This window comes from Sminthopsis crassicaudata, chromosome 6, assembly GCF_048593235.1.
Source record: "Sminthopsis crassicaudata isolate SCR6 chromosome 6, ASM4859323v1, whole genome shotgun sequence".
NCBI lineage: Eukaryota > Metazoa > Chordata > Mammalia > Dasyuromorphia > Dasyuridae > Sminthopsis > Sminthopsis crassicaudata.
This window is the reverse complement of record NC_133622.1, coordinates 197,679,735-197,823,913: the sequence shown is the minus strand read 5'-3', so window position 1 is coordinate 197,823,913 and position 144,179 is coordinate 197,679,735. Positions and strand designations below refer to the sequence as shown.

General features: G+C 39.4%; 11 long non-coding RNA genes across 12 annotated transcripts in view; 9 read left to right on the top strand and 2 right to left on the bottom strand.

The window, feature by feature from the left end:
- The window catches only part of LOC141546953 (uncharacterized), a 4,328-nt gene extending 3,723 nt beyond the window's left edge, over positions 1 to 605 (top strand). Inside the window, exon 3 of the long non-coding RNA XR_012483470.1 lies at positions 35 to 605. This is a non-coding gene — a long non-coding RNA (uncharacterized LOC141546953). The remainder of the gene's footprint in view (positions 1 to 34) is intronic.
- A 10,983-nt stretch (positions 606 to 11,588) lies between these two features.
- Positions 11,589 to 15,999, top strand: LOC141547975 (uncharacterized). Its single transcript, XR_012483711.1, has 3 exons — positions 11,589 to 11,614; positions 14,644 to 14,751; positions 15,431 to 15,999. It is a non-coding gene; the product is annotated as an uncharacterized LOC141547975 (long non-coding RNA).
- Positions 16,000 to 63,294: 47,295 nt separating this feature from the next.
- LOC141547976 (uncharacterized) lies at positions 63,295 to 67,620 on the top strand. Its single transcript, XR_012483712.1, has 3 exons — positions 63,295 to 63,320; positions 66,265 to 66,372; positions 67,052 to 67,620. It is a non-coding gene; the product is annotated as an uncharacterized LOC141547976 (long non-coding RNA).
- Positions 67,621 to 69,412: 1,792 nt separating this feature from the next.
- LOC141547928 (uncharacterized) lies at positions 69,413 to 73,748 on the top strand. The gene is made up of 3 exons (XR_012483705.1): positions 69,413 to 69,445; positions 72,391 to 72,498; positions 73,205 to 73,748. It is a non-coding gene; the product is annotated as an uncharacterized LOC141547928 (long non-coding RNA).
- A 1,798-nt stretch (positions 73,749 to 75,546) lies between these two features.
- On the top strand, positions 75,547 to 79,880 carry LOC141547917 (uncharacterized). Its single transcript, XR_012483692.1, has 3 exons — positions 75,547 to 75,572; positions 78,519 to 78,626; positions 79,312 to 79,880. It is a non-coding gene; the product is annotated as an uncharacterized LOC141547917 (long non-coding RNA).
- On the bottom strand, positions 77,725 to 81,660 carry LOC141547920 (uncharacterized). Its single transcript, XR_012483695.1, has 5 exons — positions 81,069 to 81,660; positions 80,742 to 80,865; positions 79,302 to 79,462; positions 78,552 to 78,712; positions 77,725 to 78,041 (listed from the first exon to the last, which is right to left on the bottom strand). It is a non-coding gene; the product is annotated as an uncharacterized LOC141547920 (long non-coding RNA).
- A 4-nt stretch (positions 81,661 to 81,664) lies between these two features.
- Positions 81,665 to 86,003, top strand: LOC141547924 (uncharacterized). 2 transcript variants are annotated; one of them, XR_012483700.1, is made up of 3 exons: positions 81,665 to 81,697; positions 84,642 to 84,749; positions 85,462 to 86,003. It is a non-coding gene; the product is annotated as an uncharacterized LOC141547924 (long non-coding RNA). The 2 variants fall into 2 exon arrangements; XR_012483699.1 differs by having other exon boundaries at positions 81,675 to 81,697; positions 85,435 to 86,003.
- A 1,820-nt stretch (positions 86,004 to 87,823) lies between these two features.
- LOC141547921 (uncharacterized) lies at positions 87,824 to 92,127 on the top strand. Its single transcript, XR_012483696.1, has 3 exons — positions 87,824 to 87,865; positions 90,766 to 90,873; positions 91,586 to 92,127. It is a non-coding gene; the product is annotated as an uncharacterized LOC141547921 (long non-coding RNA).
- Positions 89,972 to 113,588, bottom strand: LOC141547925 (uncharacterized). The gene is made up of 4 exons (XR_012483701.1): positions 113,058 to 113,588; positions 92,990 to 93,113; positions 91,549 to 91,709; positions 89,972 to 90,289 (listed from the first exon to the last, which is right to left on the bottom strand). It is a non-coding gene; the product is annotated as an uncharacterized LOC141547925 (long non-coding RNA).
- A 12,316-nt stretch (positions 113,589 to 125,904) lies between these two features.
- On the top strand, positions 125,905 to 130,235 carry LOC141545604 (uncharacterized). The gene is made up of 3 exons (XR_012483083.1): positions 125,905 to 125,930; positions 128,874 to 128,981; positions 129,667 to 130,235. It is a non-coding gene; the product is annotated as an uncharacterized LOC141545604 (long non-coding RNA).
- A 1,785-nt stretch (positions 130,236 to 132,020) lies between these two features.
- On the top strand, positions 132,021 to 136,079 carry LOC141545605 (uncharacterized). The gene is made up of 3 exons (XR_012483084.1): positions 132,021 to 132,053; positions 134,998 to 135,105; positions 135,818 to 136,079. It is a non-coding gene; the product is annotated as an uncharacterized LOC141545605 (long non-coding RNA).
- The last annotated feature ends 8,100 nt before the right edge of the window (positions 136,080 to 144,179 follow it).

Here is a 144,179-nt window from a genome sequence, read left to right as displayed (position 1 = left end):
GTAGTAGTAAGAGAATTATCTGACCTTTACACAGTGCTTCACCATCTCCCGAATTCTATAGATCATCTCCTCAAATGCTACCCCTAAGGCTCAGAACAAGTCTTGTGGGAACAGCCAGACTCTCCCATCCTTGGGCCAGGGAGATGCATGTCCTGTTATTTCGGGTTCGGTACCTGTGTTCCAGGCTTCAGGGAAGAAACGAGATCTTTCAACATTTTGGCTTCTGATATTGTCACCCCACCAACCACAAAGAGGATCTGGAGTGGATGGTCACCGGGATGAGGGCGGCCCACCTCTAACAGTCACCACAACAAGGATGGGGTCAGCCCTCAGAAGGGAATGCCAGGTTAATGTTGCTACAAATGAACTATATAAAATCCAAGAGAAAATATATGACTCATTAATGATCAAATACAGATCTTACATTAGGACACAATGTTGCTAGATTTTCACTGTGGAATCACAATTTTAGAACTGGAAATGCAGTTTCCTAGTGGTCATGGAGCTCAACTATCTCATTTAACATGTGAGGAAACTGAGGCTCAGGGAGTTTAAAGTGATAATATAAAGTCATGAAAGTAAGAAATAAACAGCAGAGCAAAATACCACTTGTTTAATGTTACTTTATTACAGTGTCTTTCCCCTACCCCATCCCACCACTTTTTTTTTTTTAAGAGTAAATATGTTTAGTTATAGGTTAGAAGATTGGAGTATGGAAATATACACACACATATATGGACACCCATACACCCATATATAATGAACACTTAGAGGTAACACGATAGTATTAACAGGATCTGTTTGAATCTTGTCTCTGCCACTTACAACTTGTATGCGCTTGAACAATATATTAACTATACTAAACCTCCTTGTGTCTCAGTGACTTTCTTTGTAAAATATGGAAGTAAAAACCCTGAAATATTGCTGCCAGCTCAAAATCCACGATGCTGTGACTCTACTTGAAAACAAATAGTTCTCAGAGGCTTATCCTCTGTGGAGCAAACATGATTGTATCATTCCCAATTTACAGAGGAGGAAATTGAGGCAAACTCAGATTAAGTGACTTGCCCAGAGTCCTACAGCTGGTGTTTGAAATCAGTTGCTGATTCAAGGGAGGTCCAACAGTGTTATCCACTGAACCATCCAGCTGCCTATAATTTTAGAAAAAGTCTTCATCTATATGTAATTGAATTTAACAAGCATTTATGAAACCTCTAATATGAGCAAGTCATCTTTTTTCTGGGAACCAGCCATAGGATGAGGAAAAAGAAAATAGTTTCCGAACTAAAAGAATTTGCTTTTGTTTGTTTGTTTGCTTTTAAGTGTAGGCTCTCTATTTCCCAGATTATTTGTACTTCTAGTATATATATATAGGGCTAGTCAGCAACCAGGCCCTACCTTGATCTCCTATTAACACTGACTGCAGGAGGGAAGCTGCAGGTACATTATCTCTATGTAGATGCTTTACCTTCATGAACAGGTTAAATCCCGTTTTAAGTCGATCCCGAGGCTTAAGATGCGTTCAATATCGCCAGCATCTGGTCACAACTGGTTCAGTATCTCCTCTGCTTCAGCAGTGGCTTATAGGATGCCTGAAAAGGTAAAATGTTACAGCATAAGTGAAAGATATGTGTCCAATTGATCTACTAGAATAACCATCCACAAAATGCAATTTTGGGGGGGCGTGGGGGAAGAGGGGAAGAAAGAGAAGTCAACAATTTCCCAAGCCAGATAGAAAGCAACCATTTTAGCTTCTATAATATTGAAGAATAAAATATAATAGTTTAATACTGACGTGAAGGCAGTCTCAATCTATGACAGCAGCCCTTGGTATCATGCTGATGAGGGCCCAAATGGATCTCTCTCTCCAGTAATTTATTTACTGATTTACCTAACCCTCCATTGACTCCTTCATTATCTATGTATAATTTAAGGCAGCTATTCATTCTCTTCTGCCTATAAATCTCTTTTCTACCTATAAATCTCGTTTCTTCTCCTAAATCACTTTTTTAACTATATATATCTCTTTTCTACCTATGTATCGCTTTTTTCATATAAATCTCTTTTCTAACTATAAATCACTTTTTTTTCCTATAAATATCTTTTCTACCTATAAACTTTTCTACTATAATTCTATCTTTTCACTTATCTATCCATCATTATCTTTTTAACTATGCATTAAGTGTATCTATTCAATCTATTTGTTTATCTTCTCTATCCCATTCATCCATCACCAGGAATCTATGTATCTAGTCTATCAGTCTATTAGTCCACTCATGCATTCTTCTATTCACATACTACTCCCTTTTCCTGTCAGGATCCAACTGGGTTGTTGGGAAGAGAACATCACCTTGAAGTCAGAAAACTTTGGGTGTTCTCCGGCATGTCACAATGAGCATCACACAATGAGGTCTCCATGGCCAAGGTAAGCAAGTCAACTGCTCATCTGATGAGGATTGTGCTCAGGCTTTATGCGCAAGTCTTCTTTTAACAATATTTTTTAGGAAACCTCTTTATTTAGAAAACATATGGACTTCCGGACAAAGGAGTAGTGGCAGTAGTAGGAGGTGGAGGCGTAGAAGAAGTAGGAGTAGTATGAGTAGTAACAGTAATAGGAAGAGGAATAAAAGTAGTGATAGAAGTAGTAAAAAGAGTAGTAATGATAAAAGTAATAGTAATGGTAGTAGTACTAATAATAATAGGAGTAGGAATAATAGTAGTAGAAGAAGTAGTAATAGCAACAGTAATAATGATAGGAATAGGAGTGACACTAGTAGGAGTAGGAGTAGCAGTAGCAGTAGGAGTAATAGTAATAGTAAAAGTGGTAGTAGAAATAATAGTAGTAGTGGTAGTAAAAGGAGTATGAATAGGAATAGGAGCAATGATAGTACTAGTAGCAGGAGGAAGAGATCTAGAAGGAATAATAACAATAATAAGAGTGGCAGTAATTGTAGTAGTGGTTGGAAGAGTAATAGTAGTAATTGTAGGAGTAATACTAATAGGAGTAGGAAGAGGAGTAATAGTAGAAATAGTAGTAATAATAATAGGGATAAGAGTACAAGTAATAATAGTAGTAGTAAGAGAATTATCTGACCTTTACACAGTGCTTCACCATCTCCCGAATTCTATAGATCATCTCCTCAAATGCTACCCCTAAGGCTCAGAACAAGTCTTGTGGGAACAGCCAGACTCTCCCATCCTTGGGCCAGGGAGATGCATGTCCTGTTATTTCGGGTTCGGTACCTGTGTTCCAGGCTTCAGGGAAGAAACGAGATCTTTCAACATTTTGGCTTCTGATATTGTCACCCCACCAACCACAAAGAGGATCTGGAGTGGATGGTCACCGGGATGAGGGCGGCCCACCTCTAACAGTCACCACAACAAGGATGGGGTCAGCCCTCAGAAGGGAATGCCAGGTTAATGTTGCTACAAATGAACTATATAAAATCCAAGAGAAAATATATGACTCATTAATGATCAAATACAGATCTTACATTAGGACACAATGTTGCTAGATTTTCACTGTGGAATCACAATTTTAGAACTGGAAATGCAGTTTCCTAGTGGTCATGGAGCTCAACTATCTCATTTAACATGTGAGGAAACTGAGGCTCAGGGAGTTTAAAGTGATAATATAAAGTCATGAAAGTAAGAAATAAACAGCAGAGCAAAATACCACTTGTTTAATGTTACTTTATTACAGTGTCTTTCCCCTACCCCATCCCACCACTTTTTTTTTTTTAAGAGTAAATATGTTTAGTTATAGGTTAGAAGATTGGAGTATGGAAATATACACACACATATATGGACACCCATACACCCATATATAATGAACACTTAGAGGTAACACGATAGTATTAACAGGATCTGTTTGAATCTTGTCTCTGCCACTTACAACTTGTATGCGCTTGAACAATATATTAACTATACTAAACCTCCTTGTGTCTCAGTGACTTTCTTTGTAAAATATGGAAGTAGAAACCCTGAAATATTGCTGCCAGCTCAAAATCCACGATGCTGTGACTCTACTTGAAAACAAATAGTTCTCAGAGGCTTATCCTCTGTGGAGCAAACATGATTGTATCATTCCCAATTTACAGAGGAGGAAATTGAGGCAAACACAGATTAAGTGACTTGCCCAGAGTCCTACAGCTGGTGTTTGAAATCAGTTGCTGATTCAAGGGAGGTCCAACAGTGTTATCCACTGAACCAGCCAGCTGCCTATAATTTTAGAAAAAGTCTTCATCTATATGTAATTGAATTTAACAAGCATTTATGAAACCTCTAATATGAGCAAGTCATCTTTTTTCTGGGAACCAGCCATAGGATGAGGAAAAAGAAAATAGTTTCCGAACTAAAAGAATTTGCTTTTGTTTGTTTGTTTGCTTTTAAGTGTAGGCTCTCTATTTCCCAGATTATTTGTACTTCTAGTATATATATATAGGGCTAGTCAGCAACCAGGCCCTACCTTGATCTCCTATTAACACTGACTGCAGGAGGGAAGCTGCAGGTACATTATCTCTATGTAGATGCTTTACCTTCATGAACAGGTTAAATCCCGTTTTAAGTCGATCCCGAGGCTTAAGATGCGTTCAATATCGCCAGCATCTGGTCACAACTGGTTCAGTATCTCCTCTGCTTCAGCAGTGGCTTATAGGATGCCTGAAAAGGTAAAATGTTACAGCATAAGTGAAAGATATGTGTCCAATTGATCTACTAGAATAACCATCCACAAAATGCAATTTTGGGGGGGCGTGGGGGAAGAGGGGAAGAAAGAGAAGTCAACAATTTCCCAAGCCAGATAGAAAGCAACCATTTTAGCTTCTATAATATTGAAGAATAAAATATAATAGTTTAATACTGACGTGAAGGCAGTCTCAATCTATGACAGCAGCCCTTGGTATCATGCTGATGAGGGCCCAAATGGATCTCTCTCTCCAGTAATTTATTTACTGATTTACCTAACCCTCCATTGACTCCTTCATTATCTATGTATAATTTAAGGCAGCTATTCATTCTCTTCTGCCTATAAATCTCTTTTCTACCTATAAATCTCGTTTCTTCTCCTAAATCACTTTTTTAACTATATATATCTCTTTTCTACCTATGTATCGCTTTTTTCATATAAATCTCTTTTCTAACTATAAATCACTTTTTTTTCCTATAAATATCTTTTCTACCTATAAACTTTTCTACTATAATTCTATCTTTTCACTTATCTATCCATCATTATCGTTTTAACTATGCATCAAGTGTATCTATTGAATCTATTTGTTTACCCTATCTATCCCATCTATCTATCAGCACTTATCTATGTATCTAGTCTATTAGTCTATTTGTCCACTCATCTATTCTTCTATTCACATACTACTCCCTTGGCTGTCAGGATCCAACTGGGTTGTTGGGGAGAGAACATCCCCTTTAAGTCAGAAAACCTTGGGTGTTCTCAGGCGTGTCACAATGGGCATGACACAATGAGGTCTCCATGGAGAAGGTAAGCAAAGCAAATGCTCATCAGATGAGGGTAGTGCTCACCTGGTATGTGGGTTTTTTTTCTTTTTAAAAATTGTTTGAGGAAAGCTTTTTATTTACAAAACATATGAAGGGGTAAGTTTTTAACACTGACCCTTGCAAAACCTTCTCTTCCAACTTTTCCCCTCCTTCCTTCCACCTCTTCCCCTAGATGACAGGGAAGATGACAGGGGATTCACATGTTAAATATATGAAAATATATGCTTAATCCAATGTATGTAAAAATATTTATACAATTATCTTGCTTATGCATAGATTGTCTTCCTAGTTCTTTTTGTTGACATCATTTTCCCCAATAGAATATAAACTTTGCGGGCAAGACCATTTTGTTTTTACCTTTATGTCTCCAGGGTCTAGTGAAATATACGACCCCTAGTAAGTATGTAATATATGTTTGCTCCTTGTTTAATTGAGCTTTGCTGATTGAGTAGTCTAAGGAAGATGGATGAGGTGGGCTACCAGATGAATGATATGGTCACAAAGGACACAGGGACCAGAAACTGGGGACATGAGTAGAAGCACCAGCGGGAAAGGGAGCCAAGCCCACATATTGCTCTTGGGATGGAGCCTAGGGTTTGGCTGCAAAGCAGAAGGAGCTAGGGCCACGGTTAAGACCCCAGACCGCTTCATCCGGTACCTTTCATCATGTAGAATTTGGAAAACACCCCATTGAACGCTGCAGATCTAGAATCCCCTTGTTAATTAGGCCAGGGTTGTCTGTACAAGACAAGATCTGTTTCAATCTCGCCTCTATTTTGCTGACCTGTTGCCTCAGTTTCTTTAACTGAGAGAGTGGATATTAGCACCTACCTCCCAGTGATGTTCAGGAGAGAATATGTGTAAAGTGCTTAGCACAGTGCTTGGTACATAGGAGTTTAATAAATGCTTGTTTCCTTAATAAATATTGGTAAATCGGAAGTGATTCGAAGTGGAAAAATGGCAGAGCTACCAAGGAAAAACTCCAACAGTTCTTGCCCTCAAGAAGGTGGTTTTCTGTAGATGAGACCCTCCAAGCCCAAGCCCAGAAGTGGAAAGCCCAAGATGGAGGATGAGAAGGTGCTGTCAGAGAGCAATCCAGACCTCCTCCTCTTCCACCCCCTGGGAGGATTCCCAAGGCCAAGCTAAGGACTAGCTCTGGAAGCCGGCTTGACTGGCTTGTCCAGGGTCTTCTGGGGCCCTTCAGCCAATTAAGGCTGCATCCTGCTTGGGAGTTAGTTTGGTTTCATTTTCTTGCCAGAGCCTGTACATCAATTCCCAAGAGGTATTGTTCCAGCTTTATCAATCAGTGCAAACATCTTTTGTGGCTAACCTGACCTTTGCCACTATCTATGGAATCAAATCAGACGGGGTTTTCCCATCTCCAATCTTGCCGTCTCCAGAGCACCCATTTGCTTTTCTAGCACTCTTACTATCCCCCTTCTTCATCCAGGGGATTTAGGTTCCCAGCTTCTGAAGAAAGGTTAGATTTTCAGAAACAGAAGTTTGACATTTCAGTCATATAGATTATAATGAGCACAAGTCAGGCAGAAGAAACTTCAAAGGGGGAATGGGGGGCTCTAGCACAAGCCTGTGGGGACACCAATTATTTTCTGGCTCAGCCTTCCCCTAGAGCTGAGGGGAAGCACCTGGATGCAAATCTCTAAGCCAGTCCCTTGTCATTCTGAATTGCCCTCCTGGTGTAGAATGGCTGCTCTGCTCCTCCAGGAAGATCCAGAAGACTTCAGCAGGGCCAGTTCCAAGCTTCTCTGGAACTTCTCTGGCTAGAACACAACAGCCCTGCTGCTTGTTAACCCCCACTACCTCTTTGCTCCCAGATTTTCAGACGGTCCCCAGCCTCTGATGGCAAAGGGCCTGCTTACAGTTTTTTCACAATCTCAAAGAAGAACAAATCTGCCTCCCTCTCTTATTCCCAAACCCAGATAGGATAGCCAGCTTTACCCATCAGCAGTATGGGCTAGCTGCAAATAAGGGAAAAATGTTGTTTACCCAATAAGTTTGCCAACAAGTATTTCTTTAGGATTAACCAGCTGGCAAATATAATCATCAGATAGTAAAGAAGAAACTGGGAAATATCACTAATCATGTGGGAGCTGAAAGAATGACAACTTGAAACTTTTGGAAACAGAAAAAAAAACATTTTTTATTTTTAAAAACACATCAAACTCAGAAACATCATCTCTCCCCTTCCCCCCACCAGTACAATAAACTCCAAAGTATAGATATCAAAACTCCCCAACAATCAAACTCAGAAACATCCTCTCTCCCCTTCCCCCCACCAGTGCAATAAACTCCAAAGTATAGATCAAAACTCCCCAACAATAATCTAAATCCCGTTTCAAGTAGATTTCCAAAGACATGTTTTCAATATCGCCAGAATCTGGTCACTCTGGCTTCAGTATCTCCTTTGCTTCAGTATTGGCTTATAGGTTGCCTGAAAAGATAAAATGTGAAAGCATAAGTGAAAGATATGTGTCCATTTGATATACTGGAAAAACCATCCACGAACTGCAATATTTGGGGGGGGGGTTGTATGTATATTTTAATCCAGCTATTCATTCTCTTCTGCCTATAAATCTCTTTTCTACTTCTAAATCCCTTTTTTTAATCTAAAAATCTCTTTTCTACCTATAAATGGCTTTTCTTCCTATAGAGCTGTTTGCTACCTATAAATCACTTTTCTTCCTATAAATCACTTTTCTACCTATAAACTTTTCTACTATAAATCTATCTTTTCACTTATCTATCCATCATTATCTTTTTAACTATGCATTAAGTGTATCTATTCAATCTATTTGTTTATCTTCTCTATCCCATTCATCCATCACCAGGAATCTATGTATCTAGTCTATCAGTCTATTAGTCCACTCATCCATTCTTCTATTCACATACTACTCCCTTTGCTGTCAGGATCCAACTGGGTTGTTGGGAAGAGAACATCACCTTTAAGTCAGAAAACTTTGGGTGTTCTCCGGCATGTCACAATGAGCATCACACAATGAGGTCTCCATGGCCAAGGTAAGCAAGTCAACTGCTCATCTGATGAGGATTGTGCTCAGGCTTTATGCGCAAGTCTTCTTTTAACAATACTTTTTAGGAAACCTCTTTATTTAGAAAACATATGGACTTCCGGACAAAGGAGTAGTGGCAGTAGTAGGAGGTGGAGGCGTAGAAGAAGTAGGAGTAGTATGAGTAGTAACAGTAATAGGAAGAGGAATAAAAGTAGTGATAGAAGTAATAAAAAGAGTAGTAATGATAAAAGTAATAGTAATGGTAGTAGTACTAATAATAATAGGAGTAGGAATAATAGTAGTAGAAGAAGTAGTAATAGCAACAGTAATAATGATAGGAATAGGAGTGACACTAGTAGGAGTAGGAGTAGCAGTAGCAGTAGGAGTAATAGTAATAGTAAAAGTGGTAGTAGAAATAATAGTAGTAGTGGTAGTAAAAGGAGTATTAATAGGAATAGGAGCAATGATAGTACTAGTAGCAGGAGGAAGAGATCTAGAAGGAATAATAACAATAATAAGAGTGGCAGTAATTGTAGTAGTTGGTGGAAGAGTAATAGTAGTAATCGTAGGAGTAATACTAATAGGAGTAGGAAGAGGAGTAATAGTAGAAATAGTAGTAATAATAATAGGGGTAAGAGTACAAGTAATAATAGTAGTAGTAAGAGAATTATCTGACCTTTACACAGTGCTTCACCATCTCCCGAATTCTATAGATCATCTCCTCAAATGCTACCCCTAAGGCTCAGACCAAGTCTTGTGGGAACAGCCAGACTCTCCCATCCTTGGGCCAGGGAGATGCATGTCCTGTTATTTCGGGTTCGGTACCTGTGTTCCAGGCTTCAGGGAAGAAACGAGATCTTTCAACATTTTGGCTTCTGATATTGTCACCCCACCAACCACAAAGAGGATCTGGAGTGGATGGTCACCGGGATGAGGGCGGCCCACCTCTAACAGTCACCACAACAAGGATGGGGTCAGCCCTCAGAAAAGAATGCCAGGTTAATGTTGCTACAAATGAACTATATAAAATCCAAGAGAAAATATATGACTCATTAATGATCAAATACAGATCTTACATTAGGACACAATGTTGCTAGATTTTCACTGTGGAATCACAATTTTAGAACTGGAAATGTAGTTTCCTAGTGGTCATGGAGCTCAACTATCTCATTTAACATGTGAGGAAACTGAGGCTCAGGGAGTTTAAAGTGATAATATAAAGTCATGAAAGTAAGAAATAAACAGCAGAGCAAAATACCACTTGTTTAATGTTACTTTATTACAGTGTCTTTCCCCTACCCCATCCCACCACTTTTTTTTTTTTAAGAGTAAATATGTTTAGTTATAGGTTAGAAGATTGGAGTATGGAAATATACACACACATATATGGACACACATACACCCATATATAATGAACACTTAGAGGTAACACGATAGTATTAACAGGATCTGTTTGAATCTTGTCTCTGCCACTTACAACTTGTATGCGCTTGAACAATATATTAACTATACTAAACCTCCTTGTGTCTCAGTGACTTTCTTTGTAAAATATGGAAGTAGAAACCCTGAAATATTGCTGCCAGCTCAAAATCCACGATGCTGTGACTCTACTTGAAAACAAATAGTTCTCAGAGGCTTGTCCTCTGTGGAGCAAACATGATTGTATCATTCCCAATTTACAGAGGAGGAAATTGAGGCAAACACAGATTAAGTGACTTGCCCAGAGTCCTACAGCTGGTGTTTGAAATCAGTTGCTGATTCAAGGGAGGTCCAACAGTGTTATCCACTGAACCAGCCAGCTGCCTATAATTTTAGAAAAAGTCTTCATCTATATGTAATTGAATTTAACAAGCATTTATGAAACCTCTAATATGAGCAAGTCATCTTTTTTCTGGGAACCAGCCATAGGATGAGGAAAAAGAAAATAGTTTCTGAACTAAAAGAATTTGCTTTTGTTTGTTTGTTTGCTTTTAAGTGTAGGCTCTCTATTTCCCAGATTATTTGTACTTCTAGTATATATATAGGGCTAGTCAGCAACCAGGCCCTACCTTGATCTCCTATTAACACTGACTGCAGGAGGGAAGCTGCAGGTACATTATCTCTATGTAGATGCTTTACCTTCATGAACAGGTTAAATCCCGTTTTAAGTCGATCCCGAGGCTTAAGATGCGTTCAATATCGCCAGCATCTGGTCACAACTGGTTCAGTATCTCCTCTGCTTCAGCAGTGGCTTATAGGATGCCTGAAAAGGTAAAATGTTACAGCATAAGTGAAAGATATGTGTCCAATTGATCTACTAGAATAACCATCCACAAAATGCAATTTTGGGGGGGCGTGGGGGAAGAGGGGAAGAAAGAGAAGTCAACAATTTCCCAAGCCAGATAGAAAGCAACCATTTTAGCTTCTATAATATTGAAGAATAAAATATAATAGTTTAATACTGACGTGAAGGCAGTCTCAATCTATGACAGCAGCCCTTGGTATCATGCTGATGAGGGCCCAAATGGATCTCTCTCTCCAGTAATTTATTTACTGATTTACCTAACCCTCCATTGACTCCTTCATTATCTATGTATAATTTAAGGCAGCTATTCATTCTCTTCTGCCTATAAATCTCTTTTCTACCTATAAATCTCGTTTCTTCTCCTAAATCACTTTTTTAACTATATATATCTCTTTTCTACCTATGTATCGCTTTTTTCATATAAATCTCTTTTCTAACTATAAATCACTTTTTTTTCCTATAAATATCTTTTCTACCTATAAACTTTTCTACTATAAATCTATCTTTTCACTTATCTACCGATCATTATCTATTTAACTATGCATCAAGTGTATCTATTGAATCTATTTGTTTACCCTATCTATCCCATCTATCTATCAGCACTTATCTATGTATCTAGTCTATTAGTCTATTTGTCCACTCATCTATTCTTCTATTCACATACTACTCCCTTGGCTGTCAGGATCCAACTGGGTTGTTGGGGAGAGAACATCCCCTTTAAGTCAGAAAACCTTGGGTGTTCTCAGGCGTGTCACAATGGGCATGACACAATGAGGTCTCCATGGAGAAGGTAAGCAAAGCAAATGCTCATCAGATGAGGGTAGTGCTCACCTGGTATGTGGGTTTTTTTTCTTTTTAAAAATTGTTTGAGGAAAGCTTTTTATTTACAAAACATATGAAGGGGTAAGTTTTTAACACTGACCCTTGCAAAACCTTCTCTTCCAACTTTTCCCCTCCTTCCTTCCACCTCTTCCCCTAGATGACAGGGAAGATGACAGGGGATTCACATGTTAAATATATGAAAATATATGCTTAATCCAATGTATGTAAAAATATTTATACAATTATCTTGCTTATGCATAGATTGTCTTCCTAGTTCTTTTTGTTGACATCATTTTCCCCAATAGAATATAAACTTTGCGGGCAAGACCATTTTGTTTTTACCTTTATGTCTCCAGGGTCTAGTGAAATATACGACCCCTAGTAAGTATGTAATATATGTTTGCTCCTTGTTTAATTGAGCTTTGCTGATTGAGTAGTCTAAGGAAGATGGATGAGGTGGGCTACCAGATGAATGATATGGTCACAAAGGACACAGGGACCAGAAACTGGGGACATGAGTAGAAGCACCAGCGGGAAAGGGAGCCAAGCCCACATATTGCTCTTGGGATGGAGCCTAGGGTTTGGCTGCAAAGCAGAAGGAGCTAGGGCCACGGTTAAGACCCCAGACCGCTTCATCCGGTACCTTTCATCATGTAGAATTTGGAAAACACCCCATTGAACGCTGCAGATCTAGAATCCCCTTGTTAATTAGGCCAGGGTTGTCTGTACAAGACAAGATCTGTTTCAATCTCGCCTCTATTTTGCTGACCTGTTGCCTCAGTTTCTTTAACTGAGAGAGTGGATATTAGCACCTACCTCCCAGTGATGTTCAGGAGAGAATATGTGTAAAGTGCTTAGCACAGTGCTTGGTACATAGGAGTTTAATAAATGCTTGTTTCCTTAATAAATATTGGTAAATCGGAAGTGATTCGAAGTGGAAAAATGGCAGAGCTACCAAGGAAAAACTCCAACAGTTCTTGCCCTCAAGAAGGTGGTTTTCTGTAGATGAGACCCTCCAAGCCCAAGCCCAGAAGTGGAAAGCCCAAGATGGAGGATGAGAAGGTGCTGTCAGAGAGCAATCCAGACCTCCTCCTCTTCCACCCCCTGGGAGGATTCCCAAGGCCAAGCTAAGGACTAGCTCTGGAAGCCGGCTTGACTGGCTTGTCCAGGGTCTTCTGGGGCCCTTCAGCCAATTAAGGCTGCATCCTGCTTGGGAGTTAGTTTGGTTTCATTTTCTTGCCAGAGCCTGTACATCAATTCCCAAGAGGTATTGTTCCAGCTTTATCAATCAGTGCAAACATCTTTTGTGGCTAACCTGACCTTTGCCACTATCTATGGAATCAAATCAGACGGGGTTTTCCCATCTCCAATCTTGCCGTCTCCAGAGCACCCATTTGCTTTTCTAGCACTCTTACTATCCCCCTTCTTCATCCAGGGGATTTAGGTTCCCAGCTTCTGAAGAAAGGTTAGATTTTCAGAAACAGAAGTTTGACATTTCAGTCATATAGATTATAATGAGCACAAGTCAGGCAGAAGAAACTTCAAAGGGGGAATGGGGGGCTCTAGCACAAGCCTGTGGGGACACCAATTATTTTCTGGCTCAGCCTTCCCCTAGAGCTGAGGGGAAGCACCTGGATGCAAATCTCTAAGCCAGTCCCTTGTCATTCTGAATTGCCCTTCTGGTGTAGAATGGCTGCTCTGCTCCTCCAGGAAGATCCAAAAGACTTCAGCAGGGCCAGTTCCGAGCTTCTCTGGAACTTCTCTGGCTAGAACACAACAGCCCTGCTGCTTGTTAACCCCCACTACCTCTTTGCTCCCAGATTTTCAGACGGTCCCCAGCCTCTGATGGCAAAGGGCCTGCTTACAGTTTTTTCACAATCTCAAAGAAGAACAAATCTGCCTCCCTCTCTTATTCCCAAACCCAGATAGGATAGCCAGCTTTACCCATCAGCAGTATGGGCTAGCTGCAAATAAGGGAAAAATGTTGTTTACCCAATAAGTTTGCCAACAAGTATTTCTTTAGGATTAACCAGCTGGCAAATATAATCATCAGAAAGTAAAGAAGAAACTGGGAAATATCACTAATCATGTGGGAGCTGAAAGAATGACAACTTGAAACTTTTGGAAACAGAAAAAAAACATTTTTTATTTTTAAAAACACATCAAACTCAGAAACATCATCTCTCCCCTTCCCCCCACCAGTACAATAAACTCCAAAGTATAGATATCAAAACTCCCCAACAATCAAACTCAGAAACATCCTCTCTCCCCTTCCCCCCACCAGTACAATAAACTCCAAAGTATAGATATCAAAACTCCCCAACAATCAAACTCAGAAACATCCTCTCTCCCCTTCCCCCCACCAGTGCAATAAACTCCAAAGTATAGATCAAAACTCCCCAACAACAATCTAAATCCCGTTTCAAGTAGATTTCCAAAGACATGTTTTCAATATCGCCAGAATCTGGTCACTCTGGCTTCAGTATCTCCTTTGCTTCATTATTGGCTTATAGGTTGCCTGAAAAGATAAAATGTGAAAGCATAAGTGAAAGATATGTGTCCATTTGATATACTGGAAAAACCATCCACGAACTGCAATATTTTTTTTGGGGGGGTTGTATGTATATTTTAATCCAGCTATTCATTCTCTTCTGCCTATAAATCTCTTTTCTACTTCTAAATCCCTTTTTTTAATCTAAATATCTCTTTTCTACCTATAAATGGCTTTTCTTCCTATAGAGCTGTTTGCTACCTATAAATCACTTTTCTTCCTATAAATCACTTTTCTACCTATAAACTTTTCTACTATAAATCTATCTTTTCACTTATCTATCCATCATTATCTTTTTAACTATGCATTAAGTGTATCTATTCAATCTATTTGTTTATCTTCTCTATCCCATTCATCCATCACCAGGAATCTATGTATCTAGTCTATCAGTCTATTAGTCCACTCATGCATTCTTCTATTCACATACTACTCCCTTTTCCTGTCAGGATCCAACTGGGTTGTTGGGAAGAGAACATCACCTTGAAGTCAGAAAACTTTGGGTGTTCTCCGGCATGTCACAATGAGCATCACACAATGAGGTCTCCATGGCCAAGGTAAGCAAGTCAACTGCTCATCTGATGAGGATTGTGCTCAGGCTTTATGCGCAAGTCTTCTTTTAACAATATTTTTTAGGAAACCTCTTTATTTAGAAAACATATGGACTTCCGGACAAAGGAGTAGTGGCAGTAGTAGGACGTGGAGGCGTAGAAGAAGTAGGAGTAGTATGAGTAGTAACAGTAATAGGAAGAGGAATAAAAGTAGTGATAGAAGTAGTAAAAAGAGTAGTAATGATAAAAGTAATAGTAATGGTAGTAGTACTAATAATAATAGGAGTAGGAATAATAGTAGTAGAAGAAGTAGTAATAGCAACAGTAATAATGATAGGAATAGGAGTGACACTAGTAGGAGTAGGAGTACCAGTAGCAGTAGGAGTAATAGTAATAGTAAAAGTGGTAGTAGAAATAATAGTAGTAGTGGTAGTAAAAGGAGTATGAATAGGAATAGGAGCAATGATAGTACTAGTAGCAGGAGGAAGAGATCTAGAAGGAATAATAACAATAATAAGAGTGGCAGTAATTGTAGTAGTGGTTGGAAGAGTAATAGTAGTAATTGTAGGAGTAATACTAATAGGAGTAGGAAGAGGAGTAATAGTAGAAATAGTAGTAATAATAATAGGGATAAGAGTACAAGTAATAATAGTAGTAGTAAGAGAATTATCTGACCTTTACACAGTGCTTCACCATCTCCCGAATTCTATAGATCATCTCCTCAAATGCTACCCCTAAGGCTCAGACCAAGTCTTGTGGGAACAGCCAGACTCTCCCATCCTTGGGCCAGGGAGATGCATGTCCTGTTATTTCGGGTTCGGTACCTGTGTTCCAGGCTTCAGGGAAGAAACGAGATCTTTCAACATTTTGGCTTCTGATATTGTCACCCCACCAACCACAAAGAGGATCTGGAGTGGATGGTCACCGGGATGAGGGCGGCCCACCTCTAACAGTCACCACAACAAGGATGGGGTCAGCCCTCAGAAGGGAATGCCAGGTTAATGTTGCTACAAATGAACTATATAAAATCCAAGAGAAAATATATGACTCATTAATGATCAAATACAGATCTTACATTAGGACACAATGTTGCTAGATTTTCACTGTGGAATCACAATTTTAGAACTGGAAATGTAGTTTCCTAGTGGTCATGGAGCTCAACTATCTCATTTAACATGTGAGGAAACTGAGGCTCAGGGAGTTTAAAGTGATAATATAAAGTCATGAAAGTAAGAAATAAACAGCAGAGCAAAATACCACTTGTTTAATGTTACTTTATTACAGTGTCTTTCCCCTACCCCATCCCACCACTTTTTTTTTTTTTAAGAGTAAATATGTTTAGTTATAGGTTAGAAGATTGGAGTATGGAAATATACACACACATATATGGACACCCATACACCCATATATAATGAACACTTAGAGGTAACACGATAGTATTAACAGGATCTGTTTGAATCTTGTCTCTGCCACTTACAACTTGTATGCGCTTGAACAATATATTAACTATACTAAACCTCCTTGTGTCTCAGTGACTTTCTTTGTAAAATATGGAAGTAGAAACCCTGAAATATTGCTGCCAGCTCAAAATCCACGATGCTGTGACTCTACTTGAAAACAAATAGTTCTCAGAGCCTTATCCTCTGTGGAGCAAACATGATTGTATCATTCCCAATTTACAGAGGAGGAAATTGAGGCAAACACAGATTAAGTGACTTGCCCAGAGTCCTACAGCTGGTGTTTGAAATCAGTTGCTGATTCAAGGGAGGTCCAACAGTGTTATCCACTGAACCAGCCAGCTGCCTATAATTTTAGAAAAAGTCTTCATCTATATGTAATTGAATTTAACAAGCATTTATGAAACCTCTAATATGAGCAAGTCATCTTTTTTCTGGGAACCAGCCATAGGATGAGGAAAAAGAAAATAGTTTCCGAACTAAAAGAATTTGCTTTTGTTTGTTTGTTTGCTTTTAAGTGTAGGCTCTCTATTTCCCAGATTATTTGTACTTCTAGTTTATATATAGGGCTAGTCAGCAACTAGGCCCTACCTTGATCTCCTATTAACACTGACTGCAGGAGGGAAGCTGCAGGTACATTATCTCTATGTAGATGCTTTACCTTCATGAACAGGTTAAATCCCGTTTTAAGTCGATCCCGTGGCTTAAGATGCGTTCAATATCGCCAGCATCTGGTCACAACTGGTTCAGTATCTCCTCTGCTTCAGCAGTGGCTTATAGGATGCCTGAAAAGGTAAAATGTTACAGCATAAGTGAAAGATATGTGTCCAATTGATCTACTAGAATAACCATCCACAAAATGCAATTTTGGGGGGGCGTGGGGGAAGAGGGGAAGAAAGAGAAGTCAACAATTTCCCAAGCCAGATAGAAAGCAACCATTTTAGCTTCTATAATATTGAAGAATAAAATACTGACGTGAAGGCAGTCTCAATCTATGACAGCAGCCCTTGGTATCATGCTGATGAGGGCCCAAATGGATCTCTCTCTCCAGTAATTTATTTACTGATTTACCTAACCCTCCATTGACTCCTTCATTATCTATGTATAATTTAAGGCAGCTATTCATTCTCTTCTGCCTATAAATCTCTTTTCTACCTATAAATCTTGTTTCTTCTTCTAAATCACTTTTTTAGCTATATATCTCTTTTCTACCTATGTATCGCTTTTTTCATATAAATCTCTTTTCTAACTATAAATCACTTTTTTTTCCTATAAATATCTTTTCTACCTATAAACTTTTCTACTATAAATCTATCTTTTCACTTATCTACCCATCATTATCTATTTAACTATGCATCGAGTGTATCTATTGGATCTATTTGTTTACCCTATCTATCCCATCTATCTATCAGCACTTATCTATGTATCTAGTCTATTAGTCTATTTGTCCACTCATCCATTCTTCTATTCACATACTACTCCCTTGGCTGTCAGGATCCAACTGGGTTGTTGGGGAGAGAACCTCACCTTTAAGTCAGAAAACCTTGGGTGTTCTCAGGCGTGTCACAATGGGCATGACACAATGAGGTCTCCATGGAGAAGGTAAGCAAAGCAAATGCTTATCAGATGAGGATAGTGCTCACCTGGTATTGTTAGGATTACTAGGTGAGAACTCACGTTGTCTGGACAGTGACAAGGTGAGAATTCAGGTTGTCTGGACAATTACAAGGTGAGAACTCAGGTTTACTTTATAGAAGGAGCAAGCTCATTGGATGAAGTGGTTCTTCCCAGAAGCCCTTGCATTATCCCACGCCCATTCTCTGGGAGGATAAAGGAGGCAACAGTGGGCCTGGAAAGTCAGTCTGCCTGGAGAAGGATAAGAGCTGCAGGAGATTCAGAGCCAGGATTCAAGGAGAAGACTCTGCACTACATCTGGCTTGATGCAGCTCTCTGCAGGAAGGGAAGTCACTTCTCTGGACAAGAGTTAACAGCAACTCCCTGGAGACAACAGTTCACTACAGGAAGAAGAATCTGTCTGAGAGATTTGAGTAGACACAGCAGATCTCTTCCCAGAGAGCGATCCAGCAGCTTCTGGAGACGACAGCACGCTACATTTGGCGTCCACACGTGGGGCAAGGACTTTTGCTTATCCTGACAAGAGGAGCTAGACCAGACCTTCGCAATTTGGCGCCCGAACAGGGACAGACAGGGTCCTGATTCCAGTGGAAATGCCTCCCATCCAGATCTCAGTCTCTCTGAGCCAGAACTGTGAGTAACGAGGAAACTTTGTTAAAGATTAAGTGAGCGTGCTAATAGATAAATAAGGAACTTAACTTGTTAAGGGCTAAACCAGGAATCTCTTATAGCTGAAATGGGGCAGATGTTAGCTATATTCAATCCCTGGACCTCAGCCGACTCATCCCCAGCCCCAGAAGCAACCTCAGCTCCACCCCCATTCAGGAGTGGTACTATAGAGAGTATAATCAAGATAATTGAGGAGCAGAGTTTACTTGTAACATGAGTACAGATTGCTAAACTCTTGGCTGCATTAAGACGCACATCCCCTTGGTTCTTAGAGGAAGAAAAGATAGATGTAGATAAATGGAAGCTAGTGGGATTTGAAATGAAAGAATTTTATGCAAAAAATGGGCCTCGTTCAATTTCTGCAGAAGTATTTTATATCTACAACATAGTTCAATTAACCTTAAACTATCAAGCAAGTTGTTGGAGAAGGAAAAGTTTTAAAAAGGAACAGAGGAGGAAGTGTGAGGAAAAAAGGAAAGATCAAGATCTTGCCCTAGAGCAAGAGGATTTAAATGAGGAATTATGGTATGATTCTCTTGAAGAAGCTTCAACCCTGCCTAGAGAACAGATTATTGGCAGGCCCACATCCACCCCACCTTCAGAGGTGGAGGAAGAAGGAGGGGAAGAGGCAGAAACACAAACAGAATTGCCTGTGAAGCAGCCTAAGCCTATGACAAGATTAGAAAAAGCATTGGTTAAAGCTAAGAGAGAAGGACAGGATATAAGTGATTTTATACATGCATATCCTGTGATTGAAAATATTGACTCTGTAGGTCAAAAAAGGAGAAGATATGCACCTTTAGATTTGAATAAAATTAAAGATTTGAAAAAAGGTTGTACCCTTTATGGGGCTACATCAGCTTATGTTAAAATGTTACTAGATGGTTTGTCTTATGAAGTCCTAACCCCAAATGATTGGAAATCCATAGCAAGGACATGCCTGGAACCTGGAGAAAATTTATTATGGCTTGTGGAATTTCATGAATTATGTAAAATTCAAGACAGATGCAATTTGGAAATAGGAGTTAACACACAATTCACTTTTGAGCACTTGGCTGGTGAAGGTTGGTATGGAGAGAATTCAGAACAGATTAATTATACCATGATAATATATGAGCAAATTGCTAAGGCTGCAATAAAAGCTTGGGGTGTCCTTCCTGGACAGAAAGATCGTGGAGAGGCTTTCACTAAAATACAGCAAGGTCCCAATGAACCTTTTGCAGATTTTGTGGGACATTTGCAAACTGCTGTCAAAAGAACTATTGGAGAAAATTCAGCTACAGAAATAATGACCAGACATCTGGCTAAGGAAAATGCCAATGAGATTTGCAAAAGAATTATATGGGGATTAGACAAAGATGCTCCTTTAGAGGAGATCATAAGACGCTGTGCTACAGTGGGAACAAATGCTTTTTACACCCGGACAATGATGAACGTGGAAAGACAGGGTCCCTCCTGGCAAGGGCCTTCTAGAGAAACTCGGCGATGTTTTCAATGTGGAAAAATTGGGCATCTAAGAGCTCAGTGTAGATATGGAGATACAGTGAGAAGACAGGGTGAGAGAAGACCTAAAACTCCATGTCCAAAATGTCACAAGGGCCTCCACTGGGCCTCCGAATGTAGATTGACACAGGGAAATGACAGGTGGGGCCCAGCTTCAGCCCCCGAAGTGGGGCATGATGGCAGCCGAGGTTACATCCAGAGAATTTTAAGACATGATCAATCAGCCAAAAGGCAATCAGATGGAAGAAAGGGATTGAAATTAGGAAAAATAGAGTTGTGTGCAGGAGAGACTACCGAGATACTCCCTGGAGAAGTGAAATCTGTTCCTGTTGAGCCTATGGATCCTTTGCCTCCAGGCACAGTAGGCTTGACCATTTCACCTTCTGAGAGTGCCTACAAAACAGTGTCCATCCATACACTGATGTGGGAAACTGGAGAACGTGTATCTAATATCCCAGTCACTAACACAGGCAGACAACGTGTGATTTATCAACCAGGAGAAGTAGTAGCATCAGGCATATTGTTACGTACCCCTAATAAGCAACCTCGTGATAGTCGCCTAGATTTTGACTCCAATGAACAAAATCCAGGAATATATTGGACAGCAGCTGTGACAGCTGACCGACCTATGCTTACTATTTATATAAACGGAATACCATTTGAAGGATCGGTAGACACGGGTGCAGATCGTACAGTTATTAGAGGTGCCAATTGGCCCGGTCACTGGCCAAAGATTAAAGCAGACATGTCTGCTATATGTCTGGGGTGGGAGGATCAATAGCCCCAGAAGTTAGTGCTAGGCCTTTGAGATAGGTATTTGAAGGAGAAACAGGAGCTTTTACTCCTTTTGTGGTTGAAAAAATCCCCATCAATCTGTGGGGAAGAGACATTTTACAGCAGATAGGATTACAAATAAGCACTTCAGCTTTTTAGGCAGGGCTGCTGTTGAAGGCCTACCTGCACTTTCACCAGTTCCTATTCAGTGGAAGACTGATTCACCAGTGTGGGTAGAACAGTGGCCCTTAAGAAGTGATAAAATTCAGGCCTTATTAGACATAGTGCAAGAACAACTTGACCAAGGACACTTGCGGCCTTCTCTAAGTCCTTGGAATTCCCCAGTATTTGTGGTGAAAAAGAAATCTGGAAAATGGAGGATGTTAACTGATCTAAGAAGAGTAAATGAACAGATGGAAACTATGGGAACTCTTCAGCCTGGACTTCCATCTCCTACTCAGTTGCCAAGAGAATGGCCTCTATGGGTTATAGACATTAAGGATTGTTTCTATTCTATCCCTCTAGATAAGGAGGGTATGAAAAGATGTGCTTTTTCAGTGCCTAGTGTTAATTTGGCCGAGCCTTATAAAAGATATGAATGGACAGTTTTGCCACAGGGAATGAAAAACAGCCCTACTATGTGCCAAATGTATGTTGCTGCTGCTCTTGCTCCAGTAAGAAAAGCCTTTCCAAAAGTAATATTGTTACATTATATGGATGATATTTTGGGATGTGTACCTGAGGAACAAATGTTAGAAGCATGTCTACAAAGGACCATGGAAACATTAAAGTACTACAAACTGCATATAGCTACAGAAAAAATTCAAAGACAGGCTCCTTTTCAATATTTAGGATATCAAGTATATCCTAAGACACTCACAGTACAAAAGCTTTCTTTAAGAACAGAGAAGTTGAACACCTTAAATGACTTTCAAAAATCAATAGGAGATATCCAATGGATGCGTCCAGTGTTAGGCTTAACTACCAATCAACTACAACCTCTATATGACATTTTAAGGGGAGACAGTGCTTTAAATTCACCACGCCAGCTTACAAAAGAAGCACAAAATGTGGTTGAAAGAGTCACTCAAAAACCCTTGGAAATATCAGTTTTTGCTACAAAAGAGGCACCCACAGCAGTCCTTCATCAAGGAGACAGAGTGATTGAGTGAATGAACCTCCCAGCACAACCAGAACAAAGCCTTACACCTTACCCAGTGCTTGTGGCTAGGATTTTATTAAAGGCTATTAAGAGAGTAACACAATTATCTGGAATAAGTCCTGAAAAAATATACACATTCTATACTAACGCACAAATTAATGTATGCTGTGAGACCATCCCAGAATGGCAAATTTTATTGGCCACCGCTCCAAATTTTGCACATGGATCTCCATTAAAGATTACCCGGCTACTACATAATTGGCGATGGATCTTTGAAGAAAAGGTTTCCAAGGTTCCTCTTAAAGGACCAACAATCTTTACAGACGCCTCCAAAGAAAATATTTGTGCTGTATACTCTCATGATTTAACCATAAAGAGAGTAATCAGGACTCCTTTTCAATCCACTCAACAGAATGAATTATTTGCTATCATGCTAGCTCTTACTTATTACCCAGGAGACGTAAATATAATTACTGATTCAGCTTATTCTGTAGGTGTAGTACAAAGAATTGCCACAGCCCAAATAAAATTTGCAGCCTCTAATATTTATCAGCTCTTTAAGGAACTTCAAGAGCAAGTGAGAAAACATCCAGGCAAGATTTATATCTTGCATGTCCACTCACATAGTGGACTTCCAGGTCCCATTTTTGTTGGAAATTCAAAGGCAGATAGCCTTCTAACGATGTTAGCCAGTAGTCCTTTATTTCAGGAAGCACAAGAATCTCATTCTAAATATCATCAGGCTGCTCGAGCTTTACGTTTACAATTTGGAATCACAAGAGAGGAAGCTAGGAGCATAGTAAAAAGCTGTACAGCTTGTCTTCCTTGCCATGCTCCTACACTCCCTCCAGTGAAGAATCCTCGTGGTTTGAGACCCAATGAAATCTGGCAAATGGATGTGACCCATTATAAATCTTTTGGTCGTCTATCTTTTATCCATGTCGTGGTAGACACCTTTTCAGGATTCACATTTGCAGTGCCAGCAGCAAAAGAGACAGCCCGAGTGGTCACTGAATTCCTTATACAAGCATTTGCAATTATGGGTGTGCCACAAGCAATAAAAACAGACAATGGACCTGCATATACGTCCAAACATTTTACACACTTTTGTGCACAGTATAAGATTTTACATACCACGGGCATACCCTTTAATCCTCAAGGGCAGGCAAGAGTAGAGAGAAGAAACAGAGATATTAAGACACTCCTCCAAAAACAAAAGAAAGGGGGAGCCACAGGTAACCCTAGAGAACTTCTAAATTTAGTTCTCTATACCATTAATTTTCTAATTTTTGACAAAGATGCACTGGCTCCGGCAGACAGGTTTTATAACCCACCAGAAGGGCAGTGTCCAGTGCGAGCAGCTCCACTGTCCTTAGATAATCGCCAGGTGATGTGGAGAGATCCAGAAAGTGGTGAATGGAAGGGACCAGGTAGGTTAACTGCCTGGGGGAGAGGGTTTGCTTGTATTTCTTCAGCAGGAGAAGGAATCAGATGGGTGCCAACGAGTCATATTCGCCTTGTCCATCAGAGAGAGACAGAAAAAGAGAAAGACCTCAAAATAAAGGAGAAGATCTAAGAAACATCTTACACCGAAAGAGCATGGCTAATAAAAAGACTGTTAAAGAAGTTTAAAACCAGCAGGAATCATTGGACTTCCTCACACAAGATGAGACTAATGGACAATGGATTTATGGACATTTATAAATTTTCAATTTATGATTATTTGATTATGTTATATACTTCTAGCATGTGTTATGTTACAATGTTACTATGTGCTTATGTAATTTATGTAATTATCTGTAATACTTCCCATATTGATGGCTTTAGGTTTCAAGGTCATGACTGTCCTATGTTCTAAATCAAAAGAAAGGGGGAGATGTTAGGATTACTAGGTGAGAACTCACGTTGTCTGGACAGTGACAAGGTGAGAATTCAGGTTGTCTAGACAATTACAAGGTGAGAACTCAGGATGCCTTGATAGAAGGAGCAAGCTCATTGGCTAAAGTGGTTCTTCCCAGAAGCCCTTGCATTATGCCACGCCCTTTCTCTGGGAGGATAAAAGAGGCAACAGTGGGCCTGGAAAGTCAGTCTGCCTGGAGAAGGATAAGAGCTGGAAGAGATTCAGAGCCAGGATTCAAGGAGAAGACTCTGCACTAAGTCTGGCTTGATGCAGCTCTCTGCAGGAAGGGGAGTCACTTCTCTGGACAAGAGTTAACAGCAACTACCTGGAGACAACAGTTCACTACAGGAAGAAGAATCTGTCTGAGAGATGTGAGTAGACACAGCAGATCTCTTCCCAGAGAGTGATCCAGCAGCTTCTGGAGACGACAACACGCTACATGGTATTATGGAGTTTTTTCTTTTAAAAAATTATTTGAGGAAAGCTTTTTATTTACAAAACATATGAAGGGGTAAGTTTTTAACACTGAACCTTGCAAAACCTTCTCTTCCAACTTTTCCCCTCTTTCCTTCCACCTCTTCCCCTAGATGACAGGTAATTACATGTTAAATATGTGAAAATATATGTTTAATCCAATGTATGTAAAAATATTTGTACAATTATCTTGCTTATGCATAGATTGTCTTCCTAGTTCTTTTTGTTGACATCATTTTCCCCAATAGAATATAAACTTTGCGGGCAAGACCATTTTGTTTTTACCTTTATGTCTCCAGGGTCTAGTGAAATATATGACCCCTAGTAAGTATGTAATGTATGTTTGCTCCTTGTTTAATTGAGCTTTGCTGATTGAGTAGTCTAAGGAAGATGGATGAGGTGAGCTACCAGATGAATGATATGGTCACAAAAGACACAGGGACCAGAAACTGGGGACATGAATAGAAGCGCCAGCGGGAAAGGGAGCCAAGCCCACATATTGCTCTTGGGATGGAGCCTAGGGTTTGGCTGAAAAGCAGAAGGAGCTAGGGCCACGGTTAAGGCCCCAGACCGCTTCATCAGGTACCTTTCATCATGTAGAATTTGGAAAACACCCCATTGAACGCTGCAGATCTAGAATCCCCTTGTTAATTAGGCCAGGGTTGTCTGTACAAGACAAGATCTGTTTCAATCTCGCCTCTATTTTGCTGACCTGTTGCCTCAGTTAGCACCTACCTCCCAGTGATGTTCAGGAGAGAATATGTGTAAAGTGCTTAGCACAGTGCTTAGTACAAAAGAGTTTAATAAATGCTTGTTTCCTTAATAAATATTGGTAAATCGGAAGTGATTCGAAGTGGAAAAATGGCAGAGCTACCAAGGAAAAACTCCAACAGTTCTTGCCCTCAAGAAGGTGGTTTTCTGTAGATGAGACCCTCCAAGCCCAAGCCCAGAAGTGGAAAGCCCAAGATGGAGGATGAGAAGGTGCTGTCAGAGAGCAATCCAGACCTCCTCCTCTTCCACCCCCTGGGAGGATTCCCAAGGCCAAGCTAAGGACTAGCTCTGGAAGCCGGCTTGACTGGCTTGTCCAGGGTCTTCTGGGGTCCTTCAGCCAATTAAGGCTGCATCCTGCTTGGGAGTTAGTTTGGTTTCATTTTCTTGCCAGGGCCTGTACATCAATTCCCAAGAGGTATTGTTCCAGCTTTATCAATCAGTGCAAACATCCTTTGTGGCTAACCTGACGTTTGCCACTATCTATGGAATCAAATCAGATGGGGTTTTCCCATCTCCAATCTTGCTGTCTCCAGAGCACCCATTTGCTTTTCTAGCACTCTTACTATCCCTCTTCTTCATCCAGGGGATTTAGGTTCCCAGCTTCTGTAGAAAGGTTATTTTCAGAAACAGAAGTTTGACATTTCACTCATATAGATTATAATGAGCACAAGTCAGGCAGAAGAAACTTCAAAGGGGGAATGGGGGGCTCTAGCACAAGCCTGTGGGGACACCAATTATTTTCTGGCTCAGCCTTCCCCTAGAGCTGAGGGGAAGCACCTGGATGCAAATCTCTAAGCCAGTCCCTTGTCATTCTGAATTGCCCTCCTGGTGGAGAATGGCTGCTCTGCTCCTCCAGGAAGATCCAAAAGACTTCAGCAGGGCCAGTTCCGAGCTTCTCTGGAACTTCTCTGGCTAGAACACAACAGCCCTGCTGCTTGTTAACCCTCACTACCTCTTTGTTCCCAGACTTTCAGATGGTCCCCAGCCTCTGATGGCAAAGGTCCTACTTACAGTTTTTTCACAATCTCAAAGAAGAACAAATCTGCCTGCCTCTCTTATTCCCAAACCCAGATAGGATAGCCAGCTTAGCCCATAGCTTTACCCATCAGCAGTATGGGCTAGCTGGAAATAAGGGAAAAAGGTAGTTTACCCAATAAGTTTGCCAAGAAGTATTTCTTTAGGATTAACGAGCTGGCAAATGTAATCACCAGATAGTACAGAAGAAACTGGGAAATATCACTAATCATGTTGGAGCTGAAAGAATGACAACTTGACACTTTTGGAAACAGAAAAAAAAAAAAAAAACATTTTTTATTTTTAAAACCACATCAAACTCAGAAACATCATCTCTCCCCTTCTGCCCACCAGTACAATAAACTCCAAAGTATAGATATCAAAACTCCCCAACAATCAAACTCAGAAACATCATCTCTTCCCTTCCCCCCACCAGTGCAATAAACTCCAAAGTGTAGATCAAAACTCCCCAACAACAATCTAAATCCCATTTTAAGTAGATCGTAGCAATATCGCCAGAATCTGGTCACTCTGACTTCAGTATATCCTTTGCTTCAGTATTGGCTTATAGGTTGCCTGAAAAGGTAAAATGTTACAGCATAAGTGAAAGATATGTGTCCATTTCATATACTGGAAAAACCATCCACAAACTGCAATATTTTGGGGGGGGGGTGTATGTATATTTTAATCCAGCTATTCATTCTCTTCTGCCTATAAATCTCTTTTCTACTTCTAAATCCCTTTTTTTAATCTAAAAATTTCTTTTCTACCTATAAATCACTTTTCTACCTATAAACTTTTCTACTATAAATCTATCTTTTCACTTATCTATCCATCATTATCTTTTTAACTATGCATTAAGTGTATCTATTCAATCTATTTGTTTATCTTCTCTATCCCATCCATCCATCACCAATAATCTATGTATCTAGTCTATCAGTCTATTAGTCCACTCATCCATTCTTCTATTCACGTACTACTTCCTTTGCTGTCAGGATCCAACTGGGTGGTTGGGGAGAGAACATCACCTTTAAGTCAGAAAACCTTGGGTGTTCTCAGGCGTGTCACAATGGGCATGACACAATGAGGTCTCCATGGCCAAGGTAAGCAAGTCAACTGCTCATCTGATGAGGATTGTGCTCAGGCTTTATGCGGAAGTTTTCTTTTAACAATATTTTTTAGGAAACCTCTTTATGTAGAAAACATATGAAGGGGCAAGTTTACAACACTGAGCCTTGTGAAACCTCATGTTCCAACATTCCCCCTCCTTCCTTCCACCTCCTTCCCTAAATGACCAGTCATTACATGTTATATATGTGAAAATATAGGATAAATCCAATGTATATGAAAATATTTATGCAATTATCTTGCTTATGCAATGATTTTCTTCCTACTTTTTTTTTGTTGACATCATTTTCCGCAATAATATATAAACTTTGAGGGCAAGACCATTTTGTTTTTATCTTTATGTCTCCAGGGTCTAGTGTAATATCTGACCCCTAGTAAGTATATGTAATATATGTTTGCTCCTTGTTTAATTGTGCTTTGCTTATTGAGTAGTCTAAGGCCTGATGGATGAGGTGGACTACCAAAGAATGATACAGTCACAAAAGACACAGGGACCAGAATCTGGGGACATGAGTAGAAGCAGCCAGCGGGAAAGGGAGCTAAGCCCACATATTGCTCTTGGGATGGAGCCTAGGGCCAAGTTTATGTCCCCGGACCTCTTCATCAGGTACCTTTCATCTTGGACAATTTGAACACTGCAGATCTTGGATCCTTTTGTTAATTAGGCCAGGGTTGTCTGTACAAGACACATCCAATCTTAGGCCAAGGTTATCATGTTAGATCCATAGGATAGTAAGTCTGGAAGAGGTCACGAGCAACATGCCCTGAGAACAACATCTGCTTAATACACCAATAAATCTAATGTTGCAACAACTGGGGGAAGAGATTGAAGCTCACATTAAACAGAAGCATTTGCTTTGAGAAATTGTAGGGTAAAGACCCTTTTCAATGAAATAAAACGATGTGTTCCAATCGTCAAGCAGCCGAGTTCCCTGAATAAATCCAACCAATTTAAATCCAAGGCTAGGAACAGGCCAGGATGTCTGCTAAACTTTGCATGTATCCCAATTGGATCCTCCTCTCAAACCTGGAAGTGGAGGTATTCTTTTTTTCCCCCTTTCAAAAATGAGCTAGCTGGGCCCCCTCTCCCTTGGTGACAAGGCCAGTGAGCCTGAGGCCACATCTGGCTTCAGGCCTGGGATCTGTCTGCTGCACTGGGCATTTGATGAATGCTTGGTGACTAAAACCCAAGAACATTACCATTGCCTCACTGGCTCAGACCTCCAACTTACCCCTCCCCTCAGTAACCTGTCTCTGCCCCGTGAAGCCCAAGAGTGTGCCATGAACACTGGAGCGGCTACATCTCCTGGTAAGCAATGCACAATGAAGGAAAAGCACTCAGCGCCTTCCCATGCTAGTATCCCGGCAGCCGGGGAGCTCCTTCTCTGATCAGTGAGCATGGGTAAGATTTAGAGCCTTCCAGGTTGAGGAAGGGGCTCTAAGCTGTTTGCAGATACCCTCCTTAAAGGGTGCCAGAGTGACTCCCTACAATTATTGACCATTCTTCTATGCTTCATGATTGTCCTGAGTAATGGAATTTTTGAGTTTGCAGACTAAGAGGGATTAGAGCTTGGTGCTGTGGGATGCAAGGCCTCCCTTTGTTTGTCTGTGTGTGCCTTACATCCCAGGGAGTGCATTCGGTGGATCTATGAGAAATTATTCTGTCTGTATTAATAAATACACCCAGGCTTTTAAAGAAGTAATTGGCAACAGAGAAGCAACAAGTGCCTCTGGCATTGCCCACAGAAATAGAACTGTTTCTTCACCAGCTCCAAGGTGGAGGCTGATAGTTCTGTATGGGTTCCTCACAGAACCACAGTTCAAGTAACCAAGGAGTAGGCCTGGGGAGACTCAGCCAGGTCTATTCCTCCTTCAGTTTCCCAAGGAATTCAGAGCAACTTCAGCTTGGAACAGAGTGTCCTCATAAAGAATGGAGACATTTCCAGGAGTGGAGAGAGGGGGAAAATTCCAAGTTCCTAGTGCACAGGTTCTCAACCTGGGATATATCACGTTTATTTTCAAAACTAATTTTAATAATGAATGTCGAAAACTGTCTTTACCTGTATTTGGAAAAAATAAAACACTATTGAGAAAAAAACATTTTAAAACAGCATTTCAGTAATAGTGATTCCCTCGTTATCCTGTTCCTTTGTTTTAAGCATTTAAAAACGTCTATTCCTAGAAGAGGCATTCAGCAGTAAGTCAAAAAAGTCCATGATCCAAAAAAGTTAAGAAAGAAAAGATGATTAAAAGAAGTCAGGACTCGACTTTAGACTCTGTCTACTACTGTGTGCCTGTAGTTGTCTGTATTTGAAACAAAAATTGTTAGTCTTAAAAATGAAAAGGGAGAACTCACCCCTAATGAAGAGGAAATTAGAACAATAGTTAGGAGCTACTTTGCCCAACTTTACGGCAATAAATTCGATAACTTAAATGAAGTGGAAGAATACCTTCAAAAATAAGCTTGCCCAGACTAACAGAGGAAGAAGTAAATAGTCTGAATAGTCCCATTTCAGAAAAAGCAATAGAAGAAGCTATTAACCAACTCCCTAAGAAAAAATAATCCCCAGCACCAGATGGATTTACATGTGAATTCTACCAAAAATTTAAAAAACAACTCCAATGTTATAGAAACTATTTGAAAAAATAGGGATTGAAGGAGTCCTACCAAATTCCTTTTATGACACAGACATGGTACTGATACCTAAACCAGGTAGGCTGAAAACAGAGAAACAAAATTATAGACCAATCTCCCTAATGATGCTAAAATCTTAAATAAAATATTATCCAAAAGACTACAGAAAACCCTCCCCAGGATGATAAACTATGGCCAAGTGGGATTTATACCAGGAATGCAGGGCTGGTTCAATATTAGGAACACTATTTGTATAATCAACTATATCAATAACCAAATTAACAAAAACCATATGATCATCTCAATAGATGAAGAAAAAGCATTTCATAAAATCCAACATCCATTCCTACTACAAACCTTTGAGAGTACAGGAATAAATGGACTATTCCTTAAAATCATGATTATATATTTAAAACTGTCCGTAAACATCATATGTAATGGTGATACACTGGAACCTTTCCCAGTAAGATAAGGAGTGAAACAACGGTTGCTCACTATCACCATTACTATTCCATATTGTATTAGAAATGCTAGCCTGGGCAATAAGAGCCCAGAGAGATTCCAGGAATTAGAGTAGCTAATGAGGAAATCAAACTATCACTCTTTGCAGATGACATGATGGTATACTTAGAGAACCCCTAAGACTCTGCTAAAAAGCTATTAGAATTAATTCAGAACTTTAGCAAAGTTTCAAGATACAAAATAAATCCACCTAAATCCTCAGCATTTTTACATATTACCAACACAATCCAACAGCAAGAGATACAAAGAGAAATTCCATTCCAAACAAATGTTGAGAGTATAAAGTATTTGGGAATCCATCTACCAAAGAATAGTCAGGAATTATATGAGAAAAATTACAAAACACTTGCCACAAAAATGAAGTCAGATTTAAATAATTGGAAAGACATTCAGTGCTCTTGGATAAGCAGAGCGAATATTATCAAGATGACAATACTCTCTAAATTAATCTATTTATTTAGTGCTACACCAATCAGAAACTCTTTTAATGACCTAGAAAAAATAACAACAACATTCATAGGAAAGAACAAAAGGTTGAGAATTGCAAGGGAAGTAATGAGAAAAAAAAATAATCAAATGAAGGTAGCCTAGCTGTACCTGATCTAAAGTATATTATAAAGCAGCAGTCACCAAAACCATTGGGTGTTGGCTAATAAATAGACTAGTTGATCAGTGGAATAGGTTAGCTTCACAGGGCAAGATATTGAATAAAAATAGCAATCTAGTTTTTGACAAACCCAAAGATCCCAGATTTTGGAATACGTATTCATTATTTGACAGAAACTGCTGGGAAAACTGGAAATTATTATGGTAGAAACTAGGCATGGACCCACACTTAACAGCAAATAGGGAGAAAAGATCAAAATGGGTCCATGAGTTAGGAATAAAGAATGAGATCATAAATAAATAAGAGGAACAAAGGATAGTTTATCTCTCAGACTTGTGGAGGAAATATAACTTGCGCAGATTAACAGAGGAAGAAGTAAGAAGTCTAAATAGTCCCATTTCGGAAAAAGAAATAGAACAATTTATTAACCAACACCCTAAGAAAAAATCCTCAGGAAGAGATGGATTGACATATGAATTCTACCAAACATTTAAAGAACAACTAACTCTAATACTATATAAACTATTTGAAAAAAAAAAAATGAATTGAAGGAGGCCTACCAAATTCCTTTTATGCCCCAGACATGGTACTGATACCTAAAACCAGGTAGATTGTAAACAGAGAAAGAAAACTAAAGACCATTTTCCTTCTTGAATATTGATGCTAAAATCTTAAATAAGATATTAGCAAAAAGACTTCAGAGAATCATCCCCAGGATAATACAATACGATCAAGCAGGATTTATACCAGCAGTGCTGGGTTGGTTTAATATTGGGAAAACTATTAGTATAATTGTCCATATTAATAATCAAATTACTAAAAACCATATGATCTTCTCAATAGATGCAGAAAAAGCATTTGATCAAATCCAACATCCATTCCTACAAAAAAAGACTTGAGAGTATAGGAATAAATGAACTATTCCTTAAAATGATAAGGAACCTATATTTAAAACCGTCAGCAAATATCTTAGGAACTTTTCCCTGTAAGATAAGGAGTGAAACAAGGTTTCCCACTATCACCATTACTATTCAATATAGTACTACAAACGCTAGCCTCGGCAAAAAGAGCCGAGAAAGAGATTCAAAAATTAAGAGTAGGAAATGAGGAAATAAAACTATCAATCTTTGCAGATGACATTATGGTATACTTAGAGAACCCCAAAGACTCTGCTAAAAAAGCTATTATAAACAATTCAGAACTTTAGCAAAATTGCAGGATACAAAATAAATCCACAGAAATCCTCAGCATTTTTATACATTAGCAACACAATCCAACAGCAAGAGACACAAAGAGAAATTCCATTCAAAATAACTGTCGATAGTACAAAATATTTGGGAATATATCTAACAAAGGAAAGTCAGGAGCAAAATTACGAAACACTTGCCAGAAAAATGAAGTCAGATTTAAATAATTAGAAAGACGTTCAATGCTTTTGGATAGGCCGAGAGAATATAATGAAGATGACAATACTCCCTAAACTAATCTATTTATTCAGTGCTACACCAATCTGACTCCCAAGGAACTTTTTTAAAGACCTAGAAAAAATAACAACAGAATTCATATGGAACAACAGAAGTTCAAGAATTTCAAGGTAAGTAATGAAAAAAAAAAGGAAGGTGGTCTAGCTGTCTAGCTGTACCTGATATAGAACTATATTATAAAGCAACAGTCACCAAAACCATTTGGTATTGCTTAAGAAATAGACTAGTTGTTCAGTGGAGTAGCATAGGTTCACAGGGCAAGATAGTGAATAAAAATAGCAATCTAGTGTTTGACAAACCCAGAGATCCCAACTTTTGGCATAAGAATTCATTATTTGACAAAAACTGCTGGAAAAACTGGAAATTAGTATGGGAGAAACTAGGCATGGACCCACACTTAAGATCAAAATGGGTCCATGATTTAGGCATAAAGAACGAGGTCATAAATAAATTAGAGGAACATAGGATAGTTTACATCTCAGACTTGTGGAGGAGGAAGGATTATGTGACCAAAGGAGACCTAGAGATCATTATTGATCACAAAATAGAAAATTTAGGTTACATCAAATTAAAAAGTTATCACAGGGGGGGAAAACTAATGCCAGGAAGATTAGAAGGGAAGTAACCAATTGGGAAAACATTTTTACAGTTAAAGGTTCTGAGAAAGGCCTCACTTCCAAGATATAGAGAGAATTGATGCTAATTTATAAGAAAACAAGCCATTCTCAAATTGAAAAAGGGTGAAAGGATATGGACAATTTTCAGATGATGAAATTAAAACTATTTCCACTCACAAGTTCCAAATCACAAGTGTGAGATACCACTACACACCTGTCACATTCGTTAAGATGACAGGAAAAAACAATGATGAATGTTGGAGGGGCTGTAAGAAAATTGGGAAAATGATGCCTTGCTGGTGGAGTTGTGAAAGAATCCAACCATTCTGCAGAGCAATCTGGAATTATGCCCCAAAAGTTATCAAAATCTGCCAATCCGTTGACCTAGCAGTGCTACTACGGGGCTTATATCCCAAAGAAATCCTAAAGAAGGGAAAATGACTTGTATGTGCCAAAATGTTTGTGGCAGCACTTTTTGTAGTGGCTAGAAACTGGACAATGAACGGATGTCCATCAATTGGAGAATGGTTGGGTAAATTATGGTATAAGAATGTTATGCAATATTCTTGTTCTGTAAGAAATGACCAACAGGAGGAAAACAGAGAGGCTTGGAGAGACTTACATCAACTGATGCTGAGTCAAACGAGCAGAACTAGGAGATCATTATACACTTCAACAATGATACTGTATGAGGTTGTGTTCGAATGGAAGTGGATATCTTCAACATAGACAATAGCTAATACAAGTCCACTTGATCAATGATGGAGAGAATCAGCTACACCCAGAACCTGAACACTGGGATATGTAAAGTGAGAGCATTTTGTTTGTTTGCTTTTTATTTTTCTTCACAGATTATTTTTACCTTCCGAATACAATTCTTCCTTTGCAATAACAACAACAATAAAATTTGGTTCTGCACATATATATTGTACCAAGAATATACTATAAGATATTTAAATATGTATGGCAATGCCTGCCCTCTATGGGAGGGCCTAGTGGGGAAGTACGGGAATAATTCAGAACAGAAAGGAGTACAAGGGATAATGTTGTAAAGAAAAATATGCCAGTGTACTGTCAAAAAAAATGTGCTATAATCAAAAATCAATAAAAAATAATGATAACTTGCTGGCATTTGTACTATTTTATAATTATAATCTCATTTGACTCGCACAACAACTTAGGCAATAGAGATTATGGTAAACAACGTTTCACTATTGAGCAAACTGAGAGCAGATGTAAAATGACTTGTTTAAGGTCAAAATATATAGTAAGTTTTGGAAGAAAAATTGGAACTCTAAGTCTTCCTGCCTTGAAGCCCCTGCCCTCTATCAGCTGTACAATCTCACTTTCACCCTTTCTGGTGTTGTAATAGTTAAGTTGTCGGCTCCCTTCTAGGAGAAGAAATTGGTCATGGCACTAGAAAAATTTAACAGTACTCACAGTAAGAGTAATAATAGTAATAGAAGTAAGAGTAGCAATAGTAGTAGTAGTAGTAGTAGTAGTAGTAGTAGTAGTAGTAGTAGTAGTAGTAGTGGTAGTAGTAGTACTAGTGGTAGTGCTAGTAGTAATTATAGTAATAGTAGGGACCAAGGAGTAGTTTTAGTAGTAGGAGGTGGAGGAGTAGAAGAAGTAGGAGTAGTATGAGTAGTAACAGGAATAGGAGTAGGAATAATAGTAGTAGAAGTAGTAGTAATAGCAACAGTAATGATGATAGGAATAGGAGTTACACTATAGTAGGAGTAGGAGTAGGAGTAGGAGGAGTAGTAGTAGTAGTAATAGTAATAATAAAAGTGGTAGTAGAAATAATAGTAGTAGTGGTAGTAAAAGGAGTATTAATAGGAATAGGAGCAATGATAGTACTAGTAGCAGGAGGAAGAGATCTACAAGGAATAATAACAGTAATAAGAGTGGCAGTAATTGTAGTAGTTGGTGGAAGAGTAATAGTAGTAATCATAGGAGTAATACTAATAGGAGTAGGAAGAGGAGTAATAGTAGAAATAGTAGTAATAATAATAGGGGTAAGAGTACAAGTAATAATAGTAGTAGTAAGAGAATTATCTGACCTTTACACAGTGCTTCACCATCTCCCGAATTCTATAGATCATCTCCTCAAATGCTACCCCTAAGGCTCAGACCAAGTCTTGTGGGAACAGCCAGACTCTCCCATCCTTGGGCCAGGGAGATGCATGTCCTGTTATTTCGGGTTCGGTACCTGTGTTCCAGGCTTCAGGGAAGAAACGAGATCTTTCAACATTTTGGCTTCTGATATCGTCACCCCACCAACCACAAAGAGGATCTGGAGTGGATGGTCACCGGGATGAGGGCGGCCCACCTCTAACAGTCACCACAACAAGGATGGGGTCAGCCCTCAGAAGGGAATGCCAGGTTAATGTTGCTACAAATGAACTATATAAAATCCAAGAGAAAATATATGACTCATTAATGATCAAATACAGATCTTACATTAGGACACAATGTTGCTAGATTTTCACTGTGGAATCACAATTTTAGAACTGGAAATGTAGTTTCCTAGTGGTCATGGAGCTCAACTATCTCATTTAACATGTGAGGAAACTGAGGCTCAGGGAGTTTAAAGTGATAATATAAAGTCATGAAAGTAAGAAATAAACAGCAGAGCAAAATACCACTTGTTTAATGTTACTTTATTACAGTGTCTTTCCCCTACCCCATCCCACCAATTTTTTTTTTTTAAGAGTAAATATGTTTAGTTATAGGTTAGAAGATTGGAGTATGGAAATATACACACACATATATGGACACCCATACACCCATATATAATGAACACTTAGAGGTAACACGATAGTATTAACAGGATCTGTTTGAATCTTGTCTCTGCCACTTACAACTTGTATGCGCTTGAACAATATATTAACTATACTAAACCTCCTTGTGTCTCAGTGACTTTCTTTGTAAAATTTGGAAGTAGAAACCCTGAAATATTGCTGCCAGCTCAAAATCCACGATGCTGTGACTCTACTTGAAAACAAATAGTTCTCAGAGCCTTATCCTCTGTGGAGCAAACATGATTGTATCATTCCCAATTTACAGAGGAGGAAATTGAGGCAAACACAGATTAAGTGACTTGCCCAGAGTCCTACAGCTGGTGTTTGAAATCAGTTGCTGATTCAAGGGAGGTCCAACCGTGTTATCCACTGAACCAGCCAGCTGCCTATAATTTTAGAAAAAGTCTTCATCTATATGTAATTGAATTTAACAAGCATTTATGAAACCTCTAATATGAGCAAGTCATCTTTTTTCTGGGAACCAGCCATAGGATGAGGAAAAAGAAAATAGTTTCCGAACTAAAAGAATTTGCTTTTGTTTGTTTGTTTGCTTTTAAGTGTAGGCTCTCTATTTCCCAGATTATTTGTACTTCTAGTTTACATATAGGGCTAGTCAGCAACCAGGCCCTACCTTGATCTCCTATTAACACTGACTGCAGGAGGGAAGCTGCAGGTACATTATCTCTATGTAGATGCTTTACCTTCATGAACAGGTTAAATCCCGTTTTAAGTCGATCCCGAGGCTTAAGATGCGTTCAATATCGCCAGCATCTGGTCACAACTGGTTCAGTATCTCCTCTGCTTCAGCAGTGGCTTATAGGATGCCTGAAAAGGTAAAATGTTACAGCATAAGTGAAAGATATGTGTCCAATTGATCTACTAGAATAACCATCTACAAAATGCAATTTTGGGGGGGCGTGGGGGAAGAGGGGAAGAAAGAGAAGTCAACAATTTCCCAAGCCAGATAGAAAGCAACCATTTTAGCTTCTATAATATTGAAGAATAAAATATAATAGTTTAATACGGACGTGAAGGCAGTCTCAATCTATGACAGCAGCCCTTGGTATCATGCTGATGAGGGCCCAAATGGATCTCTCTCTCCAGTAATTTATTTACTGATTTACCTAACCCTCCATTGACTCCTTCATTATCTATGTATAATTTAAGGCAGCTATTCATTCTCTTCTGCCTATAAATCTCTTTTCTACCTATAAATCTCGTTTCTTCTCCTAAATCACTTTTTTAACTATATATATATCTCTTTTCTACCTATGTATCGCTTTTTTCATATAAATCCCTTTTCTAACTATAAATCACTTTTTTTCCTATAAATATCTTTTCTACCTATAAACTTTTCTACTATAAATCTATCTTTTCACTTATCTACCCATCATTATCTATTTAAATATGCATCAAGTGTATCTATTGAATCTATTTGTTTACCCTATCTATCCCATCTATCTATCAGCACTTATCTATGTATCTAGTCTATTAGTGTATTTGTCCACTCATCTATTCTTCTATTCACATACTACTCCCTTGGCTGTCAGGATCCAACTGGGTTGTTGGGGAGAGAACATCCCCTTTAAGTCAGAAAACCTTGGGTGTTCTCAGGCGTGTCACAATGGGCATGACACAATGAGGTCTCCATGGAGAAGGTAAGCAAAGCAAATGCTCATCAGATGAGGGTAGTGCTCACCTGGTATGTGGGTTTTTTTTCTTTTTAAAAATTGTTTGAGGAAAGCTTTTTATTTACAAAACATATGAAGGGGTAAGTTTTTAACACTGACCCTTGCAAAACCTTCTCTTCCAACTTTTCCCCTCCTTCCTTCCACCTCTTCCCCTAGATGACAGGGAAGATGACAGGGGATTCACATGTTAAATATATGAAAATATATGCTTAATCCAATGTATGTAAAAATATTTATACAATTATCTTGCTTATGCATAGATTGTCTTCCTAGTTCTTTTTGTTGACATCATTTTCCCCAATAGAATATAAACTTTGCGGGCAAGACCATTTTGTTTTTACCTTTATGTCTCCAGGGTCTAGTGAAATATACGACCCCTAGTAAGTATGTAATATATGTTTGCTCCTTGTTTAATTGAGCTTTGCTGATTGAGTAGTCTAAGGAAGATGGATGAGGTGGGCTACCAGATGAATGATATGGTCACAAAGGACACAGGGACCAGAAACTGGGGACATGAGTAGAAGCACCAGCGGGAAAGGGAGCCAAGCCCACATATTGCTCTTGGGATGGAGCCTAGGGTTTGGCTGCAAAGCAGAAGGAGCTAGGGCCACGGTTAAGACCCCAGACCGCTTCATCCGGTACCTTTCATCATGTAGAATTTGGAAAACACCCCATTGAACGCTGCAGATCTAGAATCCCCTTGTTAATTAGGCCAGGGTTGTCTGTACAAGACAAGATCTGTTTCAATCTCGCCTCTATTTTGCTGACCTGTTGCCTCAGTTTCTTTAACTGAGAGAGTGGATATTAGCACCTACCTCCCAGTGATGTTCAGGAGAGAATATGTGTAAAGTGCTTAGCACAGTGCTTGGTACATAGGAGTTTAATAAATGCTTGTTTCCTTAATAAATATTGGTAAATCGGAAGTGATTCGAAGTGGAAAAATGGCAGAGCTACCAAGGAAAAACTCCAACAGTTCTTGCCCTCAAGAAGGTGGTTTTCTGTAGATGAGACCCTCCAAGCCCAAGCCCAGAAGTGGAAAGCCCAAGATGGAGGATGAGAAGGTGCTGTCAGAGAGCAATCCAGACCTCCTCCTCTTCCACCCCCTGGGAGGATTCCCAAGGCCAAGCTAAGGACTAGCTCTGGAAGCCGGCTTGACTGGCTTGTCCAGGGTCTTCTGGGGCCCTTCAGCCAATTAAGGTTGCATCCTGCTTGGGAGCTAGTTTGGTTTCATTTTCTTGCCAGAGCCTGTACATCAATTCCCAAGAGGTATTGTTCCAGCTTTATCAATCAGTGCAAACATCTTTTGTGGCTAACCTGAAGTTTGCCAATATCTATGGAATCAAATCAGACGGGGTTTTCCCATCTCCAATCTTGCCGTCTCCAGAGCACCCATTTGCTTTTCTAGCACTCTTACTATCCCCCTTCTTCATCCATGGGATTTAGGTTCCCAGCTTCTGAAGAAAGGTTAGATTTTCAGAAACAGAAGTTTGACATTTCAGTCATATAGATTATAATGAGCACAAGTCAGGCAGAAGAAACTTCAAAGGGGGAATGGGGGGCTCTAGCACAAGCCTGTGGGGACACCAATTATTTTCTGGCTCAGCCTTCCCCTAGAGCTGAGGGGAAGCACCTGGATGCAAATCTCTAAGCCAGTCCCTTGTCATTCTGAATTGCCCTCCTGGTGTAGAATGGCTGCTCTGCTCCTCCAGGAAGATCCAAAAGACTTCAGCAGGGCCAGTTCCGACCTTCTCTGGAACTTCTCTGGCTAGAACACAACAGCCCTGCTGCTTGTTAACCCCCACTACCTCTTTGCTCCCAGACTTTCAGACGGTCCCCAGCCTCTGATGGCAAAGGGCCTGCTTACAGTTTTTTCACAATCTCAAAGAAGAACAAATCTGCCTCCCTCTCTTATTCCCAAACCCAGATAGGATAGCCAGCTTTACCCATCAGCAGTATGGGCTAGCTGCAAATAAGGGAAAAATGTTGTTTACCCAATAAGTTTGCCAACAAGTATTTCTTTAGGATTAACCAGCTGGCAAATATAATCATCAGATAGTAAAGAAGAAACTGGGAAATATCACTAATCATGTGGGAGCTGAAAGAATGACAACTTGAAACTTTTGGAAACAGAAAAAAAACATTTTTTATTTTTAAAAACACATCAAACTCAGAAACATCATCTCTCCCCTTCCCCCCACCAGTACAATAAACTCCAAAGTATAGATATCAAAACTCCCCAACAATCAAACTCAGAAACATCCTCTCTCCCCTTCCCCCCACCAGTGCAATAAACTCCAAAGTATAGATCAAAACTCCCCAACAACAATCTAAATCCCGTTTCAAGTAGATTTCCAAAGACATGTTTTCAATATCGCCAGAATCTGGTCACTCTGGCTTCAGTATCTCCTTTGCTTCAGTATTGGCTTATAGGTTGCCTGAAAAGATAAAATGTTAAAGCATAAGTGAAAGATATGTGTCCATTTGAAATACTGGAAAAACCATCCACAAACTGCAATATTTTGGGTGGGGGTTGTATGTATATTTTAATCCAGCTATTCATTCTCTTCTGCCTATAAATCTCTTTTCTACTTCTAAATCCCTTTTTTTAATCTAAAAATCTCTTTTCTACCTATAAATGGCTTTTCTTCCTATAGAGCTGTTTGCTACCTATAAATCACTTTTCTTCCTATAAATCACTTTTCTACCTATAAACTTTTCTACTATAAATCTATCTTTTCACTTATCTATCCATCATTATCTTTTTAACTATGCATTAAGTGTATCTATTAAATCTATTTGTTTATCTTCTCTATCCCATTCATCCATCACCAGGAATCTATGTATCTATTCTATCAGTCTATTAGTCCACTCATGCATTCTTCTATTTACATACTACTCCCTTTGCTGTCAGGATCCAACTGGGTTGTTGGGAAGAGAACATCACCTTGAAGTCAGAAAACTTTGGGTGTTCTCCGGCATGTCACAATGAGCATCACACAATGAGGTCTCCATGGCCAAGGTAAGCAAGTCAACTGCTCATCTGATGAGGATTGTGCTCAGGCTTTATGCGCAAGTCTTCTTTTAACAATATTTTTTAGGAAACCTCTTTATTTAGAAAACATATGGACTTCCGGACAAAGGAGTAGTGGCAGTAGTAGGAGGTGGAGGCGTAGAAGAAGTAGGAGTAGTATGAGTAGTAACAGTAATAGGAAGAGGAATAAAAGTAGTGATAGAAGTAGTAAAAAGAGTAGTAATGATAAAAGTAATAGTAATGGTAGTAGTACTAATAATAATAGGAGTAGGAATAATAGTAGTAGAAGAAATAGTAATAGCAACAGTAATAATGATAGGAATAGGAGTGACACTAGTAGGAGTAGGAGTAAAAGTAGCAGTAGGAGTAATAGTAATAGTAAAAGTGGTAGTAGAAATAATAGTAGTAGTGGTCGTAAAAGGAGTATTCATAGTAATAGGAGCAATGATAGTACTAGTAGCAAGAGGAAGAGATCTAGAAGGAATAATAACAATAAGAGTGGCAGTAATTGTGGTAGTTGGTGGAAGAGTAATAGTAGTAATCGTAGGAGTAATACTAATAGGAGTAGGAAGAGGAGTAATAGTAGAAATAGTAGTAATAATAATAGGGGTAAGAGTACAAGTAATAATAGTAGTAGTAAGAGAATTATCTGACCTTTACACAGTGCTTCACCATCTCCCGAATTCTATAGATCATCTCCTCAAATGCTACCCTTAAGGCTCAGACCAAGTCTTGTGGGAACAGCCAGACTCTCCCATCCTTGGGCCAGGGAGATGCATGTCCTGTTATTTCGGGTTCGGTACCTGTGTTCCATGCTTCAGGGAAGAAACGAGATCTTTCAACATTTTGGCTTCTGATATTGTCACCCCACCAACCACAAAGAGGATCTGGAGTGGATGGTCACCGGGATGAGGGCGGCTCACCTGTAACAGTCACCACAACAAGGATGGGGTCAGCCCTCAGAAAAGAATGCCAGGTTAATGTTGCTACAAATGAACTATATAAAATCCAAGAGAAAATATATGACTCATTAATGATCAAATACAGATCTTACATTCGGACACAATGTTGCTAGATTTTCACTGTGGAATCACAATTTTAGAACTGGAAATGTAGTTTCCTAGTGGTCATGGAGCTCAACTATCTCATTTAACATGTGAGGAAACTGAGGCTCAGGGAGTTTAAAGTGATAATATAAAGTCATGAAAGTAAGAAATAAACAGCAGAGCAAAATACCACTTGTTTAATGTTACTTTATTACAGTGTCTTTCCCCTACCCCATCCCACCACTTTTTTTTTTTTTAAGAGTAAATATGTTTAGTTATAGGTTAGAAGATTGGAGTATGGAAATATACACACACATATATGGACACCCATACACCCATATATAATGTACACTTAGAGGTAACACGATAGTATTAACAGGATCTGTTTGAATCTTGTCTCTGCCACTTACAACTTGTATGCGCTTGAACAATATATTAACTATACTAAACCTCCTTGTGTCTCAGTGACTTTCTTTGTAAAATATGGAAGTAGAAACCCTGAAATATTGCTGCCAGCTCAAAATCCACGATGCTGTGACTCTACTTGAAAACAAATAGTTCTCAGAGGCTTATCCTCTGTGGAGCAAACATGATTGTATCATTCCCAATTTACAGAGGAGGAAATTGAGGCAAACACAGATTAAGTGACTTGCCCAGAGTCCTACAGCTGGTGTTTGAAATCAGTTGCTGATTCAAGGGAGGTCCAACAGTGTTATCCACTGAACCAGCCAGCTGCCTATAATTTTAGAAAAAGTCTTCATCTATATGTAATTGAATTTAACAAGCATTTATGAAACCTCTAATATGAGCAAGTCATCTTTTTTCTGGGAACCAGCCATAGGATGAGGAAAAAGAAAAGAGTTTCCGAACTAAAAGAATTTGCTTTTGTTTGTTTGTTTGCTTTTAAGTGTAGGCTCTCTATTTCCCAGATTATTTGTACTTCTAGTATATATATAGGGCTAGTCAGCAACCAGGCCCTACCTTGATCTCCTATTAACACTGACTGCAGGAGGGAAGCTGCAGGTACATTATCTCTATGTAGATGCTTTACCTTCATGAACAGGTTAAATCCCGTTTTAAGTCGATCCCGAGGCTTAAGATGCGTTCAATATCGCCAGCATCTGGTCACAACTGGTTCAGTATCTCCTCTGCTTCAGCAGTGGCTTATAGGATGCCTGAAAAGGTAAAATGTTACAGCATAAGTGAAAGATATGTGTCCAATTGATCTACTAGAATAACCATCCACAAAATGCAATTTTGGGGGGGCGTGGGGGAAGAGGGGAAGAAAGAGAAGTCAACAATTTCCCAAGCCAGATAGAAAGCAACCATTTTAGCTTCTATAATATTGAAGACTAAAATATAATAGTTTAATACTGACGTGAAGGCAGTCTCAATCTATGACAGCAGCCCTTGGTATCATGCTGATGAGGGCCCAAATGGATCTCTCTCTCCAGTAATTTATTTACTGATTTACCTAACCCTCCATTGACTCCTTCATTATCTATGTATAATTTAAGGCAGCTATTCATTCTCTTCTGCCTATAAATCTCTTTTCTACCTATAAATCTTGTTTCTTCTCCTAAATCACTTTTTTAACTATATATATCTCTTTTCTAACTATGTATCGCTTTTTTCATATAAATCTCTTTTCTAACTATAAATCACTTTTTTTTCCTATAAATATCTTTTCTACCTATAAACTTTTCTACTATAAATCTATCTTTTCTCTTATCTACCCATCATTATCTATTTAACTATGCATCAAGTGTATCTATTGGATCTATTTGTTTACCCTATCTATCCCATCTATCTATCACCACTTATCTATGTATCTAGTCTATTAGTCTATTTGGCCACTCATCCATTCTTCTATTCACATACTACTCCCTTGGCTGTCAGGATCCAACTGGGTTGTTGGGGAGAGAACATCACCTTTAAGTCAGAAAACCTTGGGTGTTCTCAGGCGTGTCACAATGGGCATGACACAATGAGGTCTCCATGGAGAAGGTAAGCAAAGCAAATGCTCATCAGATGAGGGTAGTGCTCACCTGGTATATGGGGTTTTTTTCTTTTTAAAAATTGTTTGAGGAAAGCTTTTTATTTACAAAACATATGAAGGGGTAAGTTTTTAACACTGACCCTTGCAAAACCTTCTCTTCCAACTTTTCCCCTCCTTCCTTCCACCTCTTCCCCTAGATGACAGGGAAGATTACAGGGGATTCACATGTTAAATATATGAAAATATATGCTTAATCCAATGTATGTAAAAATATTTATACAATTATCTTGCTTATGCATAGATTTTCTTCCTAGTTCTTTTTGTTGACATCATTTTCTGTATCGAGCTGTCGTCTCCAGAAGCTGCTGGATCGCTCTCTGGGAAGAGATCTGTTGTGTCTACTCAAATCTCTCAGACAGATTCTTCTTCTTGTAACGAACCGTTGTCTCCAGGCAGTTGCTGTTAACTCTTGTCCAAAGAAGTGACTTCCCTTCCTGCAGAGAGCCCTGTCAAGCCTGATGCAATTGAGAGTCTTCTTCTTGAATCCTGGCTCTGAATCTCCTCCAGCTCTTATCCTTCTCCAGGCCGATCTGCTCTCTGGGCCCAGTGCTGTCTCTTTTATCCTCCCAGAGAATGGGCGTGGGATAATGCAAGGGCTTCTGGGAAGAACCACCTCAGCCAATGAGCCTGCTCCTTCCATCAAGTCAACCTGAGTTCTCACCTTGTAATTGTCCAACCTGAATTCTTACCTTGTCACTATCCAGACAACCCGAGTTCTCACCTAGTAATCCCAACATCTCCCCCTTTCTTTTGATTTAGAACATAGGACAGTCATGATCTTGAAACATAAATCCAGCAATATGGGAAGTATTACACATAATTACATAAATTACATAAGCACATAGTAACATAGTAACATAATACATGCTAGAAGTATATGACAAATAACATAATCAAATAATCATAAATTGAAAATTTTTAAATGTCCATAAGTCCATTGTCCATTAGTCTCATCTTGTGTGAGGAAGTCCAATGATTCCTGCTGGTTTTTAAAGTTCTTTAACAGTCTTCTTATTATCCATGCTCTTTCAGTGTCAGATGTTTCTTAGATCTTCTCCTTTATTTTGAGGTCTTTCTCTTTTTCTGTCTCTCTCTGATGGACAAGGCGAATATGACTCGTTGGCACCCATCTGATTCCTTCTCCTGCTGAAGAAATACAAGCAAACCCTCTCCCCCAGGCAGTTAACCTATCTGGTCCCTTCCATTCACCACTTTCTGGATCTCTCCACATCACCTGGCGATTATCTAAGGACAGTGGAGCTGCTCGCACTGGACACTGCCCTTCTGGTGGGTTATAAAACCTGTCTGCCGGAGCCAGTGCATCTTTGTCAAAAATTAGAAAATTAATGGTATAGAGAACTAAATTTAGAAGTTCTCTAGGGTTACCTGTGGCTCCCCCTTTCTTTTGTTTTTGGAGGAGTGTCTTAATATCTCTGTTTCTTCTCTCTACTATTGCCTGCCCTTGAGGATTAAAGGGTATGCCCGTGGTATGTAAAATCTTATACTGTGCACAAAAGTGTGTAAAATGTTTGGACGTATATGCAGGTCCATTGTCTGTTTTTATTGCTTGTGGCACACCCATAATTGCAAAAGCTTGTATAAGGAATTCAGTGACCACTCGGGCTGTCTCTTTTGCTGCTGGCATTGCAAATGTGAATCCTGAAAAGGTGTCTACCACGACATGGATAAAAGATAGACGACCAAAACATTTATAATGGGTCACATCCATTTGCCAGATTTCATTGGGTCTCAAACCACGAGGATTCTTCCCTGGAGGGAGTGTAGGAGCATGGAAAGGAAGACAAGCTGTACAGCTTTTTACTATGCTCCTAGCTTCCTTTCTTGTGATTCCAAATTGTAAACGTAAAGCTCGAGCAGCCTGATGATATTTAGAATGAGATTCTTGTGCTTCCTGAAATAAAGGACTACTGGCTAACATGGTTAGAAGGCTATCTGCCTTTGAATTTCCATCAAAAATGGGACCTGGAAGTCCACTATGTGAGTGGACATGCAAGATATAAATCTTGCCTGGATGTTTTCTCACTTGCTCTTGAAGTTACTTAAAGAGCTCATAAATATTAGAGGCTGCAAATTTTATCTGGGCTGTGGCAATTCTTTGTACTACACCTACTGAATAGGCTGAATCAGTAATTATATTTACGTCTCCTGGGTAATAATTAAGAGCTAGCATGATAGCAAATAATTCATTCTGTTGAGTGGATTGAAAAGGAGTCCTGATTACTCTCTTTATGGTTAAATCATGAGAGTATATAGCACAAATATTTTCTTTGGAGGCGTCTGTAAAGATTGTTGGTCCTTTAAGAGGAACCTTAGAAACCTTTTCTTCAAAAATCCATCGCCAATTATGTAGTAGCCGGGTAATCTTTAATGGAGATCCATGTGCAAAATTTGGAGCGGTGGCCAATAAAATTTTCCATTCTGGGATGGTCTCACAGCATACATTAATTTGTGCGTTAGTATAGAATGTGTATATTTTTTCAGGACTTATTCCAGATAATTGTGTTACTCTCTTAATAGCCTTTAATAAAATCCTAGCCACAAGCACTGGGTAAGGTGTAAGGCTTTGTTCTGGTTGTGCTGGGAGGTTCACCCACTCAATCACTCTGTCTCCTTGATGAAGGACTGCTGTGGGTGCCTCTTTTGTAGCAAAAACTGATATTTCCAAGGGCTTTTGAGTGACTCTTTCAACCACATTGGATAAAGCCAGTTCAACTTCTCTCAAAGCCTTTTGTGCTTCTTTTGTAAGCTGGCGTGGTGAATTTAAAGCACTGTCTCCCCTTAAAATGTCATATAGAGGTTGTAGTTGATTGGTAGTTAAGCCTAACACTGGACCCATCCATTGGATATCTCCTATTAATTTTTGAAAGTCATTTAAGGTGTTCAACTTCTCTGTTCTTAAAGAAAGCTTTTGTACTGTGAGTGTCTTAGGATATACTTCATATCCTAAATATTGAAAAGGAGCATGTCTTTGAATTTTTTCTGTAGCTATATGCAGTTTGTAGTACTTTAATGTTTCCACGGTCCTTTGTAGACATGCTTCTAACATTTGTTCCTCAGGTGCACATCCCAAAATATCATCCATATAATGTAACTATATTACTTTTGGAAAGGCTTTTCTTACTGGAGCAAGAGCAGCTGCAACATACATTTGGCACATAGTAGGGCTGTTTTTCATTCCCTGTGGCAAAACTGTCCATTCATATCTTTTATAAGGCTCGGCCAAATTAACACTAGGCACTGAAAAAGCACATCTTTTCATATCCTCCTTATCTAGAGGAATAGAATAGAAACAATCCTTAATGTCTATAACCCATAGAGACCATTCTCTTGGCAACTGAGTAGGAGATGGAAGTCCAGGCTGAAGAGTTCCCATAGTTTCCATCTGTTCATTTACTCTTCTTAGATCAGTTATCATCCTCCATTTTCCAGATTTCTTTTTCACCACAAATACTGGGGAATTCCAAGGACTTAGAGAAGGCCGCAAGTGTCCTTGGTCAAGTTGTTCTTGCACTATGTCTAATAAGGCCTGAATTTTATCACTTCTTAAGGGCCACTGTTCTACCCACACTGGTGAATCAGTCTTCCACTGAATAGGAACTGGTGAAAGTGCAGGTAGGCCTTCAACAGCAGCCCTGCCTAAAAAGCCGAAGTGCTTATTTGTAATCCTATCTGCTGTAAAATGTCTCTTCCCCACAGATTGATGGGGATTTTTTCAACCACAAAAAGAGTAAAAGCTCCTGTTTCTCCTTCAAATACCCATCTCAAAGGCCTAGCACTAACTTCTGCTGCTATTGATCCTCCCACCCCAGCCATATAGGTGTCTCCTTTAATCTTTGGCCAGTGACCGGGCCAATTGGCACCTCTAATAACTGTACGATCTGCACCCGTGTCTACCAATCCTTCAAATGGTATTCCGTTTATATAAATAGTAAGCATAGGTCGGTCAACTGTCACAGCTGCTGTCCAATATATTCCTGGATTTTGTTCATTGGAGTCAAAATCTAGGCGACTATCATTAGGTTGCTTATTAGGGGTCCGTAACAATAAGCCTGATGCTACTACTTCTCCTGGTTGATAAATCACACGTTGTCTGCCTGTGTTAGTGACTGGGATATTAGATACACGTTCTCCAGTCTCCCACATCAGTGTATGGATGGACACTGTTTTGTAGGCACTCTCAGAAGGTGAAATGGTCAAGCCTACTGTGCCTGGAGGCAAAGGATCCATAGGCTCAACAGGAACAGATTTCACTTCTCCAGGGAGTATCTCGGTAGTCTCTACTGCACACAACTCTATTTTTCCTAATTTCAATCCCTTTCTTCCATCTGATTGCCTTTTGGCTGATTGATCATGTCTTAAAATTCTCTGGATTTAACCTCGGCTGCCATCATGCCCCACTTCGGGGGCTGAAGCTGGGCCCCATCTGTCATTTCCCTGTGTCAATCTACATTTGGAGGCCCAGTGGAGGCCCTTGTGACATTTTGGACATGGAGTTTTAGGTCTTCTCTCACCCTGTCTTCTCACTGTATCTCCATATCTACACTGAGCTCTTAGATGCCCAATTTTTCCACATTGAAAACATCGCCGAGTTTCTCTAGAAGGCCCTTGCCAGGAGGGACCCTGTCTTTCCACATTCATCATTGTCCGGGTGTAAAAAGCATTTGTTCCCACTGTAGCACAGCGTCTTCTGATCTCCTCTAATCCCCATATAATTCTTTTGCAAATCTCATTGGCATTTTCCTTAGCCAGATGTCTGGTCATTATTTCTGTAGCTGAATTTTCTCCAATAGTTCTTTTGACAGCAGTTTGCAAACGTCCCACAAAATCTGCAAAAGGTTCATTGGGACCTTGCTGTATTTTAGTGAAAGCCTCTCCACAATCTTTCTGTCCAGGAAGGACACCCCAAGCTTTTATTGCAGCCTTAGCAATTTGCTCATATATTGTCATGGTATAATTAATCTGTTCCGAATTCTCTCCATACTGACCTTCACCAGCTAAGTGCTCAAAAGTGAATTGTGTGTTAACTCCTATTTCCAAATTGCATCTGACTTGAATTTTACATAATTCATCAAATTCCGCAAGCCATAATAACTTTTCTCCAGGTTCCAGACATATCCTTGCTATGGATTTCCAATCATTCGGGGTTAGGACTTCATAAGACAAACCATCTAGTAACATTTTGACATAAGCTGATGTAGCCCCATAAAGGGTACAACCTTTTTTTCAAATCCTTAATTTTATTCAAATCTAAAGGTGCATATCTTCTCCTTTTTTTACCTACAGAGTCAATCTCTTCAATCACAGGATATGCATTTATAAAATCACTTATATCCTGTCCTTCTCTCTTAGCTTTAACCAATGCTTTTTCTAATCTTGTCATAGGCTTAGGCTTCTTCACAGGCAATTCTGTTTGTGTTTCTGCCTCTTCCCCTCTTTCTTCCTCCATCTCTGAAGGTGGGGTTGATGTGGGCCTGTCAATAATCTGTTCTCTAGGCAGGGTTGAAGCTTCTTCAAGAGAATCATACCATAATTCCTCATTTAAATCCTCTTGCTCTAGGGAAAGAACTTGATCTTTCCTTTTTTCCTCACACTTCCTCCTCTGTTTATTTTTAGAACTTTTCCTTCTCCAACAACTTGTTTGATAGTTTAAGGCTAATTGAACTATGTTGTAGATATAAAATACTTCTGCAGAAATTGAACGAGGCCCATTTTTTGCATAAAATTCTTTCATTTCAAATCCCACTAGCTTCCATTTATCTACATCTATCTTTTCTTCCTCTAAGAACCAAGGGGATGTGCGTCTTAATGCAGCCAAGAGTTTAGCAATCTGTACCCAGGTTACAAGTAAACTCTGCTCCTCAATTATGTTGATTATACTCTCTATAGTACCACTCCTGAATGGGGGTGGAGCTGAGGTTGCTTCTGGGGCTGGGGATGAGTCGGCTGAGGTCCAGGGATTGAATATAGCTAACATCTGCCCCATTTCAGCTATAAGAGATTCCTGGTTTAGCCCTTAACAAGTTAAGTTCCTTATTTATCTATTAGCACGCTCACTTAATCTTTAACAAAGTTTCCTCGTTACTCACGGTTCTGGGTCAGAGAGACTGAGATCTAGATCGGAAGCTTTTCCACTGGAATCAGGACCGTGTCTGTCCCTGTCCGGGCGCCAAATGTATCGAGCTGTCGTCTCCAGAAGCTGCTGGATCGCTCTCTGGGAAGAGATCTGCTGTGTCTACTCAAATCTCTCAGACAGATTCTTCTTCCTGTAACGAACCGTTGTCTCCAGGCAGTTGCTGTTAACTCTTGTCCAAAGAAGTGACTTCCCTTCCTGCAGAGAGCCCCGTCAAGCCTGATGCAATTGAGAGTCTTCTTCTTGAATCCTGGCTCTGAATCTCCTCCAGCTCTTATCCTTCTCCAGGCCGATCTGCTCTCTGGGCCCAGTGCTGTCTCTTTTATCCTCCCAGAGAATGGGCGTGGGATAATGCAAGGGCTTCTGGGAAGAACCACCTCAGCCAATGAGCCTGCTCCTTCCATCAAGTCAACCTGAGTTCTCACCTTGTAATTGTCCAACCTGAATTCTCACCTTGTCACTATCTAGACAACCCGAGTTCTCACCTAGTAATCCCAACAATTTTCCCCAATAGAATATAAACTTTGCGGGCAAGACCATTTTGTTTTTACCTTTATGTCTCTAGGGTCTAGTGAAATATATGACCCCTAGTGAGTATGTAATATATGTTTGCTCCTTGTTTAATTGAGCTTTGCTGATTGAGTAGTCTAAGGAAGATGGATGAGGTGGGCTACCAGATGAATGATATGGTCACAAAAGACACAGGGACCAGAAACTGGGGACATGAGTAGAAGCACCAGCGGGAAAGGGAGCCAAGCCCACATATTGCTCTTGGGATGGAGCCTAGGGTTTGGCTGCAAAGCAGAAGGAGCTAGGGGCACGGTTAAGACCCCAGACCGCTTCATCCGGTACCTTTCATCATGTAGAATTTGGAAAACACCCCATTGAACGCTGCAGATCTAGAATCCCCTTGTTAATTAGGCCAGGGTTGTCTGTACAAGACAAGATCTGTTTCAATCTCGCCTCTATTTTGCTGACCTGTTGCCTCAGTTTCTTTATCTGAGAGAGTGGATAATAGCATCTACCTCCCAGTGATGTTCAGGAGAGAATATGTGTTAAGTGCTTAGCACAGTGCTTGGTACATAGGAGTTTAATAAGTGCTTGTTTCCTTAATAAATATTGGTAAATCGGAAGTGATTCGAAGTGGAAAACTGGCAGAGCTACCAAGGAAAAACTCCAACAGTTCTTGCCCTCAAGAAGGTGGTTTTCTGTAGATGAGACCCTCCAAGCCCAAGCCCAGAAGTGGAAAGCCCAAGTTGGAGGATGAGAAGGTGCTGTCAGAGAGCAATCCAGACCTCCTCCTCTTCCACCCCCTGGGAGGATTCCCAAGGCCAAGCTAAGGACTAGCTCTGGAAGCCGGCTTGACTGGCTTGTCCAGGGTCTTCTGCGGCCCTTCAGCCAATTAAGGCTGCATCCTGCTTGGGAGTTAGTTTGGTTTCATTTTCTTGCCAGAGCTTGTACATCAATTCCCAAGAGGTATTGTTCCAGCTTTATCAATCAGTGCAAACATCTTTTGTGTCTAACCTGACATTTGCCACTATCTATGGAATCAAATCAGACGGGGTTTTCCCATCTCCAATCTTGCCGTCTCCAGAGCAACCATTTGCTTTTCTAGCACTCTTACTATCCCCCTTCTTCATCCAGGGGATTTAGGTTCCCAGCTTCTAAAGAAAGGTTAGATTTTTTAGAAACAGAAGTTTGACATTTCAGTCATATAGATTATAATGAGCACAAGTCAGGCAGAAGAAACTTCAAAGGGGGAATGGGGGGCTCTAGCACAAGCCTGTGGGGACACCAATTATTTTCTGGCTCAGCCTTCCCCTAGAGCTGAGGGGAAGCACCTGGATGCAAATGTCTAAGCCAGTCCCTTGTCATTCTGAATTGCCCTTCTGGTGTAGAATGGCTGCTCTGCTCCTCCAGGAAGATCCAAAAGACTTCAGCAGGGCCAGTTCCGAGCTTCTCTGGAACTTCTCTGGCTAGAACACAACAGCCCTGCTGCTTGTTAACCCCCACTACCTCTTTGCTCCCAGACTTTCAGACGGTCCCCAGCCTCTGATGGCAAAGGGCCTGCTTACAGTTTTTTCACAATCTCAAAGAAGAACAAATCTGCCTCCCTCTCTTATTCCCAAACCCAGATAGGATAGCCAGCTTTACCCATCAGCAGTATGGGCTAGCTGCAAATAAGGGAAAAATGTTGTTTACCCAATAAGTTTGCCAACAAGTATTTCTTTAGGATTAACCAGCTGGCAAATATAATCATCAGATAGTAAAGAAGAAACTGGGAAATATCACTAATCATGTGGGAGCTGAAAGAATGACAACTTGAAACTTTTGGAAACAGAAAAAAAACATTTTTTATTTTTCAAACACATCAAACTCAGAAACATCATCTCTCCCCTTCCCCCCACCAGTGCAATAAACTCCAAAGTATAGATCAAAACTCCCCAACAACAATCTAAATCCCGTTTCAAGTAGATTTCCAAAGACATGTTTTCAATATCGCCAGAATCTGGTCACTCTGGCTTCAGTATCTCCTTTGCTTCAGTACTGGCTTATAGGTTGCCTGAAAAGATAAAATGTTAAAGCATAAGTGAAAGATATGTGTCCATTTGATATACTGGAAAAACCATCCACGAACTGCAATATTTTGGGTGGGGGTTGTATGTATATTTTAATCCAGCTATTCATTCTCTTCTGCCTATAAATCTCTTTTCTACTTCTAAATCCCTTTTTTTAATCTAAAAATCTCTTTTCTACCAATAAATGGCTTTTCTTCCTATAGAGCTGTTTGCTACCTATAAATCACTTTTCTTCCTATAAATCACTTTTCTACCTATAAACTTTTCTACTATAAATCTATCTTTTCACTTATCTATCCATCATTATCTTTTTAACTATGCATTAAGTGTATCTATTCAATCTATTTGTTTATCTTCTCTATCCCATTCATCCATCACCAGGAATCTATGTATCTAGTCTATCAGTCTATTAGTCCACTCATGCATTCTTCTATTCACATACTACTCCCTTGAAGTCAGAAAACTTTGGGTGTTCTCCGGCATGTCACAATGAGCATCACACAATGAGGTCTCCATGGCCAAGGTAAGCAAGTCAACTGCTCATCTGATGAGGATTGTGCTCAGGCTTTATGCGGAAGTCTTCTTTTAACAATATTTCTTAGGAAACCTCTTTATGTAGAAAACATACACAGGGGCAAGTTTTCAACACTGAACCTTGCGAAACCTCCTGTTCCAACATTCCCCCTCCTTCTTTCCACCTCCTTCCCTAAATGACCAGTCATTACATGTTATATATGTGAAAATATATGATAAATCCAATGTATATGAAAATATTCATGCAATTATCTTGCTTATGCAGAGATTTTCTTCCTATTTTTTTTTTGTTGACATCATTTTTCGCAATAATATATAAACTTTGAGGGCAAGACCATTTTGTTTTTATCTTTATGTCTCCAGGGTCTAGTGTAATATCTGACCCCTAGTAAGTATGTAATATATGTTTTGCTCCTTGTTTAATTGTGCTTTGCTGATTGAGTAGTCTAAGGCCTGATGGATGAGGTGGACTACCAAATGAATGATACGGTCACAAAAGACACAGGGACCAGAATGTGAAGACATGAGTAGAAGCAGCCAGGGGGAAAGGGAGCCAAGCCCACATATTGCTCTTGGGATGGAGCCTAGGGCCATGGTTAAGTCCCTGGACCTCTTCATCAGGTACCTTTCATCTTGGACAATTTGGAAAATAGCCCTTTGAAAGACGCAAATCTTGGATCCCTTTGTTAATTAGGCCAGGGTTGTCTGTACAAGACACATCCAATCTTAGGCCAAGGTTATCATGTTAGATCCATAGGATAGTAAGTCTGGAAGAGGTCACGAGCAACATGCCCTGAGAACAACATCTGCTTAATACACCAATAAATCTAATGTTGCAACAACTGGGGGAAGAGATTGAAGCTCACATTAAACAGAAGCATTTGCTTTGAGAAATTGTAGGGTAAAGACCCTTTTCAATGAAATAAAACGATGTGTTCCAATCGTCAAGCAGCCGAGTTCCCTGAATAAATCCAACCAATTTAAATCCAAGGCTAGGAACAGGCCAGGATGTCTGCTAAACTTTGCATGTATCCCAATTGGATCCTCCTCTCAAACCTGGAAGTGGAGGTATTCTTTTTTTCCCCCTTTCAAAAATGAGCTAGCTGGGCCCCCTCTCCCTTGGTGACAAGGCCAGTGAGCCTGAGGCCACATCTGGCTTCAGGCCTGGGATCTGTCTGCTGCACTGGGCATTTGATGAATGCTTGGTGACTAAAACCCAAGAACATTACCATTGCCTCACTGGCTCAGACCTCCAACTTACCCCTCCCCTCAGTAACCTGTCTCTGCCCCGTGAAGCCCAAGAGTGTGCCATGAACACTGGAGCGGCTACATCTCCTGGTAAGCAATGCACAATGAAGGAAAAGCACTCAGCGCCTTCCCATGCTAGTATCCCGGCAGCCGGGGAGCTCCTTCTCTGATCAGTGAGCATGGGTAAGATTTAGAGCCTTCCAGGTTGAGGAAGGGGCTCTAAGCTGTTTGCAGATACCCTCCTTAAAGGGTGCCAGGGTGACTCCCTACAATTATTGACCATTCTTTTATGCTTCATGATTGTCCTGAGTAATGGAATTTTTGAGTTTGCAGACTAAGAGGGATTAGAGCTTGGTGCTGTGGGATGCAAGGCCTCCCTTTGTTTGTCTGTGTGTGCCTTACATCCCAGGGAGTGCATTCGGTGGATCTATGAGAAATTATTCTGTCTGTATTAATAAATACACCCAGGCTTTTAAAGAAGTAATTGGCAACAGAGAAGCAACAAGTGCCTCTGGCATTGCCCACAGAAATAGAACTGGTTCTTCACCAGCTCCAAGGTGGAGGCTGATAGTTCTGTATGGGTTCCTCACAGAACCACAGTTCAAGTAACCAAGGAGTAGGCCTGGGGAGACTCAGCCAGGTCTATTCCTCCTTCAGTTTCCCAAGGAATTCAGAGCAACTTCAGCTTGGAACAGAGTGTCCTCATAAAGAATGGAGACATTTCCAGGAGTGGAGAGAGGGGGAAAATTCCAAGTTCCTAGTGCACAGGTTCTCAACCTGGGATATATCACGTTTATTTTCAAAACTAATTTTAATAATGAATGTCGAAAACTGTCTTTACCTGTATTTGGAAAAAATAAAACACTATTGAGAAAAAAACATTTTAAAACAGCATTTCAGTAATAGTGATTCCCTCGTTATCCTGTTCCTTTGTTTTAAGCATTTAAAAACGTCTATTCCTAGAAGAGGCATTCAGCAGTAAGTCAAAAAAGTCCATGATCCAAAAAAGTTAAGAAAGAAAAGATGATTAAAAGAAGTCAGGACTCGACTTTAGACTCTGTCTACTACTGTGTGCCTGTAGTTGTCTGTATTTGAAACAAAAATTGTTAGTCTTAAAAATGAAAAGGGAGAACTCACCCCTAATGAAGAGGAAATTAGAACAATAGTTAGGAGCTACTTTGCCCAACTTTACGGCAATAAATTCAATAACTTAAATGAAGTGGAAAAATACCTTCAAAAATAAGCTTGCCCAGACTAACAGAGGAAGAAGGAAATAGTCTGAATAGTCCCATTTCAGAAAAAGCAATAGAAGAAGCTATTAACCAACTCCCTAAGAAAAAATAATCCCCAGCACCAGATGGATTTACATGTGAATTCTACCAAAAATTTAAAAAAACAACTCCAATGTTATAGAAACTATTTGAAAAAATAGGGATTGAAGGAGTCCTACCAAATTCCTTTTATGACACAGACATGGTACTGATACCTAAACCAGGTAGGCTGAAAACAGAGAAACAAAATTATAGACCAATCTCCCTAATGATGCTAAAATCTTAAATAAAATATTATCCAAAAGACTACAGAAAACCCTCCCCAGGATGATAAACTATGGCCAAGTGGGATTTATACCAGGAATGCAGGGCTGGTTCAATATTAGGAACACTATTTGTATAATCAACTATATCAATAACCAAATTAATAAAAACCATATGATCATCTCAATAGATGAAGAAAAAGCATTTCATAAAATCCAACATCCATTCCTACTACAAACCTTTGAGAGTATAGGAATAAATGGACTATTCCTTAAAATCATGATTATATATTTAAAACTGTCAGTAAACATCATATGTAATGGTGATACACTGGAACCTTTCCCAGGAAGATAAGGAGTGAAACAACGGTTGCTCACTATCACCATTACTATTCCATATTGTATTAGAAATGCTAGCCTAGGCAATAAGAGCCTAGAGAGATTCCAGGAATTAGAGTAGCTAATGAGGAAATCAAACTATTACTCTTTGCAGATGACATGATGGTATACTTAGAGAACCCCAAAGACTCTGCTAAAAAGCTATTAGAATTAATTCAGAACTTTAGCAAAGTTTCAAGATACAAAATAAATCCACCTAAATCCTCAGCATTTTTACATATTACCAACACAATCCAACAGCAAGAGATACAAAGAGAAATTCCATTCCAAACAAATGTTGAGAGTATAAAGTATTTGGGAATCCATCTACCAAAGAATAGTCAGGAATTATATGAGAAAAATTACAAAACACTTGCCACAAAAATGAAGTCAGATTTAAATAATTGGAAAGACATTCAGTGCTCTTGGATAAGCAGAGCGAATATTATCAAGATGACAATACTCTCTAAATTAATCTATTTATTTAGTGCTACACCAATCAGAAACTCTTTTAATGACCTAGAAAAAATAACAACAACATTCATAGGAAAGAACAAAAGGTTGAGAATTGCAAGGGAAGTAATGAGAAAAAAAAATAATCAAATGAAGGTAGCCTAGCTGTACCTGATCTAAAGTATATTATAAAGCAGCAGTCACCAAAACCATTGGGTGTTGACTAATAAATAGGCTAGTTGATCAGTGGAGTAGGTTAGCTTCACAGGGCAAGATATTGAATAAAAATAACAATCTAGTTTTTGACAAACCCAAAGATCCCAAATTTTGGAATAAGCATTCATTATTTGACAGAAACTGCTGGGAAAACTGGGAATTATTATGGCAGAAACTAGGCATGGACCCACACTTAACAGCAAATAGTGAGAAAAGATCAAAATGGGTCCATGAGTTAGGAATAAAGAATGAGATCATAAATAAATTAGAGGAACAAAGGATAGTTTATCTCTCAGACTTGTGGAGGAAATATAACTTGCGCAGATTAACAGAGGAAGAAGTAAGAAGTCTAAATAGTCCCATTTCGGAAAAAGAAATAGAACAATTTATTAACCAACACCCTAAGAAAAAATCCTCAGGAAGTGATGGATTGACATGTGAATTCTACCACACATTTAAAGAACAACTAACTCTAATACTATATAAACTATTTGAAAAAAAAATGAATTGAAGGAGGCCTACCAAATTCCTTTTATGCCCCAGACATGGTACTGATACCTAAAACCAGGTAGATTGTAAACAGAGAAAGAAAACTAAAGACCATTTTCCTTCTTGAATATTGATGCTAAAATCTTAAATAAGATATTAGCAAAAAGACTTCAGAGAATCATCCCCAGGATAATACACTACGATCAAGGAGGATTTATACCAGCAGTGCTGGGTTGGTTTAATATTAGGAAAACTATTAGTATAATTGTCCATATTAATAATCAAATTACTAAAAAACATATGGTCTTCTCAATAGATGCAGAAAAAGCATTTGATAAAATCCAACATCCATTCCTACAAAAAACACTTGAGAGTATAGGAATAAATGGACTATTCCTTAAAATAATAAGGAACCTCTATTCAAAACCGTCAGCAAATATCTTATGGAACCTTTCCCTGTAAGATAAGGAGTGAAACAAGGTTTCCCACTATCACCATTACTATTCAATATAGTACTAGAAACGCTAGCCTCAGCAAAAAGAGCCGAGAAAGAGATTCAAGGAATTGAGAGTAGGAAATGAGGAAATCAAACTATCACTCTTTGCAGATGACATAATGGTATACTTAGAGAAGCCCAAAGACTCTGCTAAAAAGCTATTAGAAACAATTCAGAACTTTAGCAAAATTGCAGGATACAAAATAAATCCACAGAAATCCTCAGCATTTTTATACCTTACCAACACAATCCAACAGCAAGAGATACAAAGAGAAATTCCATTCAAAATAACTGTCGATAGTACAAAATATTTGGGAATATATCTAACAAAGGAAAGTCAGGAACAAAATTACGAAACACTTGGCACAAAAATGAAGTCAGATTTAAATAATTAGAAAGACGTTCAGTGCTTTTGGATAGGCCAAGAGAATATAATGAAGATGACAATACTCCCTAAACTAATCTATTTATTTAGTGCTATACCAATCTGACTTCCAAGGAACTTCTTTAAAGACCTAGAAAAAATAACAACAGGATTCATATGGAACAACAGAAGTTCAAGAATTTCAAGGTAAGTAATGAAAACAAAAATGAAGGTGGTCTAGCTGTCTAGCTGTACCTGATATAGAACTATATTATAAAGCAACAGTCACCAAAACCATTTGGTATTGCTTAAGAAATAGACTAGTTGTTCAGTGGAGTAGGATAGGTTCACAGGGCAAGATAGGTGAATAAAAATAGCAATCTAGTGTTTGACAAACCCAGAGATCCCAACTTTTGCCATAAGAATTCATTATTTGACAAAAACAACTGGGAAAACTGGAAATTAGTATGGGAGAAACTAGGCATGGACCCACACTTAAGATCAAAATGGGTCCATGATTTAGGCATAAAGAACGAGGTCATAAATAAATTAGAGGAACATAGGATAGTTTACCTCTCAGACTTGTGGAGGAGGAAGGATTATGTGACCAAAGGAGACCTAAAGATCATTATTGATCACAAAATAGAAAATTTAGATTACATCCAATTAAAAAGTTTCCACAGGGGGGGAACAAACTAATGCCAAGAAAATGAGAAGGGAAGTAACCAATTGGGAAAACATTTTTACAGTTAAAGGTTCTGAGAAAGGCCTCACCTCCAAGATATAGACAGAATTGATGCTAATTTATAAGAAATCAAGCCATTCTCAAATTGAAAAATGGTGAAAGGATATGAACAGACAATTTTCAGATGATGAAATTAAAACTATTTCCACTCACAAGTTCCAAATCACAAGTGTGAGATACTACTACACACCTGTCACATTCGTTAAGATGACAGGAACAAATAATGATGAATGTTGGAGGGGCTGTGAGAAAATTGAGAAAATGATGCCATGCTGGTGGAGTTGTGAAAGAATCCAACCATTCTGGAGAGCAATCTGGAATTATGCCCCAAAAGTTATCAAAATCTGCAAATCCGTTGACCCAGCAGTGCTACTACGGGGCTTATATCCCAAGGAAATCCTAAAGAAGGGAAAAGGACCTGTATGTGCCAAAATGTTTGTGGCAGCACTTTTTGTAGTGGCTAGAAACTGGACAATGAACGGATGTCCATCAATTGGAGAATGGTTGGGTAAATTGTGGTATAAGAATGTTATGCAATATTCTTGTTCTGTAAGAAATGACCAACAGGAGGAAAACAGAGAGGCTTGGAGAGACTTACATCAACTGATGCTGAGTCAAACGAGCAGAACTAGGAGATCATTATACACTTCAACAATGATACTGTATGAGGTTGTGTTCGAATGGAAGTGGATATCTTCAACATAGACAATAGCTAATACAAGTCCACTTGATCAATGATGGAGAGAATCAGCTACACCCAGAACCTGAACACTGGGATATGTAAAGTGAGAGCATTTTGTTTGTTTGCTTTTTATTTTTCTTCACAGATTATTTTTACCTTCCGAATACAATTCTTCCTTTGCAATAACAACAACAATAAAATTTGGTTCTGCACATATATATTGTACCAAGAATATACTATAAGATATTTAAATATGTATGGCAATGCCTGCCGTCTATGGGAGGGCCTAGTGGGGAAGTACGGGAATAATTCAGAACAGAAAGGAGTACAAGGGATAATGTTGTAAAGAAAAATATGCCAGTGTACTGTCAAAAAAAATGTGCTATAATCAAAAATCAATAAAAAATAATGATAACTTGCTGGCATTTGTACTATTTTATAATTATAATCTCATTTGACTCTCACAACAACTTAGGCAATAGAGATTATTGTAAACAACGTTTCACTATTGAGCAAACTGAGAGCAGATGTAAAATGACTTGTTTAAGGTCAAAATATATAGTAAGTTTTGGAAGAAAAATTGGAACTCTAAGTCTTCCTGCCTTGAAGCCCCTGCCCTCTATCAGCTGTACAATCTCACTTTCACCCTTTCTGGTGTTGTAATAGTTAAGTTGTCGGCTCCCTTCTAGGAGAAGAAATTGGTCATGGCACTAGAAAAATTTAACAGTACTCACAGTAGGAGTAATAATAGTAATAGAAGTAAGAGTAGCAATAGTAGTAGTAGTAGTAGTAGTAGTAGTAGTAGTAGTAGTAGTACTAGTGGTAGTGCTAGTAGTAATTATAGTAATAGTAGGGACCAAGGAGTAGTTTTAGTAGTAGGAGGTGGAGGAGTAGAAGAAGTAGGAGTAGTATGAGTAGTAACAGGAATAGGAGTAGGAATAATAGTAGTAGAAGTAGTAGTAATAGTAACAGTAATGATGATAGGAATAGGAGTTACACTATAGTAGGAGTAGGAGTAGGAGTAGGAGGAGTAGTAGTAGTAGTAATAGTAATAATAAAAGTGGTAGTAGAAATAATAGTAGTAGTGGTAGTAAAAGGAGTATTAATAGGAATAGGAGCAATGATAGTACTAGTAGCAGGAGGAAGAGATCTACAAGGAATAATAACAGTAATAAGAGTGGCAGTAATTGTAGTAGTTGGTGGAAGAGTAATAGTAGTAATCATAGGAGTAATACTAATAGGAGTAGGAAGAGGAGTAATAGTAGAAATAGTAGTAATAATAATAGGGGTAAGAGTACAAGTAATAATAGTAGTAATAAGAGAATTATCTGACCTTTACACAGTGCTTCACCATCTCCCGAATTCTATAGATCATCTCCTCAAATGCTACCCCTAAGGCTCAGACCAAGTCTTGTGGGAACAGCCAGACTCTCCCATCCTTGGGCCAGGGAGATGCATGTCCTGTTATTTCGGGTTCGGTACCTGTGTTCCAGGCTTCAGGGAAGAAACGAGATCTTTCAACATTTTGGCTTCTGATATCGTCACCCCACCAACCACAAAGAGGATCTGGAGTGGATGGTCACCGGGATGAGGGCGGCCCACCTCTAACAGTCACCACAACAAGGATGGGGTCAGCCCTCAGAAGGGAATGCCAGGTTAATGTTGCTACAAATGAACTATATAAAATCCAAGAGAAAATATATGACTCATTAATGATCAAATACAGATCTTACATTAGGACACAATGTTGCTAGATTTTCACTGTGGAATCACAATTTTAGAACTGGAAATGTAGTTTCCTAGTGGTCATGGAGCTCAACTATCTCATTTAACATGTGAGGAAACTGAGGCTCAGGGAGTTTAAAGTGATAATATAAAGTCATGAAAGTAAGAAATAAACAGCAGAGCAAAATACCACTTGTTTAATGTTACTTTATTACAGTGTCTTTCCCCTACCCCATCCCACCACTTTTTTTTTTTTTTAAGAGTAAATATGTTTAGTTATAGGTTAGAAGATTGGAGTATGGAAATATACACACACATATATGGACACCCATACACCCATATATAATGAACACTTAGAGGTAACACGATAGTATTAACAGGATCTGTTTGAATCTTGTCTCTGCCACTTACAACTTGTATGCGCTTGAACAATATATTAACTATACTAAACCTCCTTGTGTCTCAGTGACTTTCTTTGTAAAATATGGAAGTAGAAACCCTGAAATATTGCTGCCAGCTCAAAATCCACGATGCTGTGACTCTACTTGAAAACAAATAGTTCTCAGAGGCTTATCCTCTGTGGAGCAAACATGATTGTATCATTCCCAATTTACAGAGGAGGAAATTGAGGCAAACACAGATTAAGTGACTTGCCCAGAGTCCTACAGCTGGTGTTTGAAATCAGTTGCTGATTCAAGGGAGGTCCAACAGTGTTATCCACTGAACCAGCCAGCTGCCTATAATTTTAGAAAAAGTCTTCATCTATATGTAATTGAATTTAACAAGCATTTATGAAACCTCTAATATGAGCAAGTCATCTTTTTTCTGGGAACCAGCCATAGGATGAGGAAAAAGAAAATAGTTTCCGAACTAAAAGAATTTGCTTTTGTTTGTTTGTTTGCTTTTAAGTGTAGGCTCTCTATTTCCCAGATTATTTGTACTTCTAGTATATATATATAGGGCTAGTCAGCAACCAGGCCCTACCTTGATCTCCTATTAACACTGACTGCAGGAGGGAAGCTGCAGGTACATTATCTCTATGTAGATGCTTTACCTTCATGAACAGGTTAAATCCCGTTTTAAGTCGATCCCGAGGCTTAAGATGCGTTCAATATCGCCAGCATCTGGTCACAACTGGTTCAGTATCTCCTCTGCTTCAGCAGTGGCTTATAGGATGCCTGAAAAGGTAAAATGTTACAGCATAAGTGAAAGATATGTGTCCAATTGATCTACTAGAATAACCATCCACAAAATGCAATTTTGGGGGGGCGTGGGGGAAGAGGGGAAGAAAGAGAAGTCAACAATTTCCCAAGCCAGATAGAAAGCAACCATTTTAGCTTCTATAATATTGAAGAATATAAATACTGACGTGAAGGCAGTCTCAATCTATGACAGCAGCCCTTGGTATCATGCTGATGAGGGCCCAAATGGATCTCTCTCTCCAGTAATTTATTTACTGATTTACCTAACCCTCCATTGACTCCTTCATTATCTATGTATAATTTAAGGCAGCTATTCATTCTCTTCTGCCTATACATCTCTTTTCTACCTATAAATCTCGTTTCTTCTCCTAAATCACTTTTTTAACTATATATATCTCTTTTCTACCTATGTATCGCTTTTTTCATATAAATCTCTTTTCTAACTATAAATCACTTTTTTTTCCTATAAATATCTTTTCTACCTATAAACTTTTCTACTATAAATCTATCTTTTCACTTATCTACCGATCATTATCTATTTAACTATGCATCAAGTGTATCTATTGAATCTATTTGTTTACCCTATCTATCCCATCTATCTATCAGCACTTATCTATGTATCTAGTCTATTAGTCTATTTGTCCACTCATCTATTCTTCTATTCACATACTACTCCCTTGGCTGTCAGGATCCAACTGGGTTGTTGGGGAGAGAACATCCCCTTTAAGTCAGAAAACCTTGGGTGTTCTCAGGCGTGTCACAATGGGCATGACACAATGAGGTCTCCATGGAGAAGGTAAGCAAAGCAAATGCTCATCAGATGAGGGTAGTGCTCACCTGGTATGTGGGTTTTTTTTCTTTTTAAAAATTGTTTGAGGAAAGCTTTTTATTTACAAAACATATGAAGGGGTAAGTTTTTAACACTGACCCTTGCAAAACCTTCTCTTCCAACTTTTCCCCTCCTTCCTTCCACCTCTTCCCCTAGATGACAGGGAAGATGACAGGGGATTCACATGTTAAATATATGAAAATATATGCTTAATCCAATGTATGTAAAAATATTTATACAATTATCTTGCTTATGCATAGATTGTCTTCCTAGTTCTTTTTGTTGACATCATTTTCCCCAATAGAATATAAATTTTGCGGGCAAGACCATTTTGTTTTTACCTTTATGTCTCCAGGGTCTAGTGAAATATACGACCCCTAGTAAGTATGTAATATATGTTTGCTCCTTGTTTAATTGAGCTTTGCTGATTGAGTAGTCTAAGGAAGATGGATGAGGTGGGCTACCAGATGAATGATATGGTCACAAAGGACACAGGGACCAGAAACTGGGGACATGAGTAGAAGCACCAGCGGGAAAGGGAGCCAAGCCCACATATTGCTCTTGGGATGGAGCCTAGGGTTTGGCTGCAAAGCAGAAGGAGCTAGGGCCACGGTTAAGACCCCAGACCGCTTCATCCGGTACCTTTCATCATGTAGAATTTGGAAAACACCCCATTGAACGCTGCAGATCTAGAATCCCCTTGTTAATTAGGCCAGGGTTGTCTGTACAAGACAAGATCTGTTTCAATCTCGCCTCTATTTTGCTGACCTGTTGCCTCAGTTTCTTTAACTGAGAGAGTGGATATTAGCACCTACCTCCCAGTGATGTTCAGGAGAGAATATGTGTAAAGTGCTTAGCACAGTGCTTGGTACATAGGAGTTTAATAAATGCTTGTTTCCTTAATAAATATTGGTAAATCGGAAGTGATTCGAAGTGGAAAAATGGCAGAGCTACCAAGGAAAAACTCCAACAGTTCTTGCCCTCAAGAAGGTGGTTTTCTGTAGATGAGACCCTCCAAGCCCAAGCCCAGAAGTGGAAAGCCCAAGATGGAGGATGAGAAGGTGCTGTCAGAGAGCAATCCAGACCTCCTCCTCTTCCACCCTCTGGGAGGATTCCCAAGGCCAAGCTAAGGACTAGCTCTGGAAGCCGGCTTGACTGGCTTGTCCAGGGTCTTCTGGGGCCCTTCAGCCAATTAAGGCTGCATCCTGCTTGGGAGTTAGTTTGGTTTCATTTTCTTGCCAGAGCCTGTACATCAATTCCCAAGAGGTATTGTTCCAGCTTTATCAATCAGTGCAAACATCTTTTGTGGCTAACCTGACCTTTGCCACTATCTATGGAATCAAATCAGACGGGGTTTTCCCATCTCCAATCTTGCCGTCTCCAGAGCACCCATTTGCTTTTCTAGCACTCTTACTATCCCCCTTCTTCATCCAGGGGATTTAGGTTCCCAGCTTCTGAAGAAAGGTTAGATTTTCAGAAACAGAAGTTTGACATTTCAGTCATATAGATTATAATGAGCACAAGTCAGGCAGAAGAAACTTCAAAGGGGGAATGGGGGGCTCTAGCACAAGCCTGTGGGGACACCAATTATTTTCTGGCTCAGCCTTCCCCTAGAGCTGAGGGGAAGCACCTGGATGCAAATCTCTAAGCCAGTCCCTTGTCATTCTGAATTGCCCTTCTGGTGTAGAATGGCTGCTCTGCTCCTCCAGGAAGATCCAAAAGACTTCAGCAGGGCCAGTTCCGAGCTTCTCTGGAACTTCTCTGGCTAGAACACAACAGCCCTGCTGCTTGTTAACCCCCACTACCTCTTTGCTCCCAGATTTTCAGACGGTCCCCAGCCTCTGATGGCAAAGGGCCTGCTTACAGTTTTTTCACAATCTCAAAGAAGAACAAATCTGCCTCCCTCTCTTATTCCCAAACCCAGATAGGATAGCCAGCTTTACCCATCAGCAGTATGGGCTAGCTGCAAATAAGGGAAAAATGTTGTTTACCCAATAAGTTTGCCAACAAGTATTTCTTTAGGATTAACCAGCTGGCAAATATAATCATCAGAAAGTAAAGAAGAAACTGGGAAATATCACTAATCATGTGGGAGCTGAAAGAATGACAACTTGAAACTTTTGGAAACAGAAAAAAAACATTTTTTATTTTTAAAAACACATCAAACTCAGAAACATCATCTCTCCCCTTCCCCCCACCAGTACAATAAACTCCAAAGTATAGATATCAAAACTCCCCAACAATCAAACTCAGAAACATCCTCTCTCCCCTTCCCCCCACCAGTGCAATAAACTCCAAAGTATAGATCAAAACTCCCCAACAACAATCTAAATCCCGTTTCAAGTAGATTTCCAAAGACATGTTTTCAATATCGCCAGAATCTGGTCACTCTGGCTTCAGTATCTCCTTTGCTTCATTATTGGCTTATAGGTTGCCTGAAAAGATAAAATGTGAAAGCATAAGTGAAAGATATGTGTCCATTTGATATACTGGAAAAACCATCCACGAACTGCTATATTTTGGGGGGGGTTGTATGTATATTTTAATCCAGCTATTCATTCTCTTCTGCCTATAAATCTGTTTTCTACTTCTAAATCCCTTTTTTTAATCTAAATATCTCTTTTCTACCTATAAATGGCTTTTCTTCCTATAGAGCTGTTTGCTACCTATAAATCACTTTTCTTCCTATAAATCACTTTTCTACCTATAAACTTTTCTACTATAAATCTATCTTTTCACTTATCTATCCATCATTATCTTTTTAACTATGCATTAAGTGTATCTATTCAATCTATTTGTTTATCTTCTCTATCCCATTCATCCATCACCAGGAATCTATGTATCTAGTCTATCAGTCTATTAGTCCACTCATGCATTCTTCTATTCACATACTACTCCCTTTTCCTGTCAGGATCCAACTGGGTTGTTGGGAAGAGAACATCACCTTGAAGTCAGAAAACTTTGGGTGTTCTCCGGCATGTCACAATGAGCATCACACAATGAGGTCTCCATGGCCAAGGTAAGCAAGTCAACTGCTCATCTGATGAGGATTGTGCTCAGGCTTTATGCGCAAGTCTTCTTTTAACAATATTTTTTAGGAAACCTCTTTATTTAGAAAACATATGGACTTCCGGACAAAGGAGTAGTGGCAGTAGTAGGAGGTGGAGGCGTAGAAGAAGTAGGAGTAGTATGAGTAGTAACAGTAATAGGAAGAGGAATAAAAGTAGTGATAGAAGTAGTAAAAAGAGTAGTAATGATAAAAGTAATAGTAATGGTAGTAGTACTAATAATAATAGGAGTAGGAATAATAGTAGTAGAAGAAGTAGTAATAGCAACAGTAATAATGATAGGAATAGGAGTGACACTAGTAGGAGTAGGAGTAGCAGTAGCAGTAGGAGTAATAGTAATAGTAAAAGTGGTAGTAGAAATAATAGTAGTAGTGGTAGTAAAAGGAGTATTAATAGGAATAGGAGCAATGATAGTACTAGTAGCAGGAGGAAGAGATCTAGAAGGAATAATAACAATAATAAGAGTGGCAGTAATTGTAGTAGTTGGTGGAAGAGTAATAGTAGTAATCGTAGGAGTAATACTAATAGGAGTAGGAAGAGGAGTAATAGTAGAAATAGTAGTAATAATAATAGGGGTAAGAGTACAAGTAATAATAGTAGTAGTAAGAGAATTATCTGACCTTTACACAGTGCTTCACCATCTCCCGAATTCTATAGATCATCTCCTCAAATGCTACCCCTAAGGCTCAGACCAAGTCTTGTGGGAACAGCCAGACTCTCCCATCCTTGGGCCAGGGAGATGCATGTCCTGTTATTTCGGGTTCGGTACCTGTGTTCCAGGCTTCAGGGAAGAAACGAGATCTTTCAACATTTTGGCTTCTGATATTGTCACCCCACCAACCACAAAGAGGATCTGGAGTGGATGGTCACCGGGATGAGGGCGGCCCACCTCTAACAGTCACCACAACAAGGATGGGGTCAGCCCTCAGAAGGGAATGCCAGGTTAATGTTGCTACAAATGAACTATATAAAATCCAAGAGAAAATATATGACTCATTAATGATCAAATACAGATCTTACATTAGGACACAATGTTGCTAGATTTTCACTGTGGAATCACAATTTTAGAACTGGAAATGTAGTTTCCTAGTGGTCATGGAGCTCAACTATCTCATTTAACATGTGAGGAAACTGAGGCTCAGGGAGTTTAAAGTGATAATATAAAGTCATGAAAGTAAGAAATAAACAGCAGAGCAAAATACCACTTGTTTAATGTTACTTTATTACAGTGTCTTTCCCCTACCCCATCCCACCACTTTTTTTTTTTTTTTTAAGAGTAAATATGTTTAGTTATAGGTTAGAAGATTGGAGTATGGAAATATACACACACATATATGGACACCCATACACCCATATATAATGAACACTTAGAGGTAACACGATAGTATTAACAGGATCTGTTTGAATCTTGTCTCTGCCACTTACAACTTGTATGCGCTTGAACAATATATTAACTATACTAAACCTCCTTGTGTCTCAGTGACTTTCTTTGTAAAATATGGAAGTAGAAACCCTGAAATATTGCTGCCAGCTCAAAATCCACGATGCTGTGACTCTACTTGAAAACAAATAGTTCTCAGAGCCTTATCCTCTGTGGAGCAAACATGATTGTATCATTCCCAATTTACAGAGGAGGAAATTGAGGCAAACACAGATTAAGTGACTTGCCCAGAGTCCTACAGCTGGTGTTTGAAATCAGTTGCTGATTCAAGGGAGGTCCAACAGTGTTATCCACTGAACCAGCCAGCTGCCTATAATTTTAGAAAAAGTCTTCATCTATATGTAATTGAATTTAACAAGCATTTATGAAACCTCTAATATGAGCAAGTCATCTTTTTTCTGGGAACCAGCCATAGGATGAGGAAAAAGAAAATAGTTTCCGAACTAAAAGAATTTGCTTTTGTTTGTTTGTTTGCTTTTAAGTGTAGGCTCTCTATTTCCCAGATTATTTGTACTTCTAGTATATATATATAGGGCTAGTCAGCAACCAGGCCCTACCTTGATCTCCTATTAACACTGACTGCAGGAGGGAAGCTGCAGGTACATTATCTCTATGTAGATGCTTTACCTTCATGAACAGGTTAAATCCCATTTTAAGTCGATCCCGAGGCTTAAGATGCGTTCAATATCGCCAGCATCTGGTCACAACTGGTTCAGTATCTCCTCTGCTTCAGCAGTGGCTTATAGGATGCCTGAAAAGGTAAAATGTTACAGCATAAGTGAAAGATATGTGTCCAATTGATCTACTAGAATAACCATCCACAAAATGCAATTTTGGGGGGGCGTGGGGGAAGAGGGGAAGAAAGAGAAGTCAACAATTTCCCAAGCCAGATAGAAAGCAACCATTTTAGCTTCTATAATATTGAAGAATAAAATATAATAGTTTAATACTGACGTGAAGGCAGTCTCAATCTATGACAGCAGCCCTTGGTATCATGCTGATGAGGGCCCAAATGGATCTCTCTCTCCAGTAATTTATTTACTGATTTACCTAACCCTCCATTGACTCCTTCATTATCTATGTATAATTTAAGGCAGCTATTCATTCTCTTCTGCCTATAAATCTCTTTTCTACCTATAAATCTCGTTTCTTCTCCTAAATCACTTTTTTAACTATATATATCTCTTTTCTACCTATGTATCGCTTTTTTCATATAAATCTCTTTTCTAACTATAAATCACTTTTTTTTCCTATAAATATCTTTTCTACCTATAAACTTTTCTACTATAAATCTATCTTTTCACTTATCTACCGATCATTATCTATTTAACTATGCATCAAGTGTATCTATTGAATCTATTTGTTTACCCTATCTATCCCATCTATCTATCAGCACTTATCTATGTATCTAGTCTATTAGTCTATTTGTCCACTCATCTATTCTTCTATTCACATACTACTCCCTTGGCTGTCAGGATCCAACTGGGTTGTTGGGGCGAGAACATCCCCTTTAAGTCAGAAAACCTTGGGTGTTCTCAGGCGTGTCACAATGGGCATGACACAATGAGGTCTCCATGGAGAAGGTAAGCAAAGCAAATGCTCATCAGATGAGGGTAGTGCTCACCTGGTATGTGGGTTTTTTTTCTTTTTAAAAATTGTTTGAGGAAAGCTTTTTATTTACAAAACATATGAAGGGGTAAGTTTTTAACACTGACCCTTGCAAAACCTTCTCTTCCAACTTTTCCCCTCCTTCCTTCCACCTCTTCCCCTAGATGACAGGGAAGATGACAGGGGATTCACATGTTAAATATATGAAAATATATGCTTAATCCAATGTATGTAAAAATATTTATACAATTATCTTGCTTATGCATAGATTGTCTTCCTAGTTCTTTTTGTTGACATCATTTTCCCCAATAGAATATAAACTTTGCGGGCAAGACCATTTTGTTTTTACCTTTATGTCTCCAGGGTCTAGTGAAATATACGACCCCTAGTAAGTATGTAATATATGTTTGCTCCTTATTTAATTGAGCTTTGCTGATTGAGTAGTCTAAGGAAGATGGATGAGGTGGGCTACCAGATGAATGATATGGTCACAAAGGACACAGGGACCAGAAACTGGGGACATGAGTAGAAGCACCAGCGGGAAAGGGAGCCAAGCCCACATATTGCTCTTGGGATGGAGCCTAGGGTTTGGCTGCAAAGCAGAAGGAGCTAGGGCCACGGTTAAGACCCCAGACCGCTTCATCCGGTACCTTTCATCATGTAGAATTTGGAAAACACCCCATTGAACGCTGCAGATCTAGAACCCCCTTGTTAATTAGGCCAGGGTTGTCTGTACAAGACAAGATCTGTTTCAATCTCGCCTCTATTTTGCTGACCTGTTGCCTCAGTTTCTTTAACTGAGAGAGTGGATATTAGCACCTACCTCCCAGTGATGTTCAGGAGAGAATATGTGTAAAGTGCTTAGCACAGTGCTTGGTACATAGGAGTTTAATAAATGCTTGTTTCCTTAATAAATATTGGTAAATCGGAAGTGATTCGAAGTGGAAAAATGGCAGAGCTACCAAGGAAAAACTCCAACAGTTCTTGCCCTCAAGAAGGTGGTTTTCTGTAGATGAGACCCTCCAAGCCCAAGCCCAGAAGTGGAAAGCCCAAGATGGAGGATGAGAAGGTGCTGTCAGAGAGCAATCCAGACCTCCTCCTCTTCCACCCCCTGGGAGGATTCCCAAGGCCAAGCTAAGGACTAGCTCTGGAAGCCGGCTTGACTGGCTTGTCCAGGGTCTTCTGGGGCCCTTCAGCCAATTAAGGCTGCATCCTGCTTGGGAGTTAGTTTGGTTTCATTTTCTTGCCAGAGCCTGTACATCAATTCCCAAGAGGTATTGTTCCAGCTTTATCAATCAGTGCAAACATCTTTTGTGGCTAACCTGACCTTTGCCACTATCTATGGAATCAAATCAGACGGGGTTTTCCCATCTCCAATCTTGCCGTCTCCAGAGCACCCATTTGCTTTTCTAGCACTCTTACTATCCCCCTTCTTCATCCAGGGGATTTAGGTTCCCAGCTTCTGAAGAAAGGTTAGATTTTCAGAAACAGAAGTTTGACATTTCAGTCATATAGATTATAATGAGCACAAGTCAGGCAGAAGAAACTTCAAAGGGGGAATGGGGGGCTCTAGCACAAGCCTGTAGGGACACCAATTATTTTCTGGCTCAGCCTTCCCCTAGAGCTGAGGGGAAGCACCTGGATGCAAATCTCTAAGCCAGTCCCTTGTCATTCTGAATTGCCCTTCTGGTGTAGAATGGCTGCTCTGCTCCTCCAGGAAGATCCAAAAGACTTCAGCAGGGCCAGTTCCGAGCTTCTCTGGAACTTCTCTGGCTAGAACACAACAGCCCTGCTGCTTGTTAACCCCCACTACCTCTTTGCTCCCAGATTTTCAGACGGTCCCCAGCCTCTGATGGCAAAGGGCCTGCTTACAGTTTTTTCACAATCTCAAAGAAGAACAAATCTGCCTCCCTCTCTTATTCCCAAACCCAGATAGGATAGCCAGCTTTACCCATCAGCAGTATGGGCTAGCTGCAAATAAGGGAAAAATGTTGTTTACCCAATAAGTTTGCCAACAAGTATTTCTTTAGGATTAACCAGCTGGCAAATATAATCATCAGATAGTAAAGAAGAAACTGGGAAATATCACTAATCATGTGGGAGCTGAAAGAATGACAACTTGAAACTTTTGGAAACAGAAAAAAAACATTTTTTATTTTTAAAAACACATCAAACTCAGAAACATCATCTCTCCCCTTCCCCCCACCAGTACAATAAACTCCAAAGTATAGATATCAAAACTCCCCAACAATCAAACTCAGAAACATCCTCTCTCCCCTTCCCCCCACCAGTGCAATAAACTCCAAAGTATAGATCAAAACTCCCCAACAACAATCTAAATCCCGTTTCAAGTAGATTTCCAAAGACATGTTTTCAATATCGCCAGAATCTGGTCACTCTGGCTTCAGTATCTCCTTTGCTTCAGTACTGGCTTATAGCTTGCCTGAAAAGATAAAATGTTAAAGCATAAGTGAAAGATATGTGTCCATTTGATATACTGGAAAAACCATCCACAAACTGCAATATTTTGGGTGGGGGTTGTATGTATATTTTAATCCAGCTATTCATTCTCTTCTGCCTATAAATCTCTTTTCTACTTCTAAATCCCTTTTTTTAATCTAAAAATCTCTTTTCTACCTATAAATGGCTTTTCTTCCTATAGAGCTGTTTGCTACCTATAAATCACTTTTCTTCCTATAAATCACTTTTCTACCTATAAACTTTTCTACTATAAATCTATCTTTTCACTTATGTATCCATCATTATCTTTTTAACTATGCATCAAGTGTATCTATTCAATCTATTTGTTTATCTTCTCTATCCCATTCATCCATCACCAGGAATCTATGTATCTAGTCTATCAGTCTATTAGTCCACTCATGCATTCTTCCATTCACATACTACTCCCTTTTCCTGTCAGGATCCAACTGGGTTGTTGGGAAGAGAACATCACCTTGAAGTCAGAAAACTTTGGGTGTTCTCCGGCATGTCACAATGAGCATCACACAATGAGGTCTCCATGGCCAAGGTAAGCAAGTCAACTGCTCATCTGATGAGGATTGTGCTCAGGCTTTATGCGCAAGTCTTCTTTTAACAATATTTTTTAGGAAACCTCTTTATTTAGAAAACATATGGACTTCCGGACAAAGGAGTAGTGGCAGTAGTAGGAGGTGGAGGCGTAGAAGAAGTAGGAGTAGTATGAGTAGTAACAGTAATAGGAAGAGGAATAAAAGTAGTGATAGAAGTAGTAAAAAGAGTAGTAATGATAAAAGTAATAGTAATGGTAGTAGTACTAATAATAATAGGAGTAGGAATAATAGTAGTAGAAGAAGTAGTAATAGCAACAGTAATAATGATAGGAATAGGAGTGACACTAGTAGGAGTAGGAGTAGCAGTAGCAGTAGGAGTAATAGTAATAGTAAAAGTAGTAGTAGAAATAATAGTAGTAGTGGTAGTAAAAGAAGTATTAATAGGAATAGGAGCAATGATAGTACTAGTAGCAGGAGGAAGAGATCTAGAAGGAATAATAACAATAATAAGAGTGGCAGTAATTGTAGTAGTTGGTGGAAGAGTAATAGTAGTAATCGTAGGAGTAATACTAATAGGAGTAGGAAGAGGAGTAATAGTAGAAATAGTAGTAATAATAATAGGGGTAAGAGTACAAGTAATAATAGTAGTAGTAAGAGAATTATCTGACCTTTACACTGTGCTTCACCATCTCCCGAATTCTATAGATCATCTCCTCAAATGCTACCCCTAAGGCTCAGACCAAGTCTTGTGGGAACAGCCAGACTCTCCCATCCTTGGGCCAAGGAGATGCATGTCCTGTTATTTCGGGTTCGGTACCTGTGTTCCAGGCTTCAGGGAAGAAACGAGATCTTTCAACATTTTGGCTTCTGATATTGTCACCCCACCAACCACAAAGAGGATCTGGAGTGGATGGTCACCGGGATGAGGGCGGCCCACCTCTAACAGTCACCACAACAAGGATGGGGTCAGCCCTCAGAAGGGAATGCCAGGTTAATGTTGCTACAAATGAACTATATAAAATCCAAGAGAAAATATATGACTCATTAATGATCAAATACAGATCTTACATTAGGACACAATGTTGCTAGATTTTCACTGTGGAATCACAATTTTAGAACTGGAAATGTAGTTTCCTAGTGGTCATGGAGCTCAACTATCTCATTTAACATGTGAGGAAACTGAGGCTCAGGGAGTTTAAAGTGATAATATAAAGTCATGAAAGTAAGAAATAAACAGCAGAGCAAAATACCACTTGTTTAATGTTACTTTATTACAGTGTCTTTCCCCTACCCCATCCCACCACTTTTTTTTTTTTTTAAGAGTAAATATGTTTAGTTATAGGTTAGAAGATTGGAGTATGGAAATATACACACACACATATATGGACACCCATACACCCATATATAATGAACACTTAGAGGTAACACGATAGTATTAACAGGATCTGTTTGAATCTTGTCTCTGCCACTTACAACTTGTATGCGCTTGAACAATATATTAACTATACTAAACCTCCTTGTGTCTCAGTGACTTTCTTTGTAAAATTTGGAAGTAGAAACCCTGAAATATTGCTGCCAGCTCAAAATCCACGATGCTGTGACTCTACTTGAAAACAAATAGTTCTCAGAGGCTTATCCTCTGTGGAGCAAACATGATTGTATCATTCCCAATTTACAGAGGAGGAAATTGAGGCAAACACAGATTAAGTGACTTGCCCAGAGTCCTACAGCTGGTGTTTGAAATCAGTTGCTGATTCAAGGGAGGTCCAACAGTGTTATCCACTGAACCAGCCAGCTGCCTATAATTTTAGAAAAAGTCTTCATCTATATGTAATTGAATTTAACAAGCATTTATGAAACCTCTAATATGAGCAAGTCATCTTTTTTCTGGGAACCAGCCATAGGATGAGGAAAAAGAAAATAGTTTCCGAACTAAAAGAATTTGCTTTTGTTTGTTTGTTTGCTTTTAAGTGTAGGCTCTCTATTTCCCAGATTATTTGTACTTCTAGTATATATATATAGGGCTAGTCAGCAACCAGGCCCTACCTTGATCTCCTATTAACACTGACTGCAGGAGGGAAGCTGCAGGTACATTATCTCTATGTAGATGCTTTCCCTTCATGAACAGGTTAAATCCCGTTTTAAGTCGATCCCGAGGCTTAAGATGCGTTCAATATCGCCAGCATCTGGTCACAACTGGTTCAGTATCTCCTCTGCTTCAGCAGTGGCTTATAGGATGCCTGAAAAGGTAAAATGTTACAGCATAAGTGAAAGATATGTGTCCAATTGATCTACTAGAATAACCATCCACAAAATGCAATTTTGGGGGGGCGTGGGGGAAGAGGGGAAGAAAGAGAAGTCAACAATTTCCCAAGCCAGATAGAAAGCAACCATTTTAGCTTCTATAATATTGAAGAATAAAATATAATAGTTTAATACTGACGTGAAGGCAGTCTCAATCTATGACAGCAGCCCTTGGTATCATGCTGATGAGGGCCCAAATGGATCTCTCTCTCCAGTAATTTATTTACTGATTTACCTAACCCTCCATTGACTCCTTCATTATCTATGTATAATTTAAGGCAGCTATTCATTCTCTTCTGCCTATAAATCTCTTTTCTACCTATAAATCTCGTTTCTTCTCCTAAATCACTTTTTTAACTATATATATCTCTTTTCTACCTATGTATCGCTTTTTTCATATAAATCTCTTTTCTAACTATAAATCACTTTTTTTTTCCTATAAATATCTTTTCTACCTATAAACTTTTCTACTATAAATCTATCTTTTCACTTATCTACCGATCATTATCTATTTAACTATGCATCAAGTGTATCTATTGAATCTATTTGTTTACCCTATCTATCCCATCTATCTATCAGCACTTATCTATGTATCTAGTCTATTAGTCTATTTGTCCACTCATCTATTCTTCTATTCACATACTACTCCCTTGGCTGTCAGGATCCAACTGGGTTGTTGGGGAGAGAACATCCCCTTTAAGTCAGAAAACCTTGGGTGTTCTCAGGCGTGTCACAATGGGCATGACACAATGAGGTCTCCATGGAGAAGGTAAGCAAAGCAAATGCTCATCAGATGAGGGTAGTGCTCACCTGGTATGTGGGTTTTTTTTTCTTTTTAAAAATTGTTTGAGGAAAGCTTTTTATTTACAAAACATATGAAGGGGTAAGTTTTTAACACTGACCCTTGCAAAACCTTCTCTTCCAACTTTTCCCCTCCTTCCTTCCACCTCTTCCCCTAGATGACAGGGAAGATGACAGGGGATTCACATGTTAAATATATGAAAATATATGCTTAATCCAATGTATGTAAAAATATTTATACAATTATCTTGCTTATGCATAGATTGTCTTCCTAGTTCTTTTTGTTGACATCATTTTCCCCAATAGAATATAAACTTTGCGGGCAAGACCATTTTGTTTTTACCTTTATGTCTCCAGGGTCTAGTGAAATATACGACCCCTAGTAAGTATGTAATATATGTTTGCTCCTTGTTTAATTGAGCTTTGCTGATTGAGTAGTCTAAGGAAGATGGATGAGGTGGGCTACCAGATGAATGATATGGTCACAAAGGACACAGGGACCAGAAACTGGGGACATGAGTAGAAGCACCAGCGGGAAAGGGAGCCAAGCCCACATATTGCTCTTGGGATGGAGCCTAGGGTTTGGCTGCAAAGCAGAAGGAGCTAGGGCCACGGTTAAGACCCCAGACCGCTTCATCCGGTACCTTTCATCATGTAGAATTTGGAAAACACCCCATTGAACGCTGCAGATCTAGAATCCCCTTGTTAATTAGGCCAGGGTTGTCTGTACAAGACAAGATCTGTTTCAATCTCGCCTCTATTTTGCTGACCTGTTGCCTCAGTTTCTTTAACTGAGAGAGTGGATATTAGCACCTACCTCCCAGTGATGTTCAGGAGAGAATATGTGTAAAGTGCTTGGCACAGTGCTTGGTACATAGGAGTTTAATAAATGCTTGTTTCCTTAATAAATATTGGTAAATCGGAAGTGATTCGAAGTGGAAAAATGGCAGAGCTACCAAGGAAAAACTCCAACAGTTCTTGCCCTCAAGAAGGTGGTTTTCTGTAGATGAGACCCTCCAAGCCCAAGCCCAGAAGTGGAAAGCCCAAGATGGAGGATGAGAAGGTGCTGTCAGAGAGCAATCCAGACCTCCTCCTCTTCCACCCCCTGGGAGGATTCCCAAGGCCAAGCTAAGGACTAGCTCTGGAAGCCGGCTTGACTGGCTTGTCCAGGGTCTTCTGGGGCCCTTCAGCCAATTAAGGCTGCATCCTGCTTGGGAGTTAGTTTGGTTTCATTTTCTTGCCAGAGCCTGTACATCAATTCCCAAGAGGTATTGTTCCAGCTTTATCAATCAGTGCAAACATCTTTTGTGGCTAACCTGACCTTTGCCACTATCTATGGAATCAAATCAGACGGGGTTTTCCCATCTCCAATCTTGCCGTCTCCAGAGCACCCATTTGCTTTTCTAGCACTCTTACTATCCCCCTTCTTCATCCAGGGGATTTAGGTTCCCAGCTTCTGAAGAAAGGTTAGATTTTCAGAAACAGAAGTTTGACATTTCAGTCATATAGATTATAATGAGCACAAGTCAGGCAGAAGAAACTTCAAAGGGGGAATGGGGGGCTCTAGCACAAGCCTGTGGGGACACCAATTATTTTCTGGCTCAGCCTTCCCCTAGAGCTGAGGGGAAGCACCTGGATGCAAATCTCTAAGCCAGTCCCTTGTCATTCTGAATTGCCCTCCTGGTGTAGAATGGCTGCTCTGCTCCTCCAGGAAGATCCAGAAGACTTCAGCAGGGCCAGTTCCGAGCTTCTCTGGAACTTCTCTGGCTAGAACACAACAGCCCTGCTGCTTGTTAACCCCCACTACCTCTTTGCTCCCAGATTTTCAGACGGTCCCCAGCCTCTGATGGCAAAGGGCCTGCTTACAGTTTTTTCACAATCTCAAAGAAGAACAAATCTGCCTCCCTCTCTTATTCCCAAACCCAGATAGGATAGCCAGCTTTACCCATCAGCAGTATGGGCTAGCTGCAAATAAGGGAAAAATGTTGTTTACCCAATAAGTTTGCCAACAAGTATTTCTTTAGGATTAACCAGCTGGCAAATATAATCATCAGATAGTAAAGAAGAAACTGGGAAATATCACTAATCATGTGGGAGCTGAAAGAATGACAACTTGAAACTTTTGGAAACAGAAAAAAAACATTTTTTATTTTTAAAAACACATCAAACTCAGAAACATCATCTCTCCCCTTCCCCCCACCAGTACAATAAACTCCAAAGTATAGATATCAAAACTCCCCAACAATCAAACTCAGAAACATCCTCTCTCCCCTTCCCCCCACCAGTGCAATAAACTCCAAAGTATAGATCAAAACTCCCCAACAACAATCTAAATCCCGTTTCAAGTAGATTTCCAAAGACATGTTTTCAATATCGCCAGAATCTGGTCACTCTGGCTTCAGTATCTCCTTTGCTTCAGTATTGGCTTATAGGTTGCCTGAAAAGATAAAATGTTAAAGCATAAGTGAAAGATATGTGTCCATTTGATATACTGGAAAAACCATCCACGAACTGCAATATTTGGGGGGGGGGTTGTATGTATATTTTAATCCAGCTATTCATTCTCTTCTGCCTATAAATCTCTTTTCTACTTCTAAATCCCTTTTTTTAATCTAAATATCTCTTTTCTACCTATAAATGGCTTTTCTTCCTATAGAGCTATTTGCTACCTATAAATCACTTTTCTTCCTATAAATCACTTTTCTACCTATAAACTTTTCTACTATAAATCTATCTTTTCACTTATCTATCCATCATTATCATTTTAACTATGCATTAAGTGTATCTATTCAATCTATTTGTTTATCTTCTCTATCCCATTCATCCATCACCAGGAATCTATGTATCTAGTCTATCAGTCTATTAGTCCACTCATGCATTCTTCTATTCACATACTACTCCCTTTTCCTGTCAGGATCCAACTGGGTTGTTGGGAAGAGAACATCACCTTGAAGTCAGAAAACTTTGGGTGTTCTCCGGCATGTCACAATGAGCATCACACAATGAGGTCTCCATGGCCAAGGTAAGCAAGTCAACTGCTCATCTGATGAGGATTGTGCTCAGGCTTTATGCGCAAGTCTTCTTTTAACAATATTTTTTAGGAAACCTCTTTATTTAGAAAACATATGGACTTCCGGACAAAGGAGTAGTGGCAGTAGTAGGAGGTGGAGGCGTAGAAGAAGTAGGAGTAGTATGAGTAGTAACAGTAATAGGAAGAGGAATAAAAGTAGTGATAGAAGTAGTAAAAAGAGTAGTAATGATAAAAGTAATAGTAATGGTAGTAGTACTAATAATAATAGGAGTAGGAATAATAGTAGTAGAAGAAGTAGTAATAGCAACAGTAATAATGATAGGAATAGGAGTGACACTAGTAGGAGTAGGAGTAGGAGTAGCAGTACTAGTAGGAGTAATAGAAATAGTAAAAGTGGTAGTAGAAATAATAGTAGTAGTGGTAGTAAAAGGAGTATTAATAGTAATAGGAGCAATGATAGTACTAGTAGCAGGAGGAAGAGATCTAGAAGGAATAATAACAATAATAAGAGTGGCAGTAATTGTAGTAGTTGGTGGAAGAGTAATAGTAGTAATCGTAGGAGTAATACTAATAGGAGTAGGAAGAGGAGTAATAGTAGAAATAGTAGTAATAATAATAGGGGTAAGAGTACAAGTAATAATGGTAGTAGTAAGAGAATTATCTGACCTTTACACAGTGCTTCACCATCTCCCGAATTCTATAGATCATCTCCTCAAATGCTACCCCTAAGGCTCAGACCAAGTCTTGTGGGAACAGCCAGACTCTCCCATCCTTGGGCCAGGGAGATGCATGTCCTGTTATTTCGGGTTCGGTACCTGTGTTCCAGGCTTCAGGGAAGAAACGAGATCTTTCAACATTTTGGCTTCTGATATTGTCACCCCACCAACCACAAAGAGGATCTGGAGTGGATGGTCACCGGGATGAGGGCGGCCCACCTCTAACAGTCACCACAACAAGGATGGGGTCAGCCCTCAGAAGGGAATGCCAGGTTAATGTTGCTACAAATGAACTATATAAAATCCAAGAGAAAATATATGACTCATTAATGATCAAATACAGATCTTACATTAGGACACAATGTTGCTAGATTTTCACTGTGGAATCACAATTTTAGAACTGGAAATGTAGTTTCCTAGTGGTCATGGAGCTCAACTATCTCATTTAACATGTGAGGAAACTGAGGCTCAGGGAGTTTAAAGTGATAATATAAAGTCATGAAAGTAAGAAATAAACAGCAGAGCAAAATACCACTTGTTTAATGTTACTTTATTACAGTGTCTTTCCCCTACCCCATCCCACCACTTTTTTTTTTAAGAGTAAATATGTTTAGTTATAGGTTAGAAGATTGGAGTATGGAAATATACACACACATATATGGACACCCATACACCCATATATAATGAACACTTAGAGGTAACACGATAGTATTAACAGGATCTGTTTGAATCTTGTCTCTGCCACTTACAACTTGTATGCGCTTGAACAATATATTAACTATACTAAACCTCCTTGTGTCTCAGTGACTTTCTTTGTAAAATATGGAAGTAGAAACCCTGAAATATTGCTGCCAGCTCAAAATCCACGATGCTGTGACTCTACTTGAAAACAAATAGTTCTCAGAGGCTTATCCTCTGTGGAGCAAACATGATTGTATCATTCCCAATTTACAGAGGAGGAAATTGAGGCAAACACAGATTAAGTGACTTGCCCAGAGTCCTACAGCTGGTGTTTGAAATCAGTTGCTGATTCAAGGGAGGTCCAACAGTGTTATCCACTGAACCAGCCAGCTGCCTATAATTTTAGAAAAAGTCTTCATCTATATGTAATTGAATTTAACAAGCATTTATGAAACCTCTAATATGAGCAAGTCATCTTTTTTCTGGGAACCAGCCATAGGATGAGGAAAAAGAAAATAGTTTCCGAACTAAAAGAATTTGCTTTTGTTTGTTTGTTTGCTTTTAAGTGTAGGCTCTTTATTTCCCAGATTATTTGTACTTCTAGTTTACATATAGGGCTAGTCAGCAACCAGGCCCTACCTTGATCTCCTATTAACACTGACTGCAGGAGGGAAGCTGCAGGTACATTATCTCTATGTAGATGCTTTACCTTCATGAACAGGTTAAATCCCGTTTTAAGTCGATCCCGAGGCTTAAGATGCGTTCAATATCGCCAGCATCTGGTCACAACTGGTTCAGTATCTCCTCTGCTTCAGCAGTGGCTTATAGGATGCCTGAAAAGGTAAAATGTTACAGCATAAGTGAAAGATATGTGTCCAATTGATCTACTAGAATAACCATCCACAAAATGCAATTTTGGGGGGGCGTGGGGGAAGAGGGGAAGAAAGAGAAGTCAACAATTTCCCAAGCCAGATAGAAAGCAACCATTTTAGCTTCTATAATATTGAAGAATAAAATATAATAGTTTAATACTGACGTGAAGGCAGTCTCAATCTATGACAGCAGCCCTTGGTATCATGCTGATGAGGGCCCAAATGGATCTCTCTCTCCAGTAATTTATTTACTGATTTACCTAACCCTCCATTGACTCCTTCATTATCTATGTATAATTTAAGGCAGCTATTCATTCTCTTCTGCCTATACATCTCTTTTCTACCTATAAATCTCGTTTCTTCTCCTAAATCACTTTTTTAACTATATATATCTCTTTTCTACCTATGTATCGCTTTTTTCATATAAATCTCTTTTCTAACTATAAATCACTTTTTTTTCCTATAAATATCTTTTCTACCTATAAACTTTTCTACTATAAATCTATCTTTTCACTTATCTACCGATCATTATCTATTTAACTATGCATCAAGTGTATCTATTGAATCTATTTGTTTACCCTATCTATCCCATCTATCTATCAGCACTTATCTATGTATCTAGTCTATTAGTCTATTTGTCCACTCATCTATTCTTCTATTCACATACTACTCCCTTGGCTGTCAGGATCCAACTGGGTTGTTGGGGAGAGAACATCCCCTTTAAGTCAGAAAACCTTGGGTGTTCTCAGGCGTGTCACAATGGGCATGACACAATGAGGTCTCCATGGAGAAGGTAAGCAAAGCAAATGCTCATCAGATGAGGGTAGTGCTCACCTGGTATGTGGGTTTTTTTTCTTTTTAAAAATTGTTTGAGGAAAGCTTTTTATTTACAAAACATATGAAGGGGTAAGTTTTTAACACTGACCCTTGCAAAACCTTCTCTTCCAACTTTTCCCCTCCTTCCTTCCACCTCTTCCCCTAGATGACAGGGAAGATGACAGGGGATTCACATGTTAAATATATGAAAATATATGCTTAATCCAATGTATGTAAAAATATTTATACAATTATCTTGCTTATGCATAGATTGTCTTCCTAGTTCTTTTTGTTGACATCATTTTCCCCAATAGAATATAAACTTTGCGGGCAAGACCATTTTGTTTTTACCTTTATGTCTCCAGGGTCTAGTGAAATATACGACCCCTAGTAAGTATGTAATATATGTTTGCTCCTTGTTTAATTGAGCTTTGCTGATTGAGTAGTCTAAGGAAGATGGATGAGGTGGGCTACCAGATGAATGATATGGTCACAAAGGACACAGGGACCAGAAACTGGGGACATGAGTAGAAGCACCAGCGGGAAAGGGAGCCAAGCCCACATATTGCTCTTGGGATGGAGCCTAGGGTTTGGCTGCAAAGCAGAAGGAGCTAGGGCCACGGTTAAGACCCCAGACCGCTTCATCCGGTACCTTTCATCATGTAGAATTTGGAAAACACCCCATTGAACGCTGCAGATCTAGAATCCCCTTGTTAATTAGGCCAGGGTTGTCTGTACAAGACAAGATCTGTTTCAATCTCGCCTCTATTTTGCTGACCTGTTGCCTCAGTTTCTTTAACTGAGAGAGTGGATATTAGCACCTACCTCCCAGTGATGTTCAGGAGAGAATATGTGTAAAGTGCTTAGCACAGTGCTTGGTACATAGGAGTTTAATAAATGCTTGTTTCCTTAATAAATATTGGTAAATCGGAAGTGATTCGAAGTGGAAAAATGGCAGAGCTACCAAGGAAAAACTCCAACAGTTCTTGCCCTCAAGAAGGTGGTTTTCTGTAGATGAGACCCTCCAAGCCCAAGCCCAGAAGTGGAAAGCCCAAGATGGAGGATGAGAAGGTGCTGTCAGAGAGCAATCCAGACCTCCTCCTCTTCCACCCCCTGGGAGGATTCCCAAGGCCAAGCTAAGGACTAGCTCTGGAAGCCGGCTTGACTGGCTTGTCCAGGGTCTTCTGGGGCCCTTCAGCCAATTAAGGCTGCATCCTGCTTGGGAGTTAGTTTGGTTTCATTTTCTTGCCAGAGCCTGTACATCAATTCCCAAGAGGTATTGTTCCAGCTTTATCAATCAGTGCAAACATCTTTTGTGGCTAACCTGACCTTTGCCACTATCTATGGAATCAAATCAGACGGGGTTTTCCCATCTCCAATCTTGCCGTCTCCAGAGCACCCATTTGCTTTTCTAGCACTCTTACTATCCCCCTTCTTCATCCAGGGGATTTAGGTTCCCAGCTTCTGAAGAAAGGTTAGATTTTCAGAAACCGAAGTTTGACATTTCAGTCATATAGATTATAATGAGCACAAGTCAGGCAGAAGAAACTTCAAAGGGGGAATGGGGGGCTCTAGCACAAGCCTGTGGGGACACCAATTATTTTCTGGCTCAGCCTTCCCCTAGAGCTGAGGGGAAGCACCTGGATGCAAATCTCTAAGCCAGTCCCTTGTCATTCTGAATTGCCCTTCTGGTGTAGAATGGCTGCTCTGCTCCTCCAGGAAGATCCAAAAGACTTCAGCAGGGCCAGTTCCGAGCTTCTCTGGAACTTCTCTGGCTAGAACACAACAGCCCTGCTGCTTGTTAACCCCCACTACCTCTTTGCTCCCAGATTTTCAGACGGTCCCCAGCCTCTGATGGCAAAGGGCCTGCTTACAGTTTTTTCACAATCTCAAAGAAGAACAAATCTGCCTCCCTCTCTTATTCCCAAACCCAGATAGGATAGCCAGCTTTACCCATCAGCAGTATGGGCTAGCTGCAAATAAGGGAAAAATGTTGTTTACCCAATAAGTTTGCCAACAAGTATTTCTTTAGGATTAACCAGCTGGCAAATATAATCATCAGATAGTAAAGAAGAAACTGGGAAATATCACTAATCATGTGGGAGCTGAAAGAATGACAACTTGAAACTTTTGGAAACAGAAAAAAAAACATTTTTTATTTTTAAAAACACATCAAACTCAGAAACATCATCTCTCCCCTTCCCCCCACCAGTACAATAAACTCCAAAGTATAGATATCAAAACTCCCCAACAATCAAACTCAGAAACATCCTCTCTCCCCTTCCCCCCACCAGTGCAATAAACTCCAAAGTATAGATCAAAACTCCCCAACAACAATCTAAATCCCGTTTCAAGTAGATTTCCAAAGACATGTTTTCAATATCGCCAGAATCTGGTCACTCTGGCTTCAGTATCTCCTTTGCTTCAGTATTGGCTTATAGGTTGCCTGAAAAGAAAAAATGTGAAAGCATAAGTGAAAGATATGTGTCCATTTGATATACTGGAAAAACCATCCACGAACTGCAATATTTTGGGGGGGGTTGTATGTATATTTTAATCCAGCTATTCATTCTCTTCTGCCTATAAATCTCTTTTCTACTTCTAAATCCCTTTTTTTAATCTAAATATCTCTTTTCTACCTATAAATGGCTTTTCTTCCTATAGAGCTGTTTGCTACCTATAAATCACTTTTCTTCCTATAAATCACTTTTCTACCTATAAACTTTTCTACTATAAATCTATCTTTTCACTTATCTATCCATCATTATCTTTTTAACTATGCATTAAGTGTATCTATTCAATCTATTTGTTTATCTTCTCTATCCCATTCATCCATCACCAGGAATCTATGTATCTAGTCTATCAGTCTATTAGTCCACTCATGCATTCTTCTATTCACATACTACTCCCTTTGCTGTCAGGATCCAACTGGGTTGTTGGGAAGAGAACATCACCTTGAAGTCAGAAAACTTTGGGTGTTCTCCGGCATGTCACAATGAGCATCACACAATGAGGTCTCCATGGCCAAGGTAAGCAAGTCAACTGCTCATCTGATGAGGATTGTGCTCAGGCTTTATGCGCAAGTCTTCTTTTAACAATATTTTTTAGGAAACCTCTTTATTTAGAAAACATATGGACTTCCGGACAAAGGAGTAGTGGCAGTAGTAGGAGGTGGAGGCGTAGAAGAAGTAGGAGTAGTATGAGTAGTAACAGTAATAGGAAGAGGAATAAAAGTAGTGATAGAAGTAGTAAAAAGAGTAGTAATGATAAAAGTAATAGTAATGGTAGTAGTACTAATAATAATAGGAGTAGGAATAATAGTAGTAGAAGAAGTAGTAATAGCAACAGTAATAATGATAGGAATAGGAGTGACACTAGTAGGAGTAGGAGTAGCAGTAGCAGTAGGAGTAATAGTAATAGAAATAGTAAAAGTGGTAGTAGAAATAATAGTAGTAGTGGTAGTAAAAGGAGTATTAATAGGAATAGGAGCAATGATAGTACTAGTAGCAGGAGGAAGAGATCTAGAAGGAATAATAACAATAATAAGAGTGGCAGTAATTGTAGTAGTGGGTGGAAGAGTAATAGTAGTAATCGTAGGAGTAATACTAATAGGAGTAGGAAGAGGAGTAATAGTAGAAATAGTAGTAATAATAATAGGCGTAAGAGTACAAGTAATAATAGTAGTAGTAAGAGAATTATCTGACCTTTACACAGTGCTTCACCATCTCCCGAATTCTATAGATCATCTCCTCAAATGCTACCCCTAAGGCTCAGACCAAGTCTTGTGGGAACAGCCAGACTCTCCCATCCTTGGGCCAGGGAGATGCATGTCCTGTTATTTCGGGTTCGGTACCTGTGTTCCAGGCTTCAGGGAAGAAACGAGATCTTTCAACATTTTGGCTTCTGATATTGTCACCCCACCAACCACAAAGAGGATCTGGAGTGGATGGTCACCGGGATGAGGGCGGCCCACCTCTAACAGTCACCACAACAAGGATGGGGTCAGCCCTCAGAAGGGAATGCCAGGTTAATGTTGCTACAAATGAACTATATAAAATCCAAGAGAAAATATATGACTCATTAATGATCAAATACAGATCTTACATTAGGACACAATGTTGCTAGATTTTCACTGTGGAATCACAATTTTAGAACTGGAAATGTAGTTTCCTAGTGGTCATGGAGCTCAACTATCTCATTTAACATGTGAGAAAACTGAGGCTCAGGGAGTTTAAAGTGATAATATAAAGTCATGAAAGTAAAAAATAAACAGCAGAGCAAAATACCACTTGTTTAATGTTACTTTATTACAGTGTCTTTCCCCTACCCCATCCCACCACTTTTTTTTTTTAAGAGTAAATATGTTTAGTTATAGGTTAGAAGATTGGAGTATGGAAATATACACACACATATATGGACACCCATACACCCATATATAATGAACACTTAGAGGTAACACGATAGTATTAACAGGATCTGTTTGAATCTTGTCTCTGCCACTTACAACTTGTATGCGCTTGAACAATATATTAACTATACTAAACCTCCTTGTGTCTCAGTGACTTTCTTTGTAAAATATGGAAGTAGAAACCCTGAAATATTGCTGCCAGCTCAAAATCCACGATGCTGTGACTCTACTTGAAAACAAATAGTTCTCAGAGGCTTATCCTCTGTGGAGCAAACATGATTGTATCATTCCCAATTTACAGAGGAGGAAATTGAGGCAAACACAGATTAAGTGACTTGCCCAGAGTCCTACAGCTGGTGTTTGAAATCAGTTGCTGATTCAAGGGAGGTCCAACAGTGTTATCCACTGAACCAGCCAGCTGCCTATAATTTTAGAAAAAGTCTTCATCTATATGTAATTGAATTTAACAAGCATTTATGAAACCTCTAATATGAGCAAGTCATTTTTTTTCTGGGAACCAGCCATAGGATGAGGAAAAAGAAAATAGTTTCCGAACTAAAAGAATTTGCTTTTGTTTGTTTGTTTGCTTTTAAGTGTAGGCTCTCTATTTCCCAGATTATTTGTACTTCTAGTTTATATATAGGGCTAGTCAGCAACCAGGCCCTACCTTGATCTCCTATTAACACTGACTGCAGGAGGGAAGCTGCAGGTACATTATCTCTATGTAGATGCTTTACCTTCATGAACAGGTTAAATCCCGTTTTAAGTCGATCCCGAGGCTTAAGATGCGTTCAATATCGCCAGCATCTGGTCACAACTGGTTCAGTATCTCCTCTGCTTCAGCAGTGGCTTATAGGATGCCTGAAAAGGTAAAATGTTACAGCATAAGTGAAAGATATGTGTCCAATTGATCTACTAGAATAACCATCCACAAAATGCAATTTTGGGGGGGCGTGGGGGAAGAGGGGAAGAAAGAGAAGTCAACAATTTCCCAAGCCAGATAGAAAGCAACCATTTTAGCTTCTATAATATTGAAGAATAAAATATAATAGTTTAATACTGACGTGAAGGCAGTCTCAATCTATGATAGCAGCCCTTGGTATCATGCTGATGAGGGCCCAAATGGATCTCTCTCTCCAGTAATTTATTTACTGATTTACCTAACCCTCCATTGACTCCTTCATTATCTATGTATAATTTAAGGCAGCTATTCATTCTCTTCTGCCTATACATCTCTTTTCTACCTATAAATCTCGTTTCTTCTCCTAAATCACTTTTTTAACTATATATATCTCTTTTCTACCTATGTATTGCTTTTTTCATATAAATCTCTTTTCTAACTATAAATCACTTTTTTTTCCTATAAATATCTTTGATAGCTATAAACTTTTCTACTATAAATCTATCTTTTCACTTATCTACCCATCATTATCTATTTAACTATGCATCAAGTGTATCTATTGAATCTATTTGTTTACCCTATCTATCCCATCTATCTATCAGCACTTATCTATGTATCTAGTCTATTAGTCTATTTGTCCACTCATCTATTCTTCTATTCACATACTACTCCCTTGGCTGTCAGGATCCAACTGGGTTGTTGGGGAGAGAACATCCCCTTTAAGTCAGAAAACCTTGGGTGTTCTCAGGCGTGTCACAATGGGCATGACACAATGAGGTCTCCATGGAGAAGGTAAGCAAAGCAAATGCTCATCAGATGAGGGTAGTGCTCACCTGGTATGTGGGTTTTTTTCTTTTTAAAAATTGTTTGAGGAAAGCTTTTTATTTACAAAACATATGAAGGGGTAAGTTTTTAACACTGACCCTTGCAAAACCTTCTCTTCCAACTTTTCCCCTCCTTCCTTCCACCTCTTCCCCTAGATGACAGGGAAGATGACAGGGGATTCACATGTTAAATATATGAAAATATATGCTTAATCCAATGTATGTAAAAATATTTATACAATTATCTTGCTTATGCATAGATTGTCTTCCTAGTTCTTTTTGTTGACATCATTTTCCCCAATAGAATATAAACTTTGCGGGCAAGACCATTTTGTTTTTACCTTTATGTCTCCAGGGTCTAGTGAAATATACGACCCCTAGTGAGTATGTAATATATGTTTGCTCCTTGTTTAATTGAGCTTTGCTGATTGAGTAGTCTAAGGAAGATGGATGAGGTGGGCTACCAGATGAATGATATGGTCACAAAGGACACAGGGACCAGAAACTGGGGACATGAGTAGAAGCACCAGCGGGAAAGGGAGCCAAGCCCACATATTGCTCTTGGGATGGAGCCTAGGGTTTGGCTGCAAAGCAGAAGGAGCTAGGGCCACGGTTAAGACCCCAGACCGCTTCATCCGGTACCTTTCATCATGTAGAATTTGGAAAACACCCCATTGAACGCTGCAGATCTAGAATCCCCTTGTTAATTAGGCCAGGGTTGTCTGTACAAGACAAGATCTGTTTCAATCTCGCCTCTATTTTGCTGACCTGTTGCCTCAGTTTCTTTAACTGAGAGAGTGGATATTAGCACCTACCTCCCAGTGATGTTCAGGAGAGAATATGTGTAAAGTGCTTAGCACAGTGCTTGGTACATAGGAGTTTAATAAATGCTTGTTTCCTTAATAAATATTGGTAAATCGGAAGTGATTCGAAGTGGAAAAATGGCAGAGCTACCAAGGAAAAACTCCAACAGTTCTTGCCCTCAAGAAGGTGGTTTTCTGTAGATGAGACCCTCCAAGCCCAAGCCCAGAAGTGGAAAGCCCAAGATGGAGGATGAGAAGGTGCTGTCAGAGAGCAATCCAGACCTCCTCCTCTTCCACCCCCTGGGAGGATTCCCAAGGCCAAGCTAAGGACTAGCTCTGGAAGCCGGCTTGACTGGCTTGTCCAGGGTCTTCTGGGGCCCTTCAGCCAATTAAGGCTGCATCCTGCTTGGGAGTTAGTTTGGTTTCATTTTCTTGCCAGAGCCTGTACATCAATTCCCAAGAGGTATTGTTCCAGCTTTATCAATCAGTGCAAACATCTTTTGTGGCTAACCTGACCTTTGCCACTATCTATGGAATCAAATCAGACGGGGTTTTCCCATCTCCAATCTTGCCGTCTCCAGAGCACCCATTTGCTTTTCTAGCACTCTTACTATCCCCCTTCTTCATCCAGGGGATTTAGGTTCCCAGCTTCTGAAGAAAGGTTAGATTTTCAGAAACCGAAGTTTGACATTTCAGTCATATAGATTATAATGAGCACAAGTCAGGCAGAAGAAACTTCAAAGGGGGAATGGGGGGCTCTAGCACAAGCCTGTGGGGACACCAATTATTTTCTGGCTCAGCCTTCCCCTAGAGCTGAGGGGAAGCACCTGGATGCAAATCTCTAAGCCAGTCCCTTGTCATTCTGAATTGCCCTTCTGGTGTAGAATGGCTGCTCTGCTCCTCCAGGAAGATCCAAAAGACTTCAGCAGGGCCAGTTCCGAGCTTCTCTGGAACTTCTCTGGCTAGAACACAACAGCCCTGCTGCTTGTTAACCCCCACTACCTCTTTGCTCCCAGATTTTCAGACGGTCCCCAGCCTCTGATGGCAAAGGGCCTGCTTACAGTTTTTTCACAATCTCAAAGAAGAACAAATCTGCCTCCCTCTCTTATTCCCAAACCCAGATAGGATAGCCAGCTTTACCCATCAGCAGTATGAGCTAGCTGCAAATAAGGGAAAAATGTTGTTTACCCAATAAGTTTGCCAACAAGTATTTCTTTAGGATTAACCAGCTGGCAAATATAATCATCAGATAGTAAAGAAGAAACTGGGAAATATCACTAATCATGTGGGAGCTGAAAGAATGACAACTTGAAACTTTTGGAAACAGAAAAAAAAACATTTTTTATTTTTAAAAACACATCAAACTCAGAAACATCATCTCTCCCCTTCCCCCCACCAGTACAATAAACTCCAAAGTATAGATATCAAAACTCCCCAACAATCAAACTCAGAAACATCCTCTCTCCCCTTCCCCCCACCAGTGCAATAAACTCCAAAGTATAGATCAAAACTCCCCAACAACAATCTAAATCCCGTTTCAAGTAGATTTCCAAAGACATGTTTTCAATATCGCCAGAATCTGGTCACTCTGGCTTCAGTATCTCCTTTGCTTCAGTATTGGCTTATAGGTTGCCTGAAAAGATAAAATGTGAAAGCATAAGTGAAAGATATGTGTCCATTTGATATACTGGAAAAACCATCCACGAACTGCAATATTTTTGGGGGGGGTTGTATGTATATTTTAATCCAGCTATTCATTCTCTTCTGCCTATAAATCTCTTTTCTACTTCTAAATCCCTTTTTTTAATCTAAATATCTCTTTTCTACCTATAAATGGCTTTTCTTCCTATAGAGCTGTTTGCTACCTATAAATCACTTTTCTTCCTATAAATCACTTTTCTACCTATAAACTTTTCTACTATAAATCTATCTTTTCACTTATCTATCCATCATTATCTTTTTAACTATGCATTAAGTGTATCTATTCAATCTATTTGTTTATCTTCTCTATCTGATCCATCCATCACCAGGAATCTATGTATCTAGTCTACCAGTCTATTAGTCCACTCATCCATTCTTCTATTCACATACTACTCCCTTTGCTGTCAGGATCCAACTGGGTTGTTGGGAAGAGAACATCACCTTTAAGTCAGAAAACTTTGGGTGTTCTCCGGCATGTCACAATGAGCATCACACAATGAGGTCTCCATGGCCAAGGTAAGCAAGTCAACTGCTCATCTGATGAGGATTGTGCTCAGGCTTTATGCGCAAGTCTTCTTTTAACAATATTTTTTAGGAAACCTCTTTATTTAGAAAACATATGGACTTCCGGACAAAGGAGTAGTGGCAGTAGTAGGAGGTGGAGGCGTAGAAGAAGTAGGAGTATTATGAGTAGTAACAGTAATAGGAAGAGGAATAAAAGTAGTGATAGAAGTAGTAAAAAGAGTAGTAATGATAAAAGTAATAGTAATGGTAGTAGTATTAATAATAATAGGAGTAGGAATAATAGTAGTAGAAGAAGTAGTAATAGCAACAGTAATAATGATAGGAATAGGAGTGACACTAGTAGGAGTAGGAGTAGGAGTAGCAGTACTAGTAGGAGTAATAGAAATAGTAAAAGTGGTAGTAGAAATAATAGTAGTAGTGGTAGTAAAAGGAGTATTAATAGTAATAGGAGCAATGATAGCACTAGTAGCAGGAGGAAGAGATCTAGAAGGAATAATAACAATAATAAGAGTGGCAGTAATTGTAGTAGTTGGTGGAAGAGTAATAGTAGTAATCGTAGGAGTAATACTAATAGGAGTAAGAAGAGGAGTAATAGTAGAAATAGTAGTAATAATAATAGGGGTAAGAGTACAAGTAATAATGGTAGTAGTAAGAGAATTATCTGACCTTTACACAGTGCTTCACCATCTCCCGAATTCTATAGATCATCTCCTCAAATGCTACCCCTAAGGCTCAGACCAAGTCTTGTGGGAACAGCCAGACTCTCCCATCCTTGGGCCAGGGAGATGCATGTCCTGTTATTTCGGGTTCGGTACCTGTGTTCCAGGCTTCAGGGAAGAAACGAGATCTTTCAACATTTTGGCTTCTGATATTGTCACCCCACCAACCACAAAGAGGATCTGGAGTGGATGGTCACCGGGATGAGGGCGGCCCACCTCTAACAGTCACCACAACAAGGATGGGGTCAGCCCTCAGAAGGGAATGCCAGGTTAATGTTGCTACAAATGAACTATATAAAATCCAAGAGAAAATATATGACTCATTAATGATCAAATACAGATCTTACATTAGGACACAATGTTGCTAGATTTTCACTGTGGAATCACAATTTTAGAACTGGAAATGTAGTTTCCTAGTGGTCATGGAGCTCAACTATCTCATTTAACATGTGAGGAAACTGAGGCTCAGGGAGTTTAAAGTGATAATATAAAGTCATGAAAGTAAGAAATAAACAGCAGAGCAAAATACCACTTGTTTAATGTTACTTTATTACAGTGTCTTTCCCCTACCCCATCCCACCACTTTTTTTTTTTAAGAGTAAATATGTTTAGTTATAGGTTAGAAGATTGGAGTATGGAAATATACACACACATATATGGACACCCATACACCCATATATAATGAACACTTAGAGGTAACACGATAGTATTAACAGGATCTGTTTGAATCTTGTCTCTGCCACTTACAACTTGTATGCGCTTGAACAATATATTAACTATACTAAACCTCCTTGTGTCTCAGTGACTTTCTTTGTAAAATATGGAAGTAGAAACCCTGAAATATTGCTGCCAGCTCAAAATCCACGATGCTGTGACTCTACTTGAAAACAAATAGTTCTCAGAGGCTTATCCTCTGTGGAGCAAACATGATTGTATCATTCCCAATTTACAGAGGAGGAAATTGAGGCAAACACAGATTAAGTGACTTGCCCAGAGTCCTACAGCTGGTGTTTGAAATCAGTTGCTGATTCAAGGGAGGTCCAACAGTGTTATCCACTGAACCAGCCAGCTGCCTATAATTTTAGAAAAAGTCTTCATCTATATGTAATTGAATTTAACAAGCATTTATGAAACCTCTAATATGAGCAAGTCATCTTTTTTCTGGGAACCAGCCATAGGATGAGGAAAAAGAAAATAGTTTCCGAACTAAAAGAATTTGCTTTTGTTTGTTTGTTTGCTTTTAAGTGTAGGCTCTCTATTTCCCAGATTATTTGTACTTCTAGTTTATATATAGGGCTAGTCAGCAACCAGGCCCTACCTTGATCTCCTATTAACACTGACTGCAGGAGGGAAGCTGCAGGTACATTATCTCTATGTAGATGCTTTACCTTCATGAACAGGTTAAATCCCGTTTTAAGTCGATCCCGAGGCTTAAGATGCGTTCAATATCGCCAGCATCTGGTCACAACTGGTTCAGTATCTCCTCTGCTTCAGCAGTGGCTTATAGGATGCCTGAAAAGGTAAAATGTTACAGCATAAGTGAAAGATATGTGTCCAATTGATCTACTAGAATAACCATCCACAAAATGCAATTTTGGGGGGGCGTGGGGGAAGAGGGGAAGAAAGAGAAGTCAACAATTTCCCAAGCCAGATAGAAAGCAACCATTTTAGCTTCTATAATATTGAAGAATAAAATATAATAGTTTAATACTGACGTGAAGGCAGTCTCAATCTATGACAGCAGCCCTTGGTATCATGCTGATGAGGGCCCAAATGGATCTCTCTCTCCAGTAATTTATTTACTGATTTACCTAACCCTCCATTGACTCCTTCATTATCTATGTATAATTTAAGGCAGCTATTCATTCTCTTCTGCCTATAAATCTCTTTTCTACCTATAAATCTCGTTTCTTCTCCTAAATCACTTTTTTAACTATATATATCTCTTTTCTACCTATGTATCGCTTTTTTCATATAAATCTCTTTTCTAACTATAAATCACTTTTTTTCCTATAAATATCTTTGATAGCTATAAACTTTTCTACTATAAATCTATCTTTTCACTTATCTACCCATCATTATCTATTTAACTATGCATCAAGTGTATCTATTGAATCTATTTGTTTACCCTATCTATCCCATCTATCTATCAGCACTTATCTATGTATCTAGTCTATTAGTCTATTTGTCCACTCATCTATTCTTCTATTCACATACTACCCCCTTGGCTGTCAGGATCCAACTGGGTTGTTGGGGAGAGAACATCCCCTTTAAGTCAGAAAACCTTGGGTGTTCTCAGGCGTGTCACAATGGGCATGACACAATGAGGTCTCCATGGAGAAGGTAAGCAAAGCAAATGCTCATCAGATGAGGGTAGTGCTCACTTGGTATTGTTAGGATTACTAGGTGAGAACTCACGTTGTCTGGACAGTGACAAGGTGAGAATTCAGGTTGTCTGGACAATTACAAGGTGAGAACTCAGGTTTACTTGATAGAAGGAGCAAACTCATTGGCTGAAGTGGTTCTTCCCTGAAGCCCTTGCATTATCCCACGCCCATTCTCTGGGAGGATAAAGGAGGCAACAGTGGGCCTGGAAAGTCAGTCTGCCTGGAGAAGGATAAGAGCTGCAGGTGATTCAGAGCCAGGATTCAAGGAGAAGACTCTGCACTACATCTGGCTTGATGCAGCTCTCTGCAGGAAGGGAAGTCACTTCTCTGGACAAGAGTTAACAGCAACTCCCTGGAGACAACAGTTCACTACAGGAAGAAGAATCTGTCTGAGAGATTTGAGTAGACACAGCAGATCTCTTCCCAGAGAGCGATCCAGCAGCTTCTGGAGACGACAGCACGCTACATTTGGCGTCCACACGTGGGGCAAGGACTTTTGCTTATCCTGACAAGAGGAGCTAGACCAGACCTTCGCAATTTGGCGCCCGAACAGGGACAGACACGGTCCTGATTCCAGTGGAAAAGCCTCCCATCCAGATCTCAGTCTCTCTGAGCCAGAACTGTGAGTAACGAGGAAACTTTGTTAAAGATTAAGTGAGCGTGCTAATAGATAAATAAGGAACTTAACTTGTTAAGGGCTAAACCAGGAATCTCTTATAGCTGAAATGGGGCAGATGTTAGCTATATTCAATCCCTGGACCTCAGCCGACTCATCCCCAGCCCCAGAAGCAACCTCAGCTCCACCCCCATTCAGGAGTGGTACTATAGAGAGTATAATCAAGATAATTGAGGAGCAGAGTTTACTTGTAACATGGGTACAGATTGCTAAACTCTTGGCTGCATTAAGACGCACATCCCCTTGGTTCTTAGAGGAAGAAAAGATAGATGTAGATAAATGGAAGCTAGTGGGATTTGAAATGAAAGAATTTTATGCAAAAAATGGGCCTCGTTCAATTTCTGCAGAAGTATTTTATATCTACAACATAGTTCAATTAACCTTAAACTATCAAGCAAGTTGTTGGAGAAGGAAAAGTTTTAAAAAGGAACAGAGGAGGAAGTGTGAGGAAAAAAGGAAAGATCAAGATCTTGCCTTAGAGCAAGAGGATTTAAATGAGGAATTATGGTATGATTCTCTTGAAGAAGCTTCAACCCTGCCTAGAGAACAGATTATTGGCAGGCCCACATCCACCCCACCTTCAGAGGTGGAGGAAGAAGGAGGGGAAGAGGCAGAAACACAAACAGAATTGCCTGTGAAGCAGCCTAAGCCTATGACAAGATTAGAAAAAGCATTGGTTAAAGCTAAGAGAGAAGGACAGGATATAAGTGATTTTATACATGCATATCCTGTGATTGAAAATATTGACTCTGTAGGTCAAAAAAGGAGAAGATATGCACCTTTAGATTTGAATAAAATTAAAGATTTGAAAAAAGGTTGTACCCTTTATGGGGCTACATCAGCTTATGTTAAAATGTTACTAGATGGTTTGTCTTATGAAGTCCTAACCCCAAATGATTGGAAATCCATAGCAAGGACATGCCTGGAACCTGGAGAAAATTTATTATGGCTTGTGGAATTTCATGAATTATGTAAAATTCAAGACAGATGCAATTTGGAAATAGGAGTTAACACACAATTCACTTTTGAGCACTTGGCTGGTGAAGGTTGTTATGGAGAGAATTCAGAACAGATTAATTATACCATGACAATATATGAGCAAATTGCTAAGGCTGCAATAAAAGCTTGGGGTGTCCTTCCTGGACAGAAAGATCGTGGAGAGGCTTTCACTAAAATACAGCAAGGTCCCAATGAACCTTTTGCAGATTTTGTGGGACATTTGCAAACTGCTGTCAAAAGAACTATTGGAGAAAATTCAGCTACAGAAATAATGACCAGACATCTGGCTAAGGAAAATGCCAATGAGATTTGCAAAAGAATTATATGGGGATTAGACAAAGATGCTCCTTTAGAGGAGATCATAAGACGCTGTGCTACAGTGGGAACAAATGCTTTTTACACCCGGACAATGATGAACGTGGAAAGACAGGGTCCCTCCTGGCAAGGGCCTTCTAGAGAAACTCGGCGATGTTTTCAATGTGGAAAAATTGGGCATCTAAGAGCTCAGTGTAGATATGGAGATACAGTGAGAAGACAGGGTGAGAGAAGACCTAAAACTCCATGTCCAAAATGTCACAAGGGCCTCCACTGGGCCTCCGAATGTAGATTGACACAGGGAAATGACAGGTGGGGCCCAGCTTCAGCCCCCGAAGTGGGGCATGATGGCAACCGAGGTTACATCCAGAGAATTTTAAGACATGATCAATCAGCCAAAAGGCAATCAGATGGAAGAAAGGGATTGAAATTAGGAAAAATAGAGTTGTGTGCAGGAGAGACTACCGAGATACTCCCTGGAGAAGTGAAATCTGTTCCTGTTGAGCCTATGGATCCTTTGCCTCCAGGCACAGTAGGCTTGACCATTTCACCTTCTGAGAGTGCCTACAAAACAGTGTCCATCCATACACTGATGTGGGAAACTGGAGAACGTGTATCTAATATCCCAGTCACTAACACAGGCAGACAACGTGTGATTTATCAACCAGGAGAAGTAGTAGCATCAGGCATATTGTTACGTACCCCTAATAAGCAACCTCGTGATAGTCGCCTAGATTTTGACTCCAATGAACAAAATCCAGGAATATATTGGACAGCAGCTGTGACAGCTGACCGACCTATGCTTACTATTTATATAAACGGAATACCATTTGAAGGATCGGTAGACACGGGTGCAGATCGTACAGTTATTAGAGGTGCCAATTGGCCCGGTCACTGGCCAAAGATTAAAGCAGACATGTCTGCTATATGTCTGGGGTGGGAGGATCAATAGCCCCAGAAGTTAGTGCTAGGCCTTTGAGATAGGTATTTGAAGGAGAAACAGGAGCTTTTACTCCTTTTGTGGTTGAAAAAATCCCCATCAATCTGTGGGGAAGAGACATTTTACAGCAGATAGGATTACAAATAAGCACTTCAGCTTTTTAGGCAGGGCTGCTGTTGAAGGCCTACCTGCACTTTCACCAGTTCCTATTCAGTGGAAGACTGATTCACCAGTGTGGGTAGAACAGTGGCCCTTAAGAAGTGATAAAATTCAGGCCTTATTAGACATAGTGCAAGAACAACTTGACCAAGGACACTTGCGGCCTTCTCTAAGTCCTTGGAATTCCCCAGTATTTGTGGTGAAAAAGAAATCTGGAAAATGGAGGATGTTAACTGATCTAAGAAGAGTAAATGAACAGATGGAAACTATGGGAACTCTTCAGCCTGGACTTCCATCTCCTACTCAGTTGCCAAGAGAATGGCCTCTATGGGTTATAGACATTAAGGATTGTTTCTATTCTATCCCTCTAGATAAGGAGGGTATGAAAAGATGTGCTTTTTCAGTGCCTAGTGTTAATTTGGCTGAGCCTTATAAAAGATATGAATGGACAGTTTTGCCACAGGGAATGAAAAACAGCCCTACTATGTGCCAAATGTATGTTGCTGCTGCTCTTGCTCCAGTAAGAAAAGCCTTTCCAAAAGTAATATTGTTACATTATATGGATGATATTTTGGGATGTGTACCTGAGGAACAAATGTTAGAAGCATGTCTACAAAGGACCATGGAAACATTAAAGTACTACAAACTGCATATAGCTACAGAAAAAATTCAAAGACAGGCTCCTTTTCAATATTTAGGATATCAAGTATATCCTAAGACACTCACAGTACAAAAGCTTTCTTTAAGAACAGAGAAGTTGAACACCTTAAATGACTTTCAAAAATCAATAGGAGATATCCAATGGATGCGTCCAGTGTTAGGCTTAACTACCAATCAACTACAACCTCTATATGACATTTTAAGGGGAGACAGTGCTTTAAATTCACCACGCCAGCTTACAAAAGAAGCACAAAATGTGGTTGAAAGAGTCACTCAAAAACCCTTGGAAATATCAGTTTTTGCTACAAAAGAGGCACCCACAGCAGTCCTTCATCAAGGAGACAGAGTGATTGAGTGGATGAACCTCCCAGCACAACCAGAACAAAGCCTTACACCTTACCCAGTGCTTGTGGCTAGGATTTTATTAAAGGCTATTAAGAGAGTAACACAATTATCTGGAATAAGTCCTGAAAAAATATACACATTCTATACTAACGCACAAATTAATGTATGCTGTGAGACCATCCCAGAATGGCAAATTTTATTGGCCACCGCTCCAAATTTTGCACATGGATCTCCATTAAAGATTACCCGGCTACTACATAATTGGCGATGGATCTTTGAAGAAAAGGTTTCCAAGGTTCCTCTTAAAGGACCAACAATCTTTACAGACGCCTCCAAAGAAAATATTTGTGCTGTATACTCTCATGATTTAACCATAAAGAGAGTAATCAGGACTCCTTTTCAATCCACTCAACAGAATGAATTATTTGCTATCATGCTAGCTCTTACTTATTACCCAGGAGACGTAAATATAATTACTGATTCAGCTTATTCTGTAGGTGTAGTACAAAGAATTGCCACAGCCCAAATAAAATTTGCAGCCTCTAATATTTATCAGCTCTTTAAGGAACTTCAAGAGCAAGTGAGAAAACATCCAGGCAAGATTTATATCTTGCATGTCCACTCACATAGTGGACTTCCAGGTCCCATTTTTGTTGGAAATTCAAAGGCAGATAGCCTTCTAACGATGTTAGCCAGTAGTCCTTTATTTCAGGAAGCACAAGAATCTCATTCTAAATATCATCAGGCTGCTCGAGCTTTACGTTTACAATTTGGAATCACAAGAGAGGAAGCTAGGAGCATAGTAAAAAGCTGTACAGCTTGTCTTCCTTGCCATGCTCCTACACTCCCTCCAGTGAAGAATCCTCGTGGTTTGAGACCCAATGAAATCTGGCAAATGGATGTGACCCATTATAAATCTTTTGGTCGTCTATCTTTTATCCATGTCGTGGTAGACACCTTTTCAGGATTCACATTTGCAGTGCCAGCAGCAAAAGAGACAGCCCGAGTGGTCACTGAATTCCTTATACAAGCATTTGCAATTATGGGTGTGCCACAAGCAATAAAAACAGACAATGGACCTGCATATACGTCCAAACATTTTACACACTTTTGTGCACAGTATAAGATTTTACATACCACGGGCATACCCTTTAATCCTCAAGGGCAGGCAAGAGTAGAGAGAAGAAACAGAGATATTAAGACACTCCTCCAAAAACAAAAGAAAGGGGGAGCCACAGGTAACCCTAGAGAACTTCTAAATTTAGTTCTCTATACCATTAATTTTCTAATTTTTGACAAAGATGCACTGGCTGCGGCAGACAGGTTTTATAACCCACCAGAAGGGCAGTGTCCAGTGCGAGCAGCTCCACTGTCCTTAGATAATCGCCAGGTGATGTGGAGAGATCCAGAAAGTGGTGAATGGAAGGGACCAGGTAGGTTAACTGCCTGGGGGAGAGGGTTTGCTTGTATTTCTTCAGCAGGAGAAGGAATCAGATGGGTGCCAACGAGTCATATTCGCCTTGTCCATCAGAGAGAGACAGAAAAAGAGAAAGACCTCAAAATAAAGGAGAAGATCTAAGAAACATCTTACACCGAAAGAGCATGGCTAATAAAAAGACTGTTAAAGAAGTTTAAAACCAGCAGGAATCATTGGACTTCCTCACACAAGATGAGACTAATGGACAATGGATTTATGGACATTTATAAATTTTCAATTTATGATTATTTGATTATGTTATATACTTCTAGCATGTGTTATGTTACTATGTTACTATGTGCTTATGTAATTTATGTAATTATCTGTAATACTTCCCATATTGATGGCTTTAGGTTTCAAGGTCATGACTGTCCTATGTTCTAAATCAAAAGAAAGGGGGAGATATTAGGATTACTAGGTGAGAACTCACGTTGTCTGGACAGTGACAAGGTGAGAATTCAGGTTGTCTAGACAATTACAAGGTGAGAACTCAGGATGCCTTGATAGAAGGAGCAAGCTCATTGGCTAAAGTGGTTCTTCCCAGAAGCCCTTGCATTATGCCACGCCCTTTCTCTGGGAGGATAAAAGAGGCAACAGTAGGCCTGGAAAGTCAGTCTGCCTGGAGAAGGATGAGAGCTGGAAGAGATTCAGAGCCAGGATTCAAGGAGAAGACTCTGCACTAAGTCTGGCTTGATGCAGCTCTCTGCAGGAAGGGGAGTCACTTCTCTGGACAAGAGTTAACAGCAACTACCTGGAGACAACAGTTCACTACAGGAAGAAGAATCTGTCTGAGAGATGTGAGTAGACACAGCAGATCTCTTCCCAGAGAGTGATCCAGCAGCTTCTGGAGACGACAACACGCTACATGGTATTATGGAGTTTTTTCTTTTAAAAAATTATTTGAGGAAAGCTTTTTATTTACAAAACATATGAAGGGGTAAGTTTTTAACACTGACCTTTGCAAAACCTTCTCTTCCAACTTTTCCCCTCTTTCCTTCCACCTCTTCCCCTAGATGACAGGTAATTACATGTTAAATATGTGAAAATATATGCTTAATCCAATGTATGTAAAAATATTTGTACAATTATCTTGCTTATGCATAGATTATCTTCCTAGTTCTTTTTGTTGACATCATTTTCCCCAATAGAATATAAACTTTGCGGGCAAGACCATTTTGTTTTTACCTTTATGTCTCCAGGGTCTAGTGAAATATATGACCCCTAGTAAGTATGTAATGTATGTTTGCTCCTTGTTTAATTGAGCTTTGCTGATTGAGTAGTCTAAGGAAGATGGATGAGGTGAGCTACCAGATGAATGATATGGTCACAAAAGACACAGGGACCAGAAACTGGGGACATGAATAGAAGCGCCAGCGGGAAAGGGAGCCAAGCCCACATATTGCTCTTGGGATGGAGCCTAGGGTTTGGCTGCAAAGCAGAAGGAGCTAGGGCCACGGTTAAGGCCCCAGACCGCTTCATCAGGTACCTTTCATCATGTAGAATTTGGAAAACACCCCATTGAACGCTGCAGATCTAGAATCCCCTTGTTAATTAGGCCAGGGTTGTCTGTACAAGACAAGATCTGTTTCAATCTCGCCTCTATTTTGCTGACCTGTTGCCTCAGTTAGCACCTACCTCCCAGTGATGTTAAGGAGAGAATATGTGTAAAGTGCTTAGCACAGTGCTTAGTACAAAAGAGTTTAATAAATGCTTGTTTCCTTAATAAATATTGGTAAATCGGAAGTGATTCGAAGTGGAAAAATGGCAGAGCTACCAAGGAAAAACTCCAACAGTTCTTGCCCTCAAGAAGGTGGTTTTCTGTAGATGAGACCCTCCAAGCCCAAGCCCAGAAGTGGAAAGCCCAAGATGGAGGATGAGAAGGTGCTGTCAGAGAGCAATCCAGACCTCCTCCTCTTCCACCCCCTGGGAGGATTCCCAAGGCCAAGCTAAGGACTAGCTCTGGAAGCCGGCTTGACTGGCTTGTCCAGGGTCTTCTGGGGTCCTTCAGCCAATTAAGGCTGCATCCTGCTTGGGAGTTAGTTTGGTTTCATTTTCTTGCCAGGGCCTGTACATCAATTCCCAAGAGGTATTGTTCCAGCTTTATCAATCAGTGCAAACATCCTTTGTGGCTAACCTGACGTTTGCCACTATCTATGGAATCAAATCAGATGGGGTTTTCCCATCTCCAATCTTGCTGTCTCCAGAGCACCCATTTGCTTTTCTAGCACTCTTACTATCCCTCTTCTTCATCCAGGGGATTTAGGTTCCCAGCTTCTGTAGAAAGGTTATTTTCAGAAACAGAAGTTTGACATTTCACTCATATAGATTATAATGAGCACAAGTCAGGCAGAAGAAACTTCTAAGGGGGAATGGGGGGCTCTAGCACAAGCCTGTGGGGACACCAATTATTTTCTGGCTCAGCCTTCCCCTAGAGCTGAGGGGAAGCACCTGGATGCAAATCTCTAAGCCAGTCCCTTGTCATTCTGAATTGCCCTCCTGGTGGAGAATGGCTGCTCTGCTCCTCCAGGAAGATCCAAAAGACTTCAGCAGGGCCAGTTCCGAGCTTCTCTGGAACTTCTCTGGCTAGAACACAACAGCCCTGCTGCTTGTTAACCCTCACTACCTCTTTGTTCCCAGACTTTCAGATGGTCCCCAGCCTCTGATGGCAAAGGTCCTACTTACAGTTTTTTCACAATCTCAAAGAAGAACAAATCTGCCTGCCTCTCTTATTCCCAAACCCAGATAGGATAGCCAGCTTAGCCCATAGCTTTACCCATCAGCAGTATGGGCTAGCTGGAAATAAGGGAAAAAGGTAGTTTACCCAATAAGTTTGCCAAGAAGTATTTCTTTAGGATTAACGAGCTGGCAAATGTAATCACCAGATAGTACAGAAGAAACTGGGAAATATCACTAATCATGTGGGAGCTGAAAGAATGACAACTTGACACTTTTGGAAACAGAAAAAAAAAAAAAAAAAACCTTTTTTTATTTTTAAAACCACATCAAACTCAGAAACATCATCTCTCCCCTTCTGCCCACCAGTACAATAAACTCCAAAGTATAGATATCAAAACTCCCCAACAATCAAACTCAGAAACATCATCTCTTCCCTTCCCCCCACCAGTGCAATAAACTCCAAAGTGTAGATCAAAACTCCCCAACAACAATCTAAATCCCATTTTAAGTAGATCGTAGCAATATCGCCAGAATCTGGTCACTCTGACTTCAGTATATCCTTTGCTTCAGTATTGGCTTATAGGTTGCCTGAAAAGGTAAAATGTTACAGCATAAGTGAAAGATATGTGTCCATTTCATATACTGGAAAAACCATCCACAAACTGCAATATTTTGGGGGGGGGTGTATGTATATTTTAATCCAGCTATTCATTCTCTTCTGCCTATAAATCTCTTTTCTACTTCTAAATCCCTTTTTTTAATCTAAAAATTTCTTTTCTACCTATAAATCACTTTTCTACCTATAAACTTTTCTACTATAAATCTATCTTTTCACTTATCTATCCATCATTATCTTTTTAACTATGCATTAAGTGTATCTATTCAATCTATTTGTTTATCTTCTCTATCCCATCCATCCATCACCAATAATCTATGTATCTAGTCTATCAGTCTATTAGTCCACTCATCCATTCTTCTATTCACGTACTACTTCCTTTGCTGTCAGGATCCAACTGGGTGGTTGGGGAGAGAACATCACCTTTAAGTCAGAAAACCTTGGGTGTTCTCAGGCGTGTCACAATGGGCATGACACAATGAGGTCTCCATGGCCAAGGTAAGCAAGTCAACTGCTCATCTGATGAGGATTGTGCTCAGGCTTTATGCGGAAGTTTTCTTTTAACAATATTTTTTAGGAAACCTCTTTATGTAGAAAACATATGAAGGGGCAAGTTTACAACACTGAGCCTTGCGAAACCTCATGTTCCAACATTCCCCCTCCTTCCTTCCACCTCCTTCCCTAAATGACCAGTCATTACATGTTATATATGTGAAAATATAGGATAAATCCAATGTATATGAAAATATTTATGCAATTATCTTGCTTATGCAATGATTTTCTTCCTACTTTTTTTTTGTTGACATCATTTTCCGCAATAATATATAAACTTTGAGGGCAAGACCATTTTGTTTTTATCTTTATGTCTCCAGGGTCTAGTGTAATATCTGACCCCTAGTAAGTATATGTAATATATGTTTGCTCCTTGTTTAATTGTGCTTTGCTTATTGAGTAGTCTAAGGCCTGATGGATGAGGTGGACTACCAAAGAATGATACAGTCACAAAAGACACAGGGACCAGAATCTGGGGACATGAGTAGAAGCAGCCAGCGGGAAAGGGAGCTAAGCCCACATATTGCTCTTGGGATGGAGCCTAGGGCCAAGTTTATGTCCCCGGACCTCTTCATCAGGTACCTTTCATCTTGGACAATTTGAACACTGCAGATCTTGGATCCTTTTGTTAATTAGGCCAGGGTTGTCTGTACAAGACACATCCAATCTTAGGCCAAGGTTATCATGTTAGATCCATAGGATAGTAAGTCTGGAAGAGGTCACGAGCAACATGCCCTGAGAACAACATCTGCTTAATACACCAATAAATCTAATGTTGCAACAACTGGGGGAAGAGATTGAAGCTCACATTAAACAGAAGCATTTGCTTTGAGAAATTGTAGGGTAAAGACCCTTTTCAATGAAATAAAACGATGTGTTCCAATCGTCAAGCAGCCGAGTTCCCTGAATAAATCCAACCAATTTAAATCCAAGGCTAGGAACAGGCCAGGATGTCTGCTAAACTTTGCATGTATCCCAATTGGATCCTCCTCTCAAACCTGGAAGTGGAGGTATTCTTTTTTTCCCCCTTTCAAAAATGAGCTAGCTGGGCCCCCTCTCCCTTGGTGACAAGGCCAGTGAGCCTGAGGCCACATCTGGCTTCAGGCCTGGGATCTGTCTGCTGCACTGGGCATTTGATGAATGCTTGGTGACTAAAACCCAAGAACATTACCATTGCCTCACTGGCTCAGACCTCCAACTTACCCCTCCCCTCAGTAACCTGTCTCTGCCCCGTGAAGCCCAAGAGTGTGCCATGAACACTGGAGCGGCTACATCTCCTGGTAAGCAATGCACAATGAAGGAAAAGCACTCAGCGCCTTCCCATGCTAGTATCCCGGCAGCCGGGGAGCTCCTTCTCTGATCAGTGAGCATGGGTAAGATTTAGAGCCTTCCAGGTTGAGGAAGGGGCTCTAAGCTGTTTGCAGATACCCTCCTTAAAGGGTGCCAGAGTGACTCCCTACAATTATTGACCATTCTTCTCTGCTTCATGATTGTCCTGAGTAATGGAATTTTTGAGTTTGCAGACTAAGAGGGATTAGAGCTTGGTGCTGTGGGATGCAAGGCCTCCCTTTGTTTGTCTGTGTGTGCCTTACATCCCAGGGAGTGCATTCGGTGGATCTATGAGAAATTATTCTGTCTGTATTAATAAATACACCCAGGCTTTTAAAGAAGTAATTGGCAACAGAGAAGCAACAAGTGCCTCTGGCATGGCATTGCCCACAGAAATAGAACTGGTTCTTCACCAGCTCCAAGGTGGAGGCTGATAGTTCTGTATGGGTTCCTCACAGAACCACAGTTCAAGTAACCAAGGAGTAGGCCTGGGGAGACTCAGCCAGGTCTATTCCTCCTTCAGTTTCCCAAGGAATTCAGAGCAACTTCAGCTTGGAACAGAGTGTCCTCATAAAGAATGGAGACATTTCCAGGAGTGGAGAGAGGGGGAAAATTCCAAGTTCCTAGTGCACAGGTTCTCAACCTGGGATATATCACGTTTATTTTCAAAACTAATTTTAATAATGAATGTCGAAAACTGTCTTTACCTGTATTTGGAAAAAATAAAATACTATTGAGAAAAAAACATTTTAAAACAGTATTTCAGTAATCGTGATTCCCTCGTTATCCTGTTCCTTTGTTTTAAGCATTTAAAAACGTCTATTCCTAGAAGAGGCATTCAGCAGTAAGTCAAAAAAGTCCATGATCCAAAAAAGTTAAGAAAGAAAAGATGATTAAAAGAAGTCAGGACTCGACTTTAGACTCTGTCTACTACTGTGTGCCTGTAGTTGTCTGTATTTGAAACAAAAATTGTTAGTCTTAAAAATGAAAAGGGAGAACTCACCCCTAATGAAGAGGAAATTAGAACAATAGTTAGGAGCTACTTTGCCCAACTTTACGGCAATAAATTCGATAACTTAAATGAAGTGGAAGAATACCTTCAAAAATAAGCTTGCCCAGACTAACAGAGGAAGAAGGAAATAGTCTGAATAGTCCCATTTCAGAAAAAGCAATAGAAGAAGCTATTAACCAACTCCCTAAGAAAAAATAATCCCCAGCACCAGATGGATTTACATGTGAATTCTACCAAAAATTTAAAAAACAACTCCAATGTTATAGAAACTATTTGAAAAAATAGGGATTGAAGGAGTCCTACCAAATTCCTTTTATGACACAGACATGGTACTGATACCTAAACCAGGTAGGCTGAAAACAGAGAAACAAAATTATAGACCAATCTCCCTAATGATGCTAAAATCTTAAATAAAATATTATCCAAAAGACTACAGAAAACCCTCCCCAGGATGATAAACTATGGCCAAGTGGGATTTATACCAGGAATGCAGGGCTGGTTCAATATTAGGAACACTATTTGTATAATCAACTATATCAATAACCAAATTAACAAAAACCATATGATCATCTCAATAGATGAAGAAAAAGCATTTCATAAAATCCAACATCCATTCCTACTACAAACCTTTGAGAGTACAGGAATAAATGGACTATTCCTTAAAATCATGATTATATATTTAAAACTGTCAGTAAACATCATATGTAATGGTGATACACTGGAACCTTTCCCAGTAAGATAAGGAGTGAAACAACGGTTGCTCACTATCACCATTACTATTCCATATTGTATTAGAAATGCTAGCCTGGGCAATAAGAGCCCAGAGAGATTCCAGGAATTAGAGTAGCTAATGAGGAAATCAAACTATCACTCTTTGCAGATGACATGATGGTATACTTAGAGAACCCCTAAGACTCTGCTAAAAAGCTATTAGAATTAATTCAGAACTTTAGCAAAGTTTCAAGATACAAAATAAATCCACCTAAATCCTCAGCATTTTTACATATTACCAACACAATCCAACAGCAAGAGATACAAAGAGAAATTCCATTCCAAACAAATGTTGAGAGTATAAAGTATTTGGGAATCCATCTACCAAAGAATAGTCAGGAATTATATGAGAAAAATTACAAAACACTTGCCACAAAAATGAAGTCAGATTTAAATAATTGGAAAGACATTCAGTGCTCTTGGATAAGCAGAGCGAATATTATCAAGATGACAATACTCTCTAAATTAATCTATTTATTTAGTGCTACACCAATCAGAAACTATTTTAATGACCTAGAAAAAATAACAACAACATTCATAGGAAAGAACAAAAGGTTGAGAATTGCAAGGGAAGTAATGAGAAAAAAAAAATAATCAAATGAAGGTAGCCTAGCTGTACCTGATCTAAAGTATATTATAAAGCAGCAGTCACCAAAACCATTGGGTGTTGGCTAATAAATAGACTAGTTGATCAGTGGAATAGGTTAGCTTCACAGGGCAAGATATTGAATAAAAATAGCAATCTAGTTTTTGACAAACCCAAAGATCCCAGATTTTGGAATACGTATTCATTATTTGACAGAAACTGCTGGGAAAACTGGAAATTATTATGGTAGAAACTAGGCATGGACCCACACTTAACAGCAAATAGGGAGAAAAGATCAAAATGGGTCCATGAGTTAGGAATAAAGAATGAGATCATAAATAAATTAGAGGAACAAAGGATAGTTTATCTCTCAGACTTGTGGAGGAAATATAACTTGCGCAGATTAACAGAGGAAGAAGTAAGAAGTCTAAATAGTCCCATTTCGGAAAAAGAAATAGAACAATTTATCAACCAACACCCTAAGAAAAAATCCTCAGGAAGAGATGGATTGACATATGAATTCTACCAAACATTTAAAGAACAACTAACTCTAATACTATATAAACTATTTGAAAAAAAAATGAATTGAAGGAGGCCTACCAAATTCCTTTTATGCCCCAGACATGGTACTGATACCTAAAACCAGGTAGATTGTAAACAGAGAAAGAAAACTAAAGACCATTTTCCTTCTTGAATATTGATGCTAAAATCTTAAATAAGATATTAGCAAAAAGACTTCAGAGAATCATCCCCAGGATAATACACTACGATCAAGCAGGATTTATACCAGCAGTGCTGGGTTGGTTTAATATTGGGAAAACTATTAGTATAATTGTCCATATTAATAATCAAATTACTAAAAACCATATGATCTTCTCAATAGATGCAGAAAAAGCATTTGATCAAATCCAACATCCATTCCTACAAAAAAAGACTTGAGAGTATAGGAATAAATGAACTATTCCTTAAAATGATAAGGAACCTATATTTAAAACCGTCAGCAAATATCTTAGGAACTTTTCCCTGTAAGATAAGGAGTGAAACAAGGTTTCCCACTATCACCATTACTATTCAATATAGTACTACAAACGCTAGCCTCGGCAAAAAGAGCCGAGAAAGAGATTCAAAAATTAAGAGTAGGAAATGAGGAAATAAAACTATCAATCTTTGCAGATGACATTATGGTATACTTAGAGAACCCCAAAGACTCTGCTAAAAAAGCTATTATAAACAATTCAGAACTTTAGCAAAATTGCAGGATACAAAATAAATCCACAGAAATCCTCAGCATTTTTATACATTAGCAACACAATCCAACAGCAAGAGACACAAAGAGAAATTCCATTCAAAATAACTGTCGATAGTACAAAATATTTGGGAATATATCTAACAAAGGAAAGTCAGGAGCAAAATTACGAAACACTTGCCAGAAAAATGAAGTCAGATTTAAATAATTAGAAAGACGTTCAATGCTTTTGGATAGGCCGAGAGAATATAATGAAGATGACAATACTCCCTAAACTAATCTATTTATTCAGTGCTATACCAATCTGACTCCCAAGGAACTTTTTTAAAGACCTAGAAAAAATAACAGAATTCATATGGAACAACAGAAGTTCAAGAATTTCAAGGTAAGTAATGAAAAAAAAAAGGAAGGTGGTCTAGCTGTCTAGCTGTACCTGATATAGAACTATATTATAAAGCAACAGTCACCAAAACCATTTGGTATTGCTTAAGAAATAGACTAGTTGTTCAGTGGAGTAGCATAGGTTCACAGGGCAAGATAGTGAATAAAAATAGCAATCTAGTGTTTGACAAACCCAGAGATCCCAACTTTTGGCATAAGAATTCATTATTTGACAAAAACTGCTGGAAAAACTGGAAATTAGTATGGGAGAAACTAGGCATGGACCCACACTTAAGATCAAAATGGGTCCATGATTTAGGCATAAAGAACGAGGTCATAAATAAATTAGAGGAACATAGGATAGTTTACATCTCAGACTTGTGGAGGAGGAAGGATTATGTGACCAAAGGAGACCTAGAGATCATTATTGATCACAAAATAGAAAATTTAGGTTACATCAAATTAAAAAGTTATCACAGGGGGGGGAAAACTAATGCCAGGAAGATTAGAAGGGAAGTAACCAATTGGGAAAACATTTTTACAGTTAAAGGTTCTGAGAAAGGCCTCACTTCCAAGATATAGAGAGAATTGATGCTAATTTATAAGAAAACAAGCCATTCTCAAATTGAAAAAGGGTGAAAGGATATGGACAATTTTCAGATGATGAAATTAAAACTATTTCCACTCACAAGTTCCAAATCACAAGTGTGAGATACCACTACACACCTGTCACATTCGTTAAGATGACAGGAAAAAACAATGATGAATGTTGGAGGGGCTGTGAGAAAATTGGGAAAATGATGCCTTGCTGGTGGAGTTGTGAAAGAATCCAACCATTCTGCAGAGCAATCTGGAATTATGCCCCAAAAGTTATCAAAATCTGCCAATCCGTTGACCTAGCAGTGCTACTACGGGGCTTATATCCCAAAGAAATCCTAAAGAAGGGAAAATGACTTGTATGTGCCAAAATGTTTGTGGCAGCACTTTTTGTAGTGGCTAGAAACTGGACAATGAACGGATGTCCATCAATTGGAGAATGGTTGGGTAAATTATGGTATAAGAATGTTATGCAATATTCTTGTTCTGTAAGAAATGACCAACAGGAGGAAAACAGAGAGGCTTGGAGAGACTTACATCAACTGATGCTGAGTCAAACGAGCAGAACTAGGAGATCATTATACACTTCAACAATGATACTGTATGAGGTTGTGTTCGAATGGAAGTGGATATCTTCAACATAGACAATAGCTAATACAAGTCCACTTGATCAATGATGGAGAGAATCAGCTACACCCAGAACCTGAACACTGGGATATGTAAAGTGAGAGCATTTTGTTTGTTTGCTTTTTATTTTTCTTCACAGATTATTTTTACCTTCCGAATACAATTCTTCCTTTGCAATAACAACAACAATAAAATTTGGTTCTGCACATATATATTGTACCAAGAATATACTATAAGATATTTAAATATGTATGGCAATGCCTGCCCTCTATGGGAGGGCCTAGTGGGGAAGTACGGGAATAATTCAGAACAGAAAGGAGTACAAGGGATAATGTTGTAAAGAAAAATATGCCAGTGTACTGTCAAAAAAAATGTGCTATAATCAAAAATCAATAAAAAATAATGATAACTTGCTGGCATTTGTACTATTTTATAATTATAATCTCATTTGACTCTCACAACAACTTAGGCAATAGAGATTATGGTAAACAACGTTTCACTATTGAGCAAACTGAGAGCAGATGTAAAATGACTTGTTTAAGGTCAAAATATATAGTAAGTTTTGGAAGAAAAATTGGAACTCTAAGTCTTCCTGCCTTGAAGCCCCTGCCCTCTATCAGCTGTACAATCTCACTTTCACCCTTTCTGGTGTTGTAATAGTTAAGTTGTCGGCTCCCTTCTAGGAGAAGAAATTGGTCATGGCACTAGAAAAATTTAACAGTACTCACAGTAGGAGTAATAATAGTAATAGAAGTAAGAGTAGCAATAGTAGTAGTAGTAGTAGTAGTAGTAGTAGTAGTAGTAGTAGTAGTAGTAGTAGTGGTAGTGCTAGTAGTAATTATAGTAATAGTAGGGACCAAGGAGTAGTTTTAGTAGTAGGAGGTGGAGGAGTAGAAGAAGTAGGAGTAGTATGAGTAGTAACAGGAATAGGAGTAGGAATAATAGTAGTAGAAGTAGTAGTAATAGCAACAGTAATGATGATAGGAATAGGAGTTACACTATAGTAGGAGTAGGAGTAGGAGTAGGAGGAGGAGTAGTAGTAGTAATAGTAATAATAAAAGTGGTAGTAGAAATAATAGTAGTAGTGGTAGTAAAAGGAGTATTAATAGGAATAGGAGCAATGATAGTACTAGTAGCAGGAGGAAGAGATCTACAAGGAATAATAACAGTAATAAGAGTGGCAGTAATTGTAGTAGTTGGTGGAAGAGTAATAGTAGTAATCATAGGAGTAATACTAATAGGAGTAGGAAGAGGAGTAATAGTAGAAATAGTAGTAATAATAATAGGGGTAAGAGTACAAGTAATAATAGTAGTAGTAAGAGAATTATCTGACCTTTACACAGTGCTTCACCATCTCCCGAATTCTATAGATCATCTCCTCAAATGCTACCCCTAAGGCTCAGACCAAGTCTTGTGGGAACAGCCAGACTCTCCCATCCTTGGGCCAGGGAGATGCATGTCCTGTTATTTCGGGTTCGGTACCTGTGTTCCAGGCTTCAGGGAAGAAACGAGATCTTTCAACATTTTGGCTTCTGATATCGTCACCCCACCAACCACAAAGAGGATCTGGAGTGGATGGTCACCGGGATGAGGGCGGCCCACCTCTAACAGTCACCACAACAAGGATGGGGTCAGCCCTCAGAAGGGAATGCCAGGTTAATGTTGCTACAAATGAACTATATAAAATCCAAGAGAAAATATATGACTCATTAATGATCAAATACAGATCTTACATTAGGACACAATGTTGCTAGATTTTCACTGTGGAATCACAATTTTAGAACTGGAAATGTAGTTTCCTAGTGGTCATGGAGCTCAACTATCTCATTTAACATGTGAGGAAACTGAGGCTCAGGGAGTTTAAAGTGATAATATAAAGTCATGAAAGTAAGAAATAAACAGAAGAGCAAAATACCACTTGTTTAATGTTACTTTATTACAGTGTCTTTCCCCTACCCCATCCCACCACTTTTTTTTTTTTTAAGAGTAAATATGTTTAGTTATAGGTTAGAAGATTGGAGTATGGAAATATACACACACATATATGGACACCCATACACCCATATATAATGAACACTTAGAGGTAACACGATAGTATTAACAGGATCTGTTTGAATCTTGTCTCTGCCACTTACAACTTGTATGCGCTTGAACAATATATTAACTATACTAAACCTCCTTGTGTCTCAGTGACTTTCTTTGTAAAATATGGAAGTAGAAACCCTGAAATATTGCTGCCAGCTCAAAATCCACGATGCTGTGACTCTACTTGAAAACAAATAGTTCTCAGAGGCTTATCCTCTGTGGAGCAAACATGATTGTATCATTCCCAATTTACAGAGGAGGAAATTGAGGCAAACACAGATTAAGTGACTTGCCCAGAGTCCTACAGCTGGTGTTTGAAATCAGTTGCTGATTCAAGGGAGGTCCAACAGTGTTATCCACTGAACCAGCCAGCTGCCTATAATTTTAGAAAAAGTCTTCATCTATATGTAATTGAATTTAACAAGCATTTATGAAACCTCTAATATGAGCAAGTCATCTTTTTTCTGGGAACCAGCCATAGGATGAGGAAAAAGAAAATAGTTTCCGAACTAAAAGAATTTGCTTTTGTTTGTTTGTTTGCTTTTAAGTGTAGGCTCTCTATTTCCCAGATTATTTGTACTTCTAGTATATATATATAGGGCTAGTCAGCAACCAGGCCCTACCTTGATCTCCTATTAACACTGACTGCAGGAGGGAAGCTGCAGGTACATTATCTCTATGTAGATGCTTTACCTTCATGAACAGGTTAAATCCCGTTTTAAGTCGATCCCGAGGCTTAAGATGCGTTCAATATCGCCAGCATCTGGTCACAACTGGTTCAGTATCTCCTCTGCTTCAGCAGTGGCTTATAGGATGCCTGAAAAGGTAAAATGTTACAGCATAAGTGAAAGATATGTGTCCAATTGATCTACTAGAATAACCATCCACAAAATGCAATTTTGGGGGGGCGTGGGGGAAGAGGGGAAGAAAGAGAAGTCAACAATTTCCCAAGCCAGATAGAAAGCAACCATTTTAGCTTCTATAATATTGAAGAATAAAATATAATAGTTTAATACTGACGTGAAGGCAGTCTCAATCTATGACAGCAGCCCTTGGTATCATGCTGATGAGGGCCCAAATGGATCTCTCTCTCCAGTAATTTATTTACTGATTTACCTAACCCTCCATTGACTCCTTCATTATCTATGTATAATTTAAGGCAGCTATTCATTCTCTTCTGCCTATAAATCTCTTTTCTACCTATAAATCTCGTTTCTTCTCCTAAATCACTTTTTTAACTATATATATATCTCTTTTCTACCTATGTATCGCTTTTTTCATATAAATCCCTTTTCTAACTATAAATCACTTTTTTTCCTATAAATATCTTTTCTACCTATAAACTTTTCTACTATAAATCTATCTTTTCACTTATCTACCCATCATTATCTATTTAACTATGCATCAAGTGTATCTATTGAATCTATTTGTTTACCCTATCTATCCCATCTATCTATCAGCACTTATCTATGTATCTAGTCTATTAGTCTATTTGTCCACTCATCTATTCTTCTATTCACATACTACTCCCTTGGCTGTCAGGATCCAACTGGGTTGTTGGGGAGAGAACATCCCCTTTAAGTCAGAAAACCTTGGGTGTTCTCAGGCGTGTCACAATGGGCATGACACAATGAGGTCTCCATGGAGAAGGTAAGCAAAGCAAATGCTCATCAGATGAGGGTAGTGCTCACCTGGTATGTGGGTTTTTTTTCTTTTTAAAAATTGTTTGAGGAAAGCTTTTTATTTACAAAACATATGAAGGGGTAAGTTTTTAACACTGACCCTTGCAAAACCTTCTCTTCCAACTTTTCCCCTCCTTCCTTCCACCTCTTCCCCTAGATGACAGGGAAGATGACAGGGGATTCACATGTTAAATATATGAAAATATATGCTTAATCCAATGTATGTAAAAATATTTATACAATTATCTTGCTTATGCATAGATTGTCTTCCTAGTTCTTTTTGTTGACATCATTTTCCCCAATAGAATATAAACTTTGCGGGCAAGACCATTTTGTTTTTACCTTTATGTCTCCAGGGTCTAGTGAAATATACGACCCCTAGTAAGTATGTAATATATGTTTGCTCCTTGTTTAATTGAGCTTTGCTGATTGAGTAGTCTAAGGAAGATGGATGAGGTGGGCTACCAGATGAATGATATGGTCACAAAGGACACAGGGACCAGAAACTGGGGACATGAGTAGAAGCACCAGCGGGAAAGGGAGCCAAGCCCACATATTGCTCTTGGGATGGAGCCTAGGGTTTGGCTGCAAAGCAGAAGGAGCTAGGGCCACGGTTAAGACCCCAGACCGCTTCATCCGGTACCTTTCATCATGTAGAATTTGGAAAACACCCCATTGAACGCTGCAGATCTAGAATCCCCTTGTTAATTAGGCCAGGGTTGTCTGTACAAGACAAGATCTGTTTCAATCTCGCCTCTATTTTGCTGACCTGTTGCCTCAGTTTCTTTAACTGAGAGAGTGGATATTAGCACCTACCTCCCAGTGATGTTCAGGAGAGAATATGTGTAAAGTGCTTAGCACAGTGCTTGGTACATAGGAGTTTAATAAATGCTTGTTTCCTTAATAAATATTGGTAAATCGGAAGTGATTCGAAGTGGAAAAATGGCAGAGCTGCCACGGAAAAGCTCCAACAGTTCTTGCCCTCAAGAAGGTGGTTTTCTGTAGATGAGACCCTCCAAGCCCAAGCCCAGAAGTGGAAAGCCCAAGATGGAGGATGAGAAGGTGCTGTCAGAGAGCAATCCAGACCTCCTCCTCTTCCACCCCCTGGGAGGATTCCCAAGGCCAAGCTAAGGACTAGCTCTGGAAGCCGGCTTGACTGGCTTGTCCAGGGTCTTCTGGGGCCCTTCAGCCAATTAAGGCTGCATCCTGCTTGGGAGTTAGTTTGGTTTCATTTTCTTGCCAGAGCCTGTACATCAATTCCCAAGAGGTATTGTTCCAGCTTTATCAATCAGTGCAAACATCTTTTGTGGCTAACCTGACCTTTGCCACTATCTATGGAATCAAATCAGACGGGGTTTTCCCATCTCCAATCTTGCCGTCTCCAGAGCACCCATTTGCTTTTCTAGCACTCTTACTATCCCCCTTCTTCATCCAGGGGATTTAGGTTCCCAGCTTCTGAAGAAAGGTTAGATTTTCAGAAACAGAAGTTTGACATTTCAGTCATATAGATTATAATGAGCACAAGTCAGGCAGAAGAAACTTCAAAGGGGGAATGGGGGGCTCTAGCACAAGCCTGTGGGGACACCAATTATTTTCTGGCTCAGCCTTCCCCTAGAGCTGAGGGGAAGCACCTGGATGCAAATCTCTAAGCCAGTCCCTTGTCATTCTGAATTGCCCTCCTGGTGTAGAATGGCTGCTCTGCTCCTCCAGGAAGATCCAGAAGACTTCAGCAGGGCCAGTTCCAAGCTTCTCTGGAACTTCTCTGGCTAGAACACAACAGCCCTGCTGCTTGTTAACCCCCACTACCTCTTTGCTCCCAGATTTTCAGACGGTCCCCAGCCTCTGATGGCAAAGGGCCTGCTTACAGTTTTTTCACAATCTCAAAGAAGAACAAATCTGCCTCCCTCTCTTATTCCCAAACCCAGATAGGATAGCCAGCTTTACCCATCAGCAGTATGGGCTAGCTGCAAATAAGGGAAAAATGTTGTTTACCCAATAAGTTTGCCAACAAGTATTTCTTTAGGATTAACCAGCTGGCAAATATAATCATCAGATAGTAAAGAAGAAACTGGGAAATATCACTAATCATGTGGGAGCTGAAAGAATGACAACTTGAAACTTTTGGAAACAGAAAAAAAACATTTTTTATTTTTAAAAACACATCAAACTCAGAAACATCATCTCTCCCCTTCCCCCCACCAGTACAATAAACTCCAAAGTATAGATATCAAAACTCCCCAACAATCAAACTCAGAAACATCCTCTCTCCCCTTCCCCCCACCAGTGCAATAAACTCCAAAGTATAGATCAAAACTCCCCAACAACAATCTAAATCCCGTTTCAAGTAGATTTCCAAAGACATGTTTTCAATATCGCCAGAATCTGGTCACTCTGGCTTCAGTATCTCCTTTGCTTCAGTATTGGCTTATAGGTTGCCTGAAAAGATAAAATGTGAAAGCATAAGTGAAAGATATGTGTCCATTTGAAATACTGGAAAAACCATCCACAAACTGCAATATTTTGGGTGGGGGTTGTATGTATATTTTAATCCAGCTATTCATTCTCTTCTGCCTATAAATCTCTTTTCTACTTCTAAATCCCTTTTTTTAATCTAAATATCTCTTTTCTACCTATAAATGGCTTTTCTTCCTATAGAGCTGTTTGCTACCTATAAATCACTTTTCTTCCTATAAATCACTTTTCTACCTATAAACTTTTCTACTATAAATCTATCTTTTCACTTATCTATCCATCATTATCTTTTTAACTATGCATTAAGTGTATCTATTCAATCTATTTGTTTATCTTCTCTATCCCATTCATCCATCACCAGGAATCTATGTATCTAGTCTATCAGTCTATTAGTCCACTCATGCATTCTTCTATTCACATACTACTCCCTTTTCCTGTCAGGATCCAACTGGGTTGTTGGGAAGAGAACATCACCTTGAAGTCAGAAAACTTTGGGTGTTCTCCGGCATGTCACAATGAGCATCACACAATGAGGTCTCCATGGCCAAGGTAAGCAAGTCAACTGCTCATCTGATGAGGATTGTGCTCAGGCTTTATGCGCAAGTCTTCTTTTAACAATATTTTTTAGGAAACCTCTTTATTTAGAAAACATATGGACTTCCGGACAAAGGAGTAGTGGCAGTAGTAGGACGTGGAGGCGTAGAAGAAGTAGGAGTAGTATGAGTAGTAACAGTAATAGGAAGAGGAATAAAAGTAGTGATAGAAGTAGTAAAAAGAGTAGTAATGATAAAAGTAATAGTAATGGTAGTAGTACTAATAATAATAGGAGTAGGAATAATAGTAGTAGAAGAAGTAGTAATAGCAACAGTAATAATGATAGGAATAGGAGTGACACTAGTAGGAGTAGGAGTAGCAGTAGCAGTAGGAGTAATAGTAATAGTAAAAGTGGTAGTAGAAATAATAGTAGTAGTGGTAGTAAAAGGAGTATGAATAGGAATAGGAGCAATGATAGTACTAGTAGCAGGAGGAAGAGATCTAGAAGGAATAATAACAATAATAAGAGTGGCAGTAATTGTAGTAGTGGTTGGAAGAGTAATAGTAGTAATTGTAGGAGTAATACTAATAGGAGTAGGAAGAGGAGTAATAGTAGAAATAGTAGTAATAATAATAGGGATAAGAGTACAAGTAATAATAGTAGTAGTAAGAGAATTATCTGACCTTTACACAGTGCTTCACCATCTCCCGAATTCTATAGATCATCTCCTCAAATGCTACCCCTAAGGCTCAGAACAAGTCTTGTGGGAACAGCCAGACTCTCCCATCCTTGGGCCAGGGAGATGCATGTCCTGTTATTTCGGGTTCGGTACCTGTGTTCTAGGCTTCAGGGAAGAAACGAGATCTTTCAACATTTTGGCTTCTGATATTGTCACCCCACCAACCACAAAGAGGATCTGGAGTGGATGGTCACCGGGATGAGGGCGGCCCACCTCTAACAGTCACCACAACAAGGATGGGGTCAGCCCTCAGAAGGGAATGCCAGGTTAATGTTGCTACAAATGAACTATATAAAATCCAAGAGAAAATATATGACTCATTAATGATCAAATACAGATCTTACATTAGGACACAATGTTGCTAGATTTTCACTGTGGAATCACAATTTTAGAACTGGAAATGCAGTTTCCTAGTGGTCATGGAGCTCAACTATCTCATTTAACATGTGAGGAAACTGAGGCTCAGGGAGTTTAAAGTGATAATATAAAGTCATGAAAGTAAGAAATAAACAGCAGAGCAAAATACCACTTGTTTAATGTTACTTTATTACAGTGTCTTTCCCCTACCCCATCCCACCACTTTTTTTTTTTTAAGAGTAAATATGTTTAGTTATAGGTTAGAAGATTGGAGTATGGAAATATACACACACATATATGGACACCCATACACCCATATATAATGAACACTTAGAGGTAACACGATAGTATTAACAGGATCTGTTTGAATCTTGTCTCTGCCACTTACAACTTGTATGCGCTTGAACAATATATTAACTATACTAAACCTCCTTGTGTCTCAGTGACTTTCTTTGTAAAATATGGAAGTAGAAACCCTGAAATATTGCTGCCAGCTCAAAATCCACGATGCTGTGACTCTACTTGAAAACAAATAGTTCTCAGAGGCTTATCCTCTGTGGAGCAAACATGATTGTATCATTCCCAATTTACAGAGGAGGAAATTGAGGCAAACTCAGATTAAGTGACTTGCCCAGAGTCCTACAGCTGGTGTTTGAAATCAGTTGCTGATTCAAGGGAGGTCCAACAGTGTTATCCACTGAACCATCCAGCTGCCTATAATTTTAGAAAAAGTCTTCATCTATATGTAATTGAATTTAACAAGCATTTATGAAACCTCTAATATGAGCAAGTCATCTTTTTTCTGGGAACCAGCCATAGGATGAGGAAAAAGAAAATAGTTTCCGAACTAAAAGAATTTGCTTTTGTTTGTTTGTTTGCTTTTAAGTGTAGGCTCTCTATTTCCCAGATTATTTGTACTTCTAGTATATATATATAGGGCTAGTCAGCAACCAGGCCCTACCTTGATCTCCTATTAACACTGACTGCAGAAGGGAAGCTGCAGGTACATTATCTCTATGTAGATGCTTTACCTTCATGAACAGGTTAAATCCCGTTTTAAGTCGATCCCGAGGCTTAAGATGCGTTCAATATCGCCAGCATCTGGTCACAACTGGTTCAGTATCTCCTCTGCTTCAGCAGTGGCTTATAGGATGCCTGAAAAGGTAAAATGTTACAGCATAAGTGAAAGATATGTGTCCAATTGATCTACTAGAATAACCATCCACAAAATGCAATTTTGGGGGGGCGTGGGGGAAGAGGGGAAGAAAGAGAAGTCAACAATTTCCCAAGCTAGATAGAAAGCAACCATTTTAGCTTCTATAATATTGAAGAATAAAATATAATAGTTTAATACTGACGTGAAGGCAGTCTCAATCTATGACAGCAGCCCTTGGTATCATGCTGATGAGGGCCCAAATGGATCTCTCTCTCCAGTAATTTATTTACTGATTTACCTAACCCTCCATTGACTCCTTCATTATCTATGTATAATTTAAGGCAGCTATTCATTCTCTTCTGCCTATAAATCTCTTTTCTACCTATAAATCTCGTTTCTTCTCCTAAATCACTTTTTTAACTATATATATCTCTTTTCTACCTATGTATCGCTTTTTTCATATAAATCTCTTTTCTAACTATAAATCACTTTTTTTTCCAATAAATATCTTTTCTACCTATAAACTTTTCTACTATAAATCTATCTTTTCACTTATCTATCCATCATTATCGTTTTAACTATGCATCAAGTGTATCTATTGAATCTATTTGTTTACCCTATCTATCCCATCTATCTATCAGCACTTATCTATGTATCTAGTCTATTAGTCTATTTGTCCACTCATCTATTCTTCTATTCACATACTACTCCCTTGGCTGTCAGGATCCAACTGGGTTGTTGGGGAGAGAACATCCCCTTTAAGTCAGAAAACCTTGGGTGTTCTCAGGCGTGTCACAATGGGCATGACACAATGAGGTCTCCATGGAGAAGGTAAGCAAAGCAAATGCTCATCAGATGAGGGTAGTGCTCACCTGGTATGTGGGTTTTTTTTCTTTTTAAAAATTGTTTGAGGAAAGCTTTTTATTTACAAAACATATGAAGGGGTAAGTTTTTAACACTGACCCTTGCAAAACCTTCTCTTCCAACTTTTCCCCTCCTTCCTTCCACCTCTTCCCCTAGATGACAGGGAAGATGACAGGGGATTCACATGTTAAATATATGAAAATATATGCTTAATCCAATGTATGTAAAAATATTTATACAATTATCTTGCTTATGCATAGATTGTCTTCCTAGTTCTTTTTGTTGACATCATTTTCCCCAATAGAATATAAACTTTGCGGGCAAGACCATTTTGTTTTTACCTTTATGTCTCCAGGGTCTAGTGAAATATACGACCCCTAGTAAGTATGTAATATATGTTTGCTCCTTGTTTAATTGAGCTTTGCTGATTGAGTAGTCTAAGGAAGATGGATGAGGTGGGCTACCAGATGAATGATATGGTCACAAAGGACACAGGGACCAGAAACTGGGGACATGAGTAGAAGCACCAGCGGGAAAGGGAGCCAAGCCCACATATTGCTCTTGGGATGGAGCCTAGGGTTTGGCTGCAAAGCAGAAGGAGCTAGGGCCACGGTTAAGACCCCAGACCGCTTCATCCGGTACCTTTCATCATGTAGAATTTGGAAAACACCCCATTGAACGCTGCAGATCTAGAATCCCCTTGTTAATTAGGCCAGGGTTGTCTGTACAAGACAAGATCTGTTTCAATCTCGCCTCTATTTTGCTGACCTGTTGCCTCAGTTTCTTTAACTGAGAGAGTGGATATTAGCACCTACCTCCCAGTGATGTTCAGGAGAGAATATGTGTAAAGTGCTTAGCACAGTGCTTGGTACATAGGAGTTTAATAAATGCTTGTTTCCTTAATAAATATTGGTAAATCGGAAGTGATTCGAAGTGGAAAAATGGCAGAGCTACCAAGGAAAAACTCCAACAGTTCTTGCCCTCAAGAAGGTGGTTTTCTGTAGATGAGACCCTCCAAGCCCAAGCCCAGAAGTGGAAAGCCCAAGATGGAGGATGAGAAGGTGCTGTCAGAGAGCAATCCAGACCTCCTCCTCTTCCACCCCCTGGGAGGATTCCCAAGGCCAAGCTAAGGACTAGCTCTGGAAGCCGGCTTGACTGGCTTGTCCAGGGTCTTCTGGGGCCCTTCAGCCAATTAAGGCTGCATCCTGCTTGGGAGTTAGTTTGGTTTCATTTTCTTGCCAGAGCCTGTACATCAATTCCCAAGAGGTATTGTTCCAGCTTTATCAATCAGTGCAAACATCTTTTGTGGCTAACCTGACCTTTGCCACTATCTATGGAATCAAATCAGACGGGGTTTTCCCATCTCCAATCTTGCCGTCTCCAGAGCACCCATTTGCTTTTCTAGCACTCTTACTATCCCCCTTCTTCATCCAGGGGATTTAGGTTCCCAGCTTCTGAAGAAAGGTTAGATTTTCAGAAACAGAAGTTTGACATTTCAGTCATATAGATTATAATGAGCACAAGTCAGGCAGAAGAAACTTCAAAGGGGGAATGGGGGGCTCTAGCACAAGCCTGTGGGGACACCAATTATTTTCTGGCTCAGCCTTCCCCTAGAGCTGAGGGGAAGCACCTGGATGCAAATCTCTAAGCCAGTCCCTTGTCATTCTGAATTGCCCTTCTGGTGTAGAATGGCTGCTCTGCTCCTCCAGGAAGATCCAAAAGACTTCAGCAGGGCCAGTTCCGAGCTTCTCTGGAACTTCTCTGGCTAGAACACAACAGCCCTGCTGCTTGTTAACCCCCACTACCTCTTTGCTCCCAGATTTTCAGACGGTCCCCAGCCTCTGATGGCAAAGGGCCTGCTTACAGTTTTTTCACAATCTCAAAGAAGAACAAATCTGCCTCCCTCTCTTATTCCCAAACCCAGATAGGATAGCCAGCTTTACCCATCAGCAGTATGGGCTAGCTGCAAATAAGGGAAAAATGTTGTTTACCCAATAAGTTTGCCAACAAGTATTTCTTTAGGATTAACCAGCTGGCAAATATAATCATCAGATAGTAAAGAAGAAACTGGGAAATATCACTAATCATGTGGGAGCTGAAAGAATGACAACTTGAAACTTTTGGAAACAGAAAAAAAAACATTTTTTATTTTTAAAAACACATCAAACTCAGAAACATCATCTCTCCCCTTCCCCCCACCAGTACAATAAACTCCAAAGTATAGATATCAAAACTCCCCAACAATCAAACTCAGAAACATCCTCTCTCCCCTTCCCCCCACCAGTGCAATAAACTCCAAAGTATAGATCAAAACTCCCCAACAATAATCTAAATCCCGTTTCAAGTAGATTTCCAAAGACATGTTTTCAATATCGCCAGAATCTGGTCACTCTGGCTTCAGTATCTCCTTTGCTTCAGTATTGGCTTATAGGTTGCCTGAAAAGATAAAATGTGAAAGCATAAGTGAAAGATATGTGTCCATTTGATATACTGGAAAAACCATCCACGAACTGCAATATTTGGGGGGGGGGGTTGTATGTATATTTTAATCCAGCTATTCATTCTCTTCTGCCTATAAATCTCTTTTCTACTTCTAAATCCCTTTTTTTAATCTAAAAATCTCTTTTCTACCTATAAATGGCTTTTCTTCCTATAGAGCTGTTTGCTACCTATAAATCACTTTTCTTCCTATAAATCACTTTTCTACCTATAAACTTTTCTACTATAAATCTATCTTTTCACTTATCTATCCATCATTATCTTTTTAACTATGCATTAAGTGTATCTATTCAATCTATTTGTTTATCTTCTCTATCCCATTCATCCATCACCAGGAATCTATGTATCTAGTCTATCAGTCTATTAGTCCACTCATCCATTCTTCTATTCACATACTACTCCCTTTGCTGTCAGGATCCAACTGGGTTGTTGGGAAGAGAACATCACCTTTAAGTCAGAAAACTTTGGGTGTTCTCCGGCATGTCACAATGAGCATCACACAATGAGGTCTCCATGGCCAAGGTAAGCAAGTCAACTGCTCATCTGATGAGGATTGTGCTCAGGCTTTATGCGCAAGTCTTCTTTTAACAATACTTTTTAGGAAACCTCTTTATTTAGAAAACATATGGACTTCCGGACAAAGGAGTAGTGGCAGTAGTAGGAGGTGGAGGCGTAGAAGAAGTAGGAGTAGTATGAGTAGTAACAGTAATAGGAAGAGGAATAAAAGTAGTGATAGAAGTAGTAAAAAGAGTAGTAATGATAAAAGTAATAGTAATGGTAGTAGTACTAATAATAATAGGAGTAGGAATAATAGTAGTAGAAGAAGTAGTAATAGCAACAGTAATAATGATAGGAATAGGAGTGACACTAGTAGGAGTAGGAGTAGCAGTAGCAGTAGGAGTAATAGTAATAGTAAAAGTGGTAGTAGAAATAATAGTAGTAGTGGTAGTAAAAGGAGTATTAATAGTAATAGGAGCAATGATAGTACTAGTAGCAGGAGGAAGAGATCTAGAAGGAATAATAACAATAATAAGAGTGGCAGTAATTGTAGTAGTTGGTGTAAGAGTAATAGTAGTAATCGTAGGAGTAATACTAATAGGAGTAGGAAGAGGAGTAATAGTAGAAATAGTAGTAATAATAATAGGGGTAAGAGTACAAGTAATAATAGTAGTAGTAAGAGAATTATCTGACCTTTACACAGTGCTTCACCATCTCCCGAATTCTATAGATCATCTCCTCAAATGCTACCCCTAAGGCTCAGACCAAGTCTTGTGGGAACAGCCAGACTCTCCCATCCTTGGGCCAGGGAGATGCATGTCCTGTTATTTCGGGTTCGGTACCTGTGTTCCAGGCTTCAGGGAAGAAACGAGATCTTTCAACATTTTGGCTTCTGATATTGTCACCCCACCAACCACAAAGAGGATCTGGAGTGGATGGTCACCGGGATGAGGGCGGCCCACCTCTAACAGTCACCACAACAAGGATGGGGTCAGCCCTCAGAAAAGAATGCCAGGTTAATGTTGCTACAAATGAACTATATAAAATCCAAGAGAAAATATATGACTCATTAATGATCAAATACAGATCTTACATTAGGACACAATGTTGCTAGATTTTCACTGTGGAATCACAATTTTAGAACTGGAAATGTAGTTTCCTAGTGGTCATGGAGCTCAACTATCTCATTTAACATGTGAGGAAACTGAGGCTCAGGGAGTTTAAAGTGATAATATAAAGTCATGAAAGTAAGAAATAAACAGCAGAGCAAAATACCACTTGTTTAATGTTACTTTATTACAGTGTCTTTCCCCTACCCCATCCCACCACTTTTTTTTTTTTAAGAGTAAATATGTTTAGTTATAGGTTAGAAGATTGGAGTATGGAAATATACACACACATATATGGACACACATACACCCATATATAATGAACACTTAGAGGTAACACGATAGTATTAACAGGATCTGTTTGAATCTTGTCTCTGCCACTTACAACTTGTATGCGCTTGAACAATATATTAACTATACTAAACCTCCTTGTGTCTCAGTGACTTTCTTTGTAAAATATGGAAGTAGAAACCCTGAAATATTGCTGCCAGCTCAAAATCCACGATGCTGTGACTCTACTTGAAAACAAATAGTTCTCAGAGGCTTATCCTCTGTGGAGCAAACATGATTGTATCATTCCCAATTTACAGAGGAGGAAATTGAGGCAAACACAGATTAAGTGACTTGCCCAGAGTCCTACAGCTGGTGTTTGAAATCAGTTGCTGATTCAAGGGAGGTCCAACAGTGTTATCCACTGAACCAGCCAGCTGCCTATAATTTTAGAAAAAGTCTTCATCTATATGTAATTGAATTTAACAAGCATTTATGAAACCTCTAATATGAGCAAGTCATCTTTTTTCTGGGAACCAGCCATAGGATGAGGAAAAAGAAAATAGTTTCCGAACTAAAAGAATTTGCTTTTGTTTGTTTGTTTGCTTTTAAGTGTAGGCTCTCTATTTCCCAGATTATTTGTACTTCTAGTTTACATATAGGGCTAGTCAGCAACCAGGCCCTACCTTGATCTCCTATTAACACTGACTGCAGGAGGGAAGCTGCAGGTACATTATCTCTATGTAGATGCTTTACCTTCATGAAGAGGTTAAATCCCGTTTTAAGTCGATCCCGAGGCTTAAGATGCGTTCAATATCGCCAGCATCTGGTCACAACTGGTTCAGTATCTCCTCTGCTTCAGCAGTGGCTTATAGGATGCCTGAAAAGGTAAAATGTTACAGCATAAGTGAAAGATATGTGTCCAATTGATCTACTAGAATAACCATCCACAAAATGCAATTTTGGGGGGGCGTGGGGGAAGAGGGGAAGAAAGAGAAGTCAACAATTTCCCAAGCCAGATAGAAAGCAACCATTTTAGCTTCTATAATATTGAAGAATAAAATATAATAGTTTAATACTGACGTGAAGGCAGTCTCAATCTATGACAGCAGCCCTTGGTATCATGCTGATGAGGGCCCAAATGGATCTCTCTCTCCAGTAATTTATTTACTGATTTACCTAACCCTCCATTGACTCCTTCATTATCTATGTATAATTTAAGGCAGCTATTCATTCTCTTCTGCCTATACATCTCTTTTCTACCTATAAATCTCGTTTCTTCTCCTAAATCACTTTTTTAACTATATATATCTCTTTTCTACCTATGTATCGCTTTTTTCATATAAATCTCTTTTCTAACTATAAATCACTTTTTTTTCCAATAAATATCTTTTCTACCTATAAACTTTTCTACTATAAATCTATCTTTTCACTTATCTACCCATCATTATCTATTTAACTATGCATCAAGTGTATCTATTGAATCTATTTGTTTACCCTATCTATCCCATCTATCTATCAGCACTTATCTATGTATCTAGTCTATTAGTCTATTTGTCCACTCATCTATTCTTCTATTCACATACTACTCCCTTGGCTGTCAGGATCCAACTGGGTTGTTGGGGAGAGAACATCCCCTTTAAGTCAGAAAACCTTGGGTGTTCTCAGGCGTGTCACAATGGGCATGACACAATGAGGTCTCCATGGAGAAGGTAAGCAAAGCAAATGCTCATCAGATGAGGGTAGTGCTCACCTGGTATGTGGGTTTTTTTTCTTTTTAAAAATTGTTTGAGGAAAGCTTTTTATTTACAAAACATATGAAGGGGTAAGTTTTTAACACTGACCCTTGCAAAACCTTCTCTTCCAACTTTTCCCCTCCTTCCTTCCACCTCTTCCCCTAGATGACAGGGAAGATGACAGGGGATTCACATGTTAAATATATGAAAATATATGCTTAATCCAATGTATGTAAAAATATTTATACAATTATCTTGCTTATGCATAGATTGTCTTCCTAGTTCTTTTTGTTGACATCATTTTCCCCAATAGAATATAAACTTTGCGGGCAAGACCATTTTGTTTTTACCTTTATGTCTCCAGGGTCTAGTGAAATATACGACCCCTAGTAAGTATGTAATATATGTTTGCTCCTTGTTTAATTGAGCTTTGCTGATTGAGTAGTCTAAGGAAGATGGATGAGCTGGGCTACCAGATGAATGATATGGTCACAAAGGACACAGGGACCAGAAACTGGGGACATGAGTAGAAGCACCAGCGGGAAAGGGAGCCAAGCCCACATATTGCTCTTGGGATGGAGCCTAGGGTTTGGCTGCAAAGCAGAAGGAGCTAGGGCCACGGTTAAGACCCCAGACCGCTTCATCCGGTACCTTTCATCATGTAGAATTTGGAAAACACCCCATTGAACGCTGCAGATCTAGAATCCCCTTGTTAATTAGGCCAGGGTTGTCTGTACAAGACAAGATCTGTTTCAATCTCGCCTCTATTTTGCTGACCTGTTGCCTCAGTTTCTTTAACTGAGAGAGTGGATATTAGCACCTACCTCCCAGTGATGTTCAGGAGAGAATATGTGTAAAGTGCTTAGCACAGTGCTTGGTACATAGGAGTTTAATAAATGCTTGTTTCCTTAATAAATATTGGTAAATCGGAAGTGATTCGAAGTGGAAAAATGGCAGAGCTACCAAGGAAAAACTCCAACAGTTCTTGCCCTCAAGAAGGTGGTTTTCTGTAGATGAGACCCTCCAAGCCCAAGCCCAGAAGTGGAAAGCCCAAGATGGAGGATGAGAAGGTGCTGTCAGAGAGCAATCCAGACCTCCTCCTCTTCCACCCCCTGGGAGGATTCCCAAGGCCAAGCTAAGGACTAGCTCTGGAAGCCGGCTTGACTGGCTTGTCCAGGGTCTTCTGGGGCCCTTCAGCCAATTAAGGCTGCATCCTGCTTGGGAGTTAGTTTGGTTTCATTTTCTTGCCAGAGCCTGTACATCAATTCCCAAGAGGTATTGTTCCAGCTTTATCAATCAGTGCAAACATCTTTTGTGGCTAACCTGACCTTTGCCACTATCTATGGAATCAAATCAGACGGGGTTTTCCCATCTCCAATCTTGCCGTCTCCAGAGCACCCATTTGCTTTTCTAGCACTCTTACTATCCCCCTTCTTCATCCAGGGGATTTAGGTTCCCAGCTTCTGAAGAAAGGTTAGATTTTCAGAAACAGAAGTTTGACATTTCAGTCATATAGATTATAATGAGCACAAGTCAGGCAGAAGAAACTTCAAAGGGGGAATGGGGGGCTCTAGCACAAGCCTGTGGGGACACCAATTATTTTCTGGCTCAGCCTTCCCCTAGAGCTGAGGGGAAGCACCTGGATGCAAATCTCTAAGCCAGTCCCTTGTCATTCTGAATTGCCCTTCTGGTGTAGAATGGCTGCTCTGCTCCTCCAGGAAGATCCAAAAGACTTCAGCAGGGCCAGTTCCGAGCTTCTCTGGAACTTCTCTGGCTAGAACACAACAGCCCTGCTGCTTGTTAACCCCCACTACCTCTTTGCTCCCAGATTTTCAGACGGTCCCCAGCCTCTGATGGCAAAGGGCCTGCTTACAGTTTTTTCACAATCTCAAAGAAGAACAAATCTGCCTCCCTCTCTTATTCCCAAACCCAGATAGGATAGCCAGATTTACCCATCAGCAGTATGGGCTAGCTGCAAATAAGGGAAAAATGTTGTTTACCCAATAAGTTTGCCAACAAGTATTTCTTTAGGATTAACCAGCTGGCAAATATAATCATCAGATAGTAAAGAAGAAACTGGGAAATATCACTAATCATGTGGGAGCTGAAAGAATGACAACTTGAAACTTTTGGAAACAGAAAAAAAAACATTTTTTATTTTTAAAAACACATCAAACTCAGAAACATCATCTCTCCCCTTCCCCCCACCAGTACAATAAACTCCAAGTATAGATATCAAAACTCCCCAACAATCAAACTCAGAAACATCCTCTCTCCCCTTCCCCCCACCAGTGCAATAAACTCCAAAGTATAGATCAAAACTCCCCAACAACAATCTAAATCCCGTTTCAAGTAGATTTCCAAAGACATGTTTTCAATATCGCCAGAATCTGGTCACTCTGGCTTCAGTATCTCCTTTGCTTCAGTATTGGCTTATAGGTTGCCTGAAAAGAAAAAATGTGAAAGCATAAGTGAAAGATATGTGTCCATTTGATATACTGGAAAAACCATCCACGAACTGCAATATTTGGGGGGGGGTTGTATGTATATTTTAATCCAGCTATTCATTCTCTTCTGCCTATAAATCTCTTTTCTACTTCTAAATCCCTTTTTTTAATCTAAATATCTCTTTTCTACCTATAAATGGCTTTTCTTCCTATAGAGCTGTTTGCTACCTATAAATCACTTTTCTTCCTATAAATCACTTTTCTACCTATAAACTTTTCTACTATAAATCTATCTTTTCACTTATCTATCCATCATTATCTTTTTAACTATGCATTAAGTGTATCTATTCAATCTATTTGTTTATCTTCTCTATCCCATTCATCCATCACCAGGAATCTATGTATCTAGTCTATCAGTCTATTAGTCCACTCATGCATTCTTCTATTCACATACTACTCCCTTTGCTGTCAGGATCCAACTGGGTTGTTGGGAAGAGAACATCACCTTGAAGTCAGAAAACTTTGGGTGTTCTCCGGCATGTCACAATGAGCATCACACAATGAGGTCTCCATGGCCAAGGTAAGCAAGTCAACTGCTCATCTGATGAGGATTGTGCTCAGGCTTTATGCGCAAGTCTTCTTTTAACAATATTTTTTAGGAAACCTCTTTATTTAGAAAACATATGGACTTCCGGACAAAGGAGTAGTGGCAGTAGTAGGAGGTGGAGGCGTAGAAGAAGTAGGAGTAGTATGAGTAGTAACAGTAATAGGAAGAGGAATAAAAGTAGTGATAGAAGTAGTAAAAAGAGTAGTAATGATAAAAGTAATAGTAATGGTAGTAGTACTAATAATAATAGGAGTAGGAATAATAGTAGTAGAAGAAGTAGTAATAGCAACAGTAATAATGATAGGAATAGGAGTGACACTAGTAGGAGTAGGAGTAGCAGTAGCAGTAGGAGTAATAGTAATAGAAATAGTAAAAGTGGTAGTAGAAATAATAGTAGTAGTGGTAGTAAAAGGAGTATTAATAGGAATAGGAGCAATGATAGTACTAGTAGCAGGAGGAAGAGATCTAGAAGGAATAATAACAATAATAAGAGTGGCAGTAATTGTAGTAGTGGGTGGAAGAGTAATAGTAGTAATCGTAGGAGTAATACTAATAGGAGTAGGAAGAGGAGTAATAGTAGAAATAGTAGTAATAATAATAGGCGTAAGAGTACAAGTAATAATAGTAGTAGTAAGAGAATTATCTGACCTTTACACAGTGCTTCACCATCTCCCGAATTCTATAGATCATCTCCTCAAATGCTACCCCTAAGGCTCAGACCAAGTCTTGTGGGAACAGCCAGACTCTCCCATCCTTGGGCCAGGGAGATGCATGTCCTGTTATTTCGGGTTCGGTACCTGTGTTCCAGGCTTCAGGGAAGAAACGAGATCTTTCAACATTTTGGCTTCTGATATTGTCACCCCACCAACCACAAAGAGGATCTGGAGTGGATGGTCACCGGGATGAGGGCGGCCCACCTCTAACAGTCACCACAACAAGGATGGGGTCAGCCCTCAGAAGGGAATGCCAGGTTAATGTTGCTACAAATGAACTATATAAAATCCAAGAGAAAATATATGACTCATTAATGATCAAATACAGATCTTACATTAGGACACAATGTTGCTAGATTTTCACTGTGGAATCACAATTTTAGAACTGGAAATGTAGTTTCCTAGTGGTCATGGAGCTCAACTATCTCATTTAACATGTGAGGAAACTGAGGCTCAGGGAGTTTAAAGTGATAATATAAAGTCATGAAAGTAAGAAATAAATAGCAGAGCAAAATACCACTTGTTTAATGTTACTTTATTACAGTGTCTTTCCCCTACCCCATCCCAGCACTTTTTTTTTTAAGAGTAAATATGTTTAGTTATAGGTTAGAAGATTGGAGTATGGAAATATACACACACATATATGGACACCCATACACCCATATATAATGAACACTTAGAGGTAACACGATAGTATTAACAGGATCTGTTTGAATCTTGTCTCTGCCACTTACAACTTGTATGCGCTTGAACAATATATTAACTATACTAAACCTCCTTGTGTCTCAGTGACTTTCTTTGTAAAATATGGAAGTAGAAACCCTGAAATATTGCTGCCAGCTCAAAATCCACGATGCTGTGACTCTACTTGAAAACAAATAGTTCTCAGAGGCTTATCCTCTGTGGAGCAAACATGATTGTATCATTCCCAATTTACAGAGGAGGAAATTGAGGCAAACACAGATTAAGTGACTTGCCCAGAGTCCTACAGCTGGTGTTTGAAATCAGTTGCTGATTCAAGGGAGGTCCAACAGTGTTATCCACTGAACCAGCCAGCTGCCTATAATTTTAGAAAAAGTCTTCATCTATATGTAATTGAATTTAACAAGCATTTATGAAACCTCTAATATGAGCAAGTCATCTTTTTTCTGGGAACCAGCCATAGGATGAGGAAAAAGAAAATAGTTTCCGAACTAAAAGAATTTGCTTTTGTTTGTTTGTTTGCTTTTAAGTGTAGGCTCTCTATTTCCCAGATTATTTGTACTTCTAGTTTACATATAGGGCTAGTCAGCAACCAGGCCCTACCTTGATCTCCTATTAACACTGACTGCAGGAGGGAAGCTGCAGGTACATTATCTCTATGTAGATGCTTTACCTTCATGAAGAGGTTAAATCCCGTTTTAAGTCGATCCCGAGGCTTAAGATGCGTTCAATATCGCCAGCATCTGGTCACAACTGGTTCAGTATCTCCTCTGCTTCAGCAGTGGCTTATAGGATGCCTGAAAAGGTAAAATGTTACAGCATAAGTGAAAGATATGTGTCCAATTGATCTACTAGAATAACCATCCACAAAATGCAATTTTGGGGGGGCGTGGGGGAAGAGGGGAAGAAAGAGAAGTCAACAATTTCCCAAGCCAGATAGAAAGCAACCATTTTAGCTTCTATAATATTGAAGAATAAAATATAATAGTTTAATACTGACGTGAAGGCAGTCTCAATCTATGACAGCAGCCCTTGGTATCATGCTGATGAGGGCCCAAATGGATCTCTCTCTCCAGTAATTTATTTACTGATTTACCTAACCCTCCATTGACTCCTTCATTATCTATGTATAATTTAAGGCAGCTATTCATTCTCTTCTGCCTATAAATCTCTTTTCTACCTATAAATCTCGTTTCTTCTCCTAAATCACTTTTTTAACTATATATATCTCTTTTCTACCTATGTATCGCTTTTTTCATATAAATCTCTTTTCTAACTATAAATCACTTTTTTTTTCCTATAAATATCTTTTCTACCTATAAACTTTTCTACTATAAATCTATCTTTTCACTTATCTACCGATCATTATCTATTTAACTATGCATCAAGTGTATCTATTGAATCTATTTGTTTACCCTATCTATCCCATCTATCTATCAGCACTTATCTATGTATCTAGTCTATTAGTCTATTTGTCCACTCATCTATTCTTCTATTCACATACTACTCCCTTGGCTGTCAGGATCCAACTGGGTTGTTGGGGAGAGAACATCCCCTTTAAGTCAGAAAACCTTGGGTGTTCTCAGGCGTGTCACAATGGGCATGACACAATGAGGTCTCCATGGAGAAGGTAAGCAAAGCAAATGCTCATCAGATGAGGGTAGTGCTCACCTGGTATGTGGGTTTTTTTCCTTTTTAAAAATTGTTTGAGGAAAGCTTTTTATTTACAAAACATATGAAGGGGTAAGTTTTTAACACTGACCCTTGCAAAACCTTCTCTTCCAACTTTTCCCCTCCTTCCTTCCACCTCTTCCCCTAGATGACAGGGAAGATGACAGGGGATTCACATGTTAAATATATGAAAATATATGCTTAATCCAATGTATGTAAAAATATTTATACAATTATCTTGCTTATGCATAGATTGTCTTCCTAGTTCTTTTTGTTGACATCATTTTCCCCAATAGAATATAAACTTTGCGGGCAAGACCATTTTGTTTTTACCTTTATGTCTCCAGGGTCTAGTGAAATATACGACCCCTAGTAAGTATGTAATATATGTTTGCTCCTTGTTTAATTGAGCTTTGCTGATTGAGTAGTCTAAGGAAGATGGATGAGGTGGGCTACCAGATGAATGATATGGTCACAAAGGACACAGGGACCAGAAACTGGGGACATGAGTAGAAGCACCAGCGGGAAAGGGAGCCAAGCCCACATATTGCTCTTGGGATGGAGCCTAGGGTTTGGCTGCAAAGCAGAAGGAGCTAGGGCCACGGTTAAGACCCCAGACCGCTTCATCCGGTACCTTTCATCATGTAGAATTTGGAAAACACCCCATTGAACGCTGCAGATCTAGAATCCCCTTGTTAATTAGGCCAGGGTTGTCTGTACAAGACAAGATCTGTTTCAATCTCGCCTCTATTTTGCTGACCTGTTGCCTCAGTTTCTTTAACTGAGAGAGTGGATATTAGCACCTACCTCCCAGTGATGTTCAGGAGAGAATATGTGTAAAGTGCTTAGCACAGTGCTTGGTACATAGGAGTTTAATAAATGCTTGTTTCCTTAATAAATATTGGTAAATCGGAAGTGATTCGAAGTGGAAAAATGGCAGAGCTACCAAGGAAAAACTCCAACAGTTCTTGCCCTCAAGAAGGTGGTTTTCTGTAGATGAGACCCTCCAAGCCCAAGCCCAGAAGTGGAAAGCCCAAGATGGAGGATGAGAAGGTGCTGTCAGAGAGCAATCCAGACCTCCTCCTCTTCCACCCCCTGGGAGGATTCCCAAGGCCAAGCTAAGGACTAGCTCTGGAAGCCGGCTTGACTGGCTTGTCCAGGGTCTTCTGGGGCCCTTCAGCCAATTAAGGCTGCATCCTGCTTGGGAGTTAGTTTGGTTTCATTTTCTTGCCAGAGCCTGTACATCAATTCCCAAGAGGTATTGTTCCAGCTTTATCAATCAGTGCAAACATCTTTTGTGGCTAACCTGACCTTTGCCACTATCTATGGAATCAAATCAGACGGGGTTTTCCCATCTCCAATCTTGCCGTCTCCAGAGCACCCATTTGCTTTTCTAGCACTCTTACTATCCCCCTTCTTCATCCAGGGGATTTAGGTTCCCAGCTTCTGAAGAAAGGTTAGATTTTCAGAAACAGAAGTTTGACATTTCAGTCATATAGATTATAATGAGCACAAGTCAGGCAGAAGAAACTTCAAAGGGGGAATGGGGGGCTCTAGCACAAGCCTGTAGGGACACCAATTATTTTCTGGCTCAGCCTTCCCCTAGAGCTGAGGGGAAGCACCTGGATGCAAATCTCTAAGCCAGTCCCTTGTCATTCTGAATTGCCCTTCTGGTGTAGAATGGCTGCTCTGCTCCTCCAGGAAGATCCAAAAGACTTCAGCAGGGCCAGTTCCGAGCTTCTCTGGAACTTCTCTGGCTAGAACACAACAGCCCTGCTGCTTGTTAACCCCCACTACCTCTTTGCTCCCAGATTTTCAGACGGTCCCCAGCCTCTGATGGCAAAGGGCCTGCTTACAGTTTTTTCACAATCTCAAAGAAGAACAAATCTGCCTCCCTCTCTTATTCCCAAACCCAGATAGGATAGCCAGATTTACCCATCAGCAGTATGGGCTAGCTGCAAATAAGGGAAAAATGTTGTTTACCCAATAAGTTTGCCAACAAGTATTTCTTTAGGATTAACCAGCTGGCAAATATAATCATCAGATAGTAAAGAAGAAACTGGGAAATATCACTAATCATGTGGGAGCTGAAAGAATGACAACTTGAAACTTTTGGAAACAGAAAAAAAAACATTTTTTATTTTTAAAAACACATCAAACTCAGAAACATCATCTCTCCCCTTCCCCCCACCAGTACAATAAACTCCAAAGTATAGATATCAAAACTCCCCAACAATCAAACTCAGAAACATCCTCTCTCTCCTTCCCCCCACCAGTGCAATAAACTCCAAAGTATAGATCAAAACTCCCCAACAACAATCTAAATCCCGTTTCAAGTAGATTTCCAAAGACATGTTTTCAATATCGCCAGAATCTGGTCACTCTGGCTTCAGTATCTCCTTTGCTTCAGTATTGGCTTATAGGTTGCCTGAAAAGAAAAAATGTGAAAGCATAAGTGAAAGATATGTGTCCATTTGATATACTGGAAAAACCATCCACGAACTGCAATATTTGGGGGGGGGTTGTATGTATATTTTAATCCAGCTATTCATTCTCTTCTGCCTATAAATCTCTTTTCTACTTCTAAATCCCTTTTTTTAATCTAAATATCTCTTTTCTACCTATAAATGGCTTTTCTTCCTATAGAGCTGTTTGCTACCTATAAATCACTTTTCTTCCTATAAATCACTTTTCTACCTATAAACTTTTCTACTATAAATCTATCTTTTCACTTATCTATCCATCATTATCTTTTTAACTATGCATTAAGTGTATCTATTCAATCTATTTGTTTATCTTCTCTATCCCATTCATCCATCACCAGGAATCTATGTATCTAGTCTATCAGTCTATTAGTCCACTCATGCATTCTTCTATTCACATACTACTCCCTTTGCTGTCAGGATCCAACTGGGTTGTTGGGAAGAGAACATCACCTTGAAGTCAGAAAACTTTGGGTGTTCTCCGGCATGTCACAATGAGCATCACACAATGAGGTCTCCATGGCCAAGGTAAGCAAGTCAACTGCTCATCTGATGAGGATTGTGCTCAGGCTTTATGCGCAAGTCTTCTTTTAACAATATTTTTTAGGAAACCTCTTTATTTAGAAAACATATGGACTTCCGGACAAAGGAGTAGTGGCAGTAGTAGGAGGTGGAGGCGTAGAAGAAGTAGGAGTAGTATGAGTAGTAACAGTAATAGGAAGAGGAATAAAAGTAGTGATAGAAGTAGTAAAAAGAGTAGTAATGATAAAAGTAATAGTAATGGTAGTAGTACTAATAATAATAGGAGTAGGAATAATAGTAGTAGAAGAAGTAGTAATAGCAACAGTAATAATGATAGGAATAGGAGTGACACTAGTAGGAGTAGGAGTAGCAGTAGCAGTAGGAGTAATAGTAATAGAAATAGTAAAAGTGGTAGTAGAAATAATAGTAGTAGTGGTAGTAAAAGGAGTATTAATAGGAATAGGAGCAATGATAGTACTAGTAGCAGGAGGAAGAGATCTAGAAGGAATAATAACAATAATAAGAGTGGCAGTAATTGTAGTAGTGGGTGGAAGAGTAATAGTAGTAATCGTAGGAGTAATACTAATAGGAGTAGGAAGAGGAGTAATAGTAGAAATAGTAGTAATAATAATAGGCGTAAGAGTACAAGTAATAATAGTAGTAGTAAGAGAATTATCTGACCTTTACACAGTGCTTCACCATCTCCCGAATTCTATAGATCATCTCCTCAAATGCTACCCCTAAGGCTCAGACCAAGTCTTGTGGGAACAGCCAGACTCTCCCATCCTTGGGCCAGGGAGATGCATGTCCTGTTATTTCGGGTTCGGTACCTGTGTTCCAGGCTTCAGGGAAGAAACGAGATCTTTCAACATTTTGGCTTCTGATATTGTCACCCCACCAACCACAAAGAGGATCTGGAGTGGATGGTCACCGGGATGAGGGCGGCTCACCTCTAACAGTCACCACAACAAGGATGGGGTCAGCCCTCAGAAAAGAATGCCAGGTTAATGTTGCTACAAATGAACTATATAAAATCCAAGAGAAAATATATGACTCATTAATGATCAAATACAGATCTTACATTAGGACACAATGTTGCTAGATTTTCACTGTGGAATCACAATTTTAGAACTGGAAATGTAGTTTCCTAGTGGTCATGGAGCTCAACTATCTCATTTAACATGTGAGAAAACTGAGGCTCAGGGAGTTTAAAGTGATAATATAAAGTCATGAAAGTAAGAAATAAACAGCAGAGCAAAATACCACTTGTTTAATGTTACTTTATTACAGTGTCTTTCCCCTACCCCATCCCACCACTTTTTTTTTTTAAGAGTAAATATGTTTAGTTATAGGTTAGAAGATTGGAGTATGGAAATATACACACACATATATGGACACCCATACACCCATATATAATGAACACTTAGAGGTAACACGATAGTATTAACAGGATCTGTTTGAATCTTGTCTCTGCCACTTACAACTTGTATGCGCTTGAACAATATATTAACTATACTAAACCTCCTTGTGTCTCAGTGACTTTCTTTGTAAAATATGGAAGTAGAAACCCTGAAATATTGCTGCCAGCTCAAAATCCACGATGCTGTGACTCTACTTGAAAACAAATAGTTCTCAGAGGCTTATCCTCTGTGGAGCAAACATGATTGTATCATTCCCAATTTACAGAGGAGGAAATTGAGGCAAACACAGATTAAGTGACTTGCCCAGAGTCCTACAGCTGGTGTTTGAAATCAGTTGCTGATTCAAGGGAGGTCCAACAGTGTTATCCACTGAACCAGCCAGCTGCCTATAATTTTAGAAAAAGTCTTCATCTATATGTAATTGAATTTAACAAGCATTTATGAAACCTCTAATATGAGCAAGTCATCTTTTTTCTGGGAACCAGCCATAGGATGAGGAAAAAGAAAATAGTTTCCGAACTAAAAGAATTTGCTTTTGTTTGTTTGTTTGCTTTTAAGTGTAGGCTCTCTATTTCCCAGATTATTTGTACTTCTAGTATATATATAGGGCTAGTCAGCAACCAGGCCCTACCTTGATCTCCTATTAACACTGACTGCAGGAGGGAAGCTGCAGGTACATTATCTCTATGTAGATGCTTTACCTTCATGAACAGGTTAAATCCCGTTTTAAGTCGATCCCGAGGCTTAAGATGCGTTCAATATCGCCAGCATCTGGTCACAACTGGTTCAGTATCTGCTCTGCTTCAGCAGTGGCTTATAGGATGCCTGAAAAGGTAAAATGTTACAGCATAAGTGAAAGATATGTGTCCAATTGATCTACTAGAATAACCATCCACAAAATGCAATTTTGGGGGGGCGTGGGGGAAGAGGGGAAGAAAGAGAAGTCAACAATTTCCCAAGCCAGATAGAAAGCAACCATTTTAGCTTCTATAATATTGAAGAATAAAATATAATAGTTTAATACTGACGTGAAGGCAGTCTCAATCTATGACAGCAGCCCTTGGTATCATGCTGATGAGGGCCCAAATGGATCTCTCTCTCCAGTAATTTATTTACTGATTTACCTAACCCTCCATTGACTCCTTCATTATCTATGTATAATTTAAGGCAGCTATTCATTCTCTTCTGCCTATAAATCTCTTTTCTACCTATAAATCTCGTTTCTTCTCCTAAATCACTTTTTTAACTATATATATCTCTTTTCTACCTATGTATCGCTTTTTTCATATAAATCTCTTTTCTAACTATAAATCACTTTTTTTTTCCTATAAATATCTTTTCTACCTATAAACTTTTCTACTATAAATCTATCTTTTCACTTATCTACCGATCATTATCTATTTAACTATGCATCAAGTGTATCTATTGAATCTATTTGTTTACCCTATCTATCCCATCTATCTATCAGCACTTATCTATGTATCTAGTCTATTAGTCTATTTGTCCACTCATCTATTCTTCTATTCACATACTACTCCCTTGGCTGTCAGGATCCAACTGGGTTGTTGGGGAGAGAACATCCCCTTTAAGTCAGAAAACCTTGGGTGTTCTCAGGCGTGTCACAATGGGCATGACACAATGAGGTCTCCATGGAGAAGGTAAGCAAAGCAAATGCTCATCAGATGAGGGTAGTGCTCACCTGGTATGTGGGTTTTTTTTCTTTTTAAAAATTGTTTGAGGAAAGCTTTTTATTTACAAAACATATGAAGGGGTAAGTTTTTAACACTGACCCTTGCAAAACCTTCTCTTCCAACTTTTCCCCTCCTTCCTTCCACCTCTTCCCCTAGATGACAGGGAAGATGACAGGGGATTCACATGTTAAATATATGAAAATATATGCTTAATCCAATGTATGTAAAAATATTTATACAATTATCTTGCTTATGCATAGATTGTCTTCCTAGTTCTTTTTGTTGACATCATTTTCCCCAATAGAATATAAACTTTGCGGGCAAGACCATTTTGTTTTTACCTTTATGTCTCCAGGGTCTAGTGAAATATACGACCCCTAGTAAGTATGTAATATATGTTTGCTCCTTGTTTAATTGAGCTTTGCTGATTGAGTAGTCTAAGGAAGATGGATGAGGTGGGCTACCAGATGAATGATATGGTCACAAAGGACACAGGGACCAGAAACTGGGGACATGAGTAGAAGCACCAGCGGGAAAGGGAGCCAAGCCCACATATTGCTCTTGGGATGGAGCCTAGGGTTTGGCTGCAAAGCAGAAGGAGCTAGGGCCACGGTTAAGACCCCAGACCGCTTCATCCGGTACCTTTCATCATGTAGAATTTGGAAAACACCCCATTGAACGCTGCAGATCTAGAATCCCCTTGTTAATTAGGCCAGGGTTGTCTGTACAAGACAAGATCTGTTTCAATCTCGCCTCTATTTTGCTGACCTGTTGCCTCAGTTTCTTTAACTGAGAGAGTGGATATTAGCACCTACCTCCCAGTGATGTTCAGGAGAGAATATGTGTAAAGTGCTTAGCACAGTGCTTGGTACATAGGAGTTTAATAAATGCTTGTTTCCTTAATAAATATTGGTAAATCGGAAGTGATTCGAAGTGGAAAAATGGCAGAGCTACCAAGGAAAAACTCCAACAGTTCTTGCCCTCAAGAAGGTGGTTTTCTGTAGATGAGACCCTCCAAGCCCAAGCCCAGAAGTGGAAAGCCCAAGATGGAGGATGAGAAGGTGCTGTCAGAGAGCAATCCAGACCTCCTCCTCTTCCACCCCCTGGGAGGATTCCCAAGGCCAAGCTAAGGACTAGCTCTGGAAGCCGGCTTGACTGGCTTGTCCAGGGTCTTCTGGGGCCCTTCAGCCAATTAAGGCTGCATCCTGCTTGGGAGTTAGTTTGGTTTCATTTTCTTGCCAGAGCCTGTACATCAATTCCCAAGAGGTATTGTTCCAGCTTTATCAATCAGTGCAAACATCTTTTGTGGCTAACCTGACCTTTGCCACTATCTATGGAATCAAATCAGACGGGGTTTTCCCATCTCCAATCTTGCCGTCTCCAGAGCACCCATTTGCTTTTCTAGCACTCTTACTATCCCCCTTCTTCATCCAGGGGATTTAGGTTCCCAGCTTCTGAAGAAAGGTTAGATTTTCAGAAACAGAAGTTTGACATTTCAGTCATATAGATTATAATGAGCACAAGTCAGGCAGAAGAAACTTCAAAGGGGGAATGGGGGGCTCTAGCACAAGCCTGTGGGGACACCAATTATTTTCTGGCTCAGCCTTCCCCTAGAGCTGAGGGGAAGCACCTGGATGCAAATCTCTAAGCCAGTCCCTTGTCATTCTGAATTGCCCTTCTGGTGTAGAATGGCTGCTCTGCTCCTCCAGGAAGATCCAAAAGACTTCAGCAGGGCCAGTTCCGAGCTTCTCTGGAACTTCTCTGGCTAGAACACAACAGCCCTGCTGCTTGTTAACCCCCACTACCTCTTTGCTCCCAGATTTTCAGACGGTCCCCAGCCTCTGATGGCAAAGGGCCTGCTTACAGTTTTTTCACAATCTCAAAGAAGAACAAATCTGCCTCCCTCTCTTATTCCCAAACCCAGATAGGATAGCCAGATTTACCCATCAGCAGTATGGGCTAGCTGCAAATAAGGGAAAAATGTTGTTTACCCAATAAGTTTGCCAACAAGTATTTCTTTAGGATTAACCAGCTGGCAAATATAATCATCAGATAGTAAAGAAGAAACTGGGAAATATCACTAATCATGTGGGAGCTGAAAGAATGACAACTTGAAACTTTTGGAAACAGAAAAAAAAACATTTTTTATTTTTAAAATCACATCAAACTCAGAAACATCATCTCTCCCCTTCCCCCCACCAGTACAATAAACTCCAAAGTATAGATATCAAAACTCCCCAACAATCAAACTCAGAAACATCCTCTCTCCCCTTCCCCCCACCAGTGCAATAAACTCCAAAGTATAGATCAAAACTCCCCAACAACAATCTAAATCCCGTTTCAAGTAGATTTCCAAAGACATGTTTTCAATATCGCCAGAATCTGGTCACTCTGGCTTCAGTATCTCCTTTGCTTCAGTATTGGCTTATAGGTTGCCTGAAAAGAAAAAATGTGAAAGCATAAGTGAAAGATATGTGTCCATTTGATATACTGGAAAAACCATCCACGAACTGCAATATTTGGGGGGGGGTTGTATGTATATTTTAATCCAGCTATTCATTCTCTTCTGCCTATAAATCTCTTTTCTACTTCTAAATCCCTTTTTTTAATCTAAATATCTCTTTTCTACCTATAAATGGCTTTTCTTCCTATAGAGCTGTTTGCTACCTATAAATCACTTTTCTTCCTATAAATCACTTTTCTACCTATAAACTTTTCTACTATAAATCTATCTTTTCACTTATCTATCCATCATTATCTTTTTAACTATGCATTAAGTGTATCTATTCAATCTATTTGTTTATCTTCTCTATCCCATTCATCCATCACCAGGAATCTATGTATCTAGTCTATCAGTCTATTAGTCCACTCATGCATTCTTCTATTCACATACTACTCCCTTTGCTGTCAGGATCCAACTGGGTTGTTGGGAAGAGAACATCACCTTTAAGTCAGAAAACTTTGGGTGTTCTCCGGCATGTCACAATGAGCATCACACAATGAGGTCTCCATGGCCAAGGTAAGCAAGTCAACTGCTCATCTGATGAGGATTGTGCTCAGGCTTTATGCGCAAGTCTTCTTTTAACAATATTTTTTAGGAAACCTCTTTATTTAGAAAACATATGGACTTCCGGACAAAGGAGTAGTGGCAGTAGTAGGAGGTGGAGGCGTAGAAGAAGTAGGAGTATTATGAGTAGTAACAGTAATAGGAAGAGGAATAAAAGTAGTGATAGAAGTAGTAAAAAGAGTAGTAATGATAAAAGTAATAGTAATGGTAGTAGTATTAATAATAATAGGAGTAGGAATAATAGTAGTAGAAGAAGTAGTAATAGCAACAGTAATAATGATAGGAATAGGAGTGACACTAGTAGGAGTAGGAGTAGGAGTAGCAGTACTAGTAGGAGTAATAGAAATAGTAAAAGTGGTAGTAGAAATAATAGTAGTAGTGGTAGTAAAAGGAGTATTAATAGTAATAGGAGCAATGATAGTACTAGTAGCAGGAGGAAGAGATCTAGAAGGAATAATAACAATAATAAGAGTGGCAGTAATTGTAGTAGTTGGTGGAAGAGTAATAGTAGTAATCGTAGGAGTAATACTAATAGGAGTAGGAAGAGGAGTAATAGTAGAAATAGTAGTAATAATAATAGGGGTAAGAGTACAAGTAATAATGGTAGTAGTAAGAGAATTATCTGACCTTTACACAGTGCTTCACCATCTCCAGAATTCTATAGATCATCTCCTCAAATGCTACCCCTAAGGCTCAGACCAAGTCTTGTGGGAACAGCCAGACTCTCCCATCCTTGGGCCAGGGAGATGAATGTCCTGTTATTTCGGGTTCGGTACCTGTGTTCCAGGCTTCAGGGAAGAAACGAGATCTTTCAACATTTTGGCTTCTGATATTGTCACCCCACCAACCACAAAGAGGATCTGGAGTGGATGGTCACCGGGATGAGGGCGGCCCACCTCTAACAGTCACCACAACAAGGATGGGGTCAGCCCTCAGAAGGGAATGCCAGGTTAATGTTGCTACAAATGAACTATATAAAATCCAAGAGAAAATATATGACTCATTAATGATCAAATACAGATCTTACATTAGGACACAATGTTGCTAGATTTTCACTGTGGAATCACAATTTTAGAACTTGAAATGTAGTTTCCTAGTGGTCATGGAGCTCAACTATCTCATTTAACATGTGAGGAAACTGAGGCTCAGGGAGTTTAAAGTGATAATATAAAGTCATGAAAGTAAGAAATAAACAGCAGAGCAAAATACCACTTGTTTAATGTTACTTTATTACAGTGTCTTTCCCCTACCCCATCCCACCACTTTTTTTTTTTTTTTTTAAGAGTAAATATGTTTAGTTATAGGTTAGAAGATTGGAGTATGGAAATATACACACACATATATGGACACCCATACACCCATATATAATGAACACTTAGAGGTAACACGATAGTATTAACAGGATCTGTTTGAATCTTGTCTCTGCCACTTACAACTTGTATGCGCTTGAACAATATATTAACTATACTAAACCTCCTTGTGTCTCAGTGACTTTCTTTGTAAAATATGGAAGTAGAAACCCTGAAATATTGCTGCCAGCTCAAAATCCACGATGCTGTGACTCTACTTGAAAACAAATAGTTCTCAGAGCCTTATCCTCTGTGGAGCAAACATGATTGTATCATTCCCAATTTACAGAGGAGGAAATTGAGGCAAACACAGATTAAGTGATTTGCCCAGAGTCCTACAGCTGGTGTTTGAAATCAGTTGCTGATTCAAGGGAGGTCCAACAGTGTTATCCACTGAACCAGCCAGCTGCCTATAATTTTAGAAAAAGTCTTCATCTATATGTAATTGAATTTAACAAGCATTTATGAAACCTCTAATATGAGCAAGTCATCTTTTTTCTGGGAACCAGCCATAGGATGAGGAAAAAGAAAATAGTTTCCGAACTAAAAGAATTTGCTTTTGTTTGTTTGTTTGCTTTTAAGTGTAGGCTCTCTATTTCCCAGATTATTTGTACTTCTAGTTTATATATAGGGCTAGTCAGCAACCAGGCCCTACCTTGATCTCCTATTAACACTGACTGCAGGAGGGAAGCTGCAGGTACATTATCTCTATGTAGATGCTTTACCTTCATGAACAGGTTAAATCCCGTTTTAAGTCGATCCCGTGGCTTAAGATGCGTTCAATATCGCCAGCATCTGGTCACAACTGGTTCAGTATCTCCTCTGCTTCAGCAGTGGCTTATAGGATGCCTGAAAAGGTAAAATGTTACAGCATAAGTGAAAGATATGTGTCCAATTGATCTACTAGAATAACCATCCACAAAATGCAATTTTGGGGGGGCGTGGGGGAAGAGGGGAAGAAAGAGAAGTCAACAATTTCCCAAGCCAGATAGAAAGCAACCATTTTAGCTTCTATAATATTGAAGAATAAAATATAATAGTTTAATACTGACGTGAAGGCAGTCTCAATCTATGACAGCAGCCCTTGGTATCATGCTGATGAGGGCCCAAATGGATCTCTCTCTCCAGTAATTTATTTACTGATTTACCTAACCCTCCATTGACTCCTTCATTATCTATGTATAATTTAAGGCAGCTATTCATTCTCTTCTGCCTATAAATCTCTTTTCTACCTATAAATCTCGTTTCTTCTCCTAAATCACTTTTTTAACTATATATATCTCTTTTCTACCTATGTATCGCTTTTTTCATATAAATCTCTTTTCTAACTATAAATCACTTTTTTTCCTATAAATATCTTTGATAGCTATAAACTTTTCTACTATAAATCTATCTTTTCACTTATCTACCCATCATTATCTATTTAACTATGCATCAAGTGTATCTATTGAATCTATTTGTTTACCCTATCTATCCCATCTATCTATCAGCACTTATCTATGTATCTAGTCTATTAGTCTATTTGTCCACTCATCTATTCTTCTATTCACAT